This window comes from Chanodichthys erythropterus, chromosome 21 (genome assembly GCF_024489055.1).
Source record: "Chanodichthys erythropterus isolate Z2021 chromosome 21, ASM2448905v1, whole genome shotgun sequence".
NCBI lineage: Eukaryota > Metazoa > Chordata > Actinopteri > Cypriniformes > Xenocyprididae > Chanodichthys > Chanodichthys erythropterus.
Window position 1 is genome coordinate 33344958 of NC_090241.1, and position 144179 is coordinate 33489136.

The following is a 144179-nucleotide window of genomic DNA, read 5'->3' on the forward strand; positions in this document are numbered from 1 at the left end:
ATCTAGCGGTGAGGTTGAAAATTGCAATATAGAGAAGCTACGGTGGCCGACACAGGACAAATAAGTCGTCGTCTGAGACAGCAGAGCGAAGCCTGTCAAGCAAACGTGCTCTGTAGAGCAGTTTGTCCATTTTGGGATACTGTAGAAACATGTTGGCACAAAATGGCGGCTTAAAGGGATAGTTCACCCAAAAATTTAAATTCTTTGATCATTTACTAACCCTCAGGTTGTTCCAAACCTGTACATTTCTTTGTTCTGTTGAACACAAAGGAATATATTTGGATGAATATGGGAAACTGAACAATTCTGGTGCACCATTGACTTTCATAGTATTTTTTTTTTTCCTACTATGAAGGTCAATGGTGCCCCAAAGCGGCCTGGTTACAAATATCTTCCTTTGTGTACAGCAGAGCAAAAGAAATTTATACAGGTTTGGAACAACTTGAGGGCGAGTGAATGATGATAGAATTTTCATTTTTGGGTGAACTATCCCTTTAACATGTAAGGGGACCTGCGGTGAACGTAGATAGAAATGCCTCATTCTAAGGAAGAAAAAAACACAACGGTTCATTATGTAAGGTCTTTATACACCACTGATAACATATATATATTATATTGAATTTCTGTCAAAAAATCTTTCTTAATACAGTATTACACATTGCACCTTTAATTAAACCTTATATTCAAACCTTTAATTTATTTACGAAAGTATGAAACTTTTTATTCATTCATTCATTTCATTAAAAAAAATATTTTTTATGATGTAAACTTATTTTTATTGTTTATATTATTATTTACCTGCTGATATTTATAATGCTTTGGGATTTTCAAGGTTTTTTTGTTTTACCATTGCAGATAAAACATCTTGAATATTTGGTTTTGTTATGGTTAATCAGTGTTGGGTGTAATTAATTACTAAGTAATCTAATTACTGTAAATTAATTACTTTTCCCTTGAAAAAGTAAAGGATTACTCTTAATTTTTCAGTAATTTATTTACTTCTGATATAATTGCATTAAATACTGTATAGACTAATTCAATATAAAACATCAAAATGTAATGTTTAAATGTGTGTTTTTGATGTAATCTTCTCCCTTTACACACTTTGGTAAGTTCAGGAATAATTTATGCAATTGGATATTGTTTATTTGAAAGAATAAAAAGTGCAGTTTCGTGTCTATCCTTGTATTGTTCAACAGGTCGAGGTTGATATGGGATTTAGAAAGTAATTAATAATAAGTAATCCAATACATTTTAGAGAGAGTAATTAGTACAGTAATTTTTTTTTTTTTTTTTTAGAACTTACCTAACACTGTGGTTAATATTAGTGCTAGACTGTGGAAACCCTGGACTACGTTTCTCAAAAGCATATTAAGCCTAAGTATCGTAGAACCACTGGCTCCAATGCTCTCTATGATCAACTTAGCTCAAGATGCTTTTGAGAAACGCAGCCCTGATTGATACAATTGAATTATTTGCTTCCTTGTTGGGTCTGCCATTTACAATGACATTGTCCATTTAGATTTTAGATAATGTTGCAGGTTCTGGCTGTCGCCTGCAGATGGTGCTGTAGTGCATGTTTGTGCTTGTGAAGAAAATAATGGCGCCCAATGCAATCTGTCATGTGTTGAAAAGATGATCTGTTCTCTGCAGTAATCAGGAATGAGGTTCCCCCCGCTCCAAAAAATTCCTCATCTTATTGAATTTTATCCCGTATATCACATTACAGTGTTAAACACAAACAGGAATTCTGGGCTTTACAATTACAGCTGATGGAGGACAGTTTATCCTAGCCTGAAAGACTGAAGCCCAAACAGTAGCACTGAAAGCACAGTGATGGGTAATCTGTTATGGGTTATCTGTTTAGTAATTTCCACAAGGCCAGGCAAAGACAAATGCTGCATTGTTGAGCTCTTGAGGTCCTTCATTCTAGTCCAAACTCTTGTGAAAACAAACCTAAGCTTTATAAACCATCATTTCTCAATTTATAGAAATGTCAAAGCATGGTGCATACAGGCCTCTATTCATTTACACAATGGCAGCCTTTTCTTCCAGCGCTTTCACTCTGGCGCCCATGTGATGGGTTTGCAATGGAGGAGGGATTTTACACAGCTTTCTTTAAAATCATCAGATTTCAGCTCTTAGGAAGTTTTTATGGAGGTTGAGATTGTGTGCTGAATGTAAAGGCTTTCCTGCTCACATTCTACTGCAGATCTGGGATTGTTGTGCTGCTTTAAGACTGAAGAGTCTTGCTGTGGGGTAATTGCTATGGTGTTTGCTAGGGCATTGCTATAGGTTCTTCTGGGTGGTTAACTAGGGCGTCACTAGGGTGTTATTTGTGGTTGCTAGGGTGTTTCTAGGGTATTCTGGGTGGTTCAAGCCTTTTCTTTTGATATGGCTCAAATCCCTCCATTTTAAGTCAACAGGATTTTTCACTTTTTTTTTTTTTTTTTTTTTTTTTTTTTTGTCTGACAGTAGAAAATCATTTTCATTGTTTGTAAAAGTAATATAGCACACCTATCCTTCATGAAATGAACAATATCATTCATTTCCAATGTGCCAAGTTCACTAATGAGCTACGGTTTGCTTTAGCAAGCACCACTAATGAAATGAAATTTAAACCCCAGACACTATTTGGCTGGGTTAGTGTGAGGTTTCTGTCTTTTACCTGGGTGTCTGATGATTCTCAGTTTCTGCATACCTAAATAAATATGATTTATTAATTTTTAGTATAATTGCTGAGGAAGGTTACTATGAAAACACCAGAGTAAAAAAGTTACTTAAATGGACAATTTCAGTGCAAACATTCTCAACTGCTGGAACAGTATTCAGTTATATTATTTTTGGCTACTAAGGGGTTATGGGAAATAAACATTAAATGAATGATTATGTTTTACAAGCTTGTCCTGGGCAGAACCACAATTCTTTTGTGACTCTTTGTGCTTGGTTCCAGCATGAATAATATTGATGGTCATGCTTTTTAGATAACAGGAATGGGAATATTCACTCTTGATCCATCCGTTAAAGCTTGATGTCCATATTGTGGCCTTCCACAGTTGTTTTTGTGGTGGAAAACGTTACTTGATATTCTGTATCTTCTGTGAGAAGAGAACTTAAGCTAAATAATAGCTCAAAAATATTTGATATGAACAAAGCTGAATTTCCATTTGTTTTTCTTCTTCCCTTGAGCATGATTTTGCTTTCAACAAAATATAATGGTATAATGGTTTATATATATATAATGGTAGTTGTTTATCTGTTCTTAGGCCTTTAAATGAGTCTAGGTCCTTTTTGTTGGTTGAAATTTATCTGTAATACTTTAAGTTTTAAAGGAATATATATTTATACATGTATTTTTGTATGTATATATATAGTTTTTTTTCTTCTTTTCTTTAACCACATTTTGTTATATTTGATTACATTTTTTGATGTTGTAATGTTGTGTTTGCGTCCTCTTGTTTGAGCAAAAAAGGCATTAATTATTTACTTTAAATCTTTCCTTGTGCAATAGCTGTTTTAAAATGCAGCGCTTGGTGTCAATTGACATCAAATTGGGTGTTTTGTGTGTTGCTGTTTAAAACAAACTCTAAAAAATGCTGCGTTAAAAACAACCCAAGTTGGGTTAAATATGGACAAACCCAGCGATTGAGTTGTTTTTGACCCAGCAGATGGGTTAAATGTTTGCCCAACCTGCTGGGAAGTTTTATTTAACCCAACTACTGTTTAAAAATTATTATATGGCTGGCTTAAAATGAACCCAAAATAGGTTGGAAATTAAAAATCAGACACATAATTACTAGAGGCAACAGTAATAATCAAAATGTGAACATTTATTATAAGCAATTTTATAATGTTTATTTAATTATTTATTAGACATACACTATAAAAAAATGTTTGGTTAAAAACAACCCAAGTTGGGTTGAAAATGGACAAACCCAGCAATTGGGTTGTTTTAACCCAGTGAATGGGTTAAATGTTTGCCCAACGTGCTGGGTAGTTTTATTTAACCCAACTACTGATTAAAAATGACTATATTGCTGGCTTAAAATGAATCCAAAATCCAAATCAGACACATAATTACTAGAGGCAACAATAATAATCAAAAGGTGTACACTCTAAAAAATGCTGGGTTGTTTCAACCCAAATTTGGGTCAAATATGGACAAACCCAACCGTTGGGTTAAAAAATGCATTAAAAAATTTAACCCAATGGTTGGGTTTGTCCATTTTTGACCCAAACTTGGGTTGAAACAACCCAGCATTTTTTAGAGTGACATTTATTAATAAGCAATTTAATAAATGTTTATTGTTTATTATTCATTATCTTATTAATAAATGCTCATTTACTAAACATATTAATAAATGTTAATTTCCAGCATATTTCATAGTTCATTTTAAGTGAGCAATACAGTAATTTTTATACAACAGTTGAGTTAAATAAAACTACCCAGCATGTTGGGCAAACATTTAACCCAACCACTGGGTTAAAACAACCCAATTGCTGGGTTTGTCCATTTTCAACCCAACTTGGGTTGTTTTTAACCCAGCATTTTTTAGAGTGTATTAATAAATGTCAATTTCCAACCTATTTTGGGTTCATTTAAGTGAGCAATATAGTAACTTTCAAATGATAGTTGAGTTAAATAAAACTACCTAGCAGTTTGGGTCAAATATTTAACCCAACTGTTGGGACAAAACAACCCAATTGCTGGGATTGACCATATTTAACCCAACTTGGGGTATTTTTAATCTAATATTTTGCTGCATTTGACAAAATCAAAGTTACATACTATTAACAAGAAAGAAGGAATAGTTTATTTGAATACAATAACAACAACAACAACAAAAATGGACAAAATAACTAACCCTGTCTATGTATGAGCAATAATAGTGATGCTTGCTTTGTTAACCTGTAGATTGAATAATGGAGTATTTTCACTATGCTGTGCTAGTGAACAAAGCAGTTGATGGTGGAATGTCCTCCAACCCTTCAAACAAGTGGCTCCTAAGAGCCCACACACCCACTGCTGCCGGTCAGACCTACGTGTACACGCTCCTGTACATGTGAGTGCACACGCTGGGCTGGGGTGCGAGCAGAAAGGCTTATTGACTCTGAAAGGGAACCTGCTTCCTGAGAGGAAAGATATTCCCACAGGAATACCGACATACTGCTGCAAAGAGGAGGTACAGGGAAAGGCGAGCCAGAGAGATGAGGTTCTGCTCTGGACTTATAGATGTTTCTCCCTTGAAATCTAATTTCAACCCACAGGAAACGAAAATCACAAATGGCATCTCTAAGATCTTGTTTCTTCTAGATAGAGTAGCCTCACAATGTGTTTGGACACTTACCAGACCAAGTGTGCAATCAGAAGTCACACATCTCATCAAATTCTTCCATGACTAAATGATCTGCTTTGATGTCCACGTTCATTTTAAAATCTTTACACTTTTTCTGTACATTCTTAAAAATAAAGTTCCCAAAATGAGGTTTTTGAGTGCCAAATGAGTGCCACTGAAGATCCGTTTTTGGTTCCCCAAAAAACTAGTTCACCCAGTAATGAAAATACTTTCATTACTTACTCACCCTCAAGTTGTTCCAAACCTGTATGAATTTATTTCTTCTGTTGAACACAAAGGAAGATATTTTAAAGAATGTTGGTAACCAGACAGTTGACGGTATAGCCATTGACATCCATAGTATTTTTTTCCTATGGAAGTCAATGGGTGCCGTCAACTGTATGGTTACCAACATTCTTTAGAAGATTAGTTCACTTTAAAATGAAAATGACCCCAAGCTTTACTCGCCCTCAAACCATCTTAAGTGTATATGACTTTCTACTTTCTGATGAACACAATCAGAGTTATATTATTAAATATCCTGACACATCCGAGCTTTATTAGCGATACCAAATGAGTATGAGCTGAAGAAAGTGCTTCCATCCATCATAAACTTACTCCACATGGCTCCAGGGAGTTAATAAAGGCCTTCTGAACTTAAGCAATACGTTTTTTATGCTCTTTTCGTAAGTTGAATACAGAAAGTGTAGTAGGACATAGCGTAAGCATTTTGAACCACAAGAGGCTTTACACTTTCTCAAGTTGAATAACTTAGAAGTTAGATATTTCTTAGATATGTATTAACTTGTTAAATATGAATATTTTTATTACACAAATGCATCGCTTCACTTCAGAAGGCCTTTATTAACCCCTCGGAGCCATGTGGAGTACGTTTATGATGGATGGATTCACTTTCTTGAGCTTCATACTCGTTGGTATCGCTCAAGCTCACTGCCATTATAAAGCTCGGATGTGTCAGGATATTTATTAATATAACTCTCACTGTGTTCATCAGAAAGAAGAAAGTCATATACACTTGAGGGTGAGTAAATCATGGGGTAGTTTTCATTTTAAAGTGAACGAATCCTTTAAAATATATTCTTTTGTGGTCAACAGAAGAAAGAAACTTATACTAGTTGTATATTTTTGGGTGAACTTCCCCATTGAATAAACCGTTCTTAAAAGAATTTTTTTTTCTTAGTGTGAGGAATATTTTAAGAATCTAAAGAACCTTTTTCCACTATAAAGAACCTTTTGTGCAATGGGAAGCTTCCATAGATGTCAAAGGTCCTTCATGGAACCACAGATGCCAATAAACAACCTTTATTTTTAAGAGTGTATGTCAACATTTGTCTTATTTATGTTTATTTCTCCACAGAAATTTTAGCAGAAACACCTGAGACTTCATCAACACTTATGAGATCTTAAAAGAGCAGCCTCTTGTCACGATTACATGAGAATGCTGGTGTTTACACCAGGTATGCTCTTTAACAAAACTTGGATGCTGGAAAATAATCTCATTCTGCATGAACAAAGCGCTGTTCTTTACAAAGTTCTGGGCTATTCGCCCATGTTTTTGATCCACTTGGATTTAAGGCATTCTGACAACATGGAACATTTGTGGGATTGCTGTAGGGAATGATTCTGTTCCGGATGGCGGAAGGATGCAAGGTCAGCTGGTTCCCCTTCAAGTCAGGCATCATTACAGACGTCCTGCGGAGGCAGAAGGGCTTTCTAGAACGGACCATTTCCAGGTTCTCATGCAGTCAGAACAAAGAGCTCAGAGACTCCATCTCACTTAGACAGCCATGTGATGTCAAATAAATGCACTGGATGTAACAAATGTTCACTTTTAATCAAATCTTCTCTTTACTAAAGAGCCAGCATTAATGTATTCACTAAAGTCTTTAAAGTGTGCACTGAAATCCCACCAGAGATGACCTTTTATGGCTCCATCTTGTTGGTCTGGCAAATATGCCTCATTCTTTGCTGTCTAGTCATCTACTCTGTTTGAAAAATCTGGCAAACATCTGGAATTGGTCCCTACATTTGCTAGGATGTCATGCCAGCCTAAGTAGTATGATGACAGCGAATTGCATGTGGGTCATACATACCTGTCATGCTGATAAATATAAGTACTAATGTTGATAATACTCAGTTATTCACTCTCTTAAATATAGGGTTGTTAACTCTTAATATGCTCTAGCAGGTGCACAAGAATGAGTTGTGAATTGCTAAGTTACCTTCTGAGAAAAGTTGCTTTTAATAAGCATTAAAGTGTTAGTTCACCTAAAAAATGAAAATTCTGTCAGCATTTTCTCAACCTCACGTCGTTCCAAACCCATAAGTCTTTCGTTTGTCTTCAGAACACAAATGATGATATTTTTGATGAAATCTGAGAGATTTCTGTCCCTCCATTGAGTCTATGCAACTACCACTTTTTTGCTTCAAAAAGTTCATAAAGACATTGTAAAACTAATCCGTATGAATTGAGTGGTTTAGTCCAAATTTTCTGAAGAGAGATGATCACTTTATATGCTGAACAGATTTAATTTAGGCTTTTATTCACTTTTTTTTTTTTTTTGGTGAACCAACCCTTTAAGCCACAAGAGGCTGTGCTTTACAGTGATTTTATAGCAGTACAATGGTAAAATCACTGTAACGCACAGACTTGAATGGCTTTTTTAACTTTCAAAAGTTTGGGGTTTTATAACAGTTTACAATAAGGTTTCATTAGTTAACATGAACAATACTTCAGCATTTATTAATCTTACTCAATGTTAAGTCCAACATTTACTAATACATTTTTAAGATCAAAATTTGTATTTGTTAACATAAACAAACGATGAACAATCATTTTAATAATAAATGAGACCTTGAATTGTTGAATAGAAAGTTGAAAAGAATCAACAAAGTTGATTCGTAATAGAAATCTTTTGTAACATTATAAATGTCTTTACTGTCACTTTTGATCAATTTGACATTTTAAGTCTGAACTTTCCATTGTACATGTTTTGTTTTTGTGCAATGTTCAGGAAGAAGAGATTAAAATTCTATGTTGTCAAACATGACAAATCCTTCAAAGCATTTATAATAACCCATTTCTTACCATAGCACAGGATTTGATCTATTCAAAATTTGTCCACTCTGTACTCTACCTTGACATACTAATTGGCTCACATTTGGCCCCTGAACACACAAGTTCTTGGGAACAATGAGTACGAACATATTTTTCATACTTTTCTCATCTTCTCTGCCCAGGCATTGGCCTCTCAGACCTTAAAGGGCCCTTCTCAGAGCTGTAAATGAGCTGTCAATCACAGGCTAGATCCTTTCACTGATTGGCTCAGAAGGCAGATCGGGGTGGAATGATGGGAGAGTGGTGATATATTAGACAAATGCTCGGCCAAAATAAAAGGACAGAGGTTTCTTTATGCTCAGAGGGAGCAGCAGAAGGAGATTGTTGATGTGCCACGTACACGTGCCCAAAGTTTAAGTTTAAGTCACTCAGAGAGTTTAATTTCAAGCAGGAAGCCAAAGCTGAAAGAAATTTCCTTTTTATGGTATTGAATACTATCCGTCCTGTTACATAAGAGGTGTGAAGAACGGATACAGATAGAAGAATAGATCCCTTCATATCTCTTGTCTCCGAGCGGAATGGATTGATGTGAAAATAAATTCCATGGGCCTGTTGGCAATGGTGGACACATGATAAAGATTAGTTGATGTGCCGGTCCCTCTCACACATATTTGCTTTAGTAATTAAGAGGAGGAAACAAGCCAAAGACCTCTAAGACCCCTAAAAAATGTGCACAGACACAGTTTCACACTTTTCAGCACAATTTATAGAGTAAGTTCTAAGCTTTCATCCTTTGAAGATGATCTTGGATGTGGTAGGGGTGCTGTATAATAGCAGCTTTGTGTAGAGTTATGTGCAGCGTTATGTAAAAGATACCAGAAGCAGAGTAGAGGACATAATAACATCAAATACATAACTGCATCAGCGCTTATTAGAGCAATTCTGATCGTCTTATTACTAGTGTTTGCTATATATATATATATATATATTTTTTTTTTTTAATTAATACTTTTATTCAACAAGGATGCATTAAATTGAACAAAAGTGACTGTAAAGTTCAATAGAATGGCATTTTTTTTAAAATAGAAATGTATTTATATTATAAATTATATGTTTATAAATGTGTTTACTGTTAAGGCATAGAAAACAAAGGTTTGCAAAAGTGATGCTCCATCACACAGAGAATTTAAACTTTTGCTCCAACATGGTGACTGATGAGAAATTCACTGATGTTATGAAGCTAATTAAAGAATTAGTTCACTTTAGAATTTAAATTTTCTGATAATTTACTCACCCCCATGTCATCCAAGATGTTTATGTCTTTCTTTCTTCAGTCGAAAAGAAATAAAAGTTATTGAGGAAAACATGCCAGGATTTTTCTCCATATAGTGGTCTTCAATGGCTACCAAAGGGTTGAAGGTCTAAACTGCAGTTTCAGTGCAGCTTCAAAGAGCTCTACGTGATCCCAGACGAGGAATAAGAGGCTCATCTAGCAAAACAATCAATCATTTTCTAAAAAAATGAAAAAAAGACAAATTATATACTTTTTAACCACAAATGCTTGTCTTGCACTGCTCTGGGATGCGCCACGCATTACAGAATCAAGTTGGAAAGGTCAGGTGTGACGTAGGCGGAAGTACCGATCCAGTGTTTACAAAGAAAACATGCAAAGACTAAGTCAAACGGACTTTACAAAAAAAGGTAAAACAACAATGTCGTATGATTTTGAAGTTGAAGGAGAAAATGAGATTTCGCCCTAATAAGATTTCATAGGTTTTTCGCCCTACCACGGTTCTTCTGCCTACATCACGTGTGACCTTTCCAACGTGATAGATAATGACCTATCTTTTCGCTAGATAAGACCCTTATTCCTCGGCTGGGATCATGTAGAGCTCTTTGAAGCTGCACTGAAACTGAAATTTGAACCTTCAACCCGCTGGTAGCCGCTGAAGTCCACTATATGGAGAAAAATCCTGGAATGTTTTCCTCAAAAACATTAATTTCTTTCCTCCATATTTTCATTTCGACTGAAGAAAGAAAGACATAGATACTTGGATGACATGGGGGTAAATTATCAGGAAATTTTAATTCTGAAGTGAACTAATGTTTTAACTTTATTTCAGACTGCCTCGGCTCTTTCCACAGCCTCAGTACACAGATCTTGTGCATTCCTAACTTTCAAACGCTCACACATACCGCTTAGAATTAAGGCCAAAAAGTTCTATCTTTGTCTCATAAGACCAGAGAATCTTATTTCTCACCATCTTGGCAAACTCCATGCAGAGCTGTCTCTAGTGTGTAAGCTCCATAAAGCTCAATGTGATTACATGCTGGGAGAGTTTTTCTTGTTAGTGTAAGTGTTAACAAGAGGATAGAATCTGAACAAGAGCTGGACGTAATCTGACATGAATATTTGCCTCGATTAATCTGTGGTTCAAGGTGTGTGTGTGTGTGTGTGTGTGTGTGTTCTCAGCTCTGTATAAATAGGTGAAAGTTCATTCGCGTGAACTCCTGGTGTATGGTGTCGATGAGCGAGTCTGAGTCTGCGGTTCTCTCCACTGTACCGTTTACTTGAGAGGGGGCGCTGTGCTCTGGTGTGTAAGTAAATGAGTATGAACTCCTGAAGATCAGCCCGTCCAATCGGATCAGAGATAAGGGCACTGTGATTGGTTGTCTCACCCATCTCCACTCGCCACTCAAAATAGACACATCAGGGACGACACACAGCAAAGACCTGGAGGACCTGAGGTGGACATATATTATAATTACAGTCAGATTTACAAGTTTGCTTTGATATATATATATATATATATATATATATATATATATATATATATATATATATATATATATATATATATATATATATATATATATATATATATATATATATATATATATATACATACAGTGGGTACAGAAAGTATTCAGACCCCCTTAAATTTTTCACTCTTTGTTATATTGCAGCCATTTGCTAAAATCATTTAAGTTCACTTTTTCCTCATTAATGTGTACACAGCACCCCATATTGACAGAAAAACACAGAATTGTTGACATATTTACAGATTTATTTTTTGGTTCTACACCTTCATTTGAGTCCAGCTGTGTTTGATTATACTGAGTGGACTTGATTAGGAAAGCCACACACCTGTCTATATAAGACCTTACAGCTCACAGTGCATGTCAGAGCAAATGAGAATCATGAGGTCAAAGGAACTGCCTGAAGAGCTCAGAGACAGAATTGTGGCAAGGCACAGATCTGGCCAAGGTTACAAAAAAAAATTCTGCTGCACTTAAGGTTCTTACGAGCACAGTGGCCTCCATAATCCTTAAATGTAAGACATTTGGGACGACCAGAACCCTTCCTAGAGCTGGCCATCCAGCCAAACTGAGCTATCGGGGGAGAAGAGCCTTGGTGAGAGCGGTAAAGAAGAACCCAAAGATCACTGTGGCTGAGCTCCAGAGATGCAGTCTGGAGATGGGAGAAAGTTGTAGAAAGTCAACCATCACTGCAGCCCTCCACCAGTCGGGGCTTTATGGCAGAGTGGCCCGACGGAAGCCTCACCTCAGTGCAAGACACATGAAAGCCTGCATGGAGTTTGCCAAGATGGTGAGAAATAAGATTCTCTGGTCTGATGAGACCAAGATAGAACTTTTTGGCCTTAATTCTAAGCGGTATGTGTGGAGAAAACCAGGCACTGCTCATCACCTGTCCAATACAGTCCCAACAGTGAAGCATGGTGGTGGCAGCATCATGCTGTGGGGGTGTTTTTCAGCTGCAGAGACAGGACGACTGGTTGCAATCGAGGGAAAGATGAATGCGGTCAAGTACAGGGATGTCCTGGATGAAAACCTTCTCCAGAGTGCTCAGGACCTCAGACTGGGCCGAAGGTTTACCTTCCAACAAGACAATGACCCTAAGCACACAGCTAAAATAAGGAAGGAGTGGCTTCACAACAACTCTGTGACTGTTCTTGAATGGCCCTGCCAGAGCCCTGACTTAAACCCAATTGAGCATCTCTGGAGAGACCTAAAAATGTCTGTCCACCAATGTTTACCATCCAACCTGACAGAACTGGAGAGGATCTGCAAGAAGGAATTGCAGAGGATCCCCAAATCCAGGTGTGAAAAACTTTTTGCATCTTTCCCAAAAAGACTCATGGCTGTATTAGATCAAAAGGGTGCTTCTACTAAATACTGAGCAAAGGGTCTGAATACTTAGGACCATGTGATTATTTCAGTTTTTCTTTTTTAATAAATCTGCAAAAATGTCTTTTCTGTCAATATGGGGTGCTGTGTGTACATTAATGCGGAAAAAAATGAACTTAAATGATTTTAGCAAATCAAATGGTCAAGATCTTGTATTGACAATACAAGAGGTGAACACTCTGTAAAGTCTCCTCCAGCACATCCCAAAAACTTTCAATGAATTAAGGACTGGACTGGACTGGAGAGGTGCCAATTCATGTGTGAAAATGATTCTTGAGCCTGATGAATCTTGGCTTTGCCATTCTGGAATATGGCCATTAAAAGTTACACACTCCATCAATTAGGGTTAGAAGAACTGTTCCCAAACACATAACATGCTAGAAAACATAATAATCACTGCAATAATGATCCAGTCATAGACTGTATTTGCCTATTAAAATCCAAACAGCAATTTTGTTTTGTTTTTGTTTTTTTTTGGCCGAGCAATATATATATATTTCAGTGCAATCACTGCCACTGTCAAACTTTGAGGTATTGATCTGATAAATATTTTCCTCCTGTAACATAAGTTGAAGGAAGTTACACCTCACTGATTTGCAGTCATTTCAGTTGCAGATCACCCGCTGACCTTCCTGACACTTGACTACAGCTCTAAGAACCTCCCTACAAGGACCTGAGAGAGACCATCATTCCACTCCAGCCTGCTGAGACAGGAATGTCGCACCACGGCATACCTGGAGCCTTGGCAAGGTGGACACCATACTAAAATTATTGCACAGGGAAAATTTTAGTACGTGCAGGAAATTTGTTTTGTGTCTGGCTATGAACTTGCACGCACCTGTGCTGTATTATTTACTACATGGTGACTACTTGTAATTTATAAAATAGATAGTTAATGATTGGATTAGCAATGTTCAAAGCCACTTAAAAATATCTGTAATTTAAGTAAACTTGCAATGCAAAACATTCTTAATGTACTTTCATCCTATTCAAATGTGGTGCCTTGCCTTCAAGATTTTGACTAATGATCTGCAATATTTAGTGAATACTTAGATAATTATTATAAATTGTTTTTTGAACACTGTTGTCTTGTATCATATTGCTGTTGCATTTATTTATACAGCAATAAGCCACTATGGGCAGTGTTTTAAACTGCTTACCATGTTTTAGGCACTTAGACACCCCTTTATTGTGATAAACTCACTGTAATCATGACCTCAAGCGGCTTATGCTGTTTTGGTACAGTAACTAGCCTCCAATTAGCACAATAAGAAACATCAACCACATTCTGTAATTAGGTGATGATCATGGCTCACTTAACACAACAAAATGCTTGTAAAATGTATATTTTGTCTTGTGGTCGTCTAAAATTCTGTTATCTTCCTCAAAGATGTTTCCCTGTGTTTAAGTGTGTTTAACTTCCTTCAAATCCTTCCTTGTGACATTTGTGCTTTATGATAAATGATGAGATCTGTGCTTTGCAGAGGAACATTTCAGACCATAATCTTGTGTTACACAGGACCTCCTGTGGTTTACAAGAATGGTAAGTCATAAACTGAAAGGGCACAACTCAGTACTTGGAACTTAAATAGCTTAAATAAGTTTTCCTGTTTTTATCTACTGTTTAAACCGTGTTGAAGAGTAAAAAAAAAATCTTACCAGCTAAATCGTGTGACAGTAGCTTAGCTGTTTACAAACACAGTGTAGACTATAGTCTGTAAGTTATAAATAAGCCATTTTTTCCAACAATTTGTGGCATATAATGAAAAATTTTTTTTTTCAGTGAACCAGAAAATAAATAATTTGAGTCATCACACACTTTTAGGTGTTTCTTGTTTGTGGCGACATAAATATTGTATTAAATATCCCAGTTTATCACTATATTTTCATTTCAATGACATATATGGGAGAGTTTTTTTAGTAGTTGTTTGTATGTAGCTTGCTTCTTTTTTAAAGGGTGGTTAAAACTTTGAAACTACAGCATTCTGAACTACAATATCCTCATGGTTTAGAGCAGGGGTCACCATTCCTGCTCCTGAAGGGCCTGTGTCTCTTCAGAGTTTAGCTCCAACCCTAATCATACACACCTGAAGCAGCTAATTAAGGTCCTACTAAGCATACTAGAAACTTCTAGGAAGGCGTGCTGATGCAAGTTGGAGCTAAACGCTGCAGGACACCGGCCCTCCAGGAACAAGTTTGGGGACCCCTGGTTTAGAGTATCTTCCCCAACACTGCACCAAAAATGAGGGCATGTAATCCAGCTATTTATGATAAATGCTAACCTGAACATGGTCTCTGCCTCCATGTCGCCAAACCAGACCTTTAAGTGCGGACTGAAGTTTTCTCCATGAAGCTCCAACATGGCCACATGTCCCCCTCCGTTTAACTAAATCACAAAAATCATGAAGATATGTAAGTGTTTTTTAGGTAAGTAACCAGATTTGATCACAAACATTTTATCACTAGAAACAATTCAAATAACCTGTCAAACATGAAAGTATTACGCAATAATTTCTCCTGCTATACAACCTTTTTGGCGTAAAGAGTTCTTAAAAATTGAGTCAACAACCCATCGGGGTCCTATATAGAACCCCATTGAGTGTAGCATTCAATTTCATTTTTAAAATTGATTAGAAGAGACGTAATGAGGAAACCTCACTGAGTGCTTGATTTCTGACCTCTAGTCCATTGATCACAGGAACAGGGCTGATGGTGGTCGGGTGACCGGTGAGACTCTCACTGAAGGTGTATTCAACTACCTCTGTTCCAATGATGGTCCAACAGGATCCATCATTCAATAACACCTTATTACTTTCCTTGGGACACGGAGAAGCCTACAAGTTTGGAATCACATGAGGGTGAGTGAATGCATTTTCATATATGTATTTCAATATTCTATTAATTAAATATGCATATTTAAATGCCATTGCATGTGTTCACCTGGAATTGTATGATTTTTTCATTGGACAGGCAGAGGTACATGTGGTTGCTGTCTCTGAACTGGAAAGCACATTTATGAAGCTGAGACACGGGCTCATCCACGTCTAGACATGCATGCTGCTTGTTCACCTTACGTATTACCTACAAAGAAAGAAAACCGCATCCGGTAACTCTTCACACAGCTGACCATTTCATCTTTTTTCTTTCTTTTTTACATTTGACATCCCTTTAATAGAGAGAAACAGTGAGCCTCAACTTTTTCTTATTCTTGCTTCGGAAAGTTTCAGTTAAAAAAGAAATTAAATAGAAATTGGAATATTATGCTTATGGATTGTACGGAAGCAATTAATCATAAGAGATAATGGTACGTCTATTATTAAACATTTATATTTTTTGTTAAAAAGGAATTATTTTGTAAGGAAAAAGATGAGATTTTTACTTCCAGACCCCTGCTGTTTAGATTTTATATAGTGATGCAGATTTTTATTTTTGATAAAAGTCTCTTCTGCTCACCAAAGCTTTTTTTTTAAATAAAAAAACAGTAAAACAGTACTACTGTGAAATATTATTACAATTTAAAATAACTATTTTTTTGCTTCAATACAATTAAAAACGTAATTTATTTCTATGATGCAAAGCTGAATTTTCAGCATCATTACTCCAGTCTTCAGTGTCACATGATCCTTCAGAAATCATTCTAAAATGCTCAAATATCAACTATTATCAGTGCTCAGTTATTAATAATGGTTCTTATTTATTTATTTTAATCAATGTTGAAACCATTTTTCCTGCTTAATATTTTTGTGGAAACTGTCATACGTTTTTTTTTCAGGATTCTTTGATGAATAGTTCAAAAGAACAGCATTTATTTGAAATCAGAATATTTTGTAACAATATAAATATCTTCACTGTCTTTAATTTAATCAATTCAATGTGTCCTTGCTGAATAAAAGTATTATTATTATTATTTTATATATAGATTTCTCACCCCAAACCTATCAATTGTAGTGTATCATGGTTTCCACAAAATAAATCAAAATAAAATACATTTTTTATTATTAAATAAAATAATAAATATTTCTTAAGCACTAAATCAGCATATTAGAATGATTTCTGAAGGATCATGTGACACTGAAGACTTTAAAATATATTAAAACAGAAAACAATTTTATCAATTTTTGATCAAATAAATACAGACTTGGAGAGCATTTTGGCTTCTTTCAAAAATATTACAACCGAAAAAACCTTTTGGAACCTTTATTTCTTAGAGTAAAATTGTATAGTCCTCTTCATTTTTGTTTTCAGAAATCTGATATGAGCAGACCTAAAAAAAAAAAAAAAATCTTCGCCCTTCTATCATGCACCACTGCACCTGGTCTCATTCGTCTGGCCCCCCGCAGCACCTGTGTACTGCACAATATGCCTGACTGTTCACCCTCCTCCAAAACTGCAGCTCACCCATCAAAAATCTGCTGCATGAGGGCTTCAAATACACTCTTGCAAACCAAAACAAACCAGTCAGCGATTTCAAACAACTAAAACAACATTGTGAAGGTCTATTCTGTTTGCTAATCTGCTAAATGTGGTATTCAAACGTTGTCCTTGGCATTTTGATCAAGTGCTTTATCAGCAAATTGTGACGCAGGTTGGTAGTAGACCAGTTTCCAAAAAACACCACAGGGATGGAAATTTGTACAGAAGAGACTTCAGAGACATGGGTAAAAAAAATATACATTAAAAATACACAGAACTTGCAGATTCAGTTCAACAAGGTTTTTTTTTAAATAAAACATGCATGATTGTACACTTTGTTAGCATGCAGCACCAAGTGCATTAAGATTTTGTATTCTTTTTGAAGTACTTTTTCCATTTATTTTTTCCCATAAGGATTTAAAGAAAGGCTTTGTTAAAGTGTTATAAGCCATGAACCAAGCCAATCAGCTACGAGATTAATCACAACACTACAAACTTTGGTTTGAAGCAAAATAGTTTTTGAAAATCAGACAAAAATGCAAAGGTACAAGACTGTGAACTTAACTGCTTTAGTGATGGAAAGAACTACAATCCCATGAAGCAAACAGCACAATCAAATAAAAAACTATGGAGAAATATAAAACTACTAATTTACAAATGTTGATTTTATATATATAAAAGTATGGGAACCCCTAAACAAAGTAAGAGAGATCATACAAAATGCATGCTATTTTTTAATGTCCTTTAATGTCCTGAGTACGATAATTTACATAAAAGATGTTTATATAAAGTCCACAAGACAAAAAAAAATTGCTGAATTTATTAAAATTACCCTGTTCAAAAGTTTGGGAATCACTGGTTCTTAGTACTGTGTGTGGTTACCTGATGATCTAAAACTGTTTTTTTTGTTTTGTGATGGTTGTACATGAGTCCCTTGTTGAGTCCCTTGAACTCTCTTCTTCAGAAAAATCCTCCAGGTCCTGCAGATTCTTCCGTTTTCAAGTATTTTTTTTGCATATTTGAACCCTTTTGAGGAGTGAGGGTCTCAAACACAACTATTAAAAAAGGTTCAAACATTCACTGATGCTCCAGAAGGAAACACAATGCATTAAGAGTCGGGGGGTGAAAACTTTTTGTGTTTGATCAATGTAAATTGTACTTAATTTGTCTTCCGGGAAACATGCAAGTATCTTTTGTTGCTTCCAAAGGGCAGTATAAATGATATTTCAACAAAATAAGGAAAATTTGGACTTCTTCATCCTGTTCATAAGTTTTCACCCCCCGACTCTTAATGCATCGTGTTTCCTTCTGGAGCATCAGTGAATGTTTGAAACTTTTTTAATAGTTGTGTTTGAGTCCCTCAATTGTCCTCAGTGTGAAAAGATGGATCTCAAAATCATACAGTCACTGCTGGAAAGAGTTCAAATATGCAGAAAATCCTTAAACTGAAGAATCTGCAGGACCTGGAGGATTTTTCTGAAGAACAGAGCTCAGTTTAACTGCTCAGAACAAACAAAAGACTCATGAACAGCCATCACAAAAAACAAACAAAAAACTAAACAGTCGTAGATCATCCAGGTAACCACACACAGTATTGAGAACCAATGGTTCCCAAACTTTTGAACAGAGTTATTTTAATAAATTCAGCTATTTTTTGTCTTGTAGACTATATGAAAACATCTTTTATGTAAAATATCTTACTCAGGAAAGTACTAAATAAATATAACATGCATTTTGTATGATCTCTCTTATTTTGTTAAAATATATATATATATATATATAATATATGCAATAAACTAAATGTATACATAAACAATATATTTTTAGTTTAATGCAAAATATGCATAAACATACAAACATTTAAGTATTTTGAGAGTGTAGGGAGATTGACTCAATTACATCAAGTTACATCGATTACATTTTTCAACTCTGATTGGTGTAATTTCTGTACAGCATCATGGGTAATGTAGTTTTCCACCAGGTATTCCACTGTTAAACAGGATTATTTTTAAAAAATTATCTGAATTAAAGTGGGCTGATGGCTTCAGCACAAGCTGAAAATAGATTTTTGTTCAAAATCTATTTTCCTATGGAGAAAATGAATGGAGTTTTTACTTGCGGAACCCGACTGTTGCACTCTATTCTGTTTTGCGTTGTTAGTGCAACAGAAATTACACATTTTACCCTAAATTCAACTCGTATATCTTTTAAAAGAGATGATTAAGCTGATTGTGAATCATGTAATGGAAAGAAAAAATACTTTTTATACTTGCATACATACCATTGGTGGCAGCGCCACTCCTGAGTCAGTGCATACCAGCTGAACCACACAGCCGTAACAGATGTAGCTGTCACACACGGTGTATTCACTATGAACACCTTGCATCTCCTCCACTATACGAACAGAGTTGAAAGACAGTAAGTATTAGGATATAGTGCTGTAGGGGGCGAGAGAGAAAAATAGACCTTACTCTGACCAGGATCTGGCCTTGGGCGCTGTACAGGGGTTAAACCCATTTATGCTTCATTTGTACCAGCTGTTGAACACATGTTGCTGACATTTACAATTGGAGCTTTTATAATGTCAATTTTTTTGGGGGGGGAAATGTCATATACTGGATTTTACTCTAAAATGCAATGAGGCACTATAAGGGTTAGTGAGAGTTTATTTACGCAGGACGTCCAGCATGGAGTTTTGGACAGTTGTTTCTAGACTTGTTTGGGTTTCTTGTGTTTATTTAGCTACTGTGGTGAGCAGTGAATTAGTCCCTATAACATAGAGTGGGTTTGTGCATATGCATGGGTGAACCCGGGTTAAAGGAGATACTTCCGCAAAAGGGGTTTTCCATGTCATTAGAAGGTGTAGAATGAGTTATTATAATAATACTCTTAGGTGTGTAGTGTATTTGCCTTTTTTTTGAGAAATAGACTGTCTCTGCACATAAATGCATCATTTGCATGCAATTATTATAATGTTGTTAACCTTGTAAACATATGAATGTTATATAAAAGAACAGAGGGTTCACAAATGTGTGGTGTGAAATCTTGAAACCTGCCTACCCATGATTCATTACTAATGAGGATGAAATATGAACCCCGTGTTAGCAATTTCAAGTGTGAAAAGCTCATAATTTATAGTTTTGGTCAGTTAAAAGAAGTCAGGAAGGGCATCCGGCGTAAAACCTGTGCCAAATTAAAATGTGTGTGTGTGTGTGAAGCGGACCCTGCAAATGAGAGGGAATAACGCTAGGAAGATGGGTAATCAGTTAAAAGAAATTTGTTATTTTTAAACGTTGTTTTATTCAGTTATATGTATGAAGGACTGAGATAAAAAGCAATGCATCTCCAACCTAAAGTGACAGTGAAGGCCGTCCATTGTCTCGCACTGGCAACAAAAGCCCCGTCTTCCACCGCCAGGTAACGCGTACTGACCGTCTGTGACCGCAAACGGTTAAACAACGACACTTTTGAGCCTGAGGAAATACACACTGCAGATGCAAACACACTTTTTAGAAAGTTACAACAGATTTTTTTACAAAAACTAAAACTATGGGCAAACAAAGGAGACGGCACAATAATTTAAACACTCACTGACATCTATGCATACACATTCAGACTGAGAAGACAGCAAACTCAAATGACTGATATACTGTGACTAATGCCAGTCTGTTCTTTTTCTAGGACTTTGTCTCATTGTCCGTCTCTCCCACAGGATGGTGAGGAATTCAACGTCACTTGACTGCTGCTCTCAGATGTCAAGCGCCTCTTTCTTCCCCGTAGAACCTTTCTGTGGATCCAATAGTCAATGTCAACAGCAGATGCCCTCTTAGTGTGTGCTTTAGGATCAAAAGGTTAGAGGTCAAATGTCTGACTTCTGTGGCAATGGCTGCTGGGTGACACTATTTAGCGGCTTGACCCCACTTCTCATACACAAAGACATGGTAACATAAACTTACAGGGGTTTGGTTTCTACTCCGGTTGAACCTTTTACATAACGGCCCTTAGTCAGGGTAGACTTCATGTTTGATTTGATCCAAATGAGGGATAGATGAACAGTCCATTCAATAGGTTGTACTGTTTTGTACTATGGTTGTCAACTGTTAACAACACTAACAAAACTTTAAAAAAAAAAAAAGGGGAAACTGTGTGCTGTGGAAATTAGTCATGACCTATAACCCTAGAACTCAAACCCCCCATTTCACAGACAGGTCTTAAGCCTAGTCGCAGACTAAAATGCATGTTTGAGCTGTTTTAACTGAAAGCAACTTGCACTGACATATTTTAAAATATGTCAGTGCCATTGTTTTGTCTCAAGAAGCACATCAGTAATGCTTTTTTCTAAGGCACATTTAAAAAAAAACACTTAAATGCCTAATCCTGTGTTCTGAGCCCTGTCTGTGAAAATAGGCATTAAACTGAATTCCAGTGGAGTAAATGTCTATCGCTTACATCAAATTAAAGGGGTGGTTCATTATGATTTCACTTTTTTAAATTTAGTTAGTGTGTAATATTGCAGTTTGAACATAAACAACATCTGAAAAGTTGCGATGCTCAAAGTTCAATGCAAAGGGAGATATTTTCTTTCAAAGAATTCTCTGTTTAAGGGCTTGTAGGGACTACAATGAGCTTCTTCCTGGGTTCGTGACATTACTAACCCTAAAATTTACATAAACCCCGGCCCTGAGAACACGCAACAAAGGCGGTGAGGCCATGTTGGACTGCCTTAGAGAAGAGGAAGAGTTGTTGTAGTAGAGTGTTGTTGTCATGCCGTCATTTTACGCCGCACTGCTTCACAAACGAGGGTCAATTCAACGCTGGATTTGCACAAGAGATTAACATGACGGCACATGCTAGTCGATGAGTTGAATCAACTCCACAGCAACTGCATAAATGTATCCACTAACCATTCAGAAACATCCAGTTGCATTCTAAAAGTTGTAACTTCTTCTTTTGATCAATGTACACTGAACACTGTTACTGACAATCGTCATTTTGGCTGAGTGAGATTCTCCAGCTTTGTTGCTGTTGAGCAACTGAAGCGCTAGCTGTTAAAGCTCCGCCTTCTGGGAGCAGCAGCTCATTTGCATTTAAAGGGACACACACAAAAACGTGTTTTTGCTCACACCCAAATAGGGGCAAATTTGACAAGCTATAATAAATGATCTGTGGGGTATTTTGAGCTGAAACTTCACAGACACATTCTGGGGACACCAGAGACTTATATTATATTTTGTGAGAGGGGCATTATAGGTCCCCTTTAAATATAGATTTTCTGACAATACACAAATACACACATGCACAGACTCACAGTCAGCATTCTTCATGGACTGTCTCTTTTGTGATGGTTTGGAGATGACTTTAATGAGTCTGCTGTTAAACGTGCCAATTTCTTGCCCTCCGCTGTGAAACAGGTGTAGCAGCAGGCGAAAGTGCTTTCGTTTGTCTGTATCTGAGATATACAAGGTTTTAGCGCAGGCAAACATCTGGAAAAAAGTGAAACACAATTGAGTCAGTTGTTAACATTTACAAAAGTTCAAAAGCTTGGGGTCGGTAAGATTTAAAAAAAAAAATGTTTTTGAAAGAAGTATCTTATGCTCACTAAGGCTGCATGTATTTGATCAAAAATACAGTAAAATCAGTAATATTGTGAAATATTATAATTAAATATTATTATTAAAATTAATTTTCCATTTTAATACATTTTAAAATGTAAACTTTCTATATTTTCTGAATTTTCTAATTTTAAGCATCATTACTCCAGTCTTCAGAGTCACATGATCCTTCAGAACTCATTCTTATATGATGATTTGCTGCTCAAGAAACATTTCTGATTATTATCATCTATTGTGAAATTTTTTTTATTAGAATATAGAATATTCAAGAGCAACTGCATTGATTATAAATAGAAATCTTTTGTAACATTATTAGTTTTTACCTACTTCAATCTTTACTGATCAAATTAATGCATCCATGCTGAATAAATGTATTAATTTTTTACTGACCCCACATTTTTAAACAGTATTGTCAGTTGTATACAAAGTCTTGGAAGACTTTGCTATCTTGGCAAATCTGAACACAGTTTTTAATTTTCTCTTCTTAAGAGGAGGCAAATGTGGGGGTTTTCCACATACGAATCTGAGAATTCAAATAACCATTTAATCTCATTGCTGTCTTGGACAGATATTAAAGAGATCTTGTTTGTGATTAGTATTTCCTGTGGGCAGGAATAAATCAACTAACAGACCAAGCCTATATTCTTTGTTCACCCAACTGCCCTCCTTACATAAACCTAGTTGTAATCCAGGTAGAATAAACATATGATCCCATCTCCAAATCTCTCTGTACACACAGCAGTCATGTTCTCTCATGAGCCTGACAGACTCTCTCCTCTTTGATCGCTGCGCTTTGGCAATGTCTCACCCTCTTGTCTGTCTGCTCCTCAAAGCTCAGCTTGAAACTGTCGGTCCGTGGATCAGTGGAGCTGTCCAGACCCATGTAACCGAAAAGCCGACAACTGGACTCACCTAGACCTGATGCTGTGTGAATATACATGGAATAATTAGATTGAATTACAATGGTAAGAATGAAGTCACAAGCCACTGACCTTTAAGCTGCTCCTGTCTGAGTTTCCATCCCTGTCCAGTGAGGTACACACAAGGAGGGGGACAGAAAAACCTATGGAAACACACAAACCATTATTTCTGGAATGAGACATGAAGAAAGAGGTCTGCAATAGTTTTAATTTCTGTAAATTATGTGCTGAGTGATAAAATAACCTGGTGGAAATATGGCTAGAACAAACATTTGGAACATGTTAGATGATTTCTGTCTAGGCACAATCTGGTCCAAACTGGTTAGTCAATCTTTATCAAGCTGGACAGAACTGGTAGACCATCTTGGACCAGAAACAAACCAGCTTCCCTGTTCCAAAATCCAGTTTAAAGGATTAGTTCACTTTCAAATGAAAGTTTCCTGATAATTTACTCACCCCCATGTCATCCAAGATGTTCATGTCTTTCTTTCTTCAGTCGAAAAGAAATTAAGGTTTTTGATGAATTCCAGGATTTTTCTCCATATAGTGGACTTTAATGGCCTCCAAACGGTTGAAGGTCAAAATTACATTTTCATTGCAGCTTCAAAGCATTCTACGCAATCCCAGACGTGGAATTAGGGTCTTATCTAGAGAAACCATCACTCATTTTCTAAAAAAAAAAATTAAGATTTTATACATTTTAACCATAAATGCTCATCTTGAACTAGCTCTCTTCTTCTTCTTCTCTATTAGAATTCCGGCAGTCTACACACTGCTAAGTGTATTTATTCTTATTTTTTAGAAAATAAGTGGTTTCTCTAGATAAGACCCGTATTAAGCCATTGAAGTCAGGAGAAAAATCCTGGAATGTTTTCATCAAAAACCTTAATTTCTTTTTGACTGAAGAAAGAAAGACATGAACATCTTGGATGACATGGGGGTGAGTAAATTATCAGGACATTTTAATTTGAAAGTGAACTAATCCTTTAAGCTGGTATGATGTGATGTTTCAAGCAAAGATTTGAGTTTAGACATTTTCCCATCAGCTAAACCAGCTGATTTCCAGTACATTGTGTGTTTCGCTTCCTGAAAATGTTTACCTTTTCTCATTCCCATAAGACTTCTGAGCAACTTTGGCATGCAAGATGATCACTGATTGGTCAGGTCGGAATTGAAGGTATTGCCTCACTGAATCTCTGGTTACATTTTGCAACAAGGAGAAATTTTGTTCCTCCCTAGTGATGCAAAAAAAAAAAAAAAAAAATTCTTAAAAGGGTGATAAATCAAAAAACATCCTCTCCAAAGTAAACTATCAGTGAATTTCTCAAAGATCTTATCATGGAAGAGTTATTTATTTTGCGACACAATTTAAATATTGATATTACTGTAGAAAGTAGGGGCATTAACAGCCTTCTTGGCTGTCCTTTATGTCTGTGGTGAGTTCTGCTGAGCTTTCTGACATTAACCACAGTAACAAGCAGCCTGTATGATTCAGTAATAGATATTATAGAGTTATAATGATAGATATACTGAAATAAATGCAAGTCATTTTTCTGTGGGTGCATGGGTTGAATGTGTAGACAGTGATTCAGAGATATTAAGATGACAGAACATGACACACTCCCATCATTTTTGAAAAATAACTTTGTTTTATAGAGCTGGAGAATTTGATACACAGATTTGGGGAAATATATTTAAAAATAAATTATTTTTATCCCAGAAGAATCTTATGATGCACGTTTTATTAAAGAATTAAGAAAGCATATTTTATGTTCCACAGAAGGATGAAAGTATCATGGAATTGGAATGACATGAGGTGAGTAAATGATGACAAGATTTTCATTTTTTGCTCTCCATGTAGATTTCTAATGAAAAACAAAATATTTATTTAACTTTGATTAATCGTTTGATATGATCTATTTGCAGTTATTTGTTTCATTTTTTTATGCCTCATATTATTCAAATTCATATATTTTTTTAACAGTGCTTAATTTTCTGGGAGTTTTAATTTCTTTGATCAGAAGCCCAATGATATAAATGTGGTATTTCCCAGCAGAGTGAAAGTGCTTTAATTGAAAGCTCACCTAATTCCCCAGGCTTAGGATGTTTCAGTCAGTCTGCCTGGGTTTTTATTTGAGGCATTCCCAGGAGGATTCTGGGTCAAAGGCAGTGATGTTATTTCCTACTTAAGTGCATTTGGATGGAGGTCAAATTGGATCCCTGTGTTTGGCTTTTTTAAATTACTACACACTGTTAAAATCTTTTAAATCCTGTGTCTTTGACAATATGTTTCATGCGGTTTAACATGCCATACTTCATCTAAAACATTTTCCTTCAAACTCCTTTATCATGGGATAGTTGAAAATGAAAATTCTGTACTCAACCTCAAGTTGTTCTAAACCTGCATAAAGTTCTTTCATCTGTTGAACATAAAGGAAGATATTTCGAAGAATGTTGGTTGGTCCCCATTGACTTCCATATTAACCCTCTGGCCCTCTTCGTTTAGGTGTCACACTTACCTTCTTTACGGTCAAAAGTGACCGAAGCCTTGGAAAGTAACTTTTTTGTTCCTCAGGAAAACCAATGTAATATATTCTTGTTCTATAATATTTTTTGATTATTATATAAAATTTTGAGGGTATTTTATGATACTATGCAATATTTATACAATTTTTATTAACTATTTTTCCCCATTGAAAATAATAGAATTTTTTTTTTTTACATATTTTTAAATTATTTTTCAATTAAAGCAGTATTCCATGTTAAAATAGAGACAAGGCATTTAAAATAAATTTTTTTGAAGGTAGATTAGTGCCATTTGGTGAGAGTAAAAAAAGAAAAACTTATGCAATGCCATGTCGTAACCACTAGATTCCCATAGAGCTCTATATAAAATTCTCTAGTGGTTTTTGGACACAAACACTTATTTTTATTAAGTTTTGGATATGGATTTAAACTTAGACATTCTCAAAGACTACTTTTTGTCACGGTTTAGATTTTTTTTTTTTTAATGTTGATTTGAAGCATCGGTTTTTGCATTAATTTTACTACAGTCAAACCTGAACATACAGGGCGCCATTTTGTTACACGTAACATCAAAATTCAATAAAAAATAACAAAAATGAACAGGTGTGTTTTATAACAGCTTAAAAAAAATCTGTGTTTGATCTGATTTCATCCTCTTATTTGAGTTTTGGCTCAATTTTACCATACTATTACAGCCACACTGGTTCATTTGTATGTGTATAATGGTGTGTTGTGTGTGTGTTTGTCTGTGAATGTGTGTAAGTGAGTGGGTGTTTCTATTTTGTACTCTTGGTGTTTTAGAGTGTAACCCCTTTCTTGCAGTTCATTTTTTACTGCTTTGTGGCTGAATTTTTGCTTTTATTTCACACATTTGCATAAACTTGCTCTGTCTTATAGTCGTGCTGGTTCATATATATGTGTGTGGGGGGAGGGGGGTGGGGGGGTGTTTGTGTCTATTTTGCACTCTTGGCATTTCAGAGTGTCCCCCCTTCAGTGCTGCACACTTTGTTTCTGCACAGTGTCTGATTTGTAGTTTGTACCAACAAAAGATTCTCTGAGTTGTTGTATTTTTTCGTATTTCCCATTCATTTCCTATGTCGGTCATTTTTGACCGAAAAGAAGGTAAGTGTGACTATTTTTTTTACGATGCCTTAACATGTCCGAATCATGTCCTTGATTTTTTTGTGTGTTCATATTGGTAATGCTACAAAAGTCACCAAGTGTCATCTCATTCCGACAAAGATACGATTTTTAACAATTCAAAATATAAAATCTTTCGGTCAGAAATGACCGAAGAAGGCCAGAAAGAAATGGAAGTCAATGGTGATTAGAAACTGTTTGGTTACCAAGTTTCTTCAGAATATCTTATTTTGTGTTCAGCACAAGAGAGAAATTAATACAGGTTTGGAATTTAAATTTTTGGGTGAGCTATCCCTTTAAACGACCAGTTATGTAGGCCTATCTAAAACACTTTCCCTTCGTATAAACGGCACTCTAAGATCTTAAACGTTACCTACCTCAATACAGACACTAATATTTCATAGAAAGCCTATAAAGAAAATAGCATCACTGTAAATGAAATTCAGACGGATAAAGTCAGCTCTGTGTTCACTAATGCCACTTCAGGAGCTCGTGCATCAATCGTGGACTAAAGCAGAACCGCAAGGAATTTCTGAAGGCTCACTAAAAGAAAGCGTTAATGTTCTCTCTCCTGCAGCAACCCCCCCAAAGAAATCCTGCCTGCTCTTCCCATTTCGGACGGGGGTGGGATCTACATTTTAAACGTGCTCTGTAGATTTAATACCTGGCCAATGTCTTGACTGTTCACTCTGTGCCTGCATAATCGCCTGGAGAGTTTACTAACGTTACTCACCTTAAGGAACTGTTTGACTCTTTTAATAGGCTTCCTGAACCACTTCAGCTTCATATTTTTTGGATACCGTTGCCCACTTCCACAGGAGAGTCTGTACCTGTGTCATTACCTGAGGTGAGTGAAGCACGCGTCTGATGTGTACAGGTGAGAGGCTTCTGTAGAGTCCACGATGGCCAACCCTGGAGAATTAAGAGGAAAACATCTTTGTTTCTTGTCTTTTAATGGTTTATTGAGTTGTAAATGGAGCAAAACTAATGAAACTGTTTGTTTAACGACCTGGAGAGTGACCTCCTAAACAAAGACATACAGTATTTCGGGGAAAAAATGTTTTAAATAGCAGCTGTGAAATGGTAAAACATACTGAATGTTAGAAGCATGGTAAATGTGCTTAGCTGAGCAATATTTTCGCCTTATTATTATTTTTTTAAAACGATGTTTTCAGGCTATACATCTCCTTTAATTTTCCCTGAGGGAAACGTTATCTTTTTAAAATTAATAAAATAAAAAATACTGCATTTAAATATCAGTGTTTTTATAAAATTCAGCCGAAATTCAATAATTTAGACAAGTTTTGAGAAATATGACAATAATTATTTAAAAATAAATGTTTGTCGCGATATTTAATAAAAAAAACCCACTTGATTTGTTTAAAATATAATATATGTGTATTCTTAAATGTCATGTGACAGATTTATACCCGCGAAAAGTGCATTTGTTTAAAATGGCATATTAACTTACTATCACTGCAGTATGTATACTGTGCACAGTATGTAATTGTTCTGTATCCATATCATAAGTGTGCAGTACACAGCCAAAACACACTGTTGAATACTGTCTCCCACAATGCAGTGCTCTCAAATTGGCCTACTATTTCTGTCAAAGATATGTTGGCTGCAACTTTTAACATTTTTTACCCATTTTTATTTATAATCTATACAAAGTTGCATACCAATGCACATTTATTTAATTATTGATTGACTGTATTGCTGAATTAAACATGCAACAACATCATGAGGTTGACTAATGTTTGAAACCTTTATTCTAGCATGTTTAACATTCTGTTCAAGCAACTGTGACAGTAAACAGTATATACTGTGCAGTAAGTAGTACACTACTCTATTCTGAACACAGCCAAGAGCTGAATGAATCTAAATATAGAACAGCATGTGTCTAAAAACCTAGTGAGCCGCCAAGCTAAACAGCATTTGCACAGTGCTGTCTAGGTAGGCAGCTTTCTAGGTTTTGGGACACAACCAGTACATGCTTTAGGTGCACAGTGGTTGGCTGGAGGCAAAACCGCTATTAGTAGCAAAGCGTCACATCTGCTTTCAATCCTGCTTCAACAAGAAGCTGCTGTTAGTTAATCTAACTGTGCTCTGAAGCTGTCAGTCAATCTGCTGCCAAAGAAACCATGCTTGTCATTTTCCTCCATTCGCCCTCCTCCTCTAATACTCCTGTCTTCTCTCTCACTACCTCACACTGGGTTTTTCTTTGGTCTGTCTGAGAGAAATGTTTACACTGCAAGGTTTAACCCGTGGAGATCCCATTGGGCTTGAGCTGGGATCTGAGAAGCTTAAACGGTCTTCCAAAGATATACTCAGCACACTGGAAGAAATGTGCTGTCACTCTTCTTTTTTTACTGCCTGCCACCTTTTCACACTTCTCTACGTTACTCTGAAGGGAGACACTGTCAATCACTGTCACTTTTTTTTTTTTTTTTGTCCTAAATTTTAATGCTCAAACTTGTAATGAATAGGGTCATATTTCACCCCAGAGTCAAAACTTACACTCTTCTTAAAGAATATAAAGCATGTTTTTTAAACTATTAAGATTAAGACATTTTTTAACAATTAAGAACATTTCCCTTCACCACCATTTCTAATTAACATGCACAATTAATAACAGATGCTATGTTATTTAAATTGTAAAGCAGTAAAAGTTGCATTTGTTGTACTGACTTTATGCTGATATATGATTCATGCCGAGAATCAATATTTACTTATTTTAATGCTTTACAGTAATGAGAATTTGGGGGTTTTTAAATTTATTTTGTATTTATTTTTAATAATAATATTATATTATAAAAATGCCCACCATGGTTAACATGTTTTTTATTTTTAATCCATCAATAAAAATATTATATAATAAGCAAGCATTATATGATATAAATAATAAATAAAATCTTTCTCTTAAAAGAACATCCACCATTGTTAACATGCATTATCCTCTTTTATTATTTTTATTTATTTTTAATAAATAAATAAAAATATTGATTAATAAATATAATATAACGTAAATAAAAATAATATTTTATTTATTTCTATCTTAATTGTCAGGAAAATGATGACAATTTATTTTTCTTAAATTTAAGCTCACCATTGTTAATATGGTTCTTTTTTATTATTTTTAATCAATAAATAAAAATATTATATAATATAAATTAAAAATAGAATTTATTTCGCTTAAAATAATGCCCACCATTGTTAACATGCATGTTTCTCTTATTTTTGATCAGTACATAAAAGTGTTACATAATAAATATTATATAATATAAATTAAAAATAAATTAATTTATTTTGCTTAAAAGAATGCCCACCATTATTAACATATTTCTCATACTAACCTGTCATACTGTCTCTGTCTCCTTTCCTTTGGTCCTGCATGATGCTCAGGTGTACATCAGCCGCTTTGAAATCTTCATAAAGTCCTCCACAGTGCCAGACACTCCACTGTTATTCATGCTACCTGGTTTTACTTTATTCGCTATGTGACGACAGTGTAACTGTCAGAGCTCTGTTGTAAGAAGACTTCTCCATCTCCAATTCCAATAACTATGTTATCAGCCTCATAGGAGTATTTGTAAATCTATATGCATGTTTGTTTTCAGAGATAGTCACCTGTACTCAGGTGCTGAATTCTCACGCCTCCCTCCACGTGGCGCTCAAGTCAACACAGAATGAGGCATAAAGTCCGAATTGAAATAAAAGTGGGTGACATTTATTGCCCATTAAGTTGTGGGGACAAAACATGGACACCAAACCATCTGGCTTTTAAGTTACTACCACCAAGGAAACAGGAATCATAGTTAAAAAGTATAAGTGATTTTACACTTGCTAGTGATGTGATCACATGGAATTTGCAATATTTCCAGATGCATGGCCTAAAATTGTGAAACATGGGGGTATGTGTTCATTAAATCAGCAAACCCTTTTTACAAGGACCTGCATGTTCTTCAAAGCCATTTTAATAGAAACAAGTCAAAAAATGCAAATGGTCTGGAATAACAGCACGTCTTTATATGTCTGCTAGATGTTATGTATAATGTAGTGTAGTTAAAGATGATATGGGCTGCCATCCAAAAGCCAGTAATGGTGCTATATTCTCTGTAAACATGAAATAACCACTTTAATCTTCTGAATTTAATGGCCGTCTGCCAATATGATGTGTGAGACCATATGGCACTATATAGTGCTGAAATAATCAAAGCTGAGGTAAGGGCCTCCGTAGCTCATACGCACACACTCAAAGCCTAATGTACACATATAGCACAGAAGGCTTCATTGTATTAGCACACAAGGGACTGAAGACTGCCGTTTACCTGGATGCCACTGAAACCGACGGTTATGTGCTGAGTCTTCATCAAGGCTTAGAGAAACCACAAACCAGCACTGGTCATAGAGGTCACTCCAAATGAGAAATTCTCTCATTTCATGCTGAGAGCAGTAGAGTAGTGTATTGGGATGCATCTGTAATATCTTTAAATTTGAAAGGGGTTAATTCACCCTAAAAGGAAAATTCTGTCATAATTTACTCATCCTCATGGTATTTTTTTCTTTGAGATTGTCCAACAATGACAAGAAAAGCACCATAAAGATGCAGGTTTGGTGGCAACAAGGAAAGTTTGAATATGTAAGAGTTACTTACGTCTGTAGAAGCAGTTTATACTTTTCTGGCACCATTGTTAACAAATGAGTGTTCACATTGGACATGTGACGCAAACTACTGTTCATCTGAGGTCGGTATGATTTTTGAATGTTTTTGAAAGAAGTTGCTTCTGCTCACTAAGGCTGTATATATTTAATCAAAAATACAGTAAAAACGGTAATATTGTGAAATATTATTACAATCTTAAAAACGTGTTTTCTATTTGAATATATTTTAAAAAGTAATTTATTCCTGTGATCAAAGCTGAATTTTCAGCATCATTATTCCAGTTTTCAGTGTCACATGATCCTTCAGAAATTGTCCTAATATACTGATTTGCTGCTCAAGAAACATTTCTGATTATTTTTAATATTGAAATCAGTTGTACTTCTTAATATTTTTGAGGAAACTGTGATATATTTTCAGGATTCTTTAGTGAATAGGAAAAGGGAAAATAACTATTTCCATTTTATTCATTCCTTTGGTAATAGTGTAAATGCATTTACTGTCACTTTTGATCAGTTTAATGTGTCCTTGAGGAATAAAAGTATTAATTTCTTTCCAAAAAAAAAAAAAAACCCAGCTTACCCCAAAATTTTGAACAGTATATAGTGTATGCACTCTAAAAAATGCTGGGTTGTTTCAACCCAAATTTGGGTCAAATATGGACAAACCCAACCATTGGGTTAAAAAAATGCATTTAAAACTTTAACCCAATGGTTGGGTTTGTCCATTTTTTACCCAAATTTGGGTTGAAACAACCCAGCATTTTTTAGAGTGTGGCCTTAGAATAAGATTTGAGAGCAATGGAAAAGATTATTAGCAAATAACATCTTAAATTTGTATCTGTTCCACACATAAAGCTTTTATATGGCTTCAAAAAATGCAAGTAAATTTGTCGTGTAATGAGGTTAGGTAATTAAATGAGGGTAAAATGAAGATAGAATTAAAATTTTTGTATTCTTTCTGTAAGCATATCATCTTCAACTTCTGCAAATTGTACCGCTGAAAATCCTGTTTTTAATAGAATAGTTAGGAATGCAGCACAACAGTAATCTGTCTGGCTGTTTATCTGCTGGGTTCAAAGACAGTAAAATTCATGCCAAACCATGACACACTCCACCATTATGTGCCCCTCTGATAGTGATAACCCTTATCAGGCCCTTGGAGAGGCAAATCCTTTTGTGAAAGTCGTAGTGACTGACAGCACGCTGTTTACAGCGCCAATGTCCCAGACGCTGTTATTTTCCAGCAATTACTTCACACAGCGTTTGAACTCGGAGCCTGTGGTGATGTGATCGGCCCAAAAGTCTATTAACTCTTCCATGTTAACGGCCTGTTCAGAAGTGCTGCTGTGGACCATCTGTTTGGTGTCGCCGTTTTATTGCAAGCTCAGACTGGAATGTTTGGCTGCCTTTAAAGCACAGATTTCCCTTGACCTGCAGTTTTTCTGTTTCTTCCCCTTCTCCACCTACAGCCAGTGGGATTTTTACGGCGAGATTGGGCCTTTGTCGACGAAACATGACACGTGTGTTGGTGTATGTTGGTGTGCTAATAGCCATAATGGCTGCGACAGAAGCAAGGCCTAAATCAGGTTGGTTAAACCGCTGTTATAATGCTAATAAATCAATCTTGACAGTAACAGTGGTAGACACTACCTCAGGAGTCTGTCGATTACACTAAGAATTTAGTAGTGGCACAATTGTGTTGGTGTTGGCAAACCAGATGGCCATTGTAGAGCATGTTTTTTTTTTTATCAGATATTTCTGTGGTTCTCAAAGTCTTCAGGATCTAGACTTTACATGCAAAGCTAAACCAAAATGTATTAACATGAACTGCATTGGCTCAATAAGCAAAATTATTAACATGAGATTAGGCTGAAAAGTAAAAGTGATTGGTTTCTAAATGTCTTTTGAATTTTGATGGTTTCATGCTCTTGGCAGCCATTAATTCACCACACAAAGCATATTTATCTAGAACTTATGATCTTTTATTTCTGATAATTTTCTTAATGGTTACCAAGGAAAAGGTCAACCATCTTCCCAGTTTGACTACCACCTGACAGATTAATTTGGACCCAAATAGAGTTTGATTAGACAACATTTAATGCCAACAACAAAAGTTTTTTTCCTCCCTTTTAAAAATTATTACAAAAGTCATTAAAATCATTTTGGGCTTTCCTAAAGAATCTTTCAGTAATCCGTTCTTCAAAGAAGCATTATTTCTTAGTGTCAGGAATATTTTAGTAATCTATAGAACATTTTTCCACTATAAAGAACCTTTTGCACACTGGAAAGGTTCTATGGATGTTAAAGGTTCTTCATGGAACCATCAATGCCAATAAAGAACCTTTGTACTTGTTTTATCATAGTTTGAAACTGTGTCAATATTGTCATTGCATGGTTTATAATTCTATTTTCCCACATTTTACAGCTGAACCAAAGTGTAAATCTGGCCCGGTTGACCTTGTGTTCATCATCGACGGCTCCCGAAGCGTTCGTCCCCATGAGTTTGAAACCATGCGCAAGTTCATGATTGACATCATCCATGAGCTGGACATTGGCCTGGATTCTACAAGAGTTGGTGTGGTCCAATACTCCAGCCAGGTCCAGAACGTCTTCTCCCTCAAAGCCTTCAGTAAGCCAGCGCAGATGGTCAAAGCTATCAACGAGATCATTCCATTGGCACAGGGCACTATGACCGGCCTGGCCATCCGTTACACCATGAATGTAGCCTTCTCTGCCGAGGAAGGCGCCCGTCCCAACGTTCCCCATGTCGCTGTTATCGTGACAGACGGTCGCCCTCAGGACCGCGTGGCCGAAGTGGCGGCAGCTGCAAGAGAGTCTGGGATTGAGATCTACGCCATTGGTGTCGCCAGAGCCGATATGACTTCACTGCGAGCGATGGCATCACCACCATTTGAGGATCACGTATTCCTTGTGGAGAGCTTTGACCTTATTCACCAGTTTGGGCTTCAGTTCCAAGACAAGCTTTGTGGTAAAGAATTAATCTAGACGTTTGTTTTGAACTTTTCAACTTTGCAGATTCTTTTTTATAAGGTTTCAACCTCAAACCACAGCTCAAAGTTGCAAGTTCTCCTTGGCAATAACAAAAGATATACAGGACAGTTTGAAAGTTTGGGGTTTGTAAGATTTTTAAAGCTTTCTTATGCTCACCAAGGCTGCATTTATTTGATTAAATATTATTACGATTTAATATGTAATTTATTCCTGTGATTTATTTGAAAAATCTTTTTCATTATAAATGATTTTACTGATACTTTTGTATGGAAGATTGTTATAAGACGCAATTGCGAGATTAAATCTCACAATTCTGAGAAAAAAAGTCAGAATTGTGTGATTAAAAAGTCGCCATTACCTTTTTTATTTTTATATTTAGTGGTGGAATCAACCTTCCATACTTTTGATATAATGCATCCTTGTTGAATAAAAGTATACATTTCTTTAAAAAAGTATTACTGACCCAAACTTTTAAATGCTACTGTATTTATTTAAGATAAAATAATGAATAAATGTAAGCTATTATATTTAAAATAAATAATAATTCTTAAAAATCTTTTAAAAATGTTTGAAAATGTATTTAATCTAATTAATCACAATCTTTTTTTTTTTCAACAAGAAATTATTCAGTTTTTGTGAGAGCAAAATGTACTTAATAATAATAATAATAATAATAATAATTTTGAGTAATTGACTACATTTTTGTCAAAAGTCAAAATAGAATAAAAATTGAACATTGGTTGTGATGCTCTCATTGGTGTTGAATATCCTGTTTCAACAAGGATTCAAATGCTTAAAGGATTAGTTCACCCCAAAATGAAAAATACCCCATGATTTACTCACCCTCAAGCCATCCCAGGTATATATGATTTTCTTCTTGCATACAAATACAATCAGCATTATATAAATAACCACCCTTATGCTTCCAAGCTTTATAATGGCAGTTAACAGTTACCACCAGTTTGAAGCTCAAAATAGCGCATCCATCCATCATAAACATACTCCACACTTCTCCATGGGGTTAATAATGGCCTTTTAAAGTGAAGTGATGTGTTTGTGTAAGAAAAATAAGTAAAATAACTAGCTTCCAGCTCTGGAGCTGCGTGGAGTACGTTTATGATAGATGAATGCTCTTTTTTGAGCTTCAAACTGGTGGTAACTTCACGGCAAATATAAGCGTCATGGTGTTCTATAATGTAATATAACTCTGATTGCGTTCATCTGAAAGAAGAAAGTCATGTGCACCTAGGATGGCTTGAGGCTGAGTAAATCATGGGATAATTTTCATTTTGGGGTGAGCTAATCATTTAAATCTTTTGCTGACTTTAAGCACATGAATTCTGTTGCTGTTGTCCCCTGTGATTGTGAACACTATGATCTAGTTTTTCCTGCTTTCGCAGTGCTCATGTTTGCATTGGATTTGCAGTGAAGGACTTGTGTCTGGAGTCAGATCACGGCTGTGAGCACATCTGTGAGAGCTCGCCTGGTTCCTACCACTGTCTCTGTCTGCCTGGATACACGCTCAACGAGGATGGCAAGACCTGCACACGTGTGTACCCTTACAAATTACACATCACAGAAGTATGACATATTTATCATTCCACTGGTGCTCAACAGGTGTGTGTTTGCTTCTTGCAGCCATTGATCTATGTGCTGAAGGGAAGCATGATTGTGAGCAGATCTGTATCGCTTCACCTGGGTCGTTCACGTGCGACTGTGACACGGGATACACACTCAACGACGACAAGAGAACTTGCACAAGTTAGTGATGCACATGCTTGTTGATATTTTTTTGTTTCCTAGCTGCTTTGTTAATAAACAAATTGAGATGACTAGTGAAAATACTTCTATTTTTATTATTTTTATAATAATATATATAATTACAAATTATCTGTATAACAATTTGAATGAAGTGTGAATTGTAAAATTTTAGTAGAGTATACAGACAAGGGTTACGTTCGGAATTCCATACTACCATACTATTCATGCTATTTAAGTGGTATGCATAATGTATGCAAATTTTGTGTATACGTGGAATATCTGGACTGCATTCACTAAAATGTATAGTATACAATATATACTGCACAGTATGCAGTAGTGCACACACTAGTATTCCATTCTAAACATAGCCGAAGGAACATCACTGTATATTCTTCTGCTAAAAGTACAGTATGCTTACTTGTATACTTCAATGCAAACTTAAAGATCCCAAGAAATCACTTAATAAGTACATTTTTCTCCTCTATATGCTAGTGTTGTCAAACGTACTGACTTCAGTACCAAGTTGGTACTGAAATTTAAAAAATGTGACAATAGCTATGCTCAACATATGGCCATTGTGTTCATGCGCTCAACATATATGTCTCTGATTGGCTACAAAGATCAACTTTTGACAACACTACATATTTTCCTATTGAAACCGGTGTTAGTTTTAGTACTATTTACATCCTATTACAGTATTTATTCAAAATTTTGAATTAGCTTTTAGTTTTACATTTTCAGTTTTCATTATAATTTTAGTTTTAGTAATTTTTTGTGATTTTTGTCATTTTTTATTACTTTATTTTTCAAATATTTCTATTTAGCTTTAATTTATATTTATTTCAGTTTTAGTAATTTCAGTACTTCAAATGCCAAAGCAACCATTATAATTTTAATTTTTAATTAATAATGTATTTTATTTCAGCTTAATTTTAATTAACAAAAATGTTTTAATAGTTTTAGTTAACTATAACAATGAAAAAACATCCAGAAAGCTCCAATATTATTTTCATGTGATCTTTAACACCTGATTACTCAGACTTCTCTCACTGTTCTTTGCCTGTTCCAGTGATCGACTACTGCTCATTTGGGAATGATAGCTGCGAGCACGAGTGTGTGAGTGTGCTCAACGGATTTAACTGTCGCTGTAACGAAGGATACTCACTCAACGATGACCTGAAAACCTGCACAAGTTAGTGAGAGCAACCAGGACACAAACTTTTCCTTCCTTCATATACAACACTTTAAAATTAGAATGCAGTATACAGTTGATGCTGTGTAGTATGCTGCTCATTAGTATTCCATACTGATCATACCATATTAATACTGAGCAGGTGACAAGCAAAAATAAGAAATTAACATATGTTGGATGTTTGTATAGTAGCTCTCAGCTAGTACAGCCAAATGCAAACTTAAATGGGTTGCGATGAATTTTGCATGTGTTTTCCCATCACAAGTTTCATGCTTTTGTTTGCCTGTTCCAGTGATCGACTACTGTTCATTTGGGAATGATAGCTGTGAGCACGAGTGTGTGAGCGTGCTTCAGAGCTTTTATTGCCGCTGTCGTGAAGGATACACACTCAATGAGGATGAAACAACATGCACAAGTTAGTGAGGGCAACGGATACACACACAATTCTCATAAGAAAGTCTCAAATACCCACAAGACTACATGCCTATAATTACATGCTAGACATAGACATTATCCTAACTAACATCTTTCAAGCACACGGAACATTCTCTAATACAAAGACAAAGTTTGCAACGTCATTACAGCTTCCGCATGGCCACATTATGCTGCTATAAAGCACTCCCTACTCATCTATCCATTTCCTGCTGTTACCAGCTGGTTTATCTATTTAGCCACTGAACAAAAACAGACTGTTTTAGTGTTTCAGCCTCAAGTTCCACACAGAGTTTATAGTAAATGGTAAAAACATTGCCAAACACTCTAGTGTTGCTTAGAATACGCTTAAAAGTAGTATGGGGAACATAATTGATTAGCTTATAGCTCAGCAAGCTACAATTTTTGTTAGCTGCAGGCTACTAGCAAAGATTAGCAAACTAAATTAAGGCTATTTTATCAAAGTAGTAGTATTTATCTGGCACAAAACAATTTGTAAGCAATACAATATCTTAAAAATATGATTGCTACACTGCAACTGTAGCTTGTTTACCAGAAAAGCTTCACTGAGCTAAGTTATTAGCATCACAGACTTAAGCTTATACCCCAGAATGTTTAAAGAGACAAATTCTGATCGTTTTTGTAGCTTAACTATTCTGAAACATGAAAAAACAGCTTGTATGTGACTTTGATGTGGTTTATTTGCTCTTCTGCTTTGCCAAAGCTTTCTAACTCTTCTCTGCCTGTTCCAGTGATCGATTACTGCTCGTTTGGGAATGATAGCTGCGAGCATGAATGTGTGAGTGTCCTCAACGGCTTTCACTGCCGTTGTAACGATGGATACTCACTCAACGAGGACATGAAGACCTGTACAAGTTAGTGAAGGCCATCGTCAGTTCGTGCATTCACTAATTCAAAAGGAATTCCTTCAAAATCTGTTTTTCTTCCATTTTTCTTAATTGTCTTAATTGCAAAGATGCTAGATTGGATCCCATAGGGTCTAATATCCTTCCTCTCACTGCTTTCTGTTCTTTCTCAAAGCACTTAAAGCTTCTCTAAGGGATTTTAGATGTTTGTCCACAGGACTTAACTGCTGAATTAGGCCTCACAGCCTCTCTCCAAATCCTTGTCCTCCTGTACCCCCCCCCCACAAAAAACATTATATAAAAGTCCCCAATGTGAGCATGATGGCCACTGGTAGACACTTAACCTAAAGAGCATCTAAATGCTGTAAAGCAAAAGTTATATATGAGATTAATTGGAAAATTTACCATATTCTGCACAGAATGTCATATACTTGAATTCTAATCCATCTAATCCTTATTTAGTGATCGATTACTGCTCTTTTGGGAATGATAGCTGCGAGCACGAGTGTGTTAGTGTCCTTAAAGGCTTTCACTGCATTTGTAATGATGGATACTCACTCAACGATGACAAGAAGACCTGCACAAGTTAGTGAAGGCAGAACATTATTCTGCTCAAAATCAATTTGTACATTCCTTAAAATTCAATTTCTGTGCCGTATTCTTAATTGTTTACCATCAATATTTGGGCCATCAATTGCTTAGCTTGTAAGAGCTTTTGAAATGAGTGGAGTGCATTCAAGTCATATTGGAAAGATCGCATTTACGCACATGAACTTCACCACAAAGTTGTAATATACGAGTCGGGAAACTGGGGACATTCTAAAACGCTTAAAGTGAAAAAGGCTTAACGTGGCTTAATGTACTAAGACAGTGATTTAAACAGACCAAACTCACTAAATATCATGCTAATAAAGTATACTATGTGCAAAAAATCAGATGAGCCCAAAATATGATCTTAATGCGTTTAATAACACATTAAGCCTTTTTCTCCCATAGAAAACTGTTAAAAGAAAAGGCTTGATGTACTAAGACAGTGATTTTAACAGAGGGAGAAAAAGGCTTAACATGTTATTAAATGCATTAAGATCATATTTTGGGCTCATCTGATTTTTTGCACATAGTATACTTTATTAGCATGATATTTAGTGAGTTTGGTCTGTTAAAATCACTGTATTAGCATTTTAGAATGTCCCGGAAATGGGATTTTCTTTAAGCCCTGAGACTCCAAGTAAGGGGCATGTCAGTGAGAAAACATGTCGGACGCATTGGATGCAGCGTCTGTATTAATGGTACATTTGTTAACATGATTTAATTATTTTTCATTTACAATAAAATCTAAGTTGCATGGACAAAATATGATAGTATTGTACAATTATGGTAGAATGTAAAGTGATTAAATTTACAGGCCATTCATAAATTGAATAAAAACCTAGCACAATGCACATTTTGTATATTTAGTGTTAAAATATCTTGTTGAATTTTATGCAGAAAAGGTGCATTGCCATTTTGCTCTGACCAAAAGTATTTGAACACACCTGATGTTGTAATTATGACTTCCCAACCCATGAATGCAAACTTCCCAGGAGGACTTGAATGCACTAACTCTTCAAACTGAGATGTTCTCTAGATTTTGCTTGTTAGGGAAAGTATCCATTACTTTTTCTATGTTATTTAAGATCAAAAAGTCTCTCATCTTGTTTAATGCACCATTTTGTAGTGAGCTTTCTAATAAGATTCCCAGCAAAACAAAGGCAAGTCATATTCATGGTAGATGATTGAGAAAAATTGTGAAGAATTTTGAGTTAACTTTCCTTTAAAATACACAAATGCTGAAAAAATGTAAATTAGGGATTATTGAAATATTAACAATATTCTGCACAGCATGTAATGTCCCCAAATTCTAATCCATCTAATCCATATTTAGTGATCGATTACTGCTCATTTGGGAATGATAGCTGCGAGCACGAGTGTGTTAGTGTCCTCAAAGGCTTTCACTGCATTTGTAACGATGGATACTCACTCAATGAAGACAAGAAGACTTGCACAAGTTAGTGAAGGCTCACGTTCAATTTCTACATTCACTCATTTTATTTCCTCGCTTTTTTCTCGGTTGTTTAGCATCTATATTTGGGCCATCCATTGCTGTAATTGTAATAGCTTTTCAAAATGTTCAGGCAAGGGTTTCCCAACAGACTTGGTCATAAAAAGAACTGTGGTTTTATCTGTGATTGTCCAAGATTTAAAAAAAACCTGTGGAAATTGAACTACAATTTTGAAATAAAAGAGAAATGTGGTAACACTTTAGTATGGGGAACAATTCTCACTTTTAACTAGTTGCTTATTAGCTTGCATATTGGCTGTTTATTAGTACTTATAAAGCACATATTAACGCCTTATTCTGCATGACCATATTCTACATCCCTAAATCCTACCCCATACCTAAACTTTAACGCTACAACAACTACCATACTAACTATTAATAAGCAGTAAATTAAGAGTTTATTAAGGCAAAGGATGTGGTTAATGGTGAATATGTGTTCCCCATACCAGTGTTACTAGAAATGTTTATCCTGTTTGGTCATGTCCTTAAATCCATCTAATCCGTATTTAGTGATCGATTACTGCTCATTTGGGAATGATAGCTGCGAGCACGAGTGTGTGAGTGTCCTCAAAGGCTTTCACTGCATTTGTAACGATGGATATTCGCTCAACGATGACAAGAAGACCTGCACAAGTTAGTGAAGGCCACATGATCAAAATCCACACACATACACCTTCGTATGCCCACAGATTATCCATAACCCAAGTTTGATACTTAAGTACAAAACCAACATATTTCAAATCTTTTATGAATCCAGTAAGTCCCTGCTTTAATCCAAATCCATAAACCAAGCAAATCTCAATTGAAAAATAAATGTAATAACATTTTTACAAGTTTCCTTTCTATGCTTCTTCCTCTTACAAAACATTTTGCTCGTTGCCAACTACTTGGCTGCTTGTCTTACTTCAGATTTTGAGCTTCTCTGCTTCTTTCTGCCTGTTCCAGTGATCGACTACTGCTCATTTGGAAATGATAGCTGCGAGCATGAGTGTGTGAGTGTGCTCAAAGGCTTTCACTGCCACTGTAATGATGGATACTCACTCAATGATGACCTGAAAACCTGCTCAAGTTAGTGAGGGCAACATTATCATACATATATACTATTATGCACACCTTTGATAGCTTCTTTTGGTAATTGCAAGTTCAAGTTATAAGAAGTAAAATGAGATATACACTATTCAAAAGTCTGGGGTCAAGAAAGATTTTTTTGAAAGACATTAGCACTTTTATTCAGTAAATGTAAATATGTATAGTTGATCGAATATGACAGTAATTTAAAAAAATAAATATTAAGTGATAACAATAAGAAATCTTTCTTGAGCATATTAGAATATGTGATGCTGAAGACTGGAGTAATGATGCTGAAAAGTCAGCTTTGTCATCACAGGAATAATTTTTTTATCAAATAAATGCAGCCTTGGTGAGCATAAAAGACTTCTTTCAGAAACATTAAAAAAATTTACCATCCCCAAACTTTTGAACAGAAGTGTAAATCTGAAATAATTGGAAGATAAATTAGGAGAGAAAAAGTTGCAATTGTGAAAAGTAAAGTCTCAAAGATATTATTATTTATGATGTTTTTTATGTAATGAGGTGGCAATTGGCTTTCACAGGTTTTGCTGGTAAAAAAGCAAACAGTACCAAAAAGGAACTAACAGCAGGGACAAAACATCCCAAAAAAATATTTCCAACATTAAAAATGGGTTCCAACATTATGAGCTCTAGCTGTTAACAGTCTTAAGCATTTAACAACACAAGACAGTAACTTATGGATGCTTGTCTGTGCATACTTTTGAGACACAACTTGTGTGTTGCTTGCACTGTTTTCTGTTGTTGTAAAGTGTGTTTCTTGCCATCCTCTTCCTGTTCCAGTGATTGACTACTGCTCATTTGGGAATGATAGCTGCGAGCACGAGTGTGTGAGTGTGCTCAAAGGCTTTAACTGCCGTTGTAAGGACGGATACACTCTCAACAATGACAAGAAGACCTGCACAAGTTAGTGAGAGTAACCAGTCCACACGATCACTGTACCAGATCTATGCACACAAAACTAACACAGTGCTGATCATGCACGCTAGCTCTGTTTGATTTGGCAGCGGGCTTCTGATTGGTCTTGCATGTCTTGTTTTCTGGTCACAACAGGGGGTGCTGTTCTCAGAATCATTCAAATGTAATATTTAATACTTTTTGAAGCAGTTGGCCTCTTATGGTAGTTGGTTTTGCATGACAGATTTTAAAGGGTTAGTTCACCAAAAAATAAAAAATTCTGTCATATACTCAACCTCATGTCGTTCCAAACCCGTTAGACCTTCGTTCATCTTCAGAACACAAATTAAGATATTTTTGATAAAATCCAATGGCTCAGTGAGGCCTTAATTGCCAGAAAGATAATTAACACTTTCAATGCCCAGAAAGCTACTAAAGACATATTTAAAACAGTCCATGATATTTTATCAAAAAATATCTTAATTTGTGTTCCAACGATGAATGAAGGTCTTACGGTTGTGGAACGACATGAGGGTGAGTATAAATGACATAATTTTCATTTTTGGGTGAGCTAACCCTTTAAAGAGATATTCTCTACCCTTATGCATTTAAGTATAAATCTTTAGCGTTCTTCTTATGGGGAAAAATGCCTGTATTATGATCAGACCCCAGTCATTTTCATTCTAGTGGATATTTTGCACTGTTTGCTAACTAAAACACTAATTTCTTTGTTTTTGCCTCTTAGTGATTGATTACTGTTCATTTGGGAATCACAGTTGTGATCATCACTGTGTTGGTGTGCTCAATGGCTTCTACTGTCGCTGCAATGAAGGATACACTCTTCAGGAGGACGGAAAGACCTGCCAGTGTATGTATCAAGAACCGCACAGTTATATTGACTGCATTAAAGTGGATTAAAGGGGTCTCATTATGCTTTTTTACATGTTCAGCTTTCATTAGTGTGTAATGTTGCTGTTTGAGCATAAAAAAGGTCTGTAAAGTTACAAAGCACAAAGTCACTCCAATGGAAGTTATTCTCTATATCAATGCACCCTGTTTCTGAACTTCCTGAAACACCTCCAATGTAGTCTTGAGTTTTCTTCCAAAAGCGAACACTTCACAATATTCCTTATTTAAATAATTTGCGCACAAGGCAAATGCAAAAAAAGGGGTGTGTCCTGGTTGAGATGCATTAGTTAGCTGACCAATCAGAGCGAATTGTGTGTTAGTTGCGAAGTGTGTTGGAAATTGTGGTCATTTTAAGAGGCATGACATTTCTGAAACACACTTGAAGCAGTTGACCAATCATAACACATTGTTCCAACCGACCAGTCAGAGCACTCTGCCATTTTGGAAGGAGGGGCTTCATAGAGAACGAAAATAAACAGTTGTGTTACTGACAAACTGGGAAGAGAGGTGATGCAACAATGTAAAATATGGGAAATATGCTTTTTGAGCATTCAAGCATGTAAAACTATTCTAGTATTCTATTAAAAGAGTTTTCGATATTAAAATACTTTCTCTTTTCCCAGTGTAATGTGCAGAATCAACGGTTTTTCCAAAACAATTGCAAAAAATAATTCTAATAGTGCAAAAAAAGAGCGGTAGGATTAGCTTAGTACATATTAATGTCTATTTTTTATTGGTAACAACAACAGCATGCTTTTCAAGAGCAAAACATTTACTTTTCCAGCTATCATTCAAGCTTTTTTTCAACATTTGAGATAAGATATGATTTATTGACCTTCCAAGTTGATCATCAGATTAATCCACCTCGTAAATATATTCTGTTCCCAAACTGTGCTCAAATTGCTCAACACTGAATGGTTACCTTTAAAACTGTTTAAAATCAGCTGGCACGGAAGTGAAGCGCCCCCTCTTTAAGCCTGATGGCCTTCCCAGACCTTAGCCTTGAACAGCTGGAAAGGCCAAAAGTATCAAGTGTGTCGTTTATCACTTTTTAAGTTTACCTAAAGGCTCTGGACATTTGCTTTAAAGGGTCCAGTCATTTCTTCACCAGATTTCCTCTCCGCCTGCTACCAATGTATAGAAGAAATTAAGTTTCGTCCATATTTATATTGTTTTTCTTGCAAGTATTTGTACGGAAGAGGATTAGGGCCAAGCAATAATAAAAAAATAAAACCATCTTGATATTAAAGTTGTTAAATTTTGAGAAAAAAGATCGAAATAAAATTTTGAGAATAAACTCGTTAAATTACAAGAAAAAACTCGTTAAATTTTGAGAAAAAAGTCGAGATAGAATGTTGAGAATAAAGTCATTAAATTACAAGAAAAAGTTGTTAAATTACGAGAACAAATTCGTTAAATTATGGGAAAAAATTCGTTAAATTTTCGAGAAAAAAGTCGAATTAAAATGTTGAGAATAAAGTCATTAAATTATGAGAAAAAGTTGTTCAATTACGAGAACAAATTCGTTAAATTATGAGAAAAATGTCATTAAATTTTGAGAAAAAAGTCGAGATAAAATGTTGAGAATAAAGTCATTAAATTATGAGAAAAAAGTCATTAAATTACGAGAACAAATTCGTTAAATTATGAGAAAAATGTCATTAAATTTTGAGAAAAAAGTCGAGATAAAATGTTGAGAATAAAGTCATTAAATTATGAGAAAAATGTCATTAAATTTTGAGAAAAAAGTCGAGATAGAATGTTGAGAATAAAGTCATTAAATTACAAGAAAAAGTTGTTAAATTACGAGAACAAATTCGTTAAATTACGGGAAAAAATTTGTTAAATTTTCGAGAAAAAAGTCTAATTAAAATGTTGAGAGTAAAGTCATTAAATTATGAGAAAAAAGTTGTTAAATTACGAGAACAAATTCGTTAAATTATGAGAAAAATGTCATTAAATTTTGAGAAAAAAGTCGAGATAAAATGTTGAGAATAAAGTCATTAAATTATGAGAAAAAAGTCATTAAATTACAAGAACAAATTTGTTAAATTATGATTTTTTTCTCATAATTTAATGACTTTTTCTGGTAAATTTTATGACTTTATTCTCATAATTTAATGACTTTATTCTCAATATTTTATTTTGACTTTTTCTCGAAATTTAACAACTTTAATCTCAAGATGGTTTTATTTTTTTATTATTGCTTGGCCCTAATCCTCTTTCGTATATTTGAGTTAGTGTCAATAACATTTCTTAAAGTTATGCATTTACTCTTCTGTCACATGATTCTTCAGAAATCATTCTAATATGCTGATTTGCTGCTCAAGATTCATTTCATATTAATATTAATGTTGAAAATAGTTGTGCTGCTTAATATTTTGTGGAAACGGAATATTCATATCTTTACTGTCACTGTTACATCAATTTAATGCATCCTTGCTGAAGAAAAGTATTAATTTCTTACTGACTCTAAATTATTTCAATGTGGTTTATGACATGCTCTTCATGTTTCTGTCTTCTGCAGCGGATAACTTGTGCAACACAGTCGAACATGGTTGTGAACACCAATGTGTGAGCACTCCGGGATCATACCACTGTATATGTCCTGAGGGCCATGTGCTTCAGGACGATGGCAAGACCTGCGGAAGTAATGCATGCTTTCATTCAGACAAACCTTATTACAGATGAGATTGTCCTGTACATTAGTTTATAGGGGAAATGCCTAAAGCTGAATTCCTAAAGCTGGAAAAGTTTCTATTTGTAATGTATAGTTTGGTGTCTGCATGAATTGCATGCTGAAGTGCAAGTCAGCTGTATTACCATTAGTATTACTATTTCTCATACTTTTATGAGAACCAAAGTTGTTTCTAAACCCCTGAGGCTACAAATTAAACTTTGCACAATTCACCAGTGAGTTTTGTACAGGGAAGTATGGAAGCTTGTTTCTTCCATTAAATAAAAAGTGAAAAAGGTCATTTTTATCTCTCAATTACGACTTTTTTGCATGACAAAGTCAATTCTCGCAATTGCGAGAAAAAAAGTAAAAATTGCCAATTTATATTGTTTATATCGCAATTCTTTTTTCTCAGAGTTGTGAGATATAAACTCGCAATTGCATGTTATAATGTCCAAATATGAGGAAAAAGACACGTTTTTTTCCCAGAATTGTGAGTTTATTGCATGTTATAAAGTCATTGTGATATAAACTCGCAATTCTGACTTTTTTGTGAGTATATATCGTGCAATTCTGACTTTATAACGACTTTATAACTCACAATTGTTCATTTATATCTCACAATTCTGACTGATAACTCAGAATTGTGAGGAAAAAGTCAGAATTGCGACTTTATATCTCGCAATTCTGACTTTATAACTCGCAATTGAGAGTTTAAATCTCAGTTGTGAGAAAAAAAGTTAAATTCTGTGCTAAAATTGACACAGTCCAGAAATACATGTTTGTTCATTTCTCTTGCCCTCTCCAAGCCTGTCGATCCTCCAACATTGACCTGGTCCTCCTCATTGATGGTTCCAAGAGTGTGCGGCCACAGAATTTCGAGCTTGTCAAGCAGTTTGTCAACCAGGTGGTGGATCAGCTGGACGTCTCCCCTAAAGGAACACGCGTGGGTCTCGTCCAGTATTCAAGCCGAGTGCGGACAGAGTTCCCCCTCAGCATGTATCAGACAAAAGAAGAGATCAAAAAGGCTGTGATGAATGTGGAATACATGGAGAAGGGAACCATGACAGGCTTGGCTCTCAAACACATGGTGGAGAATAGCTTCACTGAGGCTGATGGAGCCCGTCCTGCTGAGAAGAACATCCCACGGGTTGGCCTGGTTTTTACGGATGGGCGTTCACAGGATGATATTCAAGAGTGGGCTAAGAAGGCCAAGGAAGCAGGTATTATTATTTAGGAGCCAAAAATGAAAGCATTACAATCACAGAACTGATCCAAACACTTTGATTTTTTTTTTTTTTTTTTTTTTTACACAAATTGTAGTGTGGTAAATAACTTTTATAATACAATTATTATTAAAAAATAATATATATCAAAATTGAAAAAAATGTATTTTAGTCTAGTCTAGCTAACATTTCGGGGTTTTTGTATATATTATATTCATTTATATATTTTTAAATATTTTTATTTATTTATTTATAAAATAGATTAAAGCAAATTAGAAATTAGTCCCAAATTCTCCAACAATTTAAAAATATATATAAAAATATTTTTCTTAATGAATAAATAAATCAAATTTAGTCATGTAGCTTTTTTTAACATTTGTTTTTTCAAACATAAAACATAAATATATTTATATATTTTTTAATATTTTAGATTATTTATTTCTAGGACAGATTGATGGAATTTATGTAATCAGATGTCCAAAATTGTCAAATTGTAAACCTGCTATGAAATTTATTAAGATATAAAACATAAAATGTTTGAGCTCCTGAGGTTGAAAATCAATATTTTCTAAAGGCATGCTCCTTGCCTTTTATTTAAAAAAAAAAACAATGTCTATGGTATATATATACCTTTTTTATTATTATTATTTTGCTCATTTCATGAAAGTTCTGTCCTTTGGAACTTTCGATGTGTCTTGTGTGTTTCAGGTATCACCATGTATGCTGTTGGTGTGGGTAAAGCTGTGGAGGATGAGCTGAGAGAGATTGCCTCTGACCCCGTGGAAAAACACTTCTTCTACAGCGCTGACTTCACTGCCATCAGCCAGATCGCTGAGAACCTCAAACTCAATGTCTGCGCAGGTGTGTTTGAGTAAATAAACACACACTTGAATGCATCTCTATTAGATAGCACACACAATTACACAGTATGTTGTTCTTTAGCACCATCTTAAGCCTGATATAAACACACACATGCATTGCTCACCTAAGAAGGTGCCAGTGAGTATCCTATACAGTTTATTCATTATAAAAACATTTCTCTTTTTATTATAAAGATTGGTTATTTAATTCTCACTGATCACATTTTTCAGCTGAGAGTCAAGGAGAGATTGAGGTTAAGGACCCCTGCGCTTGTGAAAGTCTTGTGGAGTTTCAACAGGTTACGATGTCCAGCGTAGACCAGCTCAACCAGAAACATATCCTTTATCCAGGTCCTTTAAACAGTATGCTTTCTTTTCAGCACATGGAACTACATCATGCAACTCCATTTTTTTGTTCATTAGTGCTGTTTATTAAGGCGTGCTTTATTTTTTAAAAATATTGAAAAATCACTAACCTTAAGTATTAAACAATGCAGTGTAATTCATCCTGCATCATTTATGCTTTGGGCATGAATGATATCTCAAATCATCTGGTTGTTTCTTTTCTTTTCTTTTTTTGTTTTTTAAAGATTTATTTTTGGGATGTTTGCCTTCATTGAGATAGGACAGTATAGATAATTGACACAAAAATATCAAGCAGCACAACTGTTTTCATCATTGATAATGATTTCTTAAGCAGCAAATCAACATATTAGAATGATTTCTGAAGGATCATGTGACACTGAAGACTGGAGTAATGATGCTGAACATTCAGCTTTGATCACAGGAATAAAATTACATTTTAAAATATATTTAATTAGAAAACTGTTATTTTAAATTGTAATAATATTTCACTAATATTTTACTGTATTTTAGGTCAAATAAATGCAGCCTTGGTGAACATAAAGGAATTCTTTCAAAAACATTTATTAATCTTGCAGACCCCAAACTTTTGAACAGTAGTGTATAACTAGTGGATTTACACATTATTACAAGAAGCTGAAGGGTTTAACAGAAGCCCCTCTGTACGGAGTGAGCCCATATTGTGTCTGTAGGTCTGATCTGTTCCAGACTGGCCCCTCTGCTTCGGCTCCTGACATAAACCTCTGTGACCACACGCTTCAATGGCTCTTTGTTTTGGATCTCTCTCTCAGCATCATTCATCAAAGCTCAAAAGAGCCCTTGTCCCATGTCTGAGGCCAGAAACAGATGTTTCTGAACTAATAGATGCGGATGCACGTCTCCACTGGATCCGTTTAACTAGAATTTGATGAGATTACAAAGGAAGGGTGATGCTTCATGGCTCTCATCACAGTTAAACTACAGATCTTGCTGATAGAAGTCTTTCACAGTTGGATGTAGTGGTTAGCGTGCTTGCTTCGATACTTTGAGCTCTTTTGCTCAAGTGATGCAAATCCCAATCTAATAAATCTTTTCTCTCTGCATCAATAAATAAAAGTGGCAAAGGCCAAAAGGCCACTGTCATTTACCTTTTTGTGCAAATTTATTAGTTATGCATGTTAAAGCAAACATCACTATTACTATAGAGTGTAACAGAGCCCGCCCACCTTTTTTTAGTGGCGTTGCTTCCGGAAGAATTTTGTACGGAAGAGGATAAGGGCCAAGCTAAATTTAAAAAAATAAAACCATCTTGAGATTAAAGTTAAATTTCGAGAAAAAACTCGTTAAATTTCGAGAAAAAACTCGTTAAATTTCGAGAAAAAAGTTGAAATAAAATGTTGAGAATAAACTCGTTAAATTACGAGATAAAACTCGTTAAATTTCAAGAAAAAGGTCAACATAAAATGTTGAGAATAAACTCGTTAAATTACGAGAAAAAAGTTGAAATAAAATGTTGATGATAAACTCATTAAATTATGAGGAAAAAACTCGTTAAATTTCAAGGAAAAAAGGTCGAGATAAAATGTTGAGAAAAAACTCGTTAAATTTCAAGGAAAAAAGGTCGAGATAAAATGTTGAGAATAAACATCGTTAAATTTCGAGAAAAAAGTCGAGATAAAATGTTGAGAATAAACATCGTTAAATTTCGAGAAAAAAGTCGAGATAAAATGTTGAGAATAAAGTCATTAAATTACGAGAAAAAACTCATTACATTATGAGAGCAAATTCGTTAAATTACGAGAAAAAAGTACTCTCGAGTTTTTTCTCAAAATGTAACAACTTTAATCTCAAGATGGTTTCATTTTTTTATTATTGCTTGGCCCTAATCCTCTTCCGTAATTTTGTCTATTTATTTGTCACATAGGGATTAAAAAAAGTCTTCATCAAAGCATTATAGGACATGAACCAAGCCAATCAGCTATGAGGTGAATCATAACATTACAAACTTTAATTTTAATTTTAAGCAAAGAAGTATTTGAAAATCATACAAAAATACAAAGGTACAAAGCTGTGTACTTAACGGCTTTAGTGAGCCGTGCTAGCTCAGAGGAAGACAGTCTTTAAAAGTTTATAAGTTATTGTTAAAAATCAGTTTCCCTATGGAGACAAAGATAGGTGTTTTACTTCCAGAACTTGACTGTTAGCTTGTGTTAACCACAGACCTTATTGCAGGCATTTAGCCAAAAATGTAATATGTCTCTGGTGTCCCCAGAATGTGTCTGTGAAGTTTCAGCTCAAAATACCCCACAGATCATTTATTTTAGCTTGTCAAATTTGCCCCTATTTAGGTATGAGCAAAAACACACAGTTTTTGTGTGTGTCCCTTTAAATGCAAATTGCACAGTTTTGCAGATCTTCTTCAGAAAATGTAAAAATCTAGTTTGAATGCATTTAATGCCAACATCAGCTGAAAATGCAGAAAAGTAAGATACTAAGTATGATTATATGATCATTTATTACAGTAGATTTCCCTAACTGTATGTCACTGTCAGCTATGACCAAGAGATTGGAAGTTCTGGAGAACCAGCTGCTCACAAGAAAATGAAAGAGCACGTCACACAACAGCATGCAGGAGGAAGCGGCCCGCTGGGTGTGAAGGGTCCCACAATCAAAAGATCTACAGGTGTAGATGTCTGAGGCATGAGGCCAAATAGTGGACATGGCTAATATTGTTCCCTATTTATACATGATCTGTATGGTTTATAGAGAGGTATGTATTTATGACAAATTGGATATTAGCATTTATACACTAAAAAGGGAAATGAAGTGTTTGGTACCACTCTGAATAATTATCTGTCATAATTATCATGTATGTGTTTTTTTTTTTGTTTTTTTGTTTGGCACCAAATTTAAAACCTTACTTTTAATATTACAAAAAAACAATTAGTTACAGTTGACACTCTTAGAATCATTAGTTTATAGACTAATGCTGATACCAAGAGAGAGAAAGAGAGAGCCAAATGAGGCACTCACTTCATATTACCAAATCTGTTTCCTGTGAACATTGTGCCTGAATTTTTGAAATAGTCAGAGGAACATGTTGGATATTTGTTGGACTGCAAACAGATTTTTTGACTCAAGATTTGCCTGGATGGTTTGTTAACGCTAAAAAGAGATTTGTCTAAACAGGGTAGTGTGTAAAAGTGCCCCTTAAGATTGCAGTTTTTTATTATTGTTGTTATTGAAATGTAATTTACACATACAGAATCCAGTTATGATACCTCAGAGTACTCTGGCCTCAGGTTTTTATGTTTTCTAGACATTTGCAAAAAAGCCCCATTATAAGGCTCTTATATGTGAATTCTTGTATGTTTGGATATTTCCTAATAACACTCTTTTTAAAAACTTTTAAACTGTGTCTGTCTTCTTTCACAATGTAAATAAATACGTTTTCAGACTGCTGTCATTATGAAATTGATGTTGTGTGTGAAGGTGTAAAGATGTTTCAAGAAATATTCAGTCTGCTAAAGCCGGATAGCAGGGAATGTTCTGGAAATGTTCTCTCAAAGTTATGAACAAACATTCTTCCGGTATCGTTAATAGCTTCAATGCAACACCAGAGGGATTTTATGGTACTAAATTACATTTATGGAATAGTTATGATCCATTTATTACCTGTTAACCACTTTTTGAGCATAGACTTGAAAATGAAATTTCCAACCTAAACTGTTGTAAATCTTGAAGGCTTTGGAGCACAGACTTAAAGGTGATAAAGAGGATCTTTTCGTCAACTGACCAAAGACTGTTAGTGAGTTTTTGAAATGAGCGCATGCGTAAGAACAACACCCCCTCCTTTCGAGGGAACGCCTCCCAAAACTCGTGCACAAGTGCTGGAACACGAGTGTTTACCACCGGCATTCGCTGTATCGTGTTAGTGGATTCATTATGTACTCATAATCTGCAGTTGTTACTCCTGTCTCCTGACAAAAACATTGCATGCGGCGCCTGTGGAGTGTGGAAAGTTACTGGAGCGCGCAGCCGCGCTCGTCTCTCACAAGGAACGTCACGGCAGTGATTGACAAGCCAGAGGGCCAATCGTTTACGCAAAGATCGCGTAAACGATTGGCTGATGTTTTTAAGGCCCTACCTCGTGCACAGATGATGTATATTAATATTATTCCTTTCAGTGCACCTAATAAATAGTCTTTTATCAGTTAGTAAAGACAGTTTCAAGTAATATTGCAAAAATGTATAAAACAAAACATCATCTTTAGCACCTTTAAATTTGGTCTCTTTTTAAAGACACTTGGCAGATTATTGCTAAAGTGGAAAAAAAAGTTATTGAAGTTTAGGTTTATTATTATGAAAAATGCACAAAAATACTACTTTAAAATTTTATATGAAATATATATTTTCCAAAACATGTTTTACTCTAAAACTATGAGAAAATAAATCTGGCAAAAAAATAAATCTAAACAAGTTGTGCTCCAAATTTTGAGTTTGATATCTCAAAAAATGAGCCTTCAGTAAGATTTTGTTTGGCCGCAGTACCAAACATTTCCACTAGCTAAAATTCGCCTCCCATTTCTTTTCTAATTCGGTCCGCGAACAATACAAGTGTCATTTTTTTGTTTTGTTTTTTACATGTACAATTTTTCATCATAAAAATATTATTTTTTTTTTTTTTAAAAATCAGACCGAACAGCACAAGGGTTAAAAACATTACAAAAACATTAGCACAAAAACTTTATTTATACATCACTCACGTAAAGTTTTGAATGTTCAGAACATAATGGGAACAAGCAAAACATTCTTTTTGTTAGCTAGGATATATATTTGTGTGTGAATGTTTTCTGGAATGTTTTACCTGTAAAGTGAACTTGTGTTATCTATCTTTAAAATAAATGTCACTTGGTTTGACATTACGTTGTGTAGCATTAAGGTGTTTTTAACTGTGGCTTCATGTTTTCATGGGCCACTGAGTATTAAATATAAGGTAATGTTTATTATTATTTGAATATGACATACATCCACAATTTTTTTCAGACTTCAGCTGATTCATTTACATCAGCCACCGCGTAATCCAAACGCAAGACACCATTAGCCTTAACATTTCAAAACAGAATCTCTCCTGATGCCAACAGACCTTTGAACATCTAAAACAATATCCCTTATTATGTTCTATGATCTTTTCTGCTCTCCCCGTAGACGTGCTAATCACTCCCAGGAATACAAGCTTCGGAACAACAAGTGTTCCTGACTGCTCTGACCTTCTGCCTGCAGATCTCAGGGGCGTGAGACGCTCGAGTCTCTCCTGCCATCGCACTTACTTAGACTAGACTCAGTGGAGGTTATGAAATGTCAGAGATTCCCGCTAGTCTCAGTGGAAGCGTGTTAATTACTGCAGCTCAGATGTTGAAAGGACAAATGTCTTGTTATCTCAACAACACTCCCTTTTGTGCATGATTGCCTTTTTTAGGAACACAAACAAATGCTGAGGTAAAGGTCACAGTTTTAAAAAAGGTTTGAGTTAATTGTTTGTTTTTTAACAGTCATGTGATCATGAAGATGATGTGAAGACAAGGTGATGCAACTTTACAGCCTTGCTGGGATATTCACTAATATTTATGACAATCTGATGACTATCACAATCATAGATTTGGCCAAATCAGTCAAATCCAAAAGCAAAATAAATCCAGGGTCAATTTCATGTATCATCCTTATATGCTGATTTGCTGAAATGTTTCTTATTTATTTTTTATCATTGTTGAAAACAGTTGTGAAATAGAGATGTTTGCATTAATGTGAATGTCTTTACTTTCACTTGTGATCAATTAATGCATCCTTGCTAAATAAAAGTATTAATTTCTTAAAAAAAACGTATTGGCCCCAAACTATTTATATAATCTTAATTTAAGATAAATGTATGTGGTTTTTTATCAATAAAAACTATGGAGTAAGGTTCAAAGGTCATCACTTATGGTGGTCTGGATGTTAATAATCACACCCTAAATTGTTAAAAATAACTTTTAAAGATATGAAGAGATGGAGATGTTTAAAGTCTTTATCATGGTGCTTTCTTTGTCACATCAAATTGAATTTTTCTTTATCATTTTTGTGACAAAAGGAGCTAATTACGTTTTTCCAAGGCCTCACCGAGCTGATGATGACTGTATACAGATTGAATCAGTATAGAAGAGTAAGCTGGTTTCCAGTTTAGAATCCTACATAAATCAATATATTAGAATGATATACAGTAAGAATGATGAAAACCTTTTTGCACAGCAAACTCAAAAGTACACTGAGATTGAAATGCATCACTATATTAAAATAAAACTTCAAAATGTAGAATATGATATTGAATGTTTGCATTTGCAGGCCTTTGAAACCTTGAAAGAGAATGACTAGAGGCTTATTGTTGTGTTTTATTTGTACTGTATGTCTTTTAGCAGAATATACAGCTCTTTTGAATGCCTGTCAACAATGTAAACCTGAATAAGTTGGCAAAACTCAAAAAATTTGAGGTAATCAGGTACATCAATTTTTTTAAGTTAAGAAATTCAAAGTTTAAGTATGCAGAACTGGAAGATTTAAATTTTGTATTCATACAATTTTAATTGCTCTTAACTTGAAAATTTTGTAAATTTTAAAGTAAATTCATACATTTAACTTAAAATTATCATGTCATTTTAATGTTAGGGTTTACAGTGAATGCAGAAAGATGTTTTTGAACAGCACAATGGTGCAATTACAGCATCTGGAACATCCTGGAAGAAGAAAATATGTGCAAAAGTTGTACCCTTAGGAATACAACAGTTTTTCTCTGGGACAGGAGGAGCATGTCCTGATTTTCCCGAATAAGACACGTTCCTGGGTCAACATTCTTGTTCGAAAATGTAATCATACCCCTATACACCCTATCCCTAAACCTAATCCTACCCTTAACTTATCTCTAAAATCAGAGAAAAATAATAGGTGAATAACACTGAACTTGTCATTTCATTCTGATTGGTTGATTAGAATGTTGTTCCAGGATCAACAAAGATGTTGATCCAGGAACATGTTGCACTTGGCGAAATCAGGAGGACAACTTTGTACCTTATTTACCCCTAAAAGGTGCATTTGAGTAGCCTTAAGGTACTACTATGAACTTTTATGTGTAAATAAGGTACAAAGATGTATCTTTAAGGGTACTGCCCCAGCGACAAGCTGTTGTACCCCTAAAGATACAAATTTTGTTCAATTTTTCTGAGAGTGTAACCATGACTCCATGTTTTCAAAAGGTTATCCTGGTGAGGTCATGCAATATTGCTTTAAAAGAAATATTGCTTTAAATCTTCTGACGTCACATGAGGTTAGTCACGTGGAGATCCTTTAGAGGATACTGACCTCTATTACCAAGACGGGCATCCCATGGTATAAAATAAGATTTCTCGTCAGCTTTCACAACAGGCTGGAAAGTCTGCAGAGGTATTACTGTAAAGACAACTGAACTTTATGTGACTCTTTGATGAATTTACTGTTACTTTATTGATGCACTTGAATTTTATTGATGCAATTGAATAACATTGTTCTAGACAGTCTAGCAATCAGTTATCTTGATGCACAGTGTTTAACCTTCTACGTTCTCTCTCTTTTTTGTTTCTTTTCCAGAAAGTGGTGTTATCAAAAGATGAACCTTTCACTGGTGGGTAACATCACACAACCCAAGATTTTGCGGGACAGCTTGAGCACAGCAGTGGCTAAGAATGTGATAGTGGTTGGTCTGTGCATCTCCATCAACTATATCAACGGCACGCTCGTCCACACCTTCATCAAGCATGAGATCTTCACCGGAAACCCTCGGTACATTCTCTACATTCACATGGTGTTCAACGACATGATTCAGCTGACGATTGCAGTCATTCTTCATGTGTTAAGTTACGCTGTGTTTACTATCAATGTCTCTTTCTGCTGTGTTCTGTTGATGAGTGCTATATTCACAACGCTCAACACACCGCTGACCCTCGCCTCCATGGCTATCGAGCGCTACATCGCCATCTGCAACCCTTTGCGTCACGCTCAGATCTGTACTGTACGTAAAACACACATCCTTATCGGCCTAATCTGGACCCTGAGCGCCATCCAGGTTCTTCCAGACCTGTTCATCCTGCTGGCTATACAACCGCGGACCTTCTTCTACAGCAATATCTTCTGCTACAGAGATTATCTGTTCAATAACCCATATATGGTTGAAAAGAGAAATGTTGTGTATATCATTTACCTGGCATTTGTGTGGCTGACTATAGTGTATACTTACTTAAAGATCATGTTTGTTGCAAAGGCCACAAACTCGGATGCTCGCAAAGCTCGGAGTACCATCATCCTACATGGAATCCAGCTTCTGATGTGCATGCTGACGTTTGCCGGACCCTTTCTGGACAGGTTGTTGGCGGAAATGTTTCCGATGTTGATCCTGGAGATGAGATTTTTAAGTTATTTAGTAATCCAGATAATGCCCAGGTTTATCAGTCCTATTGTGTATGGCGTGAGGGATAAAATGTTTTGTAATTACCTGAAAAAATACTTACTGTGTACAATGTTCGAGATGAGGACAACTCTCCAACCCAAAAGGAATTTGGTGAAAGTTTCCAATAAATCCACATGAAGGTTCACTATATAATAATATTGTAAAGAAGCCGTTGACTTTGTAAGCAACATTTGTGAATGAATCTGATTTGTGGAAGTGTTTGAAAGAAATATATACTGCACTACATGTGCAATGAGCATGATTAATACATTGAAAAGTAATGAACAAGTGACGCTTTACAGAGGTGAACTGAGACCCCTGTTTTGGCACGCAATATTAAACAAAAAGTGCCCTGATGTTTAGTTCATCTAGAATGGATCTTATCTTGTTTTGCAGTAAAATGGCATCCTTAAACCATGTAAAATGAATGATTATTTGGAGTGTATGCGTGTATATATATATATATATATATATATATATATATATATATATATATATATATATATATATATATATATATATATATATATATATATATTAGGGCTGTCAATGGATACATTTTTTAATTGTGATTAATTGCACACTTATCTTGAAATTAAGCATGCACCATTTATCTTGTTTAACACATTCATTTTGCCATCATTGCTTATATCCATCAAAGTAAACCATCAGATTGAAGTGTGATTTTCACAAAACTGTATTTTTCTGCTTTTTTTCAAGGAAAATTTAGATGCCTTTCCAAAAAAAAGGACACCAAATAACCAAAGAATATGATTTAATATAATTCATACATTTATGTACACTAAAGCACCCATAAAAATCACAATTAAAGGTTTTTCATCTAACAATAGTTTTCAGAAATTGAACAAACTAATCAAATATAAAATAACTGCATATAAACTTCTTTGATTAAATAAAGATGTAACATTAAGTTACAAAAGCTATTCAGTCAATAGTGATTTCTTCATCTTTTGTCTTTTGATTAACATTAAACACAGAAAGCAGGAATATTAGACTGCTGTCCCTTTAAACGGTAATTCAAAGATCCAGTAGGGAGACTGATACACGTCTCACCCATAGACAGTAAAAGAAATGGACACAGCGACCCCATTGGAACTCAATTGAGACAAGTGAAGCCCATTTTTAGCGATTTTTAGCACTTCCTTTTCTGACGCGCAGACTCAAACTAAGCTTGATGACGTCAGCAACCTGTCTGACAGATGTAAATCTTCTAGTAGCTGTGCGTGCAAACTGCCATTGTTAATTTTGCAGAGACGGCGAGCTTGAGCGGGGAGTTCTTTGGCGTGAGTGAGCAGGAGTAAGTATTCTGATTAATTAGTTTGTATAGTATTTTAAAATGTAACGCCAGTAGGCTTCTCTCTTGACGTCTCCCCGATTGCCTGCGAGCTTCTCTTCTTGTCTGTACGGTAATTTCTCTACTGTGCGACAGAGAGTCGAGTGGTTATGACGCAGTCGTTAGCTTATTTTTACAAAAACTGTTTCTACGGGGCCATAATGTAACATAGAAGGTAATGGAGCCCTTTATACATTGTCGTGTATCTTTGGAAATAAATAATGGACAAATGGAGTCTTTAAACGCCTCAGATGTAAAGTTATTCACTGTCAAAGTGACGCCAAAATGAATGGGAGTCAATGGGGATGCTAACGCAAGTGAAGTTCTGCTACAAGATGGCGGCACCCGGCCGACTTCAACTTCCGGTCGACTTCCTTGGGCACTGGTCTCACCTGCGCTCGCGCGCTATCAACACCCGTGTGATGACGGCGTAAATGACTGGGCAGAGAGCTTTCGGCACGTGTCCATGTTCTTTTGATCATCGCAGTTGTAACGTATTTGGAAATCAGAATGCACATCCATCGACTGAAACATGCATTAGCCGTATCCGTCTGTCTGTTTTGCACGTTGATTTCAACAAACCCTATTATAAATGTCTGTCGTCGTCGTCAGATTTGGAATGAACCGCGGTGCAAGCGCGTGCCGAACCGTAGGTGGAGAACTTTATAGCAAGAAGCTCGCTAGCTTTATCCAGCCGAGAAACATAGTTTTCCATATAATCTGGCCACACAGCGGTGGAATGTTTCGACGTTCCGTTCAGACAGGAACAGCGTGATGCGGGAGGGCTCACGCTCTTCAGATACAATGACAGAAAATGACAGAGAGTTTGTGTTTTAAAGGAACACTCCACTTTTTTTGAAAATAGGCTCATTTTCCAACTCCCCTAGAGTTAAACAGTTGAGTTTTACCGTTTTCGAATCCATTCAGCCGATCTCCGGTTCTGGCGGTACCACTTTTAGCATAGCTTAGCATAGTTCATTGAATCTGATTAGACCGTTAGCATCGCGCTTAAAAATGACTAAAGAGTTTTGATATTTTTCCTATTTAAAACTTGACTCTTCTGTAGTTAAATCGTGTACTAAGACCGACAGAAAATGAAAAGTTGCGATTTTCTAGGCTGATATGGCTAGGAACTATACTCTCATTCAGGCGTAATAATCAAGGAACTTTGCTGCCGTATCATGGCTGCAGCAGTGCAATGATATTACGCAGCGTCTCTCACAAACGTCTCCATGGTTGCAAGTCACGTTCAAGCAGGGGCTCACAGGCGCTGCGTAATATCATTGCACTGCTGCAGCCATGGTACGGCAGCAAAGTTCCTTGATTATTACGCCTGAATGAGAGTATAGTTCCTAGCCATATCAGCCTAGAAAATCACAACTTTTTATTTTCTGTCGGTCTTTGGTCATTTTTAAGCGCGATGCTAACGGTCTAATCAGATTCAATGAACTATGCTAAGCTATGCTAAAAGTGGTACCGCCAGAACCGGAGATCGGCTGAATGGATTCGAAAATGGTAAAACTCAACTGTTTAACTCTAGGGGAGTTGGAAAATGAGCCTATTTTCAAAAAAAGTGGAGTGTTCCTTTAATGCGAAACAGACACTGGAATGAATGATTCTCTGCCATCTCTACTATAATCAGCATGGACTTTAATATCATACTGCGTGGCGTAGATTAGCCTACGTTATGATGCAATTTCACATGCTTCCGTAATTTTTTATTTATTTATTTGTTTTTTGCATTAAATAATATGCATTAAATTATTTTAATGCGTTAAGGATTTTGAATTAATCGCATGCGTTAACGTCGACAGACCTAATATATATATATATATATATATATATATATATAGATATATAGGCTATATATATATATATATATATATATATATATATATATATATATATACAGTTGTGTTAAGAATTATTGGCACCTTTGGTAAATATGATCATAAATCTGCATTGTTTATCCTTTTTATCTTTAATTAAACTCTAACCTTTCATTTAGGTAAAAGAATTGAAAGTGGGGGGAAATCACATTATGAAATAGATGTTGTTCTCCAAAACACATTGGCCACAGTTATTCGCACACTAGAATTTTTAATGAGTAAAATATCTCTGAAGTATATTTACATTAATTTTTATATATTTTAAGCACACAAGGGTGACTAAGAACATGAAATGTCCAGCTATGACTTCCTGTTCCACAGGAGTAAAAACATGAGGAAACACAAAGTCCAAATTCCCTTAATCATTCATCACAATGAGTAAAACCAAAGAATATAGTTCTGATGAGCAGCAAAAGATTGTTGAGCTTCACAAAACAGGAAATGGCTGCAAGAAAATTATGGTTAGATTAAGGTTAGATTTTTATTTTTTTCATAAAAGATCAAAAGGATTAACAATGCAGATTTCAAGAAATATTCAAGCTTCAATTAATCATGCTTAAATACATTTTAAAATAATAATAAATTAATATAATTACTCTATAAATACACACACAAACATCCACATGGATGGCAGGACCCAAGGTTTCCCAGCAGAACATTGCCCAAAGCATCACACTGCCTCTTCCGGCTGGCCTTCTTCCCATAGTGCATCCCAGTCATCCACGTGATGTTAAAGAAAACGTAATTCATCAGACCAGGCCACCTTCTTCCATTGCTCTGTGGTCCAGTTCTGATGCTCGCGTTTCCACTGTTGGCGCTTTCAGCGGTGGACGAGGTCAGCATGGGCACCCTGACTGGTTTACGGCTATAGCACCATACGCAACAAACTGAGATGCACTGTGTATTCTGACACCTTTCTATCTGAACCAGCATTAACTTCTTGAGCAATCTGTGCTACAGTAGCTCGTCTGTTGGATCGGACCACACGGGCCAGCCTTCGCTCCCCACATGCATCAATGAGCCTTGGCCGCCCATGACCTTGTCACCGGTTCACCACTGTTCCTTCCTTGGAGCACTTTTGATAGATACTGACCACTGCAGACTGGGAACACCCCACAAGAGCTGCAGTTTTGGAGATGCTCTGATCCAGTCGTCTAGCTATCACAATTCGGCCCTTGTGATACTCAAATCCTTACGCTTGCCCATTTTCCCTGCTTCTAACACATCAACTTTGAGGACAAAATGTTCACTTGCTGCCTAATATATCCAAGCCACTAACAGGTGCCGTGATGAAGAAATAATCAGTGTTATCATTGTTAAAATGATAATAAAATTAATATAATTACTTGATAAATACACTCACACACACACATATGTATGTATATGGATATTTAAACATGATTCATTGAAGCAAATATTTTCAGTTTTCCTGAATCTTCAAACGAAAAAAGATAAAGCAGCATGAGAACAAGATGGATATAGGATATTTGTTTTTCTTTATTTTCCCCAGTGTCATAACTGATTTCATCATCTACAATCAGAGTGTGTGAGCATTTAAAAAGCTGCCATGTCTTCATCAGTGCTGGTGCTGGCCAGACAGGGGCGAGTGCTGGACAGGGGTGAGTGCTGGGGTCTAAATATACCAACTACAAGTCTTTTTTCCATTCAGTTGCTCTATTTCTATTCATTAATTCTGTGCTAACTATGAATGATATGCTTTGTAGTACTGACATCTTGACTGAATAGTGATTTCTGCTACATTTCTTATTTTCTGGATGGTTGTTCATATTCAAAAGCACTGAAAACAGAAGGAAAGAAAAGGAATTTGATGGGTTTTATCTACATCACAAGACCAAAATACAAAATATGTTATTTTATTTTATTTATTTTGTGCTTATACAGACCTGAAAGCATGATGTGAGCAATTCAGCAGATTTATGCAAAATAATTCATTATTTGTGTCTTATACAATCATGTTATAGGAATATCATCTTCTTCTTCCTTTTTAAAAACATGTTATAACATTAATATTGAATGTTTTAATGCTATAGGTTTTCCATTGGTTTATTCTAAATACTATATTTGGTGCATCATCAGTCATCAGTCTGATAAAATGTGTCTTGAATACAATGTTATATATATATATATATATATATATATATATATATATGAATTAAAATATTTATGTGTAAACCCCCCTCCCCCCCCAAACATTATCTTGAAATATTAATTGATGTTATTTTTTTTAAATGACTGTATATTTAAAAATATGTATATATTTGTATTTATAAATATATATATATATATATATATATATATATATATATATATATATATATATATATATATATATATATATATATATTGTATTTATATATATATATATATATATATATATATATATATATATATATATATATATATATAAATTAAAATATTTATGTGTAAACCCCCCTAAACAACATCTTTAAATATTTATCATTGTAAAAAAAAACTAAATTTTTAAAATGTATTTATATTTAAAAATATAAATATATTAAAAAAATATTAAAAAATATATATATATTTAAAAATATAAATCTATTTGTATTTATAAATATAAATATTATGAAATTAAATTAAAAAGTCGTTTAAAAAATCTTGAACTTTTTTTTTAATGATTGGCAAACTTGTCATGTTTTTTTTCTCAGACTTAAGCCCTGAGTGATGAATTCAACATTAGGCCAACAACTCCTCGTGCGAGACACGTTCACTATGGCCTTCATGAAGAACTTCATCGTGGTCCTGGTGTGGTTCCTCCTCAGCTACATCAATGGCAGCGTAGTGGCCACGTTCTTCAGACACCAGATCTTTTACGAGGACCCTCGCTATATTCTTTTCATACATATGGTCATTAACGACGCAGTGCAGCTCACCGTAACCATCGCTCTGTTTGTGGTCAGTTACGCCTTGTATACCATCAGTGTAGGAGTGTGTTGTTTCTTCATCCTGGTGGCGGTGTTCACCACCCGCAGCACACCTGTGAACCTGGCCGGCATGGCCATCGAACGCTATATCGCCATCTGCTATCCTCTGCGGCATGCCGAGATCTGCACCGTGCGGCGCGCGTACATGCTCATAGGGCTCATTTGGTTCATATCTGTGGTTCCTGACATCACTGACCTATTCGTGACCTTAGCCACAGAACCTCTGAGTTTCTTCCAAACTGCTGTTTTTTGTCTCAGGCCAAATGTGTTTAAAGACCCGGTGCTGCTGTATAAGCGGCAGGCGTTCGATGGGATTTATTTCTCGCTGGTGTTCCTCACGCTGCTGTGCACGTATCTGCGGATCGTGTTCGCGGCTCGTGCGCTCTCCACCGAGAGAACGTGCGCCAAACGGGCGACCAACACTATCTTGCTCCACGGGGTGCAGTTGCTCATGTGCTTGCTCTCTTACGTGTCTCCCAGTGTGGAGGGCATCTTACACATCATCTTCCCGGGACGCATCCTAGAAATCCGTTTTGCCAACTATCTAATTGTCTATATTTTGCCACGCTTTTTGAGTCCAATCATATATGGAGTGCGGGATAAAAAGTTCCGCAAGTATCTAAAGAGGTATTTTGTGTGCAGTCATCCTAGAATAGATACAAGAGTAGAATGCAAAGATGAAGAAGAATAAATAGATTGTTAGTTTTGTAATATTATAATGTGCCAAGGGTTTGGAATCTGATATGTAACAAATTGTGTTTCTGTCTTGGCAAATGTTTAATTTCCCCATGTATTGTTTAGTAATTCCCAGATATTCTGAAAATGTTCACTGATAATTATTTTGAATAAATAAAATCTGAGCTTTATAATGAGACATGCAAACAGACCGTCATTTCTTTTTAAAGTGTCGATTTGTGCTATCCAGTTTACTTGTTTGTTTGTTTGTTTGTTTGTTTGTACACTGAAAAAAATGGGCTAAAATGGTAACATATATGTGTACATATATTATGAACTGGTTTTATTCAGGTCAAAAATCACTAAATACATGAATGTATACCAACAAAACTAATTTTATGTTTTAAATCAGGTGGCAATAGTTGTTTAAGGTAACAACTGCAGATATAATCAATGGTTTTATCATCTATAAATAGAATATTGGATGTAAAAATGAAACCTTTTTCAATAAAGCCGAATTGTACATTTGCAAAGAAATTTCTTTAAAAACAATAAACATTATTTCATTATTTTATTATTTCAAAATATATATGTAATCACATTCTATTCACAGAAGTAGCTAATTTATTTAATGTAATAAACTGTTTATTTATGAATCAAAACCATTCATTTCCTTTTGTACATCACATTTAGAAAATTGTGGCCTAATATGGAAGACATCAATGGCCAAACCATTAAACCAACCTGATAACTTTAGAATTCATAAGTATAGTATGATTTTGTTTGAATTTCGATACAAACTTGTGTGAAAATATACAATTTGTAGGTAAAAAATCACACAAAGTTCAAAAAATTTTAGTCAGACTTGGTAAACAGATAAATACTTTTGTCAAGTCCTTTTAACAATTAAGATTGCCATCTAAGGCTAAGAGTTTTTAACTTTTGCAGTTTGAGAGACTGATACATACAAGCATGCTGTTACACTGCACTGATACTTGCACGGGTTGCTGATCAGTTACAGAATTAGGGGTTTAAGAGCGTAGGGTTAAGGTTAGGGTAAACCCTATTGAAATTGTTAAAATTTCCAAGGATCAGTATTCTCCCCTAAAAGTAATCCGGCAGACCAAACAGTAAGTCGTAAAGACTTGAAACTTTGAAAACTTTGAACACCTTCTACAACATCACCAAGGCTTGCCCCGACTGGTCTGATGGGGGCGCTACAGTGGCGAAAAGTATGAAATGGCTCATAACTCATTAACCGTTTAGGTGTAGGCTTCTGTGTCTTATATCGTTGGAATCCTTGGCTTAAGACGGACAAAATCCATTGGATTCGAAATGTTCAGGTATTTTGGATTTTTTTGAAAAAACTACTTTTGCGAACTAGTCCTAGGTTTTTGGCCCAGTTTGGCACCAAACCAATGCAGAGAGATTCTTATGAGTCTGATTGTCAATATCAAAAAAAGTTGAAATTCCGATTACAATTCACTTTTAAAGTGGGTGGAGCCACTTTTATTAAAACGGCTATAACTCGCGAATGGAATAAGATATTTTCATCAAACTCAGATCGCGTGAAAATTAAAGGACACGGCAACTGGCCACTTGGTGGTGCTATAACAGGAAAAAATAACTTCCTCACCATTAGTCAGATTTATTTGAAAATTGGCATGCAGTGCCTTCATCCAAGGTGTCATGGACATTGACTTATCTCAAAAAACATGTCTTCCATCAGCCACTGAAGTTTGAGAATCTATCAGACACGGCTAACGGAGGCCGATCAGAGTGAAACTCGCTGGACCTGTTTGACTCACAGCCCTAGAGGCCTGTAGGAAATTCAAAAGAAAGCTCAGCCAATGACTATCTGTCCACAGCAGCCAATCCCTGCACAGACATTTGAAAGGGAAAAAACAAAACTCCACACACAAAACAAGACAGATGCCGAATATCGTAACTGATTAGTTCACTTTTAAATGAAAATTAGCCCAAGCTTTACTCACCCTCAAGCCATCCTAGGTTGTAAATGACTTTCTTCCTTCTGATGAACACAATCAGATAAATATTAATAAATATCCTGACGCATCTGAGCTTTATAATGGCGGTGTACAGGGTTTCACGAGTATGAAAGTGTGAAAGTGCTTCCATCCACATCCATTCATCATAAATGTACTCCACGTGGAGTACAAGAAGCTTTAATAAAGCCCTTCTGAAGTGAAGCGAAGCGCTGCTAGATTTTTGAGGTCGTTTGATCTGAGCATAGATTGTTAATAATTCCAAGATCCAGACTAAAATTGAGGGATGATGTTTTTTTTGTTTTTGTTTTTTTATTGCACGGCCAATCTGTGGAATAGTCTCCCGGTTTCTCTTAGATTAGTTTAATCAGAATCTGAGTTTAAATCTAACTTTATGCCCAGGCTTATAACTGCTCTTATAGTCTATATGGTTAAACCCTCTTATCAGTGTTTTGATGTCTCTTTTCTCTATTGCATTGCGGTCTATATAGTGTTAATGCACTTTTATTACAGCTAATAATACGGCTATTTATTAGTACTTATAAAGCAGATATTAATTCCTTATTCTGCGTGACCATTTTCTACATCCTTTAACCCTACCCAATACCTAAACTTAACAACTACCTTACTAACTATTAATAAGTAGTAATTAGGAGTTTATTAAGGGGAAAAAATTATAGTTAATAGTTAGTTATAGTTAATAGTGAGAATTGTACCCTAAAAGTGTGACCAAAATGTCATATTTAAAAACTAATTTAGCATGTGTTGGTTTACACCTCTGTTTACATCCTTTTATCCCTGCATGGGAAAAACAAACCAGTGCTATGGAGTAAAATGACAAACCCCTGAAGAGTTCTCTGGCATCCTCCAATCAACTACCTTGATCTATATCACATCCATACAGTATATGAGATTCACCACAGACTGGGACTGTCAGGGAAGGCAAGGAGGCATTCTAGGTAAGAGGGGGTTTGACTTACTGACTTATCACTATATATGAAGCAATCACTTTACATTGGGATATGTTGTGCCTTACAAGACTGGTTAATGACATTTTTTCAGGAAACAAAAACATATCTTATTAAGTGTTCTTATTTAATTATGTAGCAGTAGCTCTGGCAACAGAAAATGTTTTTACATATTATATACTTGCTTAAGAGATGTCTATCATGCATGTCTTTTTATATGGCTTTGTCTGTATTTAGCTTTACTAACTGTAAAAGATGAATGGTGCAATGCAGAATGTATAGCCTATTATATTAAGTGAAGTTGTATATACTCTGTCTATAATGTGTGCTTTATCATCTCAGGTTGAGAACATGAACTCCAGCGCTGTCTCAGAGTATGGTAACTCTACTTTACTCCTTGTGAATGCAATACCCCGGGACAGCTTCAGCGCTGCTCTCACTAAAAACATTGTGGCCATGCTTGTATGGCTGGCGCTCAGTGTCCTTAATTGCAGTATGGTGTCCACTTTCCGCAAGCACAGTTTCTTCTATGAAGATCCACGTTATATCATGTTTATCTGCATGGTCATTAATGATGCTGTACAACTGACACTGGTAACTGCCTTGTATGTGGTTAGTATTAAGATTAAATATATGGGGCCAAAAAATTAGTCAAAAGACACTTATGCTACACTTATAAATGCCTGAATGTCACTGCATTTGATACAAAATCCCAGGTGAAAAAAACAACAACACTTCCATAATGTAGTACTTAAAGTGCCTTATTTTCACGCACTAATTTTGTACTTAATATACTACAAATTCTTCTTTACTACTGCTTAAGATAATCTTAAGAACATCTATTTTGAGACACCATGAACATGAACTAAAATGTGCTTTTAACTGTATTTAAAAAATGTATTTAGTTACCACTTGTAGTACACTTGAACCTGTGTATGAAAAGAAAGTGTATGAAAGATGGGTTCTACAAGTTGTTACTAAATACATTTTTCTTAATACAGAGATAGTATGTTAAAGCACATTTTAGTTCTAAAGTAGAATTTTCAGTATATTAAGTACAAAAGTAGTATGTGAAAATAGAGCACTTTAAGTACATTATGGAAGTGTACTTTTTTCACTTGGGATATCAAACCATGTACTTATTTTTAGCCAGTTTAAAGTATGCTGCCATTCAAAAGAGTCAGTAATGTGTTTTTGAAAGAAGTTGCTGAATTTATATGGTCAAAAATACTGTGAAAATTGTGAAATATTATTAAATTTTTTTTTTATTAGAATATATTTTAAAATGTATTTTTTTTCCTGTGATGCAAAGCTGAATTTTCAGCATCATTACTCCAGTCTTCAGTGTCACATGATCCTTCAGAAATCATTCCAATCATTGCTGCTCAAGAAACATTTATTATCAATGTTGAAAAGAGTTGTAAACTGTGAAGCATTTTTTCCAGGATTTTTTAACATTATAAATGTCTTTACTGACACTTTTGACCAATCAAATGCATCTTTGCTGAATAAAAGTATTAATTTCTTTCCCAAAAAACTCCATAATTACCCCAAACTTTTGAACAGCAGTGTATTTTTAAAAACACTATAAAAGTCTAATAAAATGTAAAATAAAATATATAACTAAAATATACCCTGTCCAACTCCAAATAATTCTTTTGTCTTGATATTGTCTGTTGTAAGAAAGTTAAATACAATTTTCATTTCACCAAAACTGAAAAAAGTTTTATTTTTAGTTTAAATTTACTTCAAAATCAAAGTTGAAACTATGAAAACTCCTTGAAACAAGTTGAATGGATGAAAACAAAGATGTTAAAACATAACGACTATATAATGAAACAATGACATGGTCTAATATGTATATTGTTTGTGGTCTTTTCCTCCTGTTCTAGGTGAGTTATGCCTTTTCAAAGATCTTGGCGTCTGCCTGCTGTCCGCTGATCATGACCGCTGTGACGACCACCCGCTCCACCCCTCTCATCCTGGCCGGCATGGCCCTGGAGCGCTACATCTCCATCTGCTTCCCTCTCCATTACAGCCACATCTGCACGGTGACACGCACCATGTGGATCATCGGGGTGATATTCCTCTTGAGCTTCACTCCTCCTCTCACCGATCTTTTCGTCACTGTCGCCAAAGAACCACCTCTGTTCTTCCACACATCCATTTTCTGCGATCACTCGCTCCTATTCCGAGGCCGCTCGATCTATTTCAAGAACCTTGTGTTTGATAGTGTATATTTCTCTTTTGTCTTCTTGACTTTGCTTTATACGTACTGTAAGATCATGCTGACGGCCCGTGCGGCTTCCACCGACCAGGTGTTGGCCAAGAAGGCCCGTAACACAGTGCTGCTCCATGGGGTTCAGCTGCTGCTGTGCATGTTGGCGTTTGTCGTGCCGTCCATGCAGGCTCAGCTCATACAACTGTTTCCTATGTATAGCCTGGAGATCCGTTATGTTAATTTTCTTCTGGTCTACATCATCCCGCGATTTCTCAGTCCAATGATATATGGATTCAGAGATGAGAAGTTTCGCAAGTATTGGCTCAGATACTTTATCTCTAAAGCATGGAGAGTAAAACCAGCCAGCCATTTCTCTCAAAAGCTTGGATGATGTTTTGTTCACTGCTATACCACATGAATGATTTACAGGTGACACCGATTTCTGGAGAGAGTTCATGTGTAGGAGACATTTTAACAGGCAACAAGACATTAGAAGAAAGGCTGATATTGTTGATATTGTATTTTCTAAGTATAAACACATTTTGATGGCTGCAACACACTCCAAAAAAGTTGGGACAGAACCATGTTTACCACTGTGTCACATCAACGTTCCTTTTAATTACAATTTTTAATCATTTAGGAACTGAGGATACTAATTGTTACAGTTTTGCAAGTTGAATTTTTACCCAATCTTGCCTGATACAATCTGATTCTCTTTTTCATGATGGGTCATATCAGTAAGAGTCAGATCTGGACTACAGGCAGGCAGTCAGGCACAACCACTCTGATGTATCACATGCAGAATGAAGCCTGGTTTGTCTTGCTACCCATGAAAGATGTCATCTTGATGGCAGTTTATGTCTCTGTACAATTCAAATGCATGCCTCCACGTCAATGGTACCTTCACACAAATGCAAGTTTGTGCACCGCCATACCATGACAGATGTTCTCTTTTGCACCTGTCGCCAATGAAAGTCTGGATGGTCCCTTTCGTCTTTGGGACTGAGAACTCATTGTCATCTCATCTGTGTTCGTCTGACCACAGCACATATTTCCACTGTCTTTTAGACCATCTGAGATGAGCTCAGGCCCAGAGAACTCAACCGCATCACTGCATTGAACAGACGTGTAGCTTTCTCCTTGTGTAACAAAGATTCGAGTTGCATTTCTTGATGTGAGCCTGTTAAGTGACAACTGTTTTCCATAGTACTCCCAAGTCCATGTAGCTGTATTTAACATAGTAGCATGACGGTTTCTAATGCAATGCCATCTGAGGGCTCAAAGGTCATACACATTTATTAAATTGTATCATTCAACTGAGGTGTCCTTGCCCTATACAGACTGAGATTTCTCTGGATTTCCTGAATCTTTTTACTGTACATTAGTAAAACATTGAGAACATTGAGTTGCATTGAGAAATGTGATTTTTGAATTGTTTGACAATTCTCACATGACATTTGGCACAAAGTGGTGAGCCATGACCCATCTTTTCTTGCAAAGACTGAGAAGCTCTTTTACACCCAAGCACAATACCCTCACCTAATACCAATTCACCTGCTAATCGTGGACTGTTTAAAAACAGTTTAAATTGGATATTATATAATCTTTTCACTTTTATTTTGCCTCTCTCCCAACTTTTTTTGGAGTGTGTTACAGCCTTCAAAATTAAAATGTGTTTATATTCACAAAATACAATTATGTTGGCCACATTGGAAATCTTTCCTTTGTACTTTTGTCAGTTAAAAAAAAACTGTTCAAGAGAATGAACAAATCACAGATTTTATAGCGTTTTACAAAATGTCTAAATGGGGTTTGTAATATGAGGTTACTCACAATACATTACATGTACATTTATGCATGTATCCAAAGCGACTTACAAAAGAGGTACAAAAGCAACAATAATCATGATATAAAATACAGCTTGCAACATCCACATTACTAAACCGACTGTTTCAGTAAATGAATGCAAAAAATACATAGACAGGGCATGCAAATCTTGATCAAGCTCACATCATCTTAAAGAAGCTCATTAATTCAGCCCAAATCCTCAGTTGTTCAGTTTGCCCCTTAGAGAGCACAACAATTGCATCATCATAAGTAAATACAGACTATCAAGCATTTATTAAGGTCATGAGCCATAGCAATCTGGCAGGTTAGATTGTTTTACCACAGTCTTAAAAAATGTGAACAGCTTTTCTCTTCAGATATAAATGATTAATCGTGCTTTTATAATTCTTATGTATAATCTATACTCTAAGTGAGATTGTAGAACTTCATACTGATAATTGAATTGTTAATATTGAGTGTTGAGACCTTACAACATATAACCGGATTCTTCAGCTATTGCAGATCACAGGATCATAACAATGAACAGCACTGTTAAAGTGGATCAGTTTTATGACTTGTTCATCAAGAACTTCATCAGTGTTGTCCTCGGCCTAATCATCAACTATATCAATGGAACATTTGTGATTGTCTACTTCAAAAATATTGTATTCTGCAGTGACCCACGATACATTTTATACATCCATTTGGTAATCAATGACATGATTATGCTGTCAGTTTCTGTGGGCTTACAAGTTGCAACATATGTTTTGCGCATCTTCAATGCTTCTGTTTGTTGTGTTGTGCTACTTTTTCTTAGTACAGTCACCAAGAACTCTCCACTAAATCTGGCCTGCATGGCCATAGAGCGTTACATTGCCATTTGCAAGCCACTACATCACTCGCAAATATGTACAGTTCGGAGGACCCACATGCTCATCTGTTTCATATGGACTGTAGCAGCAGCGCCAGCTCTGAGTGATATATTCATCGCATTATCAAATCGACCAGCAAGCTTTTTCTCGACTGCCGTTGTATGCCATATGGTGTTCATTTACAACACTTGGCAACACACAGTCAAAGATACTGTGGTGAATGTTGTGTATTTGTCGTTTGTATGGATTACGTTGATCGTCACCTACTTTAAGGTTTTTTCCGCAGCGAATGCTGCAAGTGCAGATCAAGTGTCTGCTAGAAAGGCCCGGAACACGATACTGCTGCATGGAGTTCAGCTTCTGCTGTGTATGATGTCCTATATCACCCCATTCATGAGTACAGCACTTGTAAATCTATTTCCTCAGAGTCCAGCAACTATTCTGTTTGTTCTGTTTTTGTTGTCAAATGTTCTACCGAGGTTACTAAGCCCGCTGATCTACGGGTTAAGAGATAAACAATTTGCTGAGCATGTCAAAGTGTATTTTTGTCACAAACAAGTAAGAAGGACACAGATTATACCAGTGAAGTAAACAAGGAAAATAATATTTTGTAATATTTATATTTTATATTTGGTCATATTAAGTGATATTTGATACGTGATTTTTTCTCACTCATGTGATTAATAAAGAAGAGATAATATGTGTGATACAAAGATCTGAAATACTTTGTTGAGACTAGATTACCTGTAAATTCTCTGAAGTTTCTTCAGGACTTTGTTGAAATGTGTGCAAAATCAATCTTTCAGACGTCAACAGTGGCTTTTATTAGCACCTATACTGTATAGAAAATAAACTTACCAAATTCAAAGCCTAAGCATAAGTTTCTAGCCCATTTTGTGTGTTGTGTTAGTTTAATCAAATGGTTAGCGAGTAACTTTATTTTTTCTATCTCTAATGTGTTTTGACTAAAGTGTTTTATAATGCTTATGGAGGTCGGTAAATGAAACTGTCAAACATAAATGGACTGTCAAATTTCAAAACACCAAAAAGCACTATAAAATTACAAAAAAGTCCATGTAGCCCAGTTCTGTTCACAAAGCACACGTTTGCCAAACAGGAAAGAGTTTGGATATGAAATACGACTTTCATTCCCGTTTGAAACTGAACTTAACCATAACACCCTCAAACCGGTGTTCTGAAATGAGGAAGCAAAGTCCTCAGCTTTTTATAAATCAAATGTAAATTCATGTCTGATACACTTAATGTTGTCAAATTTTCCTGGCTAAATACACATTACTTACACTATCAAAAAAAGAAAGAAACCAAATAAAATTCTATTTCTAACAATGTAGGCTAATTAATGTTCTATTTATTAAAACCAAGTAATGTTACGTTGTGTATGCAGGAAGAAGAAGGCAGAAGGTGCAATCCAATAAACGGTTTAATAGTAAACTCAAAAACTCAGGCAAGGGAGAAAACACAACTTTACAACAACTGAAACCCAGGGTACAACTTAAATAGGAAACAAAAAAGAGACTAACTGAACAAACACAACTCTAAATCATCAGAAACGGTCCTGCCATTTTAAATCAAGTTCAACTAACGTTACAGGAGATCGATTGCTGTAACATGACATTGCAATGAGCTGCTGCTCCCGGCCCACTTTAAAGAAGAGGGCGGAGCTTTAACAGCTCATGCTTCGGTTGCTCAACAACAACAAAGCTGGAGAATCTCACACAGCCAAAATGAGGATTGTCAGTAATGGTGTTCAGCCTTACATTGTTCAAACCGGAGTCTGACACTGATGGAGAGACTCAGGAAGAAGTTACAACTTCTAGAATGAAACTGGACATTCCTGAATGGTTAGTGGATACATTTATGTAGATTCTGTGGAGTTGATTCAACTCATCGACTAGCATGTGCTGTCATGTTCATCTTTTGTGCAATCTTTTTGTGTCGAAATTTTTTGTGTTGAATCGACCCTCGTTTGTGAAGCAGTCCGGTGTAAAATGACAGCATGATAACAACACTGTTGTCCCTTCCAGCCCTTACACAGAGAATTCTTGAAAAGAAAATATCTCCCTTTGCATTGAACTTTGAGTGTCGTAACTTTGCAGATGTTGTTTATGCTCAAACAGCAACATTATACACTAACTAAAGTTAAAAAAGTATCAACCACCCCTTTAAGTTAAAATTTATATATACACAGTGGGTACGGAAAGTATTCAGACCCCCTTAAATTTTTCACTTTTTATTACATTGCAGCCATTTGCTAAAATCATTTAAGTTCATTTTTTTTTCCTCATTAATGTACACACAGCACCCCATATTGACAGAAAAACACAGAATTGTTGACATTTTTGCAGATTTATTAAAAAAGAAAAACTGAAATATCACATGGTCCTAAGTATTCAGACCCTTTGCTGTGACACTTATATATTTAACTCAGGTGCTGTCCATTTCTTCTGATCATCCTTGAGATGGTTCTACACCTTCATTTGAGTCCAGCTGTGTTTGATTATACTGATTGGACTTGATTAGGAAAGCCACACACCTGTCTATATAAGACCTTACAGCTCACAGTGCATGTCAGAGCAAATGAGAATCATGAGGTCAAAGGAACTGCCTGAAGAGCTTAGAGACAGAATTGTGGCAAGGCACAGATCTGGCCAAGGTTACAAAACAATTTCTGCTGCACTTAAGGTTCCTAAGAGCACATTGGCCTCCATAATCCTTAAATGGAAGTCGTTTGGGACGACCAGAACCCTTCCTAGACTTGGCCGTCCGGCCAAACTGAGCTATCGGGCGAGAAGAGCCTTGGTGAGAGCGGTAAAGAAGAACCCAAAGATCACTGTGGCTGAGCTCCAAAGATGCAGTCAGGAGATGGGAGAAAGTTGTAGAAAGTCAACCATCACTGCAGCCCTCCACCAGTCGGGGCTTTATGGCAGAGTGGCCCGACGGAAGCCTCTCCTCAGTGCAAGACACATGAAAGCCTGCATGGAGTTTGCCAAGATGGTGAGAAATAAGATTCTCTGGTCTGATGAGACCAAGATAGAACTTTTTGGCCTTAATTCTAAGCAGTATGTGTGGAGAAATCCAGGCACTGCTCATCACCTGTCCAATACAGTCCCAACAGTGAAGCATGGTGGTGGCAGCATCATGCTGTGGGGGTGTTTTTCAGCTGCAGGGACAGGAACACTGGTTGTAATCGAGGGAAAGATGAATGCGGCCAAGTATATAGGGATATCCTGGACGAAAACCTTCTCCAGAGTGCTCAGGACCTCAGACTGGGGCGAAGGTTTACCTTCCAACAAGACAATGACCCTAAGCACACAGCTAAAATAAGGAAGGAGTGGCTTCACAACAACTCTGTGACTGTTCTTGAATGGCCCTGCCAGAGCCCTGACTTAAACCCAATTGAGCATCTCTGGAGAGACCTAAAAATTGCTGTCCACCAACGTTTACCATCCAACCTGACAGAACTGGAGAGGATCTTCAAGAAGGGATTGCAGAGGATCCCCAAATCCAGGTGTGAAAAACTTGTTGTATCTTTCCCAAAAAGACTCATGGCTGTATTAGATCAAAAGGGTGCTTCTACTAAATACTGAGCAAAGGGTCTGAATACTTGGGCCACGTGATATTTCAGTTTTTCTTTTTTAATAAATCTGCAAAAATGTCAACAATTCTGTGTTTTTCTGTCAATATGGGGTGCTGTGTGTACATTAATGAGGGAAAAAAAATTGAACTTAAATGATTTTGGCAAATGGCTGCTACATAACAAAGGGGGAAAAATTGAAGGGGGTCTGAATACTTTCCGTACCCACTGTATATGTACCTGTATATGAGTAAAGTTTATTGCTATGTTAGTTACTATGTGATTTCACCAAGTACAGCATGTTCCTGGATTAGGACTACATTTTCAGACAGGATTGTTTTTCTAGGATCAACAAGATATGCTGATGTAGGAACATGTCTTGGCAAAACCTAAGTGACGTCTTTTCCTATTAAAGTCTATTAAAGTTTTTTACCATTTACTTAAATAGGCCTGCGGTGTAACAAATTAATTTTAAAAGTACAAATATTCCATGTAGTTTCTCAAGTAATATGAGGTTACTCACAATACATTACATGTACATTTATGCATGTATCCAAAATGACTTACAAAAGAGGTACAAAAGCAATCCTCAAAGAGCCAACAATAATCATGATATAAAATACAGCTTACAACATGCACATTAGTAAACCGACTGTTTTAGTAGCTTAAATTAATGCAAAAAATACATAGACAGGGCATGCAATTCTTGATCAAGCTCACATCATCTTAAAGAAGCTCATTAATTCAGCCCAAATCCTCAGTTGTTCAGTTTGCCCCTTAGAGAGCACAACAATTGCATCATCATAAGTATATACAGACTATCAAGCATTTATTTAAGGTCATGAGCCATAGCAATCTGGCAGGTTAGATTATGCACTCTTTGTTTTACCGCAGTCTTAAAAAATGTGAACAGCTTTTCTCTTCAGATATAAATGATTAATTGTGCTTTTATAATTCTTATGTGTAATCTATACATTAAGTGAGATTGTAGAACATCATACTGATAACTGAACTGTTAACATTGAGTGCTGAGACCTTATAACATATGTCAGTGTACTTACATAAGTGGATAAGTAGCTTAACCACTAGGATTCTTCACCTATTGCAGATCACAGGATCATAACAATGAACAGCACCGTTCCAGTGGATCAGTTTTATGACATGCTTATCAAGAACTTCATCAGTGTTGTCCTTGGCCTAATCATCAACTATATCAATGGAACATTTGTGATTGTCTTCTTCAAAGATATCATGTTCTTCAGTGACCCAAGATACATTTTATACATCCATTTGGTAATCAATGACATGATTATGCTGTCAGTTTCTGTGGGCTTACAAGTTGCAACATATGTTTTGCGCATCTTCAATGCCTCTGTTTGTTGTGTTGTGCTACTTTTTCTTAGTACAGTCACCAAGAACTCTCCACTAAATCTGGCCTGCATGGCCATAGAGCGTTACATTGCCATTTGCAAGCCACTACATCACTCGCAAATATGTACAGTTCGGAGGACCCACATGCTCATCTGTTTCATATGGACTGTAGCAGCAGCGCCAGCTCTGAGTGATATATTCATCGCATTATCAAATCGACCAGCAAGCTTTTTCTCGACTGCCATTTTATGCCACATGTTGTACATTTACAACACTTGGCAACACACAGTCAAAGATACTGTGGTGAATGTTGTGTATTTGTCGTTTGTATGGATTACGTTGATCGTCACCTACTTTAAGGTTTTTTCCGCAGCGAATGCTGCAAGTGCAGATCAAGTGTCTGCTAGAAAGGCCCGGAACACGATACTGCTGCATGGAGTTCAGCTTCTGCTGTGTATGATGTCCTATATCACCCCATTCATGAGTACAGCACTTGTAAATCTATTTCCTCAGAGTCGAACAAATATTCTGTTTATTCTGTTTTTGTTGTCAAATGTTCTACCGAGGTTACTAAGCCCGCTGATCTACGGGTTAAGAGATAAACAATTTGTTGAGCGTGTTAAAGTGTATTTTTGTTGCAAACAAGTAAGAAGGACACAGATTATGCCAGTAAAGTAAAAAAGGAAAAGAACATATTTAATATTTATATTTGATATTTGGTCATATTAAATAAGTGATATTTGATAAGTGATTTTTTTTTTTTACTCATGTGAAAAAAATAAATAAAGGAGATATAATATAGATCTGAAATACTTTGTTTAGACTATATAACCCATAAATTCTCTGATGTTTCTTCAGGACTTTGTTGAAATGTGTGCAAAATCACTCATTCAGATGTCAACAGTGGCTTTTATTAGCACATGTACTGTATAAAAAAATAAACTTAACAAATTCAAAGCCTAAGCATACGTTTGTTTTCTGTGTTGTATTTGTTTAATCTCTTGGTTAACATAGGGAGTAACTTTATTTTTTATCTCTCATGTGTTTTGACTGAAACTGTAATTATGGAGGTCAGTAAATGAAACTGTCTAACATAAATGGACTGTCAAATTTCAAAACAACAAAAGACCTATAAAATTTATTACAAAAAAGTCCATGAAGCACATTAACTACATTTAAAAAAGTCTTGCACATAGGTGACATATAGTTGGGTATTAAGACATGCTATAATTATTGCTGTAAATTATTGTACATTGTTTGTTGAATGAAACCTCTACGTTAGAACACATTATAACATTAGAGTTTTTGTTGATGGAATCTTATTGTTAGAATTACTGTTGAATTATTACTGACACTGGCACTTTAAGAGACTCCTGACGTCAGTCAGTTTGACGTATGTTATGGTGTTCCTGCAATGAGAGTGTGCGGAATGATAATAAGATATATAATAGATACAGTAAATTTCAGAATATATGTTTTTTTTTGTTTTTGTTGTTGTTTTTAGATTTATATGTGTATGTATATATGTGTGTGTGTGTGTGTATATATATATATATATATATATATATATATATATATATATATATGTGTATATGTATATATATATATGTGTGTATATGTATATATATATATATACATATGGATGTAGATACAGATATAGATATATAATCCTTCCCATTGTCACTTCACACTCCAGTTCAGTTGGAGGTGGTAATGCACCAAAAGTTGGCTTGCCCACCGCCAATAAATGTCACAAGAAGAAGAAGAAGAGCACGTGTGCGGGTTTTCAAGGATAGCTATTTTGAGAATATTTTGCCTACGAATATTCATTTACTGAGGAAGTCATTTACTTGACGTTGGGGTTGGATGGCTTTGTATTTCAAGATACAGTTTAGTATATTTGTGAGAGGCAACTTGTTCCATTTAATATTAATGTTATTGTTTATATATATATATATATGTCTAACAAAAATCTAATCAAATGGAAGAAGCTCCGGTGGAAAAGAGTGACTGGATCAAAATTCTTCGCAAGGCACAACTCATATCTCCGTGAGTAACCAGAAACCAACATGAGAAAACACAACACACACAAGACAAGTATGTATGCAATCCTAAGTGACAATATTTGTCTAGTGTAGTTCTGTTCACAAAGTACACGTTTGCCAAACAAAAAAAGTGTTTGGACAAAATATGGCTTTCATTCCCATTTGAAACCGAACTTAACACCCTCAAACCAGTGGCATGCAGTGTTCTGAAATGAGGTCCACTATTACTTTGGTTCCCGGGAAATAACCGAGCCGATCGGACTCGGAGATCACTTTTTAAAGCAAAGTTAGAGCTGGAAAATAAGGTGAAAAAAACACAAACGAGCGACCCCAGCCATCAGAAGCAGAGCAGGCGGAGTTAATGCAAGCGAACAGTGATCATCGAGTTTTCCTATACCTATTGTGTGCAACAGTAACGCTAACAAACTTCAAATCTCAGAAACTGCCTGCAGCCTTGCACACTCACATTTAAATAACATATTTCAAATCAGCAACAAAATCCGAGATGAACTATCACATAAATGTTTTCTATGATGCTCAAAAATGCTATTAAAAGCTTATGTTTTAGGGTTGCTCCAGCTAATGCGCATGTGCAGTCTCAAGCGAGCCCACTTTCTTTCTCCTATTTTTATGAATGAACCGTCTTGTTATATCTAAAATTTTGGTCAGACTAGGCTCAGAGAGCACAGAAATGATCGCAAATAAGTAATGCTAACGTCAGCGGCCATGTCACTGAACAAGCAATCGTTACTATAGTTCAAAAGGGCAAACAGTCGAATTATTTTATTATATGAGTTGACTTGAGATGCAGCAATGCAATGCAAAACTGCAAAGTCGCATTTGTCATTGTGACAGCAAGTGGACTTTTAAAGCTGGAATAATGAGTGAATTAAGCATTTAAATCAGCAAGCGAGGAAAAACATGGATGGAACTTTCTTGGCAAGGAGGTACAAGGGAGAAGGCTACTATAGGAAAGACAAAATGTTTTATTTTTGCATCTTTGTTTATTGACTTATTAATAGCCATTTGCTGTGGAATAGACCTATGTGCCAGTCGGGTCCGGTCGGGTCTGTGTCTTCCCGGCCGGGTTCAGGTCCAGCTTTCAAATAATATACGGGTCCGTGTTGGTTCCAGGTAGTACATTTATGGCATTTCTCTGCTCTGAACGGGTCTGGATCCAACTTTTAAAATAATAGTCAGGTCCAGGACTGTCATGGTTCCAGTCATTCCTGGACTACATTTCCCACAGTCCTCCCTGGCAATCACCTGCACTCACTTCACCAATCAGTAATCACCACACACAGCTGCAGCACATTATCTGGACTATTTAAGCCACTCACATCCTGTCATACTTTGCGAGGTCTTGTTGACTCTTGTTACATTTCTGAGCATTCATCATTCTTGTTTGTCTGCCTGTTTCTGATCCTGTCTGTTCCCCGTGTACGATTCTCTGTTGCCTGCCCTTTGGACCTTTTGCTCTGTTTTGGATTTACGATTGTTATCTGCCAGCCCTGACCCATTGCATGTTCCTCGACTAAGATTCTGCTTGCTCTCTGCCATACTTGTTTGCCACTGTTTGACCATTGCCTGTTTTACTACGAACATTGTTTAATAAAAGCTTGCTCATGGATCCTACGTTGTGTCCCGTATTGTTACAGGGACGGTTTCATGGAGCATATTAATGGGTCTCTTCAGGTTCGGGTAGGAATTTTTGGACCCGTGAAGACCTCTAGCTGCCATGATGAGATGAGACTCTGGAATGGCGGCCATGACGAGACGAGACTCTGGAATGGTGGCCATGATGGAACAAGGTTCTGGAATGGCGGCCATCTTGGGACGAGACTCTGGAATGGTGGCGGCCTTGGAAGAGACTCTGGAAGGGCGATGGCCATCTTGAAATGAGACTCTAGAAGGGCGGCCTGCGGGCTAGCATGTGATGAGGCCTGCGTTTCCACTGGGCTGAGGACTGGGATGGTCTTAAGCGCTGACCTGAAAGATGCCTATTCAATGACAGATGCCCATTCAGTGTTCAGTAGCCTACTGTCTGGGAGTCTCTCCTGTCTCATGGTGTTTCTCATGCGTGTTTTCACATGATGCGATGCTCATCAGCTCAGTCAAGAATAACTTAAAGACATTGGCAACGTTTACTAGATGTGGACTTTCTTTGACTCTCTGAACAGTGAGTTTTTCTTGCTTGTGCCCTGAACAAGCCATTCATGTGGCCTTGGATCTCACTCATAAATTGACAAGGTTAACGGAGGCCTTTTGGTTAGACTCATGGCCATCGAGGTCCGTGCGAAATTTGAAAGGAATGGCGCTATTGTGTTTTATAGCTTATATATTGCACTGTGTTTCATACATACACACAATATTCATATCATATTTTAGATCTAATCGTTCTGCACAATTTGCCTCAAGAACCACTACTGTCAATCAAATTGTTTGTTAAATATTTGAGATTATTTAAAGAAACTACCTTTGTGAACTAGTTAAATAAAGCTGAAAAGGAGGCACCATCATTTCCAATGTATTCCTGTTTTTTATGTCGGTCTCAATATTACCAGCACGCTCGCTCTTTCTCCCTCTCTCTCTCTCCCTCCCCACTCCCTTCTTTCTCCCTCACTGACTCCTCTTCCTCATCTAAAGTATTTAAACCTGTCAGTTTTTACATCTCGAGGCAAATCAGTTGACTATGCAAGGTGAAAAGGTAAGCGCTCTTTTTTTTAACACATACTTTTATATATGTAATATGTTGTATTTGTTGCTAATAGCTTCTCACTCTTAAATATTCTGTTAAAAGTGTATCTGTTTTATTTTCAGATCAGATGACACAAATGGAAAATATTCATCTTACTGCTTGATGGACTTCAGAAAGTTGTGGACATCATTTGGAGGAAAAAAAACAACTAAAAAGCCAAGAAAAAGTATTTTCACATATAAGAGTCACAGAACTTTATGCCAGTGCAAAAGAATGAATTCTACAATGTTTCAGTACACAACAGAAGACAGATATGCAGAAGCTTTTGCAAAAAATTTCACCACTGTTCTTGTCGGGGTTGTGGTTAACTGCATCAATGGAATATTTGTTTTCACATTCTTCAAGAGTTCAATTTTCTACAATGATCCGAAATATATATTATATATTCACATGGTTATCAATGATATGCTCATGGTTTTTTTCAGTGTAAGTCTTCTTGTGATGGCTTATGCATGGCCAAAAGTTCCTGTTCCGTTCTGTGTCACACTGCTCATAATAGCCTCAACAACTCATAAGAACACTCCTCTGACTTTGGCCGGTATGGCCGTTGAGCGTTACATCGCCATCTGCAAACCACTGCATCACCATCAGATCTGCACAGTGCGCAGGACCTACATCCTTATCACTCTGATATGGGGTGTAGGAGTTTTACCTGGATTGGCTGACTTGATTCTTCTTTTAATTGTTCGTCCTCTATCTGTTTTTACAACAAGTAGTCTCTGTAGTACAACTAATGTGTATAGCACGCCGTACCATGAAGACCAGAGCAAACTTACACATGGTATTTATACATCTATTGTGTGGGTAATTCTAGTATACACATATTGTCGAGTGCTGATTGCGGCCAGAAAGGCCACCACTGATAAATCCTCAGCAAAAAAGGCCCAAAACACCATCCTGTTACATGGAGTACAGCTTCTGCTCTGTATGCTGTCCAACATTACCCCTATTATAGACAAGATTTATGGCCAACTTGTACCTACTCTACGGTCAAAAATCACCTTTTTCAATTATCTTCTTACGAACTTATTACCACGACTACTTAGCCCCCTTATTTATGGTGTTCGAGATAAACAGTTTTTGAAATACATGAAAGGACTTTTTTTGTGTAGGTTACTTAATGTAAAAGTTGAATCAACCAAGCAGTGAGCTAAAAAGGTATCATCATTTAAGCATCATTAGTAATTATTTTCTTATTCTAAGCAACAAAAAAACAACAACATCATATTTTTTATTAAGTGCTTTTCTCTTAGTCATTTTCATGTTCATTCTGATTTTGTAATTATTTCAAAGTAGAATTTAGAAAAAAAGTGTGAAAAGTGTTAAAGAATATTAAAAATCACGTTTGTAGCATTTAAAAGACTGTTTTACATTTTACAAATAAACAAGCATTGTCTCTCAAAAACATACTTGTTTTATGGAATATATCAATTGTGAAATTAAAATTGTGGCTTTATTTCTTATTTTACTTATTTCTCTATCCTTTTTTTACTTTTTTTTTTTTTTTTTGAATACATAAAAATTTGTTTATTCATAATTTATTGTATGGCCTCCATAGAGGATGTCAGGAATTATGTTTTCATTTGCAAAGCAAAATATTTCAGGGCAATTTTCTTCCCTGTAACACTTAAAACAAATAAAAATGTTTAAAAACATTTATATATTTTATTCTTGGATGCACACTGTATACATGTCTTAATAGCCTGATTAAATACACAATTTGTATACAATACACATTATGGTGTGAACATTATAGTACAGAAATGCCTAACTTGACAAAATATAAACTTGTCAAAGTTTCAACTATATGTGTCCTTTATACAGGACAAAAAGTATTCTTGTAAAATATCATAGGCCACTGTGCTGTGAAGACTCGCCTAACATTTTCCCAAAATGTTTATTGATAATCTGTTTGAAAAACAATTGATAATAAAAATAATATGCTTAATTCTTCTCTCATATATATATATATATATATATATATATATATATATATATATATATATATATATATATATATATATATATATATATATATTTTTTTTTTTTTTTTTTTCTCATTTACCTTAGGAGATTTAAACCCAAACATAAGTAGCTTTATGTTGAAGTGTAGATTGTTTATCAGTTTTATTAATAAGGTAGAGTAGCCATAGTAAACCATAGTAAGAAAAAAAGAAAAAAAAAAATCAGGGTATACCAAAATCTCACTCAATGTCTCTCCACCTTCTGCCCCTCCCTCGCCTTTTCTCTTTTCAGATGTGTATATAAAATGGTCAGTTCACTTCTGGAGTGAAGTACACTGAATTAAGAAAACTGTTTCTTTACTTAGATTTATAATAAGAGATCTGTATTGCATGCTCTACAAAAATCATATCCTTTATATTTTTATATCAGGTGACACACCTGATATCTTTGAGCTATCAACTTTCATTGATGTCATACAGTGAAAACAAGCCACAACAAAAGAAGAAGAAAATTCCTAACAGGATTTTGCATCACTGAATTGTATGAAGTGCACAAGGACAATGAACTCTACAATGCTTCAAAATAGTGCTCAAGACAAAATTCTGGATGCTTTTGTTAGAAATTTGGTCCTTGTTCTCTTTGGGATCACAATTAACTCGATCAACGGAGTGTTTGTGTTTACATTCTTCAAGAGTTCAATTTTCTACAATGATCCGAGATATATATTATATATTCACTTGGTTATCAATGATATGCTCATGGTTGGCCTCAGTGTAATTCTTTCTGTGATGGCTTATGCATGGCAAAATGTACCTCTTCCATTCTGTGTTATACTGCTAATAATAGCTGACGCAACTCATAAGAACACTCCTCTGACTTTGGCCGGTATGGCCGTTGAGCGTTACATCGCCATCTGCAAACCACTGCATCACCATCAGATCTGCACAGTGCGCAGGACCTACATCCTTATCACTCTGATATGGGGTGTAGGAGTTATACCTGGTTTGACTGACTTGATTGTCATTTTAATTGTACGTCCTTTATCTATCTTTACAACAGGTCTTGTTTGTAGCTCAACAAAGGTGTATAACACGCCATACCATGAAGAACTGAGCAAAGTTATGTCTGGGCTTTATTCATCTGTTGTGTGGGTAATTCTTGTATTCACATATTGTCAAGTGCTGATTGCGGCCAGAAGGGTCTCCGCTGATAAAACTTCAGCAAAAAAGGCCCAGAGCACCATCCTGCTACATGGAGCACAGCTTCTGCTCTGTATGCTGTCCTACATTGCTAGTATCATAGACAAGATTTCTGCTCAATTTTTATTGGCTGATCGGACAAAAGTGCCCTTTATTAATTATCTTTTAACAAACTTATTACCACGGCTGCTTACCCCACTGATTTATGGTGTTCGAGATAAACTTTTTTACAGTCACATGAAGGGGCATTTTGGATGTAAATTACTAATTGTAAGGGTTGAATCAACCAAACAATGAGCAAAAAAATGCCTCTCAATCTTGCCTTTTTTCCCCTCTTTATTTACTCTCTACTGAAAAACAATGTCATTTTTTAAGAAGTTCTTGAATATTAGACCTCATTGGTAATATATTTTCAGTGCAATCATAAATTATGAAATAAAAAAACATCAATATATTGTTTAAATCAAACTGTGGTTATAATATACATTAATAGAGATATATTTGAAGAGTTTGGTTCCAAAACGCTATAAATCCATTTTGATTAATTTGAGTTAAAATGTGAGTAAAAGTGACAGTGACAATAAATGCTGTTCATTGAACTTTCTATTCATCAAAGAATCCAGACACAAATGATCATGGTTTCCACAAGCAAATCATCAAATCATGCTATAAATTCAGCTTTGATCACAGGAATAAATTACATTTTAAAGTATATTCACACAGAAAACAGCTATTTGTTATAATATTTTGCAATATTACAGTTTTTACTGTATTTTTTTACTTAGTAGTCTAAATGCAGTCTTGGCGAGCATAAGAGACTTCTTTCAAAAACATTAAAATGGTTGCATTATTCATATACTTTATTGTCAATAAATACCTTGAGATGGCTTGAAAAACACACATAAACCATATCTTGTTGCAATCGTGTTAATAGAGTACCTCAGGGATGATGTGTTTTTGTTAGTTAGTTAGTGGTGCACGGGTTCCCTCAATCGAAAGCCTATGCATTTTTCCCATAGACTTTTGGAAAATCGCAAAAAATAAGCTCTGTGTTTATCAAAGGGTTATGACACTTGCACATTTGCATGTCTATCAAGATAATCTTTACAAGTTAACACAAAATATATACATTTTGAAGCCTAAATAAAGTCGTCAGATATAAAAAGATAACAGTAGGCTATAAACGGACTACAGCACACCATGGTCGCGGATCAACGTCACCACCACCAAGCTTCCTCAAACTGTATTTAAAAAACAAAGGTTAGACTTGATCCTATATGGCATAATTCCTATAACTACAATTGTAGAGTGTGGCACTAGCAATGCCAAAGATCTTCTTTCCTGGGAACACAGATAATAAAAATTACAAATCACTGAAATTTACTTTGTATTAAATTGTGTAAAGTGAATGAATGCAAATAAAAAGATACTGCCAAGCTTTTCTGTCAAATTACTGTTCTTTAGCCATCAATAACAATGAATTGAAGGCAACAGGACTTGTTAAATAATCATTAAATGTTTTACACAACTTTTGACGTGATGGCGCCAGGCACAACGCAAGTGTTTTTTTGCTAGTTTCAGGCTGACGTAGTTAGATTATCATTTTTACGTCCTGCAGCACATTGTTTAAATAGCAAATGCATTTGCGCCCATTTGTGCGACCATGGTCTGAAAACGAGGTGTGTTCAGGCGCATTTCTGGCTCGTTACTATATTGAGGCAACTGAAATAGACAGTGCCATTGACCAACTGAAACCTGGTCTAAACCCAATGGCGTAATATTTGTTTTGTTATTTAAAGAGTGTGTTAGTAATATTCACCTATATGTGGGTGCATAACGCGTGTAATGCTTATTACACACACACAGGGATGTGCAGCAATACAATTTTCAGTGATAAACCCTCACAATAGGTGCATTTATATGAAGCATTGTAATTTAAAAAGTCCAATCCGAATGAAAATGCTTCATATAAACACCTCAATCGGAATAAAAATGGCCAAACCGAATGATGCCGAACCGGTGGGATAAACCTTTCTAAAAACCGAACAAAATAAAAATTCTGCCACATAAACACGTTAAACCGATTACTTTGTGTCATTACGTCAAGAGGCCAGGGGTCGTCAGAATGCACAAAGGTGGAGGCAAAATCAAACTGGAGTAAAACTGAAACAACACATTTATTAAATACACTGGAGGAACTCAGTGTATCATTACTACGGACCTTTAACCACACGCTTCTGCTTTTCGGGGAAGGAGGGATGGGTAATATTGAGATGCTCCTTAGAATTGCACAGCCACCAAAAAGGTCAGATTCCTGTGCCTGTCTTTTCCTCATACCTTCCAGCAGTAATTCAAATTCACACTGTTGCTTGATTAAGAGCAACACTTTACATTAAAAAAACAGCGCACATAAGAAATAATGGAACTCCATGTTGTCGGGAATAAAAGGCGGCAAACAGGATAATGTCCCAATGTCACAAAGTCATTCCGATTGAAAGCGCCGGCACATGTTAACACCTAAGCGAATTGATAATGTCTCATGTAAACAGTCCACCAAATCTTTCAATCGGAATGACAAAAAATTGTACATGTAAATGTGGCTAATGACTATTTTGTTAATAACCCTCTGTCATTTCGACTGTCTGTGGGCAGGGACACAAAAATGCGGAAGTATAATCAATAGTTTTCATGAAAGCCCTGGAGCTATCAAAAGTGCTCGCACCATGCATTCTTTATGCCTCCATCCCTTTCTCTCTCATGCTTTTTTTTAACCCTCCTCTTTTACATCTTAAATGAGCATATATATACTTGTCCGTTTACACCTGGAGCAAAACAATTTACTAAGCAAACTGAGAAGGTAAGTTGTTCACTCTTTCAGCAATGTGTTTAATTTTATGTTCCTCATATAATTGATAACCCGCTAAATGTTTCTCGTTTAATTTTCATTTCAAATCTTCAGGATAAAGAAGATCGGATTTCAGCATGATGTACTTTGGACAGCCATCAAGATCTTTTTAAGGAAAAGAAGAGCGACAACAACAAGAGTCAAAAATCTTACTTCAAAAGAAAAAAGGATTTTCACTTGCATTAAACTGCATTTGACACCAGTGCAAAAGCACAATGAACTCTACAATGCTTTTATATAATCTACAGGAAAGATATGCAGATGCTTTTGCAAAAAATTTTACCATAGTTTTGCTTGCAGTCATAATTATCTCCATTAATGGAGTGTTTGTTCTCATTTTTTTTAAGAGTTCAATTTTCTACAATGATCCGAGATATATTTTATATATTCACTTGGTTATCAATGATATGCTCATGGTTTGCTTCAGTGTAATTCTTTTTGTGATGACTTTTGCATGGCAAACTGTACCTCTTCCATTCTGTGTTATACTGCTAATAATAGCCTCAACAACTCATAAGAACACTCCTCTGACTTTGGCCGGTATGGCCGTTGAGCGTTACATCGCCATCTGCAAACCACTGCATCACCATCAGATCTGCACAGTGCGCAGGACCTACATCCTTATCACTCTGATATGGGGTGTAGGAGTTTTACCTGGATTGGCTGACTTGATTCTCCTTTCAATTGTTCGTCCTTTATCTATCTTAACAACAACTACTTTCTGTAGTTCGGCAGTTCTTTATAACACAGTGTATAATGGAGAACTAACCAAATTTATGAATGGGCTATATACATCTGTTGTGTGGGTAATTCTTGTATTCACATATTGTCGAGTGCTGATTGCGGCCAGAAGGGTCTCCGCTGATAAATCCTCAGCAAAAAAGGCCCAGAGCACCATCCTGTTACATGGAGTACAGCTTCTGCTCTGTATGCTGTCCTACATTACTGCTGTCATAGACAAGATGTTTGTCCCACTTGCACCAGTTGATCGGGCAAGACTAACCTTTTTAAATTATCTTCTAACAAACATATTGCCACGACTGCTGACTCCCCTGATTTATGGTGTTCGTGATAAGCATTTTTACAAGCACATGAAGGCACTTTTTCCATGCAGATTATTCTTTGTAAAAGTTGAATCAATCAAACAATGAGCAAAAAAGGGCAACATTACTAACTGCACAACTTGTAACTGATCAGCAGAAGAAAATTGTCTTATTCAATTATCTTATTACAAACATTGTACCAAGACTTCTTACACCACTGATTTATGGTGTTCAGGATAAACATTTTTAGAATCATATTAAGGGACTTTTTTCATGCAAATTACCTATTGTAAATTTTGACACAACCAAATAATGAGCAAAAATGACTTTTGCTAGTTTGTTTTCTTTTTTTTTTTAATTCTGCATTTTAGATAGACCAATTTACTGATAATATCCATCTTTATTAATGCTTAAAATTGCATTAAGCCTGTAGCTCAGCTGGTAGAGTGTGATTCAGCAGCGTAGCCAGAAAAGTGACTCTGGGTGTGCATCAGAAAAACTGGGTGTGCCATATGTATTGTCTGATTAATGTGCAACCGGACAAAGTAAATTGTTGTAGGGGGGTCTGGGAGTATCCTCCCCCATTTTCGGGATTTCAACGACGCATTCTGGTGCACTCTGACAAGAAAATATTTGGAAAAAACAACATTTGCTTTAAGTAAAAACAAACAAAAAAATTATTGACGGCTGGGCATTGACACCAATTTCACCAGTGGATTTGATTTTGATTCTGAAGCTTGTGGTTTGATTTTGATTTGATTTCCTTGATTCATTATTGACTAATTTGGGGCCCGTCAGGTACAGCAAATTTCCTCAAAGAAAAAAATCTCTCTCAACACTGTAAACCATACAGGGAACCACAGCTGGTAGCCTACATCACTATTATATTAAAGATTAATTTATTTGTAAGCTACTTACATATAAATAACACAGTTTTTATAATAACGTTATAATAAAAACAAAATTATGACAATTATATTTCTACTCATTTTTATATAGACCTAAACATTTAAATGGTGGCTGTCATAAAACAGATTTATACACTCAATATTGAAGCACATGTTAAGCACAAATACAATGAATATGCAATAATGCATATATTTAGCAAAATGCTCCTCTCGAAGTTCATTTTTGTAGCTGACTGATGCGTTTTTGGACATTGAAGGGCTTTTCTGAGGTAAATGTGACGGTAAATTTCACATTATTACAATATGTTTTAATGACACCTTTCCACAGTTGAAACATGAACATGTAAGATGACATGATACGGATTTTGGTAAGCTCTACTATATCTTTCAACATACCTTTGGATGTTCATTCATGTTTATTACATGTGGAGGAGATGGTCTTTTCACGCCCGCTCTGCATAAACTGAAGCGCTTATAGCGCTACAAGCCACAGAGAGCCAAGAATGATCGCGACAGCTCGAGAGACGTCTATGGTCTCACTCCAGTCTATGGGAAAGTAGCCCATTTTCGATACTTGTGAGGTTTGTTGTGCTTGCAATTTCACCTGGACCTATTTTAGGTGTGCCAGCTGCCACTTTGGGTGGCACCGGCAAACCCTGGCACACCCGTGTCTACGCCACTGGTGTGATTATTATGATTACAGGGGCAAATTATTGATTAATAAAGGCTTAAGATTTTTAAACTAATATATTTTGACATTTGCATCACATAACCAGTTTCATATGTAGCTATGGCTTCTATAATAAGCTCAGTAGGTCACTTGGTACAGCATTGCACCGCTTGTGTACGATGTCTGAGTCATGAAAAAAAGCTCAAAGACCATTGCTATTTTTCTCACATTTACTTTTGTTTACACTGTTGGTTTAGGTTAGGTTTATGGTATGGTTAGTGTATGTGGTACGTTATTTTCAAATGCGATAAAATAAACCTTTTAGTGTTACTCATGGGACATTTCATTTCCGATCTACCATGATATATATGTAGGTGCTACAACATCCAACTAGGGTTTGAAATGAACACCGATGATAACATCCAAATGCATACATGTGTACTCACTATAGCCAGTGTGAATTCTTTATGCTTGTCTTATTGTCCATAATTTATCTCATTAATGTATTGGGTTATAGGAAACACGCATTATACGGTATGACGCAGATACGATTCAAGCGTAAGTGGCACGTTTACAAGTGGAGTTTGTAGTGTTTCACTCATGTGCAGCATCCTTAAGTGCAGGTTTAGGTTATTGACGACGCATATCATGATTCTATGTTTAATGCAGAAGATTTCTGTATGTGTTGCAACTATTTCTGGCATTAAAGGTGATAGAGAGGATTTTTCCGTCGACTGAGAATCCAAAGACTGAGTTACTGAGTTTTTGAAATGAGCACATGCGTAAGAATAGCCCCCCTCCTTCACAGCTCATTTCAAAGGAACGCCTCCCAAAACTCGTGCACGAGTATTGGAACACGAGTGTTTAACACCGGCATTCGCTGTGTCTTGTTTTTTGGATTCATTATGTCGGACTCACCGCAGATAACTCATAATCTGCAGTTGTTATTCCTGTCTCCTGACAAAAACATTGCATGCAGCGCCTGTGGAGTTACTGGAGAGCGCAGCCACGCTCGGCTCTCACAAGGAACGTCACGGCAGTGATTGACAAGCCAGAGGGCCAATAGTTTACACGATGATCGCGTAAACGATTGGCTGATTTTTTTAAGGCCCTACCTCGTGCACAGATGTATATTAATATTATTACTTTCAGTGCACCTAAAGACAGTTTCAAGTAATATTGCAAAAATGTATAAAACAAAACATCATCTTTAGCACCTTTAAGCCAGTATTACTGCATTTTGCGATCTGTGTATTTAATCATTTCTTCACATCTAACACTTGCGCTTTCGCAGCTAGCACAGTTACCCATTGTTAGATCAAAATCTCAATAATAGGTAGAATATTTGTAATTCCAGTCATCAGTTAAGAAACAGGCGCCTCAACCCCTGTGATGTGTGGCAGCAGCAGCGCGAGGCCTCGGGAGAATGACCAAGCAGACACAGATCAAGTGTGGTACAAAGCATTCTCAGATTTATTCAGGAAGAAGGGTCATATTTATAGACATAGGTTAAACAACAATCTCCAGGATGGCTTGAGCATCCAATCATACGACTTAAGAATCAAACCTTACCATGTATGGCATTTCAAGAACAATAATAACAAATAAGAAAATGTATGTGCGTAAATGTGTGTGTGTCTTCAAGTTCTGGTTGTGTGTGAGAGTGTCAGTGTGTCCAAGGACTGCTACTTCTTGTTTTGTCTAGGTAGGTACATGAGCTGCACAATGGAAAAATCCCAAGACACAGAGAAAGTCAGAAAGTGAAGCCCAAGAAATAAGAAAATATTTAACACCCATGAACTTTCAGTAATGTTAAAAATTTACAGTCACAGTATCTCACAGAAGTGAATACACCCCTCACATTATGGTAAATATTTTATCTTATCATATGACAACACTGAAGAAATGACACTTTGCTACAATGTACGGTAGTGAGTGTACAGCTTGTATAACAGTGTAAATTTGCTGTCCCCTCAAAATAACTCAACACACAGAATTTAATGTCTAAAACTCTGGCCACAAAAGTGAGTACACCCTTAAGTGAAAATGTCCAAATTGGGCCCAAAGTGTCAAGGTTTTGTGTGGCCACCATTATTTTCCAGCACTGCCTTAACACTCTTGGGCACGGAGTTCACCAGAGCTTCACAGGTTGCCACTAGAGTCCTCTTCCACTCCTCCATGGCAACATCACAGAGCTGGTGGATGTTAGAGACCTTGCGCTCCTCCACCTTCCATTTGAGGATGCCCCACAGATGCTCAATAGGATTTAGGTACCCTCAGCTTCTTTAGCAAGGCAGTGGTCGTCTTGGAGGTGTGTTTGGGGTCGTTATCATGTTAGAATACTGCCCTGCGGCCCAGTCTCCGAAAGGGGGGGAATAATGCTCTGCTCATTCATGGTTCCCTCAATGAACTGTAGCTCCCCAGTGCCAGCAGCACTCATGCAGCCCCAGACCATGACACTCCCACCACCATGCTTGACTGTAGGCAAGACACACTTGTCTTTGTACTCCTCATCTGGTTGTCGCCACACATGCTTGACACCATCTGAACCAAATAAGTTTATCTTGGTCTCATCAGACCACAGGACATGGTTACAGTAATCCATGTTCTTAGTCTGCTTGTCTTCAGCAAACTGTTTGCAGGCTTTCTTGTGCATCATCTTTAGAAGAGGCTTCCTTCTGGGACGACAGCCATGCAGACCAATTTGAAGCAGTATGTGGCGTATGGCCTGAGCACTGACAGGCTGACCCCCCACCCCTTCAACCTCTGCAGAAATGCTGGCAGCACTCATATGTCTATTTTCCAAACTCAACCTCTGGATATGACGCTGAGCATGTGCACTCAACTTCTTTGGTCGACCATGGCGAGGCCTGTTCTGAGTGGAACCTGTCCTGTTATGAGAAAGAACCAAATTGCATATCACAGCTATGCAGATGACACTCAGATTTACCTAGCCCTATCACCTAACGACTACAGCCCCATTGACTCCCTGTGCCAGTGCATTGATGAAATTAAAAATTGGATGTGTCTAAACTTCCTTCAGTTAAACAAAGACAAAACTGAAGTCATTGCGTTTGGAAACAAAGATGAAGTTGAACATGTACCTTCACTCTAGGGGTCAAACAACTAAAAATCAAGTCAGGAATCTTGGTGTGATTTTGGAGTCAGACCTGAGTTTCAGTAGCCATGTAAAGACAATAACTAAATCAGCGTATTATCATCTCAAAAATATTGCAAGAATTAGATGCTTTGTCTCCAGTCAAGACTTAGAGAAACTTGTTCATGCTTTCATCACCAGCCGGGTGGATTATTGTAATGGGCTCCACACTGGTCTTCCCAAAAAGACCATAAGACAGCTGCAGCTCGTACAGAACGCTGCTGCCAGGATTCTGAGCAGAACCTGAAAACATGAACACATCACACCAGTCCTCAGGTCCTTGCACTGGCTTCCAGTTGCATTTAGAATTGATTTTAAAGTACTGTTACTTGTTTATAAATCACTCAATGGCCTAGGACCTCAATACATTGCAGATATGCTCATAGAATATAAACCTAACAGATCACTCAGATCATCAGGATCAAGTCATTTAGAAATACCCAGGGTTCACTCAAAGCAAGGAGAGTCTGCTTTTAGCTGTTATGTCAGCCGCAGCTGGAACCAGCTTCCAGAAGAGATCAGGTGTGCTCCAACAGTAGCCACATTCAAATCCAGACTCAAAACACATCTTTTTATCTATGCATTTGCTGATTGAGCACTGTGCTATGTCCGAATTGTTTGCACTTTATTTTATACGTATTATCTTTTTATTCTTTTAATTCCTTTTCATGTTTTTATTTAATTTTTAATGTATTTTATATCTTTTATGTATCATCTTGTTATTCTGACTTTTAATGCATTATTGCTGTCTGGCTGAAAGAGCTGGGAGAATTAGGAAGAAATTGATTAGGTTAAAATTTGGTAAATTTGACAAACCATGGGGAAATTTAAACAGTGGTGCATGGTTAAGATATCTCTGGATTACAGTCAGGACACTTTCCACAGGGGGACATTTCCAAAGGGGAAATTTGAACTGCGTTCCATAGGTAAGATATCTCCGGAAGGGGGATTAGGGCTGTGTGGTGCAGTTTGAGGTGTCTTGGCAAAAGGGGAGATTGAAACTATGTTTATCAGTTTGAAGTGCCTTAACAGGTAGCAGTCTTGTTGGATGAGGAAGATTCATTCTGATCTGCTCTGATGAATAGATCTGTTTAGATCCAACTCTGATGGACGACAACAACAACAAGAACAACAACAACAACAAACTCCCTGAGACTTCCTAGCTCTTCCATCCAGATAGCAAAATTCTCTGTTTTTACTGTTATTTCTATTCCTTATGTTCTATTTTTATTATTCTTTTTATGTAAAGCACTTTGAATTACCATTGTGTATGAAATGTGCTATACAAAAAAAATTGCCTTGCCTTGCCTTGCCTTGTTAAACCGCTGTATGGTCTTGGCCACCATGCTTCAGCTCAGTTTCAGGGTCTTGGCAATCTTCTTATAGTCTATGCCATCTTTATGTAGAGCAACAATTCTTTTTTTCAGATCCTTGGAGAGTTCTTTGCCATGAGGTGCCATGTGGAACTTCCAGTGACCAGTATGAGAGAGTGATTTAAATTTAACACACCTGCTCCCCATTCACACCTGAGACCTTGTTTTATGGCTAAACTTTATCATTCAACTGAACTGTGTGCATCCATTTTAGTCACTTATTCTTCCTCTGTGTATGCAATATTGAAGAATTTAAAACCAGTAATGTAGAATCTTTCCAGTACTTTCTGTGTTTTTTATATTTATTTTTATCCATTACCATGCCAAACACTCCAAGAGTAGTCATGACAGAAATACAAAGAGGCAGTCCTGGGGGGAGGGATGGTGGGCCAGGCCCATGCAGGGGAATGGGAGGACCTGGGCATGGCAGAGGCAGGCCTGGACCATGGGAGGACCTGGGCCGTGGAGTGTGGGAGGACCTGGGTCATGGAGCGTGGGAGGACCTGGGTCGTGGAGCGTGGGAGGACCTGGGCCGTGGAGCGTGGGGGGACCAGGACCATGGAGCGTGGGAAGACCTGGGCCATGGAGCGTAGGAAGACCTGGGCCTTAAAGCGTGGGGTCCCGGTGCACTGGAGGACCTGGGCCATGGTTTAGTGGTGTACCAAGCTCTGCAGCCGCAGCCCCAAAAAATACTTGGGGAAAACTAGGGCAGGTTTTATGAGAGGGGGCTCTGGTGTGGCAGGTGTGGCAGCCATGGCGTGGTAGGGCTCTGGCGTGGCAGCCGTGGCGAGACGATGCTCTGGCATGGCATGATGCTGGCGTGGCATGATGCTGGCGTGGCATGACACTGGCGTGGCGGCCAACTCAGGCGAGACACTGACGTGGCGGCCATCTCGGGGCGAGACACTGGTGCGAAACGGCCGGCGGCCTTGAGTGTGAAACGGCCGGCGGGCCTGAGTGTGAAGCGGCCGGCAGGCCTGAGTGCGAAGTGGCCGGCGGGCTTGAGTGCGAAGCGGCTGGTGGGCCCGAGTGCAAAGCTGCCGGCGGGCTTGAGTGCGGAGCGGCCAACCCCGGGCGAGACACTGGCGTGGCAGGCATGACAGGCATGACGGGAGCAGGCACTGGCGTGGCAGGCATGGCGGGAGCAGGCCCAGGCGTGGCAGGCATGGCGGGAGCAGGACCAGACGTGAACAGGCCCTGATCTGGGAGGCATGCCAGGAACAGGCCTTGGCATGGCAGACACGGTGTGAACAGTCTGTGGTCTGGCTGGCTTGGAGTGAACTGGACTTGGCGTGACGACGTGAATAACTCCTGACATGATGGACGGGATGTGGAGACTCCCTGGTGTGATGGATGCTGTAGGGTTGCGAGGCTCCTCATCTGCAAGACCCACAGTGAATGATGAACCACTTAGCACAAGGGCATGATCTATATATTCCTCCAAGGACCAGTGAATCTTTCCGCCAGGAAGCCATGAACGTACAGGTTCATTCAGTCCATGTCGAAAAATGTCTTTAAGCGCCATATCATTGAAGGCCACATGACAGCATAGGTCACAAAAATCTTGAACTGAAAACCACATGACCATAAACACCCAATGAGAACATGACACATGGACTAAGGGAGAACATGAGGAGCAAGGGAAGCATGACACAACAAGCAACATAAATCAAACTACAAAATAAAAGACATGAAGTACAAAACATGAACATAAAACCAAAACACCCATGACAATTACTTGTCCACTTTGGCTCAGATAATGATGGCGGAGGATTTGGTGCGCAACAGACCCTGAGCATCACTGACAAATATCTTATTTTGTAAAATGGATGGTCAGTACTGCCGCTCCCAGAATTGTCGCTATTTTATTTACCGGTGTGAAAATTTTCTCAACATGAATACCATATACCATGCCAATACCATCCCAAACACTCCCAAGAGTTGTCATGACAGAAATAATATTTTTCTCTCTTTCCTTCCCTCCCTCTCATCTCTCTTGTGCTTCTTTTTTTCTCCCCCTCTCTGAAATGTGTATATAAACTGGTCTGTTTACGTCTGGAGCCAAAACTAACTAAGCAAATTGAAAAAGTAAGTTGTCTTTATTTTTTGTTTTTAAATAATACTTTCTTTCGCTTACAATTGTAACCTACTATATATTTATCCTTTTTTCATTTCTATATCAGATTAAATAAATTGAAAAATCTTAAATATGATCTTATTGCAGCTGGATGTACTTTTGACAGCCATCAAGATCGTTGGAAGGAAAACAAGAACAACAGTCAAGAATTTAAAAAACCACCAGTGAACAAGGACAATGAACTCTACGATGTATCTATATAGTGTCCAAGAAAGATTTTCTGATGCTTTCGCAAAAAATTTCACCGTTGTTCTTCTTGCTGTCATAATTCTATCCATAAATGGAGTGTTTGTATTGACATTTTTTAGGAGTTCAATTTTCTACAATGATCCAAGATACATATTATATATTCACTTGGTTATCAATGATATGCTCATGGTTTTTATCAGTGTAATTCTTTCTGTGATGGCTTATTTATGGCAAAATGTACCTCTTCCATTCTGTGTTATACTGCTAATAATAGCCTCAACAACTCATAAGAACACTCCTCTGACTTTGGCCGGTATGGCCGTTGAGCGTTACATCGCCATCTGCAAACCACTGCATCACCATCAGATTTGCACAGTGCGCAGGACCTACATCCTTATCACTCTGATATGGGGTGTAGGAGTTTTACCTGGTTTGGCTGACTTAATTCTGCTTTCAATTGTTCGTCCTTTATCTGTTTCTTTAACAGCTACTTCTTGTGGTGCATCAATTCTGTACAGTTCACCATACCATGAAGTACAGTCCAGATTTATGAATGGCCTTTACTCATCTGTTGTGTGGGTAATTCTTGTATTCACATATTGTCGAGTGCTGATTGCTGCCAGAAAGGCCACCACTGATAAATCCTCAGCAAAAAAGGCCCAGAGCACCATCCTGTTACATGGAGCACAGCTTTTGCTCTGTATGCTGTCCTACATTACTGCTGTCATAGACAAGATGTTTGTCCCACTTGCACCAGTTGATCGGGCAAGACTAACCTTTTTAAATTATCTTCTAACAAACATATTGCCACGACTGCTGACTCCCCTGATTTATGGTGTTCGCGATAAGCATTTTTACAAACACATGAAGGCACTTTTTTCATGCAGATTATGCATTGTAAAAGTTGAATCAATCAAAGAATGAGCAAAAAAGGGCAACATCATTAGATGTTTCATAAAAATGCATCACAATTGTTGTTAAAGCATGCATAATTCTTCATGCCTTTGTAAGTGTACTAGATGAATGTTTTGCAACACTGGTGTAAATGTGAAACCTAAGAACATGTACTGCCATGTTGTTATGCCATAAATTAACAGTGTTCTTTAATTGTCAACAATACTTTGTTTTACGTGATTTTTAAAATGACTAAATTAATCCATGTCTTAAAATGGCACATACGAAAGTAAAGAAATGTAAGTAATGTTTACATTAAAACATACAGTAAATAATTTTGAGCTGGCGGACCATAATTAACTGTACAGTGCCCTAAAGCTGTAAATCTTGTGTAGTTTTCCTATACAGTTGTTTGTATTACCAAAATGTTTCAGTTTAGCTGTGTACAATAAAAATAGTCCAAAGATATGTTAAAACTACAATTATGCTTCTGTAGTAAATGCAATATTATCAACAAAACAAAATAATAGTGCAAAATAAAGTGCAGACAACCTTTTTTTTAATATTACCAAATATTAACACTCTAAATTTTTTATTAAGTATGGTTTACTGTCTGTTTAGGTCCAGATTGCATTATATTTACTTCTGTTAGAATTTCCCAAAAGGTGATCTAAATATATTTTACTTTTACAGTGTTGTTTTGAATTGCATTCTGTCTTTTTTCTTGTTTTTGATCGTTGTTTATTATTATTATTATTATTAATAATACTTTTAAATCATTTTAATATATATATTTTCCCCTTACGACTCTCTGTTTTCTGCTTTAATACAATATTTTGGATGAATACATTTACAAGGAAGAAGTCTGCTTCAGGGTTGAGATGTAAACAATTACAAAACAGGCAAATCTTAATCACAGCAACCACATACAGGTATCATTGAGACAAGATATGCTGACCCCATGTGGTAACCCTAAGAAGTTCAAGTACAACTGACAACCACCTCCACCAAGTGCTGTTTTGATTTGTATAATTTAATTTTGCAGTAAGCAATGAATAGAAATTACAAATACAAAGATTATGAAAGTTTTATCAATGCAGTTACATTATAGTACATTAGGTTGTATAGATGAACACGCTAAAACATAATTTGTGTTGAAAAAAAAACCTATACTGCATAGATTTAATTTGAATACTTTTTTTGTTTTGTTTTTTGTTTACATCATTCAAATGTCATTTACTCGAGTATAAAAATGGCAGTCACTCCTGGTTACTATCATAGATCACAGTTAGAAGAGGGTAAGCCCACAAAGTAACATGCAAAAAGTAAATAGTTACAACCGCAACAATTTGAACCAATTTTGTCCATTTTGCAGAGTAAAATGGACAAGAGAGTCAGTTTGGTACCATCCACAATGCATCCTGGGTACCTAGCAGTACTGCAATACTAATGCATCAGATATAAGGTATATTCAAGGAACACATTCACACACACAATCTTTGATTCAGTAGATCACACTTACAAATAATCAGATAGAGTAAAGAGTACGCATATTTGGCTTGCTGTCCAAGAAGAGGGCTCTGAGCTGTGTAGTTTGGCCCAAAGCCAGAGTACTCCCCCTGTATTATATAGCAACCAGCTAAGAGTGAGGAGTCTGGGTGGTGGAGGATGCTGAAAACTGTTGAGGAATGTATATAGTCCTCCTCTCATGCTGATTGAATAGACGTGTTAGTTGCTGATTGGAACGAAGTGTTGATTGGATAGATAATTTAAAGAAAGATTTGAAAGTATAGCCGTCTGCTCTCTAATTGCTCTCACAGTACTTTGATGTCATACGATCAATATGTCACAGCGTATCCTTTTAGCTGAATTAAAAGAATGCAAACTTTTTTGTAGTAGATTGTCGCTTGTCGGTAGTGCTGTGTGTGTGTGTGTGTGTGTGTGTGTGTGTGTGTGTGTGTAGAGAGAGTTTAACAGCACTGTTTCTGTGAAAATCAATAGTATTATTAAAATATTAGTAAGGTTACTAATTTGTTTGCCTGGAAAATCCAGCCTCACCACTGTACCAGAGGATGAGTCTGATCGGCCATTGAATCAATTCGATTTCTAGGGCGGAGCAAATCCGAGCAAACAGGAAGTGGAGTAAACCAATCAGAGAAGGGCAGATATGTTATTAGCAAAGCGACAAGAGAGTCAACAGCGAAAAGTAAATAATCAATGTGTTTTTGGTCATTTAAAACTGAATTCACGGCTGAATAGAACAAACTCTCAAGTCTCCCGTGCGCAGTCTTTGTTGATATTGAAGGGACTTTCGCCACACTAGAGTGACGCAGTTTGCGTCACTGAAATAAACGAATCTGATTGCACGGTACGTTTTGGAGTTGACTCGAATCGCGATGGAGGGCACACTGATATATCTTGTAGATATATATCAGTCTGGCCTTGCCAGGCAACTAATTTGTATGGTTATTCACTAGAGCTGATTATGGCAATAATTGTGCTGAAAGTAGACAGTAGAATGACAGTAGAATGTCTATGACAATGATGGTATAGTGCTTGTTGTGGCAATGCTCAGATTGCAATATTTACTAACTTAACATTATGAATTGTTGTCATATTTTGTAATGCAAAGACTCTGAAACACTACCACAAACTACACAATAAAAGGAAAATTAATAAAATATATAATGAATGGAGAAGCTTCAGACAAACTGCACTGTATTTGTCAATTAATTAAAATATTCTTTGTGTTACTTTGCATTGCAAATATTCCACTGTCATGAAAGTAACAGCAAATGTTTGAATAGGCAAATTTACAGTGATGCAATGACCAACATACTTAATATTCATAATCTCTACCCTTTCCACAATCCATAAATAACACATGAGCACATAAAGTATAACTGTACTGATTAAAACTCATGTGAGCTTCAGCTGCCCACAATCCAGAACCGGTTCTTCTACTACAAGGTAAGGCTATCTACAAGACTTTTTTAGGCTAAGCCTAGAATAGGACACTTCTTAAACACTTTCTTCTCTTTCTGATCCAGATTCATCCTCATTAATGACCGGAAAATGAATTCAACGATCTGGATTGTGGATAGTTATGAAGAAGCTCTTGCTAAAAACATTGTGATTGTTTGCCTTGCTCTTATCATTAATGTCATTAACGGAATGTTAGTAGTGACTTTTTTTTCTAATACAATGTTTTCAAGAGACTCCAGATACATTTTATACATTCACCTGGTAATCAATGACATGCTCATGATATTTCTATCAGTGATTTTATATGTGTTGTCCTATGCTTCACCACTTGTAAATGCTTCAGTGTGTTGCATATTGGTGGTTCTTGGTGCAACCACCTTTATGATCACTCCTTTGAATCTGGCTGGTATGGCCATCGAAAGGTTCATTGCGATCTGTAAACCACTGCATCACTCTCAGATTTGCACTCCACAACGAACCTACATCTTTTTATGTTTGCTATGGGTTTTAGGAGCTATACCTTCTCTGTCAGATATCATTATTTTATTTTCAATTCAGCCCATATCTTCCTTCAGGTCTCTTGTACTTTGCTATCCATTCAGTTTGTTCCCTTATAAAGCCCACCAGGATCGCACCACTGCTTCACAAGTCATCTATATGGCTTTGGTGTGGATAATTCTCATTTATACTTATTGCAGAGTCCTGTTCACTGCCAGAAAGGCAGTTTCAAAGGGTTCAGCTAATAAGGCTCGGAGTACTATACTGTTGCATGGTGTCCAGTTACTTCTTTGTATGCTTTCCTATATCGCTCCTGTTTTGGATATGATTGTCACTCCTTTCTTTCCTTTTCACAGAACTAAGATCACTTTCTTTAATTATCTAATCACAAATATTATACCAAGATTACTAAGTCCTTTGATATATGGTGTCCGAGACCAGAAGTTTGTGAAGCAAATGAAGGAATACTTTACTTGTAAAGTTATTATTGTAAGGATTGTGCCATCAAAATTTTGATTTTTATTTAGCTACATTTTAATTAAAAACAAAATGTATATTTGCATTTCTGTTTATGACATTTGCATTTGAGAATCTTTACAGTGCATGGCCTAAAAATTTTTAGACAAACTTGAAAGTGTATGAAAGTGATTGAAGAAGATAACAAAATATCAAACGTGGCATACAAACAAATGGTGAATCAACTTTGCTCAGAACTAACTTCACTTTTCTGAGTCATTTCGTTCAATGTCATTTAATCAGCTGGTGTTTTGGTGATTTTTAGTGGAAATCAGTTCTCCTGAAGTTCACACAGTAGTTAATCACATTAACTATGGAAATGATCATTAAGAAATCACAACTACAAATTTTGTCTTTATTTTGAACAGTATCTATTGTTTTATCAATTAAAATGTCTTCATAGCCAAACTAGTTTTAAAATGAACAATTTGGGAAACTCCTTATTAATGTTGATGATAGTACTGTATTATGATTAATATTTTTAATAAAATATATAGCAGTGTAAATTCCGAGGGTGGTTTGTACCAATAAGACACTATCAAAAACATTGTTTTTTGATGCATTTATCAATTTTGAGATTTTGGGCTTTTTGCATTTTCATAAAGGGTTTTTTTTTTTTTTTGTATGTACTTATCTGTAGATTTCACTGTATATATCTTTAAAAACTTTCTCAAAAATATATATTTTTTTTCAAAATGAATTTTCTCTTCCACAGTACTTATATCAAACTTTATAGTTTTATTCCTATCTATATTCCAAATGTTTTTTACAGAGGGGGTTTGCTCATATATAATGGCCTGATTTTATACATTTTATTCCGAAAGAATGGTGAAAATTTATTTTTTTCTGGCTGTTGACAGTATTTTATTATTTATGGAGTAATAAAAAATAGATATCCAAAAACCCCTCTGTAAAAACCTTTTGACACTAATATGTAAATAAATAAATAAATAAACAACAATTTTGAACCTGACTTCATCCAATGTTCAGTTTTTTGTTCCATAAATGTATGCAAATTGGTGCATATTCAATTAGATAATGCATCACTTGCATATTGAAACATAACATTTCAGAAAACTTGTAATACAGAAAATGTTTGCAATTCTTGATGTAATCAATTAACTGGGGAAGTATGGTGATATCTATTAGTTTTACCCTATTCACCTGGGGTGTCTTGTCTTAATCTTAAATCTAGATTAAATCTAGGTTTATAATAATTCTGTTGCACAAAACTTTAAACATTTGGAATGATCACTCGCTCCTGACCACCAATCAGCAGGGATTGGAGTCTAACTTGCGGCTGCATCTCTGCATACGATTACGTCATTAGTAGGGGTGTGACGAGACAGGTATCTCACGAGACGAGACTCGAGATTGAGTTCACGAGACAAGACAAGATGGTGAAATACGTGACTAGAAAAAAATATTATTCAAGTGTATTTGAAATGTTTTAACTAATCATCTTGTAATAAATGTCATTTCAGTTTTACTTTCTGAGTATGAATAGAGTGCCCCAGGGATGACGCGTTTTTGTAGGCAAAACCCGGAAGCGAGTTAGCATTGTAGGACTTCCGGTTCTAACGCCGTAAAGTCTATGGGTTTTTTGTATGGGTTTTTGCTAAATCGCCTGAAATAAGGTCTGTGGTTAACAAAGCCTCTAAATACTTTCACGTTTTGATCTATGACATAAAACACACCAGTTATAACCCACTTATGATTTTTTTAACTTTTACTGTGTCTTAAAATCGGCATTTGCTAACAAGTTGCTAAAAGGGACTACTTCCTTTGGCGGGGACTTTACACGTCATCATTAAAAACGGGACATTTGGACAGCATTTCTCATGAAAAAGTAGAAAAGTATTCATAACAGCACAGATCATAATCAGTGAGCATGTTTTTAAATAAAGTTGTTTTTTTAAATACAGTTTGAGGAAGCTTGGTGGTGACGACGTTGATCCGCGACCATGGTGTGCTGTAGTCCGTTTATAGCCTACTGTTAGCTTTTTATATCTGATGACTTTATTTAGGCTTCAAAATGAATAAATGTTGTGTTAACTTGTAAAGATTATCTTGATAGACAAAACGTGTAAGTGTCATAACCCTTTGTTAAACACAGAGCTTATTTTCTGCGATTTTCCAAAAGTCTATGGGAAAAATGCATAGGCTTTCCACCGACAGAACCTGTGCGCCACTAACTTCCGGGTTGGCCTACAAAAACGCATCATCCCTGGGGCACTCTATTATCATATGCAGTAAAAGACAATATTCAAACACTGTAAAAGGTTTTGTCACTAACTCAACTGACTGACTTCTCTTCTGTATGATTTCAGTCTCTTCAGACCTTACTGTACATGATTTATTAACTTCTACAACTTTTGACTCTAACTGAACTCCTTTCCACAAACTGATCATAGAAATAGAAACAGTATAAATGAAAATATTAACACTTTACAATAAGGTCTCATTTATTAACATTAATGTATTAACCAACATCAACTAACAATGAGCAATATATTTGCTACAGTATTTATTATTCTTTGTTTATGTTAAAAATAGTCATTCATTGTCAGTTCATGATAGTTCACAGTGCATTAACTAATGTGAACAAATGAAACCTTTTTGTTTGTGCTTAATAAGATTAAGAGAAAACTGTTATTCATTTTTATGGTAACACTTTACAATAAGTGCAACCATAATCGCACTCTGTCAATATTCAAAGTGCAAATAAGACCAATTTTGTTTTGATACAGAGCTGAGAGATGGTTACAACTACACTGGCCAGCCTAAAATAACTTTCATATTATATGTGTATTCATCAGGGAGCCGCTCTCAAAATGCGGGGTATTCAAATCGCGTTTGAAAGCTCGCTTGTTTACTTTCACTTTCAGCGATCGCTCGTAACTCTGTAAATATGAAGTTGCGGCAACCGTTATCCAACTGAATTAAATGTTTTTTGTTAAATACAAAGCAAAACGATAGTGGAGGCGTAATGTAAACGTAGCGGTGGCAGATTCTTTCCTAATCATCCTAACACTCTGTCGTGGCAACATCACGAGACTACTTTTCGCCTTGACGAGAAATCTCGTCACAGTTTAGTTTGGCCAGAGTATGTCAGCTCTCCAGAACCAGCATCTGAACACATGCAAATCAAATCTGCTCTACTAACAACAACTGAGCGACAAAGACAGCTGACTCAGGGTCTCTGCTTATACTGCGATGGTAAGGGACATATTATTTCTCCACATCCCGATTGTACTCCTTGTCCCATGGTGAGTGTGGTTCACAGCCCCCTATCAACTCTACACCACTCACCACTATAGTCTGTCTTACTGCCTCTAATGTCTTTGTTTCAGTCAGTGCCCTCATTGACTCTGGGTCAGCCAGCAACTTCATATCTGGAGAGCACTGCCATTATCTAAAGCTCAAAAAAACCTGTTATGAAACACAAAACAAGGTTCACTCAATACAGAGTATGCCGCTAAGGTGACACTACTGTGTCAGGCCCTTAAAGTTGGTGGATTCCATTAACTTTCTGGTTCTGGAGAAGTCCACCGCTGACAGAATCCTAGGGTGTCCTTGGCTCATATAACATCACCCAGTGCTATTCTGGACAATGGGAGAAGTCCTGAAGTGGGGAAATCATTGTTTTCCAGACTGCTTCCCTGCTTCCCTGACTGTCTCTAACAGTCAAGTACTTTGAATCCCACTTACATCAAAAGCCCGGTTGAACAGCAGTCTGTTGACATTCCTGATTGTTATTCCCCCTATGGAGACATATTCTGCCGCAAACGAGCCTCCTGGTTATCACCACACAGACCACGGGACTGTGCGATCTACCTCATACCGGGTGAACCAGTGTCCCATGGCAAGAGTTATCCACTTTCCATCCCTGAACAGAAGGCCATGGAGGAGTGCATCCAGGAGGCCCTCGATCAAGGTTACATCCAACCTTCTACTCCCCCTGCTGCCTCAAGCTTCTTTTTTTGTGGCTAAGAAAGAGGGGAGCTGGAGTCCTTGCATCGACTACCAGTCCCTTAACAAGATCACCATAAAATTGAGGTCAAGCTGGACCTCGGGAGTGCTTATAACCTCATCCGGATACATGAGAGGGACGAGCGTTTGAGACCCCTACTGGCCACTATAAGTGCTACGTGATGCCGCATGGCCTGATCAAAGCCCCCTTCATATTCCAGGATTTCATGATGCAGGAGTACATCCACCGGTTTGTGCTCATTAGTGTGCTCCCGGATAATGGCCGAACATCACCAGCACGTCTCAGAGGTCCCCCTTCCACCTGTTCCTGAAGGAAGAAAAATGTCTCTTCCATCAGCCTTCTGTCAAGTTCCTGAAATATGAGATCAGCAAAAGAGGCATCAAGATGGATGAGGGGAAAGTATCTGCTATCAATGACTGGCCCATACCTACCACCATAAAAGAAGTCCAACGTTTCCTTGGTGTGTGGCTCAAGACCAGGGGGAATCCGTTCTGCATGATCAAAGTTACAAGCAGATGTCTTCGTACCTTGACGATGTGGAAGAAACCCTGGTTCTTGCCCCAAGGCACAGTGTTGGGAGGTCCATATTGTCGCGTGATACTTACGATGGATGCTTCTCTCACAGGTTTGCGGAGCGGTCCTGGAGGGCCGCTCAACTGAGGGTCCGTGGAAGTGCCATCATCTTTCATGGCATATAAATTTGCCTGAAGATGATGGCTCTCCCGTGGTAACCGAGGGACCCGAACAGATTTCTTGCGGCACAGGGCACATCCAAATAAAAGACGGTAGTGGTTGGTAACTCTTGTGTACTTTGGACAGGATCGGGCAGTCTGACAATAGCCCGGCATCCCAACATCATTTGACAACAGTGCATCTGCACTTGAACTTGAAGTAAACAAAACTGCCCTGAGCAACCTGGGAAGATATTTTCTTTGCATCCTAGCCACGAGTGCACTTTCAGAGAGAACATTCAGCCTGGTTGGATTTTGGAGGAGAGATGTTCGGTTCTGAAACCATCAGTCAGCGATGTTCTGTTCTTGCATGGATGTTAAAAAAAGATTTAATTTTGCAGTATAGCTAGTAATCCAACAGTTTTCATTTATTCATATTTTTGGCTTATAATTTTGAGTGACATTTGTCATATTTAATTTAGCCTATTTTTCTCAGTGACAAATTTTACATGTTGACAGTATCACGATAAAACAAATAACAAATACAATTCTTGTATAGCCAACATTTGATATTTGTTATCCCCAATCACAATCTCTTTCTTTATGGGAAATTTAAATGTGAGATTCTGGAAACGAGATCTAAATTTAGCGGGATTGGTCGGGTTGGGAAGAAAATCGTTCTAAGCAGATAACAGGTGAACAGATTGAATTTTAACACGAAAAATTTTCCGTTTTGAACACGGAACAAGATGCAACTGACAAATGCTTTGACTAGTGTTGTTAGTCACGGGAAAACCCCTTTAGATGTTAAAAGGACAAGATGATTCATCGTACTTTTAAACAGATTTTTTATTATGAACATAGGACTGACCTGAAGGAAAATACTAAACCTGAATGCAGGTTATAAACATGCTCACTTGATCTTTTTCTCACAACACTCTTCTACATAATACAGTAAGTTTTAACAATTGAGAACATACAGTTTACGTTGCTAAGGGTGTTGTAGTGATACACAGAACCATTGGGTGAAGCAGTCATAGACGTGTTTTATGATTATCGTGAATAAAACACAGCTATTTACCAATCAGAATCAAGGACAGGAACTAACCATTTTATAAACTTTGCTTAAAGACCCCCTGTGGTGAAAATCAAGTTTTTAATGTTAATAATAATAATAATAATAATACATTTATTTTAAATAGCACCTTTAAAAGTTTCTTTCTCAAAGTGCTTTACAAGCAAACAAAACAACAGAGAAACTACACACTTTAAAAACAAAAGATATACCAAAAAAAAATAAATAAATAAATGCAAAAGTAAAAATAAATAAGTAAAAGCAATCCTAAAATAGAAAGTTTTGAGAAGTGATTTAAAAGACACTAATGTATTTGCTTCCCTGATGTCAACCGGGAGAGAATTTTAAAGCTTAGGAGCATAAGAAGAAAATGCTCTATCACCCCTAGCATGAAGCCATGTCTTGGGAACAGCTAAGAGACCACTTTGAGAGGACGCAGATTACGACATGGTGTGTAAGGCATTAATAGATCAGTCAAGTACTGAGGAGCCAGATCATGCAAAGCCTTATATGTTAACATACAGATTTTAAATTCAATATGGTACCTGACAGAAAGTCAGTGCAAAGACTCCAAAACATGGGTAATATGATCACCAGCCCTGACCCCAGACAGAACTCTAGCAGCCGAATTTTGTAAATATTGAAATTTGGAGGAATGGAGAATTTAGAAACTCCAGCTAGAAGACCATTACAATAGTCAATACGTGAAAAGACAAAAGAGTTTGTCAACCTCTCAGCAACTGAGAGGGACAACATAGGACTGCTATATTTCTGAGGTGAAAAAAGGGATGTCTTAACCATATTCTGCACAAAAGGCTCAAATGACAGTGTGCATTAAAGATGCTTTGAAACTCCAAGGCAACACCATCAGCAGACAAATTAAGAGATCCAACATTTCGCAGTTGATGAGGAGAGCCGAGGAGCATAACTTCTAGTTTAGAGCTATTTAAGGACAGAAAATTATTAGACATCCAAATCTTGATCTCAATGATACATTTAGAAAGATGCACAACGTCCTCATGTTGACCTGGCCTTGAATGGATATAAATCTGCGTATTATCGGCATAAAAGTTATAGTTAAGGTCAAGAGATCTTAGTAGTTGATCAAGAGAGTAAATATACTAAAAGGTAAGGGACCGAATACTGACCCCTGTAGGTCACCAGTATGCACAGAACCAACCTTGGACCTATAGCCACCCATAAAAACAAATTGACTGTGGTCAGTAAGATGTTGTTTATACCAGGGACCAGACTTATGTGAGGACCAGTCTGCATAAGCAAATCATGTACATTCCTGCTTTGCAACCACTCAGAACACCCTTCATAGAAATGTTTTCATAGACTAGTGATGGGCGCTTTCGAAACTCTGCTTCATAAAGCTTCAATACCTTTACGAATCTTTTGTTTCGTATCAGTGGTTCGAAGCATGTTTCAAACTGCCAAAGTCACGTGATTTCAGTAACGAGGAAATAAATGTTTCATAAATGTTTCAAAATGTTTCAAAATGTTCCGAAATTTCAATGGTTCACCACTGGGGGCGATCTCTGTGAACCCATGAATCATGCAAATTCACTGAGATCGCCAGATTGCTGTACCGCCTCAGCTCAAGCGGCTCGTGAACCGACTAATTTATCGCATCAAATAAACATGAATGAACATGAGAAGGATTGTTGTTTCAAAATGGCGGATTCGCCATTTATGATTGGTTAGATCGCTTGTCAATCAAACTCCTGGCAAAGGGTCAATTGATTCAAAGCTTTGAAAAGCTTTGTTTCTCCCATCACTATGTCAGACAGGTTTTCAAATGCTTACTCTGCTATTCTGCAATGATGTCATAATTGCAAATATTAGATGATGCTTGTGGGTAACAGGTTTAATATTCATGACTCCTCCCTTTCTACAAACCATAAATAACATTACTCTACTGATAAAAACTCATGTGAGCTTCATACTTCCCCCAGTCCAGAACCAGTTCTTCAGCTCAAGGTAAGTAAAAGTAGATTTAGATATAATTTGAAATACATATTGTTTATGATATTAGATCCTGGCAAATGTTAACCTCAGTTGTCAATAGAGATTTTTATCATCTGTTAAGTCTAAATACAATATGTGCCCTTTTTAATCACTGTCCTGTTTTCTCTCCCAGAAATGAACTCGACTGTCAGGATTGTGGATAGTTATGAAGAAGCTCTTGCCAAAAACATTGTGATTGTTTGTCTTGGTTTCATCATTAATTTCATCAACGGAATGTTAGTAGTGACTTTTTTTTCTAATACAATGTTTTCAAGAGACTCCAGATACATTTTATACATTCACTTGGTAATCAATGACATGCTCATGATATGTGTAACAGTGATTTTATATGTGTTGTCCTATGCTTCACCACTTGTTAATGTTTCGTGGTGTTGCATATTGGTAGTTCTTAGTTCAACCACCTTTATGATCACTCCTTTGAATCTGGCTGGTATGGCCATAGAAAGGTTCATTGCGATTTGTAAACCACTGCATCACTCTCAGATTTGCACTCCACAAAGGACCTACATCTTTATATGTTTGCTATGGACTTTAGGAGCTATACATTGTCTGGCAGATATCATTATTTTACTTTTAACCCAGCCCATATCTTTCTTCAGATCATTTGTACCTTGCTACCCAATATATGTGTTCCCTTCTAAAGCCCACCAGGAACACACCACTGCTTCACAAGTCATCTATATGTCTTTGGTGTGGATAATTCTCATTTATACTTATTGCAGAGTCCTGTTCACTGCCAGAAAGGCAGTTTCAAAGGGTTCAGCTAATAAGGCTCGGAGTACTATACTGTTGCATGGTGTCCAATTACTTCTTTGTATGCTTTCCTATATCGCCCCATTTACGTACATAATTATTACTCCTGTTTTTCCTCAACACAGAGCTAATATCGGTTTCTGTATCTATCTGCTCACAATTATTATGCCTAGATTACTGAGTCCTTTGATATATGGGATCAGAGACCAGAAGTTTATGAAACAAATGAAGGAATACTTTACATGTAAAGTTATTATTGTAAAGATTGTGCCATCAAAATTATGATATTTATTTAGCTACATTTTATTTAAAAACAAAATGTATATTTATTTGCATTTCTGTTTAATTATGACATTTGTTTTATTTGAGATTTGAGAATCTTTATCTTTCTAAAAATGTTTCATACACTTAAACGTGAAAGTGTATGAAAATTAATAAGATATCAAAAATATCAAACGTGGCATACAAACAAATAATGAATTGACTTTGCTCCGAACTAACGACTTTGCTCAGTCTTTTAGTCTAGTGGATGTATCTTTAACTAGGGAAAATATCCATTAAGAAATCACAACTTTTGTCTTTATTTTGAACAGTATCTATTATCTATTTGCATGTGTCAGAGATGGGCACTCGAGTTAGATTTTAACAGACTTCAGACTCGAACTCGGACTCGACCTTAAATGACTTCAGACTTGACTCGACTCGGCACAAAAGACTCTGAATATTTTAAATGACTCAAGTCTTTTACCCTTAACTACTGATATAATAAATAAAGAATTTGTGTTGTGTTTAAATAGTTTTATAATATCTGCGTCACAAATATTTCCGCATGTGTTGTGGTAGATAGGACTCTTGTCATACACTTTGATTACGTATGTCCGTGCGGGTGAAATCTGAAATGTCATAAGAATTCCCATTGAAACATGACGGGAGCCACTGTGCCATATGTTCTTACGTTTGAGTTTATTATCACGTCAGATCGGCTAGATGCACAGAATGTGGGAAGACATCGGAACAGTATAATCAAATTTTATGAGACATCGCATCCGCAAAGGTTAGTCACACAGCTATTATACTGTGGCTGCATGGCTCATCTTATCAATCTTTTCGTATTATATGCAGCTTTTCTATTTCTTAAAGGGCACATATTATGCCCCTTTTTACAAGATGTAATATTGGTCTTGGGTGTCCCCAGAATGTATTTGTGAAGTTTCAGCACAAAATACCCCACAGTTAATTTAATATAACCATTTGAAAATGTCATTTTTGGGGCCTGTATAAAAAAAGAGCTGTTTTGGTGTGTACCACTTTAAATATAAATGAGCTGCATATCCCCGCCCTGCCTTTGGATGAGGGCGTAAACAGTCGGTAGAAGCAGAATGGCTGAGAATGAGAGACCCGCTGTTTTGTATGGCATTCAGCCGTACATGTTTGAACCGGAATCAGACCCAGATGATGAAGAGACTCCGGCAGAAGAAACACAATTGAGAATGGAGCAGGACGTCTCTGAATGGTTATTTGATACATTTATGTACTTATAGAGTTTTAATCGCGCCCCTTTTGCAATTATGAATGTGCAACACACACACACACACTGTGATAACGTTCGCGCAATTTTTTTAAACTACAAACACAAATACTGTGATAACGTTTGCTAAGTACGTTAGATACACACTATACAAACAAGGTTTAAATTATATACACAGACATTCTACGACGACGACAACAACTTTAGACGCATTTGTTATTGAATTGGCTGACATCGACTGAAATGACTATTTGCTCAAAAAACATTAAATACACTTACTTCTTCTGGAGGTGACGTTGGATCGCGAACAGTAGGCAACGATCCACACTTGACGATTAACTTTGAAGCAAGACCTGCTTTGAATTGACCCTCGTTCTCAAAACAGTCAGTCAAAAAAATGATTCGCCCAAACATAAATGTATTTTGAGATTTTGAGTGGCGCCTTTCCTTCGTAAATAAAATCCATCCACTGCGTTTTAAGTGGCTCTGATGTCGGAAGTAAGTGAAAACTACTATGTTCATTATTACATCCCACAACAGAACACTTATATTTTTTAGGAGACATTACCGGCTGTCGTTGAAACAATGGAGGATGGTTGACAGATCACCGAGGGCGGGGTCTATGCCAAAACCAGATTGTCAATCAAACCACGTGGGTGGGGCTTAGCGCAATTCTACGTCACAGTGAGAGCAATCTTAGAACAGGGCGTTCTGAGACAGTGCTTATGAATTATTGAGATTGTAAAAAAAACACTGGGTGGATTTTTCTCATTCTAGGGTGGTTTTGCTCACACACTGCCAACACACATTTATGGTCAAACACCATGTAAAAGTGAATTTTGCATAATAGGTGCCCTTTAATGTGTGTCTGTGTCCATAAGAGAGAGAAATAGATATGTTAATCCATTTATTACTTAAAGCTCATATTTTAACTTATCGCAATCAGCATGTGTAGTTTTCTGTTGACATTCTTAAACATTCCAAGGTTTGATATTTTCTGATAATGCCTGTCATCACTAACAATGAAGCTGTATAACAAACTGCTGTATAACAAACCGTGACTCACTGGCGCCATCTTGCGCCCACTTAGAGACTGTATTCAAAAAATGACTACTTGTGTTGCCAGGACGACTGTTTTGTACATTATTTGTAATGGATTATAAAGTAACAAGCTGTTGCATGTACATTATCCCTTACATAATAGGACCTTGATAATAGAAAGATCATATTATTGTGTCTATATAATATAACTAGGATAAAAAATAGGATTTGATTATGAGAATTTTTTTTTAATGACTCGAGACTCGACTCGGACTCGTGACAAAAGACTCCAGACTTGACTCAGACTCCAGTGATAAAGACTTCAGACTTGACTCGGACTCCAGATAAAAGACTCGTGGACATCTCTGGCATGTGTTCATAATTTCTTTGTATGACAGCCTGGCCAAAAATGATGTATGCACAATTTGACGTTTCATTGTGTTATCACTAATAAAACAGTTGACTCCAAGCACAACTGCACAATATGCTTGCAAAATCTTTAATAAAAGATTTAATAATATTTGAATAAAGGTCTCACAAGTGGATGTATAAGCAAGTGCATGAAGACAAAGAGTTCAAGCAAAATAGTCTTTACTTCAAAAGTCCAATAAATACATGAGAATCACAGGGAAACACTTCCACATAACTTAGACGACACGGACAATGAATTCAGGAAACAAAGAGCTTAAATAACAAGGAAAACTAACAAGATATTTAACAGAACAGGTGGACGGAATCCTAACCCTTATCAAACACACTGGGAAACTAGGTCAAATGACAGAACATGCAGGCAACAAAACCAAATCACAATGAAACATAGACAAAACAGAACATAAACGTTACAGTAGCTCCCCTCCCAGAAAGTGAGTCCTTCTGCCTTAAAGAGTCTGAGGAGGAAGGGAGGAAGCTCTGGTGGAGGACGTGAAGCTGGACATAGGTGTAAACTAACAAAGAACGTCAATGTAGTCCATGGGGGAGAGGGGGAGTGGAGGGTTGGAGGAGCCAGGAGCAGGAGTAGCCAGGCAGGGAACCAGGCCACAGCCAGCATGATGATCTAATGTGGAGTCACAGAATGGAGGCCTGGGAGGTGGGACTAGGGATGCAATCTCCTGCGATGGAGCCAGTCGTGGTGGAGACCCAGAAGAAGCCGAGGAGACACAGAGTCAGGGTGACACCACATGCCTGGAGAGCCAAGGTGGAGCTGATGGCTCTTTTCGATCAAGGCAGAGGCAAAGACCCGGAACACCGTGGTCGAGCCAGAGTGACTGAGGACAACAGTGGAACTGGAGGGAAGGCGGAGCCAGCTGAAGCCAAAGGGATGGAGGGCAGAGGTGCAGCCAGAAGCCACGAATCCTGTGGTGGAAACAGGGTGATGCCTGACCAAGGCGAAGCCGAAGGGACAATGGAGCCCGGTGGAGCCAGTAGGATGAGGGGCAACAGGTGAAATGAGGGTGCATGGAGCCAAGGCGGAACTGACAGGTTGGAGGGCCAAAGTGTAGTCCGGGGCTCAGTGGCTGAAGGTGGAGACAGGGGATCCTTACACCAAAATGGAGCCAACAAACTGTCTGGCTCTGATAGAGGAGGTGGGAGAGGGAGCCTGGGAGGGATCACAGGGAGCGCAGGCGACATGGGGCTGGGCAGAATCAGCAGAGAAACAGGAGAATCAGGGCTAAGAGGAATTAGTGGGGAAGGGAGATTTAGGGGTATATCCTTCTTGAAATCATCCCGATAATTACCAGAGACCAGGCAAAACTCATCCCCAGTGGCAGGGGTGTGGGTGAGGCTTCCCTCCATGCCCTCGAATTCCACCAAAACTCCCTCGGGTGAGGGGTGTCATTGCCGGCTCGCACACCTGGTCAGACAAGTCCATGGGCTCAGGCTCCGGGACGGGATGCAGCTCAGCTTGGTGTCCTGGCTCATTATCTGCGGCAGGCTCTGTGTCTATGGTGGGCACAGGCATCTGTTCCATCCAGTGGGGTGATGGCTGACTGGGCACTGGGCACTGGGTCTGGAGTGTGGCTGGTGTCCTCTGCTGGACGGATGGTGAATGTGGAATTGTTGTTCACCAGTGCCCACTCCACAAATGCAGTGAAGTTGTAATGAGGAGGGAGGCGTGCCCTGAAGTCGAGATGTAAAACAAGCAGAGTGAGTGGTCAGGATAGTATGGTTGGCATGCCAATTCCAAGAAATCCCTGGAGTGAGACTCCAGGGAGTGGCATAGCATATATAGCAAAGCAGGTTAACAGCAGGAAAGTCCATCGGGGGAAGGAAAACAAAAGGAAAGAAAAAAAAGTACTGTATAACTTTCTTACTTCTGTTGTGGTTCAGTGTTCTGTCATGAGTAGATACTGTATATAAGCAAGTGCACAAAGATGAAGAGTTCAATCAAAATAGTCTATAATCCAAAAGTCCAACAAATACATAGGAGAATCACGGAGAAACACATCCACATAACTTAGACGACATCAAACAATGAATTCAGGAAACACAGGGTTTAATTAACAAGGAGAACTAATAAGATAATTAACAAAACCGGTGAACGGAATCATTAATCTAACACACTGGGAAACTAGTGCTGTGTTTGAAATCGCCCCCTATACATTCATCATGGTGAGTGAAATTGGACACTGAGTGCACCGGAAGGGCTGCCGCTTTTACGTAATTTGTGCTTGCAGTTTAATAATCATTTGAAACTTAAACTGGCAAGTCATGGAACTCTGTCATTGTAACTATGTATAAACCTTAATTAAGCAATTTAATAATCACTTAAAGATTAATTTATACCTGTATGATATTATGCTGTAGCCATTGGACCAGCTGTTTGGAAAATGGATGGATGAATGATTCAGCTGCGGGCGACATCTTCTGTTGAGACATGGGAATTCATTCAGCTTGTGACTGTCATAGTGCATTATGGGTATTTTCTAGCCATTCAGTGTAGCCTACATCAGTTGTAGACATTGTGCATTGTGTAATTTGAATGAGTGCAATCGATATCGTTCACTATGGTTTCAGAAACCCCTACAAATGGCTGTCCCCTCAAATAGTGCCCTTTTTAAGGGTATAGGAGGCGATATCAATCACAGCCTAGGTTAAATGACAGGACACGCAGGCAAACAGGAACAAAACCAAATCACAATGAAACAGCCAAACAGAATATATATGTTACAAAAATATGAAGATGTCAATTTTCCTATAGGCCGGATATTACTTTTGGCCACTATTTTACACCAATTTTTTGCTGAATTGGGGGTGGGTCGGCAATCATGTCACTGCTATTTAATGAGATCAGTCTGCATAAACAAAGCATGTACATTTAGCACATAGAAATGTGCCAAAACAATTTGCATGCCAGACAGGTTTTCAAATGCTTACTCTGTTATTCTGCAATGATGTCATGAATGAAATATTAGATGACCCTAGTGAGTAACAGGCTTAATATTCATGATCTCTGCCCTTTCCACAAACCATAAATAACATTACTCTACTGATTAAAACTCATGTGAGCTTCATACTTCCCACAGTCCAGAACCAGTTCTTCAGCTCACGGTAAGTCTAGGTAGATTTAGCTATGTGTCATTTGAAATACATATTGTTTATGATATAAGCTCCTGGCAAATGTTAACCTCAGTTATCAATAGTGATTTTTATCATCTGCTTGGACTAGATACAATATGTGCCCTTTTTTTTAATCACTGTCCTGATTTCTCTCCCAGAAATGAACTCGACTGTCAGAATTGTGGATAGTTATGAAGAAGCTCTTGCCAAAAACATTGTGATTGTTTGTCTTGGTTTTATCATTAATTTCATCAATGGAATGTTAGTAGTGACTTTTTTTTCTAATACAATGTTTTCAAGAGACTCCAGATACATTTTATACATTCACCTGGTAATCAATGACATGCTCATGATATGTGTAACAGTGATTTTATATGTGTTGTCCTATGCTTCACCACTTGTTAATGTTTCGTGGTGTTGCATATTGGTGGTTCTTAGTTCAATCACCTTTATGATCACTCCTTTGAATCTGGCTGGTATGGCCATAGAAAGGTTCATTGCGATTTGTAAACCACTGCATCACTCTCAGATTTGCACTCCACAAAGGACCTACATCTTTATATGTTTGCTATGGACTTTAGGAGCTATACGTTGTCTGGCAGATATCATTATTTTACTTTTAACCCAGCCCATATCTTTCTTCAGATCATTTGTACCTTGCTACATACTAAATGTGTTCCCATCCAAAGCCCACCAGGAACACACCACTGCTTCACAAGTCATCTATATGTCTTTGGTGTGGATAATTCTCATATATACTTATTGCAGAGTCCTGTTCACTGCCAGAAAGGCAGTTTCAAAAGGTTCAGCTAATAAGGCTCAGAGTACTATACTGTTGCATGGTGTCCAGTTACTTCTTTGTATGCTTTCCTATATCACCCCATTTATGTACATAATTATTACTCCCGTTTTTCCTCAACACAGAGCTAATATCGGTTTCTGTATTTATCTGTTCACAATTATTATGCCTAGATTACTGAGTCCTTTGATATATGGGATCAGAGACCAGAAGTTTATAAAACAAATGAAGGAATACTTTACATGTAAAGTTATTAATGTAAAGATTGTGCCATCAAAATTATGATATTTATTTAGCTACATTTTATTTAAAAACAAAATGTATATTTATTTGCATTTCTGTTTAATTATGACATTTGTTTTATTTGAGATTTGAGAATCTTTACAGTGGCCTAAAAATGTTTCATACACTTAAACGTGAAAGTGTATGAAAGTAATTGAATAAGATATCAAAAATATCAAACATGTGGCACACAAACAAAAAATGAATGGACTTTGCTCAGAACTAACAACTTTGCTCAATGTCTTTTAGTCTAGTGGATGTATGAAATCAGTTCGCCTGAAGTTCACACAGTAGTTAATCACTTTAACTAGGGAAATTATCCATTAAGAAATCACAACTTTTGTCTTTATTTTGAACAGTATCTATTATCTATTTGCATGTGTCAGAGATGGGCACTCGAGTTAGATTTTAACAGACTTCAGACTCGAACTCGGACTCGATCTTAAATGACTTCAGACTTGACTCGACTCGGCACAAAAGACTCTGAATATTTTAAATGACTCAAGTCTTTTACCCTTAACTACTGATATAATAAATAAAGAATTTGTGTTGTGTTTAAATAGTTTTATAATATCTGCGTCACAAATATTTCCGTATGTGTTGTGGTAGATAGGACTCTTGTCATACACTTTGATTACGTATGTCCGTGCGGGTAAAATCTGAAATGTCATAAGAATTCCCATTGAAACATGACGGGAGCCACTGTGCCATATGTTCTTACGTTTGAGTTTATTATCACGTCAGATCGGCTAGATGCACAGAATGTGGGAAAACAATTAAAGACATCAGAACAATATAATCAAATTTTATGAGACATCGCATCCACAAAGGTTAGTCACGTAAACTTACACATCTAGCTATTATACTGTGGCTGCATGGCTCATTTGGATTGCCAGCCTGTTAAAATATGAAAAAAAGAAAGAAAAAAAATTCTTATCAATCTTTTCGTATTATATGCAGCTTTTCTATTTCTTAATGTGTGTCTGTATCCATAAGAGAGAGAGAGATAGATATGTTAATCCATTTATTACTTAAAGCTCATATTTTAACTTATCACAATCAGCATGTGTAGTTTTCTGTTGACATTCTTAAACATTCCAAGGTTTGATATTTTCTGATAATGCCTGTCATCACTAACAATGAAGCTGTATAACAAACCGTGACTCACTGGCGCCATCTTGCGTCCACTTAGCGACTGTATTCAAAAAATGACTACTTGTGTTGCCAGGACGACTGTTTTGTACATTATTTGTAATGGATTATAAACTAACAAGCTGTTGCATGTACATTATCCCTTACATCATAGGACCTTGATGATAGAAAGATCATATTATTGTGTCTATATAATATAACTAGGATAAAAAATAGGATTTGATTATGAGAATTTTTTTTTTAATGACTCGAGACTCGACTCGGACTTGTGACAAAAGACTACAGACTTGACTCAGACTCCAGCTTAAAGACTCGTGGACATCTCTGGCATGTGTTCATAATTTCTTTGTATGACAGCCTGGCCAAAAATGATGTATGCACAATTTGACGTTTCATTGTGTTATCACTAATAAAACAGTTGACTCCAAGCACAACTGCACAATATGCTTGTAAGATTTAATAATATTTGAATAAAGGTCTCACAAGTGGATGTATAAGCAAGTGCATGAAGACAAAGAGTTCAAGCAAAATAGTCTTTACTTCAAAAGTCCAATAAATACATGAGAATCACAGGGAAACACTTCCACATAACTTAGATGACACGAACAATGAATTCAGGAAACAAAGAGCTTAAATAACAAGGAAAACTAACAAGATATTTAACAGAACAGGTGGACGGAATCCTAACCCTTATCAAACACACTGGGAAACTAGGTCAAATGACAGAACATGCAGGCAACAAAACCAAATCACAATGAAACATAGACAAAACAGAACATAAACGTTACAGTAGCTCCCCTCCCAGAAAGTGAGTCCTTCTGCCTTAAAGAGTCTGAAAAGGAAGGGAGGAAGCTCTGGTGGAGGATGTGAAGCTGGACATAGGTGTAAACTAACAAAGAACGTCAATGTAGTCCATGGGGGAGTGGAGGGTTGGAGGAGCCAGGGGGAGCCAGGAGCAGGAGTAGCCAGGCAGGGAACCAGGCCACAGCCAGCATGATGATCTAATGTGGAGTCACAGAATGGAGGAGCCATGGAGGCCTGGGAGGTGGGACCAGGGATGCAATCTCTGCGATGGAGCCAGTCGTGGTGGAGACCCAGAAGGAGCCGAGGAGACACAGAGTCAGGGTGACACCACATGCCTGGAGAGCCAAGGTGGAGCTGATGGCTCTTTTCGATCAAGGCAGAGGCGAAGACCCGGAACACCGTGGTCGAGCCAGAGTGACTGAGGACAACAGTGGAACTGGAGGGAAGGTGGAGCCAGCTGAAGCCAAAGGGATGGAGGGCAGAGGTGCAGCCAGAAGCCACGAATCCTGTGGTGGAAACAGGGTGATGCCTGACCAAGGCGAAGCCGAAGGGACAATGGAGCCCGGTGGAGCCAGTAGGATGAGGGGCAACAGGTGAAACGAGGGTGCATGAAGCCAAGGCGGAACTGACAGGTTGGAGGGCCAAAGTGTAGTCCGGGGCTCAGTGGCTGAAGGTGGAGACAGGGGATCCTTACACCAAAATGGAGCCAACAAACTGTCTGGCTCTGATAGAGGAGGTGGGAGAGGGAGCCTGGGAGGGATCACAGGGAGCGCAGGCGACATGGGGCTGGGCAGAATCAGCAGAGAAACAGGAGAATCAGGGCTAAGAGGAATTAGTGGGGAAGGGAGATTTAGGGGTATATCCTTCTTGAAATCATCCCGATAATTACCAGAGACCAGGCAAAACTCATCCCCAGTGGCAGGGGTGTGGGTGAGGCTTCCCTCCATGCCCTCGAATTCCACCAAAACTCCCTCGGGTGAGGGGTGTCATTGCCGGCTCGCACACCTGGTCAGACAAGTCCATGGGCTCAGGCTCCGGGACGGGATGCAGCTCAGCTTGGTGTCCTGGCTCATTATCTGCGGCAGGCTCTGTGTCTATGGTGGGCACAGGCATCTGTTCCATCCAGTGGGGTGATGGCTGACTGGGCACTGGGCACTGGGTCTGGAGTGTGGCTGGTGTCCTCTGCTGGACGGATGGTGAATGTGGAATTGTTGTTCACCAGTGCCCACTCCACAAATGCAGTGAAGTTGTAATGAGGAGGGAGGCGTGCCCTGAAGTCGAGATGTAAAACAAGCAGAGTGAGTGGTCAGGATAGTATGGTTGGCATGCCAATTCCAAGAAATCCCTGGAGTGAGACTCCAGGGAGTGGCATAGCATATATAGCAAAGCAGGTTAACAGCAGGAAAGTCCATCGGGGGAAGGAAAACAAAAGGAAAGAAAAAAAAGTACTGTATAACTTTCTTACTTCTGTTGTGGTTCAGTGTTCTGTCATGAGTAGATACTGTATATAAGCAAGTGCACAAAGATGAAGAGTTCAATCAAAATAGTCTATAATCCAAAAGTCCAACAAATACATAGGAGAATCACGGAGAAACACATCCACATAACTTAGACGACATCAAACAATGAATTCAGGAAACACAGGGTTTAATTAACAAGGAGAACTAATAAGATAATTAACAAAACCGGTGAACGGAATCATTAATCTAACACACTGGGAAACTAGTGCTGTGTTTGAAATCGCCCCCTATACATTCATCATGGTGAGTGAAATTGGACACTGAGTGTGCCGGAAGGGCTGCCACTTTTACGTGATTTGTGCTTGCAGTTTAATAATCATTTGCTTACTCTGTTTGTCACGGTTCACTAATCCGCTGTCTCATACTGTTGTCTGTGTGTAGGTTTTGGGATGTGTCACTTGATTGTTCTGTGTGGGCGTCGCCACTGATTGCTGATCAGCGGCAGCTGTGGATCATTACACCTGCCTATATAACGCCTTGTCTTTCGTCTCATGTTTGTCAGATCGTTTGTTGAAGTCCTGGTGTTGTCCCGTTGTTTCTCGTGTTTCTTGTGTTTCTTGTTCCTGGATTGGATTCTCATCGCTGTTCCCTGTTACCTGTCTGTCTCGTTGGATTACTCGTTCTGGATTTCATTCACGGATACTCACACAGACACACGGACTCATCATTCAGGACCATCATTCATCACGGACACTTCATCGCCCATCGAAGTCCCTGTGTTACCCCTCTCCTGCTGTCTGTGTTGCTGCTGTGTGTTTGTTGTCTACTTAACTGGCGTGAAGCTCTATTAAAGACATGTTAGCTTGCATTTGAATCCAGTCTTCTTTTCCGTGACAGAACGATCTGACCAACTATGGATGCAGCAAGTTCAGCAGCTATCACGAAGTTCATCCGCCCTTCCTCATCTCCAGCGGGGGCGGGGTTCTTTTTTGTGGGGAAGAAGGACGGATCTTTGCGACCTTGTATTGATTACCGGGGGCTGAACAACATCATGGTAAAGAATACCTACCCTTTGCTGTTGATGTCTTCAGCCTTCGAGAGGTTGCAAGGAGCGTCCGTTTTCACTAAATTGGACTTAAGGAACGCTTATAATTTGGTCCGCATCAGGAAGGGGGATGAGTGGAAGACCGCTTTTAACACCCCCAGAGGGCACTTTGAATACTTGGTCATGCCCTTCAGGCTGTCCAACTCGCCTGCGGTCTTCCAGGCACTCGTCAATGATGTGTTGAGAGACATGGTTGACCAGTTCATATATGTCTACCTGGACAACATATTGATTTTTTCATCGTCTCTCCAGGAGCACGTTCAACACGTCAGACGAGTGCTTCAGTGGCTGCTAGAGAATGGATTTTTTGTCAAGGCGGAGAAATGCGAATTTCATGCACAGTCTGTTTCTTTTCTAGGGTACATCGTCTCGTCTGAGGGAATTCGCATGGATCCTGACAAGGTTAAGGCTGTGGTGGATTGGCCAAACCCAGATTCCCGTAAGGCCCTACAGCGGTTTCTGGGTTTCGCTAATTTTTACCGGCGTTTTATTCGCAATTTCAGCCAACTAGCCGCGCCTCTGACTGCCTTGATGCATCCATGCGCGTATTTTTCGCATCGTTTGTCTCCCGCCGAACGCAATTACGACATTGGTAACAGAGAGTTGTTGGCAGTCAAATTAGCATGGAAGAGGCTCAACTCTAGGCAGGCTTGGTGGGCACTTTTTTTCGAACGTTTTGACTTTACTCTATCGTACCGCCCGGGCTCCAAAAACATCAAGCCCGATTCTCTTTCTCGTATTTTTGACCCTTCCGAACGCCCGTCCACTCCCGAGTGTATTCTTCCCGAGACGTTAGTGGTCTCCACTCTTGCATGGGAGGTCGAATCGAAGGTCCTAGCGGCCTTAGAAGGGGTAACGCCTCCGCCCGGATGCCCACCGAACCGTTTGTTTGTGCCGGAGGGGCTAAGGTCCTGCATTATCAAGTGGGGTCATTGTTCCAACGTGGCTTGCCATCCAGGGGTTAATCGAACTAGGTTTTTAGTCAAGCAACGATTCTGGTGGCCAGCTATGGCTCGTGATATTCGCAGTTTTGTTTTGGCTTGTTCAGTTTGTGCCACTGGTAAGACTTCCAACCGACCTCCAGATGGGTTACTCCAACCTCTGTCTGTCCCTTCGAGACCCTGGTCCCATATCGCACTAGATTTTGTTACCGCCCTCCCACCCTCCCAAGGGTATACGGTTGTTTTGACCGTGGTGGACCAATTCTCGAAGGTGACCCATTTTATACCCTTAGCCAAATTACCCTCTGCTAAGGAGACAGCGGTTGCGGTCATTGATCACATCTTACGGTTACATGGCCTCCTGGTGGATGTGGTTTCTGACAGGGGTCCCCAATTTGTGTCCAAATTCTGGCAGGAGTTTGGTAAGTTACTGGGGGCGACGGTTAGTCTTTCCTCTGGGTTCCATCCCCAGACCAATGGTCAGACTGAGAGGGCCAACCAAGATTTAGAGCGAATGTTGCGATGTTTGGCGTCCAAGAATCCTTCCTCCTGGAGTCAACAACTCTCTATGATTGAGTACGCTCACAATTCACTGCCAGTGTCTTCTACGGGCCTTTCTCCATATGAATGTAGTCTAGGTTACCAGCCACCTGTCGTTCCCAGTCTGGAGTCCGAGGCCGCCACACTTGGAACAGAGCCTGCGAGACTCTGCTGCAAGTGAGGGCGCGTACCAAGGCTAAGACCGCTACCGGTCGAAGCCTCCCGTATACGTCGTGGGTCAAAAAGTGTGGCTTTTTTTACTAAGAACATTCCGCTCCACTCCGTTGCCAATAAGCTTGCTCCCAAATTCATTGGCCTGTTTACTGTCACTAAAATTATTAGTCCAGTGGCAGTCCGCCTCAAATTGCCTCCGGCGTACAGGAGGATTCATCCCGCCTTTCATGTGTCCAAAATTAAACCTGTTTTCCGTTCTCATCTTAATCCGCCTACTCCAGTTCCTCCTCCGCCGCGACTCGTAGACGGGGAACCAACCTATTCGGTTAATCGTATTCTGGACTCTAGGCGGAGGGGACTCGGATTCCAGTACTTGGTGGACTGGGAAGGTTACGGTCCGGAGGAGAGAAGTTGGGTTCCTGCTAGGGACATTCTGGATCATTCCCTTATTGATGATTACAATCAACAGGTAAGGAGTAAGGAGCCGTGAGGCGTTCCTAGGAGGGAGGGTACTGTCACGGACTAATCCGCTGTCTCATACTGTTGTCTGTGTGTAGGTTTTGGGATGTGTCACTTGATTGTTCTGTGTGGGCGTCGCCGCTGATTTCTGATCAGTGGCAGCTGTGGATCATTACACCTGCCTATATAACGCCTTGTCTTTCATCTCATGTTTGTCAGATCGTTTGTTGTAGTCCTGGTGTTGTCCCGTTGTTTCTCGTGTTTCTTGTTCTTGGATTGGATTCTCGTCGCTGTTCCCTGTTACCTGTCTGTCTCGTTGGATTACTCGTTCTGGATTTCATTCACGGATACTCACGGACTCATCATTCAGGACCATCATTCATCACGGACACTTCATCGCCCATCGAAGTCCCTGTGTTACCCCTCTCCTGCTGTCTGTGTTGCTGCTGTGTGTTTGTTGTCTACTTACCTGGCGTGAAGCTCTATTAAAGAGATATTAACTTGCATTTGTATCCAGTCTTCTTTTCCGTGACACTGTTATTCTTCAATGATGTCATGAATGAAATATTAGATGACCCTAGTGGGTAACAGGCTTAATATTCATGTTCTCTGCCCTTTCCACAAACCATAAATAACATTACTCTACTGATTAAAACTCATGTGAGCTTCATACTTCCCACAGTCCAGAACCAGTTCTTCAGCTCACGGTAAGTCTAGGTAGATTTAGCTATGTGTAATTTGAAATACATATTGTTTATGATGTAAGCTCCTGGCAAATGTTAACCTCAGTTATCAATAGTGATTTTTATCATCTGCTTGGACTAGATATTATATGTGCCCTTTTTAACCACTGTCCTGTTTTCTCTCCCAGAAATGAACTCGACTGTCAGAATTGTGGATAGTTATGAAGAAGCTCTTGCCAAAAACATTGTGATTGTTTGTCTTGGTTTTATTATTAATTTCATCAATGGAATGTTAGTAGTGACTTTTTTTTCTAATACAATGTTTTCAAGAGACTCCAGATACATTTTATACATTCACCTGGTAATCAATGACATGCTCATGATATGTGTAACAGTGATTTTATATGTGTTGTCCTATGCTTCACCACTTGTTAATGTTTCGTGGTGTTGCATATTGGTGGTTCTTAGTTCAACCACCTTTATGATCACTCCTTTGAATCTGGCTGGTATGGCCATAGAACGGTTCATTGCGATTTGTAAACCACTGCATCACTCTCAGATTTGCACTCCACAAAGGACCTACATCTTTATATGTTTGCTATGGACTTTAGGAGCTATACATTGTCTGACAGATATCATTATTTTACTTTTAACCCAGCCCATATCTTTCTTCCGATCATTTGTACCTTGCTACATAATATATGTGTTCCCATCCAAAGCCCACCAGGAACACACCACTGCTTCACAAGTCATCTATATGTCTTTGGTGTGGATAATTCTCATTTATACTTATTGCAGAGTCCTGTTCACTGCCAGAAAGGCAGTTTCAAAAGGTTCAGCTAATAAGGCTCAGAGTACTATACTGTTGCATGGTGTCCAGTTACTTCTTTGTATGCTTTCCTATATCGCCCCATTTATGTACATAATTATTACTCCCGTTTTTCCTCAACACAGAGCTAATATCGGTTTCTGTATTTATCTGTTCACAATTATTATGCCTAGATTACTGAGTCCTTTGATATATGGGATCAGAGACCAGAAGTTTATAAAACAAATGAAGGAATACTTTACATGTAAAGTCATTAATGTAAAGATTGTGCCATCAAAATTATGATATTTATTTAGCTACATTTTATTTAAAAACAAAATGTATATTTATTTGCATTTCTGTTTAATTATGACATTTGTTTTATTTGAGATTTGAGAATCTTTACAGTGGCCTAAAAATGTTTCATACACTTAAACGTTAAAGTGTATGAAAGTGATTGAATAAGATATCAAAAATATCAAACATGTGGCATACAAACAAAAATGAATTGACTTTGCTCAGAACTAACGACTTTGCTCAATGTCTTTTAGTCTAGTGGATGTATGAAATCAGTTCTCCTGAAGTTCACACAGTAGTTAATCACTTTAACTAGGGAAATTATCCATTAAGAAATCTTTTGTCTTTATTTTGAACAGTATTTATTATTTTATCAATTAAAATGTCTTCATAGCTAAACTACAGTTTTAAAATGAATTTTTAATAAAATTAATTCATTATTAATTCAAAATTAATTCATTATTTCTTTGGTTCAATTTTTTTTTCTTTAACAAAAGTTTTAATAATATTTGAATAAATATCTCACGAGTGGATGTATAAGCAAGTGCATGAAGACAAAGAGTTCAAGCAAAATAGTTTTAATTCAAAAGTCCAATGAATACATGAGAATCACAGGAAAACACATCCACTCAACTTAGACGACACGAACAATGAATTCAGGAAACAAAGATTTTAAATAAGGAGAACTAAAGAGATAATTAACAGAACAGGTGAACGGAATCCTAGCCCTAATCAAACACACTGGGAAACTATAGGTCAAATGACAGAAAACACAGGCAAACAGTAACAAAACCTAATCACTATGAAACATACCCAAAACAGAACATACATAACAGTATTTATACTAAATTTAAACTAAATGTAGCGGGATTGGTCGGGTTGGGAAGAAAATCATTCTAAGCGGATTGCAGGTGAACAGAGTTCATTTTAAGTGGGAGCGGGTGGGTGTGGAATAAAAACGCTATTTTCGTTGCAGAGCTTCAGTGTTTATGACTGAACGCGGGCTCAGTATTGGCCAGTACTTGTTTTGAACACGGAACAAGACACAACTGACAAATGCTTTGACTAGTGTTGTTAGTCACGGGAAAACCCCTTTTAATGTTAAAAGGACAAGAAGATCTATTGTACATTTAAACATTTTTTATTATGAACATAGGACTGACCTGAAGGAAAATGCTAAATCTGAATGCAGGTTATAAACTTGCTCACTCTATCTTTTTCTCACAACACTTTTCTACATAATACAGTAAGCTTCAACAATTGAGAACATACAGTTTACGTTGCTAAGCGTGTTGTGTAGTGATACACAGAACCGTTGGGTGAAGCAGTCATAGACGTGTTTTATCGTGAATAAAACACAGCTATTTACCAATCAGAATCAAGGACAGGAACTAACCATTTTATAAACTTTGCTAAAAGACCCCCTGTGGTGAAAATCAAGTTTTTAATGTTAATAATAATAATAAAGCTTGTAAAGCACTTTCTCAAAGTGCTTTACAAGCAAACATAACAAAAGAGAAACTACACACTTTAAAAACAAAAGATATACAAAAAAAAAATAAATTAAGTAAAAATAAATAAGTAAAAGCAATCCTAAAATAGAAAGTTTTGAGAAGTGATTTAAAAGACACTATAATGAATTTGCTTCCCTGATGTCAACCGGGAGAGAATTTTAAAGCTTATGAGCATAAGAAGAAAATGCTCTATCACCCCTAGCATGAAGCCATGTCTTGGGAACAGCTAAGAGACCACTTTGAGAGGACGCAGATTACGACATGGTGTGTAAGACATTAATAGATCAGTCAAGTACTGAGGAGCCAGATCATGCAAAGCCTTATATGTTAACATACAGATTTTAAATTCAATATGGTACCTGACAGAAAGTCAGTGCAAAGACTCCAAAACATGGGTAATATGATCACCAGTCCTGACCCCAGACAGAACTCTAGCGGCCGAATTTTGTAAATATTGGAATTTGTCAATGGAGGATTTAGAAACTCTAGCTAGAAGATAGTCAATACGTGAAAAGACAAAAGAGTTTATCAACCTCTCAGCAACTGAGAGGGACAACATAGGACGTAAACGTGCTATATTTCTGAGTTGAAAAAAGGATGTCTTAACCATATTCTGCTCAAAAGGCTCAAATGACAGTGTGCATTAAAGATGCTTTGAAACTCCAAGGCAACACCATCAACAGACAAATTAAGAGATCCAACATTTCGCAGTTGATGAGGAGAGCCGAGGAGCATAACTTCTAGTTTAGAGCTATTTAAGGACAGAAAATTATTAGACATCCAAATCTTGATCTCAGTGATACAGTTAGAAAGATGCACAAAGTCCTCATGTTGACCTGGCCTTGAATGGATATAAATCTGCGTATTATCGGCATAAAAGTTATAGTTAAGGTCAAGAGTTCTTAGTAGTTAATTAAGTGAGTAAATATACATACTAGTAAAAAGTAAGGGACCAAATACTGACCCCTGTGGGTCACCAGTATGCACAGAACCAACCTTGGACCTATAGCCACTAGGGCTGGGTATCGTTCAAAAATTTTCGATACCGAGACGATACCGATACCTTGACTTCGATACCGATACCTAAACGATACCTTTTTCGGTACCAGTTTTATAAAATCTGTTTAAACAAGATTACATAACCTCAAAAAAATCTTTGGTTTTATATTTTAACTTTGTTGACTTTTTATCAGACTCAAAGACTCATCTCCTGAGCCACTGCGGGGAATAAAAAAAGCACAAATTAACAAAATTTACCCAACACAATAAATCAGTGCAAATAGTTTTAATAAAGTTTAGTTTTCAATGCAAAAAATTAAGTATGTGAGGCTCTTTTTAAATCACTCAGCAATTGTTCTTCAAAAAATGTATTATTATTAACAAGATCAAAGCGGAAGTAAGAGTGACGCAGTTCGTTGCGTCTTACCGTGAAATAAGAGTTCTGTGTCTTCATTAAAATCACCACATTAATGATTCATCTCTCATCCACCCGCAATTAATTTGAATGTTATTTTTTTATTACTTGGCCCGACCCACAAATTATCCACAGTATCAGGAGCTGATACCTCTTTTTCAGCAGAATTGTTCGCGTTCTGGAGCCAGAGGCAGAGCCTGTGCTCGTGCAGGTGAACGAGCCTGTCACGAACCGGTCGCGTGTTTCCATAGACTTGAGGAACGAACGCTGATGTAAAGCTGCTGTGTGTTGTACCTGTCCATAACTAGTCTAAAAAACATTGCGCGTTCCGCTGTTTCTTCAGGCAGTGCGACACTTTTGTTTTCTGTTAACAGTAACTGTAGTGAACCGGCTGCTCACATAAACAGACGTTTCTCACCCGTCCATTCGGAGATAAACTGAAAACGAAACCGTTGATTCAATCGCCCTCTCGCACATAGGGTCTCTCTCGCGCGTATAGTTTTATAAATTTAGATATAAATAACAATGTAGCGCAACGTTACTTGCTCCTCAATGAGACAGCGAAATTTCTCCGCGCCTCTCCTCGATCGGCTCCATTCTGAGGTACCGAAATTTGGTACCGAATGACAAGACACTTTTCGATACTCGGTAGTATCGAGGCAGTTCGATCGGTACCTAAAAAGTATCGAGTTCGGTACCCAGCCCTAATAGCCACCCATAAAAACAAATTGACTGTGGTCAGTAAGATGTTGTTTATACCAGGGACCAGACTTATGTGGGGACCAGTGTGCATAAGCAAATGATGTACATTCCTGCTTTGCAACCACTCAGAACACCCTTCATAGAAATGTTTTCATAGACTAGTGATGGGCACTTTCGAAACTCTGCTTCATGAAGCTTCAATACTTTTACGAATATTTTGTTTTGAATCAGTGGTTCGGAGCGTGTTTCAAACTGCCAAAGTCACGTGATTTCATTTTGTGGTTTCGTTAGGTCATAAATGTTTCGAAACATTTCGAAATTTCAATGGTTCACCACTGGGGGCGATCTCTGTGAACCCATGAATCATGCAAATTAACTGAGATCGCCCCCCAGCAACGGAACATTGAACAAGTGTCTGTCTATTACCTGAGAATTAAGTGTCTAAAAGTGTCTATTAGCTGATCTCTGAAGAGTTTTACACAATTGTAGACGTCTTAATGAGGTATTTGTATAATTTAAAGGAATAATAATAGTTAATAGTCTCTATTTAGCTGACCCATCCCTAAAATAAACAAAACAAGCCTTGAAAATTGATAAAAGAATACATGTTATACAGCCACTAAGGGTGCTCACATTAGCACTTTTGGTGCGCAACCGGGTTCGACTGACGTCAGGGTTCGATTGACGTCAGAGTTCGGTACGTTTGGATGATGTGAACACTGTCTTCTGAACTCGGGTGCGCACCCGCGAACCATAGGCTACCCGAGTCCGTTTAAAAAGTGCTATTAATGCCATATTATTTGATAAAAATGTGTGTTTGTATGTGTGTTTCACACACTTTCCCGACGAGCGTGACTGACGTGCTGCAAACAGAGAGCTGTAGGGTAGCTTTTCTCATTTCTGCTCGCCTTTAGCATTCTACAATCGCGGCAGATAGACGCAAGAGCCGTTATGAACAAAACCAAAACAAAAATGTAAAAGTGAGGAGAGCAACGTTATGCATTTTGCCGCCTTCTCCTGCGCCATATCGTTACTAAGCAACGTAGTAAACAGCTGCTGATTTGATGACGCAAACGAACCGCGGGTTGGTCGGACCCAAGCGGCAACCTCCCCCTTTCTCTCGTGAAGCCAATACGGAAGTAACTTAAACTGCGATTCATCGACTGGCCGCTAGGGACAGGCTCCAAAAGAGAGCAGAATCTCATAGAGTCCCATGTTAAATTGGCCAAGTTTATAGCAGAAAAAAACATGTTTACAAGTTGGTTCAAATTGTGGTTTTGGTCTATACTGCTATTTTTGCCCTTCATGACAACTCTGAGGGGGGTGAATTTTTTTATAACTTATCCGTTTAAATTATATTAAGCCTTAAAGTTCTGCATAATTAAGGGCGTGGTCACTTGAGTGACAGGTAGAGTGCGCTGCTGTCTGTGAGCTGTCATGTTACCTCAGCTGCCGCTGAATTTGGCATCTCAGCCGTTTTTGTGCTTTTTTTCTCGATTATTTTATACAATTATAAAATATGGCTTGCTGCATAATATTCGAGATGTGTGTCGTAGATGTGCATGCATGCGGAAGAGAGACAGAACACACGTTGTTGGATCGTGGCATTGGCTGAAAGTTTTGGTTGTGAGATTTACAACAATGACAATACCAGGAGGATATACAATTCTGACAGCACTGCTTGGATATTATAACTAAAACTGCTGCACTATTTTGGAAAAAATATACTTTGGACACAGGCTCATTTGTTAGATATGATCGCTGCTCAGATTGCATCCTTTCTTGAAGAACGATGACAGAGAGCAGATCATTCAGAAGAAATGTGAAATGTTTTTTTTTTTTTTTTTTTTTTTTGCAATGGACATTTATATTTTACCCAAGTGCCACAGATTGGATTCATCTCGCGATCTCTATTATAAAGGTATGAAGTCCCATTTGATTTTCCATGTTGTTATTTGCACACCCAACACTGGTGTTGGAGCATCTATATCTTAAAAAAAACACCGTAAATTGACAGTAAACCTTTAGAACTTTCTGATGTTAAAACTTATCTTTATTAATAATTTAGATAGTATCTAGATAGATAGCTCCTTTGCTTGCTAACGTGGTCACGTCGAGCTAGGCGGGCGTGGTTTCAGCAACCAATCACATCAGCTCAAACCACCTCCCCGCCTCTTTGCCCATTTTCACTTATCCGAGAGTGACATGCGGTGACGCGCAGCTAAGATGGCCGCGGCCTCATTTTCGCTTCAAAACTGCTGTTCAGAACTCTATGGGTGACGTCACGGACGCTACGTTCATATTTTTTTACAGTCTATGGTCGGACCCAAATAATATAATGTGAACACAGTCCAGTAGGGGCAGGGGGAGGAGGGAGCAATCGAACTCGGGTTCGGTCCAGGCAATCGAACAAAGTATGAAAGCACCCTTAGTATTTGATGGTATTAGATGATTAGTTAATTCCATCTTATAGATTATACTTTAAACATTTGCAGTGGATTTGTACAGTTTTTTGCATGTTTGGCATGATTTTCACCAGAGTGTGGTGTTTCAGACGCTTCGAAGCAGTAGTTGCGTCCCAAACGACACACTATACACTTGTACAATACACTTATATACACTTATACACTATGTACTTATGCACTATGTACTCATCCATGTAGTGAGTGAATTGTATAAAGTTATTTTGTCATTTAACATCTGAGTCTGACAGCCCCTACCCCTCTGCTACGTAATTAAAGCTGCAACCATTGAGTGCATGAAGTGTCCAACATTCCACACTTAGTTTTTTCCATTAATTTAGTGCATCATCCGGGTATTTAAAGTGTACTTTTTTTTTTTGGGAATTTTCAGTGTGAATGCACTACTCGCACTATTTATACTTAAAAACGTCAGAGAATCGTGCATAAGTACATAAATTGGGACACACCTAGTTAATCATTTTGCAAAGCAATTGGTTCAATTGACCCTTTCAAAAACCTGCCCCCCCTTAGTTACTGTTGCTTTGTCTGACAAGCCATGGCGCTGTCATGCCACACGCAGTGAAAAATAAATCGCGGAGCAAAGAGAACACTGACAATACATCAACAGACAAGACATAGCAGGGTATTTATGATATTAAACAAAGTCCCAGCTTTCAAGCTGTGAAATTTGTTAAGAAATTTGAACAATAAAAAAAGTTTTTTTTGCTCTTTAATGTGTCGTGACAGATTGCTGTACCGCCTCAGCTCAAGCGGCTCATGAACCAATCATCTCTTCCTACTAGTTAATTTATAGCATCAAATAAACATGAATGAACATGAGAAGGAATGTTGTTTCAAATGCAGAAAGACGTAAATACACACCATTTTTTAAGTTCAAGTCCACCGAGGTTATCTAACTCCTGCCTGCTTTGTCAGACAAAATGGCATATTCGGCATTATGATTGGTTAGATTGCTTGTCAATCAAACTCCTGGCGAAAGGTCAATTGATTTGAAGCTTTGTCTCTCCATTTACTATGTCAGACAGATTTTCTAATGCTTACTCTGCTATTCTGCAATGATGTCATAACTGCAAATATTAGATGATGCTTGTGGGTAACAGGCTTAATATTCATGACTCCTCCCTTTCTACAAACCATAAATAACATTACTCTACTGATAAAAACTCATGTGAGCTTCATACTTCCCCCAGTTCTTCAGCTCAAAGTAAGTAAGTAGATTTAGTTAGATATAATTTTAATTACATATTGTTTATGATGTAAGCTCCTACCAAATGTTAACCTCAGTTGTCAATAGAGATTTTTATCATCTGTTTGGACTAGATACAGTATGTGCCCTTTTTAATCATTGTCCTGTTTTCTCTCCCAGAAATGAACTCAACTGTCAGGATTGTGGATAGTTATGAAGAAGCTCTTGCCAAAAACATTGTGATTGTTTGTCTTGGTTTTATCATTAATTTAATCAACGGAATGTTAGTAGTGACTTTTTTTTCTAATACAATGCTTTCAAGAGACTCCAGATACATTTTATACATTCACCTGGTAATCAATGACATGCTCATGATATGTGTAACAGTGATTTTATATGTGTTGTCCTATGCTTCACCACTTGTTAATGTTTCGTGGTGTTGCATATTGGTAGTTCTTAGTTCAACCACCTTTATGATCACTCCTTTGAATCTGGCTGGTATGGCCATAGAGCGGTTCATTGCGATCTGTAAACCACTGCATCACTCTCAGATTTGCACTCCACAAAGGACCTACATCTTTATATGTTTGCTATGGATTTTAGGAGCTATACATTGTCTGGCAGATATCATTATTTTACTTTTAACCCAGCCCATATCTTTCTTCAGATCATTTGTACCTTGCTACCTAATATATGTGTTCCCAACCAAAGCCCACCAGGAACATGCTACTGCTTCACAAGTCATCTATATGTCTTTGGTGTGGATAATTCTCATATATACTTATTGCAGAGTCCTGTTCACTGCCAGAAAGGCAGTTTCAAAGGGTTCAGCTAATAAGGCTCGGAGTACTATACTGTTGCATGGTGTCCAGTTACTTCTTTGTATGCTTTCCTATATCGCCCCATTTACGTACATAATTATTACTCCCGTTTTTCCTCAACACAGAGCTAATATCGGTTTCTGTATTTATCTGCTCACAATTATTATGCCTAGATTACTGAGTCCTTTGATTTATGGGATCAGAGACCAGAAGTTTATGAAACAAATGAAGGAATACTTTACATGTAAAGTTATTAATGTAAAGATTGTGCCATCAAAATTATGAAATTTATTAAGCTACATTTTATTTAAAAACAAAATTATTTGCATTTCTGTTTAATTATGACATTTGTTTTATTTGAGATTTGAGAATCTTTACAGTGGAAAAAAAATGTTTAGACACTTAAACGTGAAAATATATGAAAGTGACTGAATAGGATATTAAAAATATCAAACATGTGGCATACAAACAAATGAAGAATTGACTTTGCTCAGAACGAATGACTTTGCTCAATGTCTTTTAGTCTCGTGGATATATGAAATCAGTTCTCCTGAAGTTCACACAGTGGTTAATCACTTTAACTAGGGAAAATATCCATTAAGAAATCATAACTTTTGTCTTTATTTTGAACAGTATCTATTATTTTATCAATTAAAATGTATTCATAGCTAAATTTTCAATACAAAATTATCGTTTTATTTATTTATTTATTATTATTATTTTTTATTTACTCTGTAGTTTTTGCATGTGTTCATAATTTTTTTGTATGACAGCCTGGCCTGACATGTTTCACTGTGTTATCACTAATAAAACAGTTGACTCCAAGCAAAACTTCACAATATGCTTGCAAAGTTTTAATAATATTTGAATAAACGTCTCCCGAGTGGATGTATAAGCAAGTGCATGAAGACAAAGAGTTCAAGCAAAATAGTCTTTAATTAAAAAGTCCAATGAATACATAGGAGAATCACAGGAAAACACATCCACATAACTTAGATGACACCGAACAATGAATTCAGGAAACAAAGATTTTAAATAAGGAGAACTAACAAGACATTTAACAGAACAGGTAAACGGAATCCTAACCCTAACCCCAATCAAACACACTGGGAAACTAGGTCAAATGACAGAACATGCAGGCAACAAAACCAAATCACAATAAAACATAGCCAAAACAGAACATACACGTTACAGTAACTCCCACTCCCACAAAGCGAGTCCTTGTGCCTTAAAAAGACTGAGTAGGGAGGGAATAAGCTGTGACAGTCAATATAGTCCATGGGGGAGTGGAAGGTGGGAGGAGCCAGGGTGAGTCAGGAGCAGGAGTAGCCAGGCAGGGAACCAGGCCACAGCCAGCATGATGATCTAAGGCAGAGTCACAGAAGCGAGGAGCCATGGAGGCCTGGGAGGTGGTTCCAGGGATGCAATCTCCTGTGATGGAGCCGGCTGTGGTCAAGACCCAGAAGGAGCCGAGGAGACACAAAGCCAGGGTGACACCACAGGCCTGGAGAGCCAAGGTGGAGCTGATGGCTCTTGGGACCAAGGCAGAGGTGGGGACCCAGAACACTGTGGTGGAGCCAGAGCGACTGAGGACAATGGTGGAACTGGAGGGAAGGCAGAACCTATTATAGCCAAAGGGATGGAGGGCAGAGGTGCAGCCAGAAGCCAGGAATCCTGTGGTGGAAACAGAGTGATGCCTGACTAAGGTGGAGCCGAAGGGACGAGGGAGCCTTGTGGAGCAGTAGGTCAATGGGATGAGGGGCAACAGTGGAAATGAGGGAGCATGGAGCCAAGGCGGAACTGACAGGTAGGAGGGCCAAGGTGTAGTCCAGGGCTCGGTGGTTGAAGACCAAAACAGGGGATCCTTACAATGGTGGAGGAGGTTGGAGAGGGAGCCTGGGAGGGATCACAGGAAGCACAAGCGACATGGGGCTGGGCAGAACCAGCGGAGAAACAGGAGAATCAGGGCTGAGTGGAATCAGTGGGGAAGGGAGATTCAGGGGTATATCCTCCTTGAAATCATCCTGATAATTAGCAGAGACCAGGCAATACTCATCACCAGTGGCAGGAGTGTGGGCGAGGCTTCCCTCCATGCCCTTGAATTCCACCAAAACTCCCTCGGGTGGGGGGTGTCATTGCCGGCTTCCACACCTGATCAGAAAAGTCCATGGGCTCAGGCTCCGGGGCAGGATGCAGCTCAGCTTGGTGTTCTGGCTCGTGTTCTGGCACGCTGGGCACTGGGTTTGGAGTGTGGCTGGTGTCCTCTGTCGGAAAGATGGTGAATGTTGAATTGTTGTTCACCAGCACCCAGAAATGCAGTGAAATTGTAATGAAGAGGGAGGCGTGTCCTGGAGTCAAGATGTAAAACAAGCAGAGTGAGCGGTCAAGATAGTTTGGCATGCCAATTCTGAAAAAATCCCTGGAGTGAGACTCCAGGAAGTGGCATAGCATATATAGCAAAGCATGTTAGTCCATGGGGGAAAGGAAAACAAAAGAAAAGAAAAAAGTACCGTAAAACTTACTTCTGTTGTGGTTCAGTGTTCTGTCATGAGTAGATATTGTTTATAAACAAGTGCACAAAGATGAAGAGTTCAATCAAAATAGTCTTTAATCCAAAAGTCCAACTAATACATAGGAGAATCACAGAGAAACACATCCACATGACTTATACGACATTAAACAATGAATTCAGGAAACACAGGGTTTAAATAACAAGGAGAACTAATAAGATAATTGACAGAACTGGTGAACGGAATCATTATTCTAACACACTGGGAAACTAGTGCTGTGTTCGCCCCCCTATACCCTCATCACCGTGAGTGAAATTGGACAATGTGTGTGCCGGAAGGGCTGCCGCTTTTACGTAATTTGTGCTTGCAGTTTAATAATCATTTGAAACTTAAACTGGCAAGTCATGGAACTCTGTCATTGAAACTATGTATAAAACGTAATTAAGCAAGTTAATAATCACTTAAAGATGAATTTATACCTGTATGATATTACTCTGTAGCCATTGGACCAGCGGTTTGGAAAATGCATGGATGAATGATTCAGCTGCGGGCGCCATCTTCTGTTCAGTTACGGCAATTCATTTGGCATACAACTGTCAGAGTGTAGCCTACATCAGTTGTACACTCATTATTGCGGTGCATTGTGGGATTGAATGAGTGCAATCGATATCATCCACTATGGTTTCAGACACCCCTACAAATGGCTGTCCCCTCAAATATTGCCCTATTTAAGGGTAAAGGAGGCGATATCGGACACAGCCTAGACTAAATGACAGGGCACGCAGGAAAACAGGAATAAAACCAAATCACAATGAAACATAGCCAAAACAGAATATACACGTTACAAAAATATGAAGACGTCAATTTTCCTATAGGCCGGACATTACTTTTGGCCACTATTCTACACCAATTTTTAGCTGCATATGGGGGGAATGTGCTAAAACAATTTGCATGCCAGACAGGTTTTCAAATGCTTACTCTGTTATTCTGCAATGATGCAATGAATGCAAAATTAGATGACCCTAGTGAGTAACAGGCTTAATATTCATGTTCTCTGCCCTTTCCACAAACCATAAATAACATTACTCTACTGATTAAAACTCATGTGAGCTTCATACTTCCCACAGTCCAGAACCAGTTCTTCAGCTCACGGTAAGTCTAGGTAGATTTAGCTATGTGTGATTTGAAATACATATTGTTTATGATATAAGCTCCTGGCAAATGTTAACCTCAGTTATCAATAGTGATTTTTATTATCTGCTTGGACTAGATATTATATGTGCCCTTTTTAACCACTGTCCTGTTTTCTCTCCCAGAAATGAACTCAACAGTCTGGCTTGTGGATAGTTATGAAGAAGCTCTTGCCAAAAACATTGTAATTGTTTGTCTTGGTTTTATCATTAATTTCATCAACGGAATGTTAGTAGTGACTTTTTTTTCTAATACAATGTTTTCAAGAGACTCCAGATACATTTTATACATTCACCTGGTAATCAATGACATGCTCATGATATTTGTATCAGTGACTTTATATGTGTTGTCCTATGCTTCACCACTTGTTAATGTTTCATGGTGTTGCATATTGGTGATTCTTGGTAAAGTCACTTTTAATATCACACCGTTGAATCTGGCTGGTATGGCCATAGAACGGTTCATTGCGATCTGTAAACCACTGCATCACTCTCAGATTTGCACTCCACAACGAACCCACATCTTTGTATGTTTGCTATGGGTTTTAGGAGCTATACCTTTTCTAGTAGATATCATTATTTTACTTTTAACCCAGCCCATATCTTTCTTCAGATCATTTGTACCTTGCTACCCAATATATGTGTTCCCTTCTAAAGCCCACCAGGACAACATCACTGCTTCACAAGTCATCTATATGTCGTTGGTTTGGATAATTCTCATTTATACTTATTGCAGAGTCCTGTTCACTGCTAGAAAGGCAGTTTCAAAAGGTTCAGCTAATAAGGCACAGAGTACTATACTGTTGCATGGTGTCCAGTTACTTCTTTGTATGCTTTCCTATATCACCCCTTTAATGTACATAATTATTACTCCTTTTTTTCCTCAACACAGAACTAAGATCACTTTCTGTGTTTATCTGTTCACAAATATTCTGCCTAGATTACTGAGTCCTTTGATTTATGGCATCAGAGACCAGACATTTATGAAACAAATGAAGGAATACTTTACATGTAAAGTTATTATTGTAAAGATTGTGCCATCAAAATGATGATTTTTATATAGTTACATTTTATTTAAAAACAAGATTTATATTTATTTGCATTTCTGTTTAATTATGGCATTTGTTTTATTTGAGATTTGATAATCTTTCCAGTGGCCTAAAAATGTTTAGACACTTACACGTGAAAGTGTATGAAAGTGAATAAGATATCAAAAATATCAAACATGTGGCATACAAACAAATGATGAATTGACTTTGCTCAGAACCAATGACTTTGCTCATTGTCTTTTAATCAGCTGGTGTTTTGGTGATTGTATGAAATCTGGGCTGCATTCAGCCCTGACAAAACGTTGCAAAACGTTTTTTAAATGGAAGCAGTGGTGCATTGAACACCCTGTTCTGATGACGCAGGAGTTGCAACTATGGCAGCTGAGAAGGCCATTCTTTGTGTTCTTTTTGAAGAATTTTCGGAGCCTGATGAAGATGGTATAAATACGTGTTTAATACTGCAAAATACACTCAATGTTACAGTCATTGCTCTTGCCGTCCAGAATAAAAGAGAACATCCCAATGGAGTGAAGGGATTTGTGGAAACTTCTAATTATTGTGAACCAACATTTGCCTCGCATTTCAGGGTGAAAAGACAAACATTTCAGGTGAAGGATAATCCACTTCTTACGCCCGAGACTAAATGATCTAACGTTATATGACATTATTTTTATTGTGAGTATTAGGCTTAACATTATTTCTGATCACTGTTGTTGTGCTATGATATTGTAATATTTACCATTATATAATCATAGGAGAATAGAACAGTTTATGAAAGTGTAACTCCAAAATACAATAGCAAAATATATAAATATGTATAGTACTTTTATGTTACATTCATACCCATTGTGCAGGATGTCTCTTTAATACCAAATGGTTTATATGCATGTTGATGCTGATTGGGCTGAAATTTTTGACGCACCCACAAAACAAGAGAAAACGTATCTCAAACCTGTTGCACACCGTTTCCAGGAAACATGTCGTTCAACCCGGAAACCGTAGCAAAACGTTGCACACTGGTTTGAGCTTGAACGTGCCCCAGTTCTCCTGGAGTTCACACAGTAGTTAATCACTTTAACTTGGGAAATTATCCATTAAGAAATCACAACTAGGCCTACATGTTTTGTCCTTATTTTGAAAAGTATCTATTGTTTTATAAAATAAATGCCTTCATAGCTTTCAGGGTTCTGTGTTTATGTTTTCTCTGTCACATGTTTACCAGGCAAATTATTAAGAACATGTTATTTTCAATAAAGGCCTGGGGCCTGTACCATGAAGCTGGATTAGCTGGCTAGCCAGGTAAGTTTCAGATTAGTTTGCACCAATCCTGGGTTTTAGGTACCATGAAAGTGACTTGGCTTTTAGCGGTGTTCATCGCCATGGTAACTTACGCTCCACGGCTAACCTGCTCCGGGGCAGGTTATGTTCAGGGTTAGAGATCTCAAACTGAAATTGGACCAATCAGGTGTAAGCTAAGTGACACTGACACACCCAACGCAATAAAGTCACTCCCCCAGTTTCTCTTCCTCCAAATTAAAGGTCATTATATAGTAAAAACAAATATTTAATGATGAAATTGTCTGGTTTTAATGATAATATAATTTATATATGATTTGTATATGATCTATATTTTTATTAATCCATTACACACATGCAAGTTTAGTTTAACAGTTGTTATTAAGCACTTAGTTTCAATGAATATTGATCATATGTAGGCTAATATAAATAAGGTGTAAATATACTATTTAAATATGACTACATGTGAGCTTGTATGTTTGAGTCTCTATCGCTATATATTATTAACCATATAAACTAACTTCACTTGGACTGATAGAGAAAGATCATTTCTTTTATTTGTCCTCTTTCAAAGATAAGTATTTTCCATTAGTGTAAATGCGTTTAAATTCTTAATTTTCAGTTAATTGAATCTCGCTGGCTCTCTCGTGAGAAGTGAATCACAGTTTATTTCTGTTGCAAGGCATGTGATTGGCTGTTCACCACTGATGTCACAGATTCATGTGCACACACTTCAAAGACTCAGGATCAAAGCCTGAGTTGACAGAGAAAGTTGATGATCAGCATCATGGTACCAACAAAGCCGAATTGGAGTGGTTTGGTTTTGTCAACTCGAAACTAATCCTATAACCCTGAGTTTGTTCATCTACCATCATGGTACAGGCCCCTGGTGTGTTCTTTATTCTGTTTTCCCGCCACTAGTTTGTTTCCTTACTTACCCTGATTTGAGTTCATTGGTCCCAGGTGTGTCTTATTAGTCTCGTTTGCCCTCTATATATATTCCCTGTGTTCTCCCTCAGTCTCTGTTGGTTGTATTTTATGTTTGTGTTGATGGTGTTTCTCTTGTTTCCTGTATGGTTAAAGTTTTCCTTGCTGCATTCCTCTTCTTCGTGAGTGTTTATCCACCATGGCACCTGACAATAGCTAAACTATACAGTTTTAAAATGAACAATTTAGGAAAAATTGTTCATTATTTTGTTGGTTAAATATTTTATTTTTTTGCTTCTCTTGAAAAATGTCAGCACAATTTAACATGCTTCATTGGGTTTTCAGTAATAAAACAATTGACTCCAGGCACAAATACGCAATATGCTTGCAAAATCTTTAACAAGTTTAAATAATTTAATAAAGATATCACGAGTGGATGTATAAGCAAGTGCATGAGAATGAAGAGTTCAAGCAAAATAGTCTTTAATTAAAAAGTCCAATAAATAGGAGAATCATGGGAAAACGCGTCCACATAACTTAAACACCAAACAATGAATTCAGGAAACAAAGTGCTTAATTAAGGAGGACCAACAATATAATTAACAGAACAGGTGAACAGAATCCTAATCCTAACCTTAAACACTGGGAAACTATGTCAAATAACAGAACATGCAGGCAAACAGCAACAAAACCAAATCACAATGAAACATAGTCCAAACAGAACCTACACGTTACAGTAGCTCCCCCTCCCAGAAAGCGAGTCCTTGTGCCTTAAAGAGTCTGAGGAGGAAGGGAGGAAGCTCTGGTGGAGGACATGAAGCTGGACATAGGTATAAACTAACAAAGACCGTCAATATGGTCTGAGGGTGGGGGGGGAGTGGAGGGTGGGAGGAGCAGGAGTAGCCAGCAGGGAACCAGGCCACAGCCAGCACAATGATCTAAGGCAGAGTCACAGAAGGGAGGAGCCATGGTGGCCTGGGAGGTGGGACCAGGGATGCAATCTCCTGCAATGGAGCCGGTCTAAGTGGAGACCCAGAAGGAGCCGAAGAGACATAGAGCCAGGGTGACACCACAGGCCTGGAGAACCAAGGTGGAGCTGACAGCTCTTAGGACTGAGGCAGAGGCGGGGACCCGGAAAACCGTGGTGGAGCCAGAGCGACTTAGGACAACGGTGGAACTGGAAGGAAGGCGGAGCCTGTTGGAGCCGAAGGGATGGAGGGCAGAGGTGCAGTCAGAAGCCAGGAATCCTGTGGTGGAAACAGGGTGATGCCTGACCAAGGCGCAGCCGAAGGGTCAAGGGAGCCCAGTGGAGCCAGTGGGATGACGGGCAACGGTGAAAATGAGGGATCATGAAGCCAAGGCGGAACTGACGGGTCGGAGGGCCAAAGTGTAGTCCAGGGCTCGGTGGCTGAAGGTAGAAACAGGGGATCCTTACACCAAAATGGAGCCTAGAAACTGGCTGGCTCTGGTAGAGGATGTGGGAGAGAGAGCCTGGGAGGGATCAAAGAGCGCAGGTGAAATGGGGATGGGCAGAACCAGCAGAAAAACAGGAGAATTAGGGTTGAGTGGAAGTCCATGGGGGAAAGGAAAACAAAAGGAAAGAAAAAAAAAATACCATAAAACTTTCTTACTTCTGTTGTGGTTCAGTGTTCTGTCATGAGTAGATACTGTATATAAGCAAGTGCACAAAGATTAAGAATTCAATCAAAATAGTCTTTAATCCAAAAGTCCAAGTAATACATAGGAGAATCACGGGGAAACACATCTACATAACTTAGATGACATCAAACAATGAATTCAGGAAACACAGGGTTTAATTAACAAGGAGAACTAATAAGATAATTAACAGAACTGGTGAAAGGAATCATTAATCTAACACACTGGGAAATTAGTGCTGTGTTCGAAATCGCCCCCCTATACCCTCATCATGGTGAGTGAAATTGGACAATGAGTGTGCCGGAAGGGCTGCCGCTTTTACATAGTTTGTACTTGCTGTTTGATAATCATTTAAAACTTAAACTGGCAAGTCATGGAACTCTGTCATTGAAACTATGTATAAACCTTAATTAAGCAATTTAATAATCACTTAAAGATGAATTTATACCTGTATGATATGCTGTAGCCATTGGACCAGTGGTTTGGAAAATGGATGGATGAATGATTCAGCTGT

At 37.3% G+C, this 144179-nt stretch overlaps 17 protein-coding genes across 22 annotated transcripts; 16 read left to right on the plus strand and 1 right to left on the minus strand.

The window, feature by feature from the left end:
- Window positions 1–8217: 8217 nt before the first annotated feature.
- rbpjl (recombination signal binding protein for immunoglobulin kappa J region-like) lies at window positions 8218–30768 on the minus strand. Of its 4 annotated transcripts, none has more exons than XM_067373804.1 (13): window positions 30592–30768; window positions 28078–28147; window positions 24670–24804; window positions 23642–23712; window positions 23458–23561; window positions 22346–22520; window positions 20388–20525; window positions 19319–19431; window positions 15565–15705; window positions 15303–15458; window positions 14907–15010; window positions 10980–11158; window positions 8218–9024 (listed from the first exon to the last, which is right to left on the minus strand). In XM_067373804.1, exons 1-13 carry the CDS (start codon window positions 30629–30631, stop codon window positions 8840–8842), a joined length of 1611 nt encoding a protein of 536 aa, XP_067229905.1. In that variant the 5' UTR covers window positions 30632–30768; the 3' UTR covers window positions 8218–8839. The 4 variants fall into 4 exon arrangements, with proteins under 4 accessions (XP_067229905.1, XP_067229906.1, XP_067229904.1 ...); XM_067373805.1 differs by having other exon boundaries at window positions 20388–20510; window positions 23458–23573; XM_067373803.1 differs by having other exon boundaries at window positions 23458–23573.
- Window positions 27944–52552, plus strand: matn4 (matrilin 4). 3 transcript variants are annotated; one of them, XM_067373802.1, is made up of 17 exons: window positions 33228–33486; window positions 34326–34889; window positions 36339–36461; window positions 36551–36673; window positions 37743–37865; window positions 38158–38280; window positions 39050–39172; window positions 41088–41210; window positions 41775–41897; window positions 42210–42332; window positions 43137–43259; window positions 43996–44118; window positions 46687–46809; window positions 47646–48059; window positions 48771–48923; window positions 49154–49256; window positions 51809–52552. In XM_067373802.1, exons 1-17 carry the CDS (start codon window positions 33414–33416, stop codon window positions 51867–51869), a joined length of 2721 nt encoding a protein of 906 aa, XP_067229903.1. In that variant the 5' UTR covers window positions 33228–33413; the 3' UTR covers window positions 51870–52552. The 3 variants fall into 3 exon arrangements, with proteins under 3 accessions (XP_067229900.1, XP_067229903.1, XP_067229902.1); XM_067373799.1 differs by lacking the exons at window positions 41088–41210; window positions 41775–41897; window positions 42210–42332 and adding an exon at window positions 27944–28082 and having other exon boundaries at window positions 33370–33486; XM_067373801.1 differs by lacking the exons at window positions 38158–38280; window positions 39050–39172; window positions 41088–41210; ... (1 more) ...; window positions 42210–42332; window positions 43137–43259.
- Window positions 52553–57007: 4455 nt separating this feature from the next.
- LOC137011449 (odorant receptor 131-2-like) lies at window positions 57008–58109 on the plus strand. Its single transcript, XM_067374306.1, has one exon. It carries the CDS (start codon window positions 57129–57131, stop codon window positions 57909–57911), a length of 783 nt encoding a protein of 260 aa, XP_067230407.1. The 5' UTR covers window positions 57008–57128; the 3' UTR covers window positions 57912–58109.
- A 5613-nt stretch (window positions 58110–63722) lies between these two features.
- On the plus strand, window positions 63723–64673 carry LOC137010564 (odorant receptor 131-2-like). Its single transcript, XM_067372633.1, has one exon. It carries the CDS (start codon window positions 63723–63725, stop codon window positions 64671–64673), a length of 951 nt encoding a protein of 316 aa, XP_067228734.1.
- A 2073-nt stretch (window positions 64674–66746) lies between these two features.
- On the plus strand, window positions 66747–70243 carry LOC137010565 (odorant receptor 131-2-like). Its single transcript, XM_067372634.1, has 3 exons — window positions 66747–66770; window positions 67974–68243; window positions 69524–70243. The coding sequence occupies exons 1-3, from the start codon at window positions 66747–66749 to the stop codon at window positions 70241–70243; spliced, it is 1014 nt and encodes a 337-aa protein (XP_067228735.1).
- A 1975-nt stretch (window positions 70244–72218) lies between these two features.
- LOC137010566 (odorant receptor 131-2-like) lies at window positions 72219–73142 on the plus strand. The gene has a single exon (XM_067372635.1). The coding sequence runs from the start codon at window positions 72219–72221 to the stop codon at window positions 73140–73142; it is 924 nt and encodes a 307-aa protein (XP_067228736.1).
- A 4129-nt stretch (window positions 73143–77271) lies between these two features.
- LOC137010567 (odorant receptor 131-2-like) lies at window positions 77272–78195 on the plus strand. Its single transcript, XM_067372636.1, has one exon. The coding sequence runs from the start codon at window positions 77272–77274 to the stop codon at window positions 78193–78195; it is 924 nt and encodes a 307-aa protein (XP_067228737.1).
- A 4227-nt stretch (window positions 78196–82422) lies between these two features.
- LOC137011550 (odorant receptor 131-2-like) lies at window positions 82423–83469 on the plus strand. Its single transcript, XM_067374473.1, has one exon. The coding sequence runs from the start codon at window positions 82423–82425 to the stop codon at window positions 83467–83469; it is 1047 nt and encodes a 348-aa protein (XP_067230574.1).
- Window positions 83470–84836: 1367 nt separating this feature from the next.
- LOC137011595 (odorant receptor 131-2-like) lies at window positions 84837–85781 on the plus strand. Its single transcript, XM_067374571.1, has one exon. It carries the CDS (start codon window positions 84846–84848, stop codon window positions 85779–85781), a length of 936 nt encoding a protein of 311 aa, XP_067230672.1. The 5' UTR covers window positions 84837–84845.
- Window positions 85782–88595: 2814 nt separating this feature from the next.
- LOC137011624 (odorant receptor 131-2-like) lies at window positions 88596–89540 on the plus strand. The gene has a single exon (XM_067374629.1). It carries the CDS (start codon window positions 88605–88607, stop codon window positions 89538–89540), a length of 936 nt encoding a protein of 311 aa, XP_067230730.1. The 5' UTR covers window positions 88596–88604.
- An 8314-nt stretch (window positions 89541–97854) lies between these two features.
- or90b1 (odorant receptor, family 90, subfamily B, member 1) lies at window positions 97855–98790 on the plus strand. The gene has a single exon (XM_067374610.1). It carries the CDS (start codon window positions 97855–97857, stop codon window positions 98788–98790), a length of 936 nt encoding a protein of 311 aa, XP_067230711.1.
- Window positions 98791–101835: 3045 nt separating this feature from the next.
- On the plus strand, window positions 101836–102759 carry LOC137010568 (odorant receptor 131-2-like). Its single transcript, XM_067372637.1, has one exon. The coding sequence runs from the start codon at window positions 101836–101838 to the stop codon at window positions 102757–102759; it is 924 nt and encodes a 307-aa protein (XP_067228738.1).
- Window positions 102760–110623: 7864 nt separating this feature from the next.
- LOC137011535 (odorant receptor 131-2-like) lies at window positions 110624–111571 on the plus strand. The gene has a single exon (XM_067374449.1). It carries the CDS (start codon window positions 110648–110650, stop codon window positions 111569–111571), a length of 924 nt encoding a protein of 307 aa, XP_067230550.1. The 5' UTR covers window positions 110624–110647.
- A 6002-nt stretch (window positions 111572–117573) lies between these two features.
- On the plus strand, window positions 117574–118497 carry LOC137011561 (odorant receptor 131-2-like). The gene has a single exon (XM_067374480.1). It carries the CDS (start codon window positions 117574–117576, stop codon window positions 118495–118497), a length of 924 nt encoding a protein of 307 aa, XP_067230581.1.
- Window positions 118498–125978: 7481 nt separating this feature from the next.
- LOC137011570 (odorant receptor 131-2-like) lies at window positions 125979–126926 on the plus strand. The gene has a single exon (XM_067374509.1). The coding sequence runs from the start codon at window positions 126003–126005 to the stop codon at window positions 126924–126926; it is 924 nt and encodes a 307-aa protein (XP_067230610.1). The 5' UTR covers window positions 125979–126002.
- Window positions 126927–134374: 7448 nt separating this feature from the next.
- LOC137011553 (odorant receptor 131-2-like) lies at window positions 134375–135322 on the plus strand. The gene has a single exon (XM_067374475.1). The coding sequence runs from the start codon at window positions 134399–134401 to the stop codon at window positions 135320–135322; it is 924 nt and encodes a 307-aa protein (XP_067230576.1). The 5' UTR covers window positions 134375–134398.
- A 3519-nt stretch (window positions 135323–138841) lies between these two features.
- LOC137011522 (odorant receptor 131-2-like) lies at window positions 138842–139786 on the plus strand. Its single transcript, XM_067374419.1, has one exon. It carries the CDS (start codon window positions 138866–138868, stop codon window positions 139784–139786), a length of 921 nt encoding a protein of 306 aa, XP_067230520.1. The 5' UTR covers window positions 138842–138865.
- The last annotated feature ends 4393 nt before the right edge of the window (window positions 139787–144179 follow it).

Bases quoted from the DNA above. Each gene is read 5' to 3' on its own strand.
- rbpjl (XM_067373803.1), bottom strand. From the start codon at position 30,631: ATGCAGGACCAAAGGAAAGGAGACAGAGACAGTATGACAG. The intron at 22,521-23,457 runs GTGAGACATTGC...ACTTTTTTCCAG, and splicing joins AGGAGCAGACAGACAAGAGG to ATGTTTGCCTGCGCTAAAAC. The intron at 15,459-15,564 runs GTGAACACATGC...CCAAACTTGTAG, and splicing joins AAAAAATCATACAATTCCAG to GCTTCTCCGTGTCCCAAGGA.
- matn4 (XM_067373802.1), top strand. From the start codon at position 33,414: ATGACACGTGTGTTGGTGTATGTTGGTGTGCTAATAGCCATAATGGCT. The intron at 41,898-42,209 runs GTTAGTGAAGGC...TGCCTGTTCCAG, and splicing joins TGACAAGAAGACCTGCACAA to TGATCGACTACTGCTCATTT. The intron at 42,333-43,136 runs GTTAGTGAGGGC...TTCCTGTTCCAG, and splicing joins TGACCTGAAAACCTGCTCAA to TGATTGACTACTGCTCATTT.
- LOC137011449 (XM_067374306.1), top strand. From the start codon at position 57,129: ATGGTGTTCAACGACATGATTCAGCTGACGATTGCAGTCATTCTTCAT.
- LOC137010564 (XM_067372633.1), top strand. From the start codon at position 63,723: ATGAATTCAACATTAGGCCAACAACTCCTCGTGCGAGACACGTTCACT.
- LOC137010565 (XM_067372634.1), top strand. From the start codon at position 66,747: ATGGCGGTGTACAGGGTTTCACGA. The intron at 66,771-67,973 runs GTATGAAAGTGT...TTATCATCTCAG, and splicing joins CGGTGTACAGGGTTTCACGA to GTTGAGAACATGAACTCCAG. The intron at 68,244-69,523 runs GTTAGTATTAAG...CTCCTGTTCTAG, and splicing joins TGGTAACTGCCTTGTATGTG to GTGAGTTATGCCTTTTCAAA.
- LOC137010566 (XM_067372635.1), top strand. From the start codon at position 72,219: ATGAACAGCACTGTTAAAGTGGATCAGTTTTATGACTTGTTCATCAAG.
- LOC137010567 (XM_067372636.1), top strand. From the start codon at position 77,272: ATGAACAGCACCGTTCCAGTGGATCAGTTTTATGACATGCTTATCAAG.
- LOC137011550 (XM_067374473.1), top strand. From the start codon at position 82,423: ATGGACTTCAGAAAGTTGTGGACATCATTTGGAGGAAAAAAAACAACT.
- LOC137011595 (XM_067374571.1), top strand. From the start codon at position 84,846: ATGAACTCTACAATGCTTCAAAATAGTGCTCAAGACAAAATTCTGGAT.
- LOC137011624 (XM_067374629.1), top strand. From the start codon at position 88,605: ATGAACTCTACAATGCTTTTATATAATCTACAGGAAAGATATGCAGAT.
- or90b1 (XM_067374610.1), top strand. From the start codon at position 97,855: ATGAACTCTACGATGTATCTATATAGTGTCCAAGAAAGATTTTCTGAT.
- LOC137010568 (XM_067372637.1), top strand. From the start codon at position 101,836: ATGAATTCAACGATCTGGATTGTGGATAGTTATGAAGAAGCTCTTGCT.
- LOC137011535 (XM_067374449.1), top strand. From the start codon at position 110,648: ATGAACTCGACTGTCAGGATTGTGGATAGTTATGAAGAAGCTCTTGCC.
- LOC137011561 (XM_067374480.1), top strand. From the start codon at position 117,574: ATGAACTCGACTGTCAGAATTGTGGATAGTTATGAAGAAGCTCTTGCC.
- LOC137011570 (XM_067374509.1), top strand. From the start codon at position 126,003: ATGAACTCGACTGTCAGAATTGTGGATAGTTATGAAGAAGCTCTTGCC.
- LOC137011553 (XM_067374475.1), top strand. From the start codon at position 134,399: ATGAACTCAACTGTCAGGATTGTGGATAGTTATGAAGAAGCTCTTGCC.
- LOC137011522 (XM_067374419.1), top strand. From the start codon at position 138,866: ATGAACTCAACAGTCTGGCTTGTGGATAGTTATGAAGAAGCTCTTGCC.